This window comes from Python bivittatus, unplaced genomic scaffold, assembly GCF_059951505.1.
Source record: "Python bivittatus isolate LINGU-HERP-01145 unplaced genomic scaffold, Pbiv_v1 ctg000480_np1212, whole genome shotgun sequence".
NCBI lineage: Eukaryota > Metazoa > Chordata > Lepidosauria > Squamata > Pythonidae > Python > Python bivittatus.
The window spans coordinates 50730947-50875125 of record NW_028277075.1 but is presented as its reverse complement, the minus strand read 5'-3'; the positions used below and the strand labels follow the sequence as shown (position 1 = coordinate 50875125).

Sequence of the window (144179 nt, the reverse complement as noted above, 5' to 3'; positions counted from 1 at the left end):
GTGGTCACTAAGAAACAGTATCAACTTGATTGCACATAACTAGTCAGTCAACTGTTAGTAAAAATAAGTTCAATTAAGTTGCCAAGAAGTTGTACAGTTTTAGCTTAATTAACTTTAGATGCCAATTATTAGATTATTCCTGAATTTAAAGGATTTGGCAAGCAATTAACTCTTATTACTTCAACACAACTAATATGAGGACAAATTATGTTAAAGTCTGCTTTGCAAGTATAAGTCTGCTCTTCCTCTGGAGTCAGTCCTGACTTTGAATGACTACACATCACATCTATATTGTTTTCTTGGCAACAAGAAAGTGACTTGCTGCTGCTTTCTTCAAAGATGTTTTTTCAATTTCCCAATCCAGCTACAGCTCTGGTATTTCTGACCTTGCTTAATTTTGGGATGTTTTTTCTTTGATTGTTTTAGATTGGTCAAGGTCAGTTATGTGCTGCCAGTTGCTGTGGTGCTTGGCCATTTGGTATGATCTGACAGCAATGATCCACCAGTAAAGACATAGTCTAATGTTCCTGTAAAATACTCAGTAAACTTTGGATTCTTAATTCCCCACGTGACAATCACATTATAATAGAGGAACGCTACCTATCTCCCTGAATATGCAAAAGGTATCTTCATCCATACAATTTCTTTCTATTCTTCCTCCAGCTGCAATATCTGTAGTGCCATTCCAGAGAGCTCCTTCACTTTCCAGAAGGGTATTTTCAAGTAATAGAACAGGGAGAAGCAAATAGGAGGCAAGTCAGGTAGAATATCAATCACATTTCTCTACAAGAGTCCTTAATTATTTTACAACAGCTAGTACATATGCCCCTTTGTTCCTTGGTACCAATACAACCAGAGTTTTATTGAACATATAAATATAATGGGAAAAAATAAACCTATATATTTTAAAATATACAGATACTGTGCTCGATAAAACTCAGGTTGTACTGGTACCAAGGAACAAAAAGGCATATGCACTAGTTGTAAAATAATTAAGGACTCTTGTAGAGGATTCAGAGTTTTCAAAGGATATGTTTTCCAAAACCTATATACTCCTTAAGACATGACTACCCTCAAAAATACAGGCACAGAAAAATTGTTCGCCCACATTATGCAAAGTAGAGAGACTTACAAAGTGTCTGTATGGCTGTTTACAAGAACATCAGGCCAATTATGGTTTTGTAGGCTTTAATACAAAGCCATTTCTCTGCCTAGTCCAGGACCCTAGTGAAGTGGGGTTCCAATTCACACAGGAAGCTATACCTGTGCCTCATTTTCTACTCAGTTTGAGTCTTTCACACATTTAGCTGAATACCTGGAGCAGCCGTCAGATATGCTAGAGTGTTCCTTTGCATTTAGGAAACAGTTTAAATACATACCTTCCTAAAGAGTGGGAGTGTTTTCTCATTACCTCTTTTCAGGAAGAACTTCAGTTACTGTAACGTTAAAATGGCATCTGCCTGGGCTACAACTAGAGAGAATGCAAGATATCCTGCCAATTCAGAGGTGGATGCTGGTAGATGGCAGATGGCTCAAAAAAACAAACATGATGCATAAGAAAAGTAATGAAGAGTTGAGATCAATGAGTATATATTTTCCAAAATAACCTGTACCCATAAAGTGTAGATACATTTAAACAAAGTAAGTCATATATATTGTACTGTATAATGTAGAAATACACCATTAAAAGAGATCTTGGAAATAAAAAGTAAGCTGGTATTCAATAGTGCTTTTGTTTTTAACAAGACTTTCTATCCTTCATTAACATTATTCATTCACCTTCAGAACCTCTCTGGAGAAGGAGAGGACGGGAGATTGCCCACAAGCACTCCGAATGGCAGCTCCTCATGAGGGATCATAGAACAGCAGTCCCCTGCGGGACTAAGCACCAGGAAACAAGGGAGACATCTGGCTCTCAACTGCAGTGGAGCCTTTAAAAAGGACACTAAGCCAGCTACACTCACTTTTTAATCACCTTTGGAAATGATCTATTTAACTATCTCATGGATATTAGAAACACTGAGTTTAATTTGACACCTGATGAGTTTTACTTTCTTTCTTTGATACAAGGAATTTTAAATAGAGACTTAAAAGTTTAAAAATGGAATTGAATAAATATTGCAACAAATTACTGAAGCACTGATAAATCTCCAAGGATCGTTTTTACAATGACTATTTAGCATGACAGAAATGTATACTCAAAAAGTAAACTGTGCTCACCTCAGTATTGATCAAGGCCAGCTTTTCTCAATCTGGGTGACTTCCAGTTATATGTACTTCAACTCCAGAATTATCAGCAATTGTCATACTGGCTGGAAATTCCAAAACATCACCTCTGGAGGGTATGTTGCAAGTTCCTTTTTTGATTATTCTATTATTTATTCCACTAATAAACAAACTGACCCAGACTCAACAGACACAAAGCACTGGAAACTTGGGACGATTGGGTTTTGTGTCTCCCTTCAGTGGATGGGGGGAAAATTTTATTTTACAAAAGGAAAGCTTGCAGAGTTCAATCTTTTATCTTTTTTAGTTTCTGCTTTCTATTTCTGTTCCATCGAAGTCTTTACTTTTTCTTTATCTTTTCTGCTTGTTTGTTCCTGGCTTGGCTTCTTGGTTCTTCTCTTCTTACAAATCATTACTGCATCTGAAGGAAATGGCTTGAAGAACTTTTACCTTATGCCAGTCTGGGAAGGAAATAAACACCTCTCCCCCCAGTTTTCCCAGTCGCTGCCTCCTTTCCTGTTGTCTCATCTATCTTTCAGTTTGCCTCTTCATTTGACTCCTGGGCTTTGGTTCTGATTATTCAGCCTCTTCCTCATAAGGCCCATGGTGGCAGAGCTCCCAAGCAATCATCCTGTCTTCCCTCCTTCTTGCCTCCTTTTTTCCTTTTCTTAAATACTGGAACCATATTGGCTCTTCTCTGGTCTCCTGGCTTTCCCTTGTGCTCCAGGATTTCTCAAAGATTCCAGTCATTGGCTCCGAGATGACATCTGCCAGTTCCTTTAATACCCTGGGATATAGTTCATGCAGACCAAGAGAAATGAATTCATTCAAAGCAACTAAGGGATCTCTCACAAATTCCTTACCTATTTTGATCTGTATTTCTCTTCTACTCCCCACAATGCAGCTTCTGACAAGTTGGACTGCCTTTTCTTTTTGTGAAAAGAGAGGTGCAAGTTAGGAATTAAGCAGTTCAGACTTCTCCTTGTTATCTGTCACCATCTTGCCATATTCTCCAATCAGTGGGCAAACCATCTCCATGGCTTTCCTCTTGTTCCGTACATACACAAAAAACCATTTTTTGTTATTTGTGGCATTCATAACAAGCCTTAGCTCATGCTAAACCTTAGCCTTCCTGGCCCCATCCTTGCAGATTTCCTGACATTCTGCCTTTATTATATGACCCTCTTCCCATTTTTTAAACTTGCCCTGTTTGTCAGTTTTTCCAAAAGATCTGGGTGTAACCATATCAGTTTCATCAGATCTCTCTCTCCCTCTTTCTCTCTGGTACTGCTTGCATTTGGGCCTTAATTATCTCATTTTTTTAGAATTTCCCAGCTCTCCTGAACCATTTTTCCCTTCAGGATTTCTATCCATGGAATCCTTCCTACTTTTTCCCTTAGCTCTCTGGTTCCCAAACTTTCACAGTTCATGGCACCCCTAGAGCCCCTAGGGGTTCCCAAAATGTGTAGTGCGGCACCTGAGGGACAATTTATATTAAGTAGTAAAATTACCTGTGGTGCCCCTGTGAGTTCGCTGTGGTACCCTGGGTCAATGTGGTGCACAGTTTGAGAACTACAGCCTTAGCTGAAATCTTGAACAATAATCTGGCTACCTTCAGTTCTCCCTGCTTGCAGCATGGTGAATTTCAGAATTACATGCTCACTCTCCCAAGGTTCCTACAACTTCCATTTCTTTGACCACTTCTTCCCAGTAAGTTATATTAAGTCCAATATAGCTGATCCCTACTTCCATTTTCCACCTTTTGGACAATGAAGTTGTCTGCAAGGCATGTCAATAATCTGTTGGATCTCCCATTTACTACAGAGTTTGATTCCCAGTTGAAATTGCCCATTACCACAGTGGTTTATTTCCTAGGTACCTTGGCCATCTGGTTTGCAAATATTTCATCTATATCTTCTGCGTGGTTGGGTGGCCTGTAGTACACAATCACAACAGTGATATATTTGTTTCTTTTTCCCTTAATATTCACCTAGACACTTTCAGCAGGGTTTTCATCTTTGGGGTCATTAATTAGAATATAGCAACTGCAAATATTCTCATATTAAAACAAACAAAGCAAAGAAAATGATAGATATTTGTGTATGTATTCCTGAGTCCTGTATTATTTAGACAGTATTAGGACTTCAAGTTCTGCCTGTTTGTTCTCCATATTCTGCACATTGGTGCACAGGCATCTGAGTCTACTGTCCTTCTTAAGTGTCCCTGCTGTTATGTCCATAACATCTATTCAGTAGGATCACAGGTTGCTTGTTTTCTTCTTTCTTGTCTACTTTATCTTTCTGTGTTACAAATGTTAGACAATAAGCCTGAAGGCAGGGGCTATCTGAATTCATTAAAGCCACTTCTGGAGACTTTTGATGAGGAGCAAGACTAAAATATTTTCAATAAAGCATAATAAATACTCTATACCTTGATATAAACATTTCACTAAGCCATCAGATACATAGGCCAGAGGGTCACAACCTGTAACTTTCAACCTTAGTCCCATCTAACAAATCCCATCAAGCCCAGACAGAGGTCAGGAGAATTATAGCCCAGGAATGCCTGGAAGACTCTTATAATTATTCCATCATTTTAAAAATACTTTTAAGTATAGCTGAGGCTATCAGAGCACCTCAGTGGATTGGATTATGTAAATTTGTCTAAATAATCCAGGACTCAGGAATACATACACAGGTATCTATCATTTTCTCTGGTTTGTCTGTTTTAATATGAGAATATTTGCAGTTGTTATAGGATAGATGTATAAATAATTTCTGGTTTTTGTACCTTATAACAGTTAATATCATTCACAAATATGAGAATCCTTTCTAGAACAAAAAGGAAGGATAAAAATTGTACTGATAGTGCTCAGTGCAATAGTCTACTGTTACATAATATCCAGTTCTCTTCATAAAATCAATCTTTCTTGCTTTGAAATGAAAAAAAAAAATCCCTAGCTATGAAGAGTTTGAGTGCCTTGTAAAAAATACATCTCAAAGAGGCCCATTGATGACACATCACTTAAAAATACATACAAAAATCAGTGCTCCAGCTGATTAATGAGAATTCCAAGCCAGAAATGCAATCAGTCCAATTTACTATCTGCTGTTAATTGCAATAATTACATTTATGATTCTATTGTAGAAAATATATCACTTAATTATCAATATAAATAGTCTTGTAAAATATTTATCATTTCTTAGATTCTATAATACAGAGTTCTATTAAATATTTAAGCAACACAAATGGCTGATCACTGCAGCAAGTTAGATATCCATGGCTGCATGCCAGAAATAGCACTTCAGGCACAAATTTGTTCAGCAAAATCTCTGTTGCATACATCCTCAGATGACAATAATTTAAAAGAGGGATTTCCAGTTCTTAATACATAAATATATTTAAGGTTTATGAAATTAACAATAAATGTTTTTAAGAATTAAGAAAGACTCTCTGTTCCATAATTTCTTTTTTAAAAAGCACAATTGGCTAATCACCTCAAAAAATATTTCCCCATAGCCTGTTCTCTTAATATCTTTTAGCAATTGTTCATCCTTCACATTTTGATAATTTGACCCTGAATTCAACATCAAAGTCAACTACATTAGTAATATCTAGTGAGCTGGTTTTACTATTCTTTACATATTGTGATCAAATTATACTGCTGTAAGAGTCTAAAAGCACAACTATTTCATCCACAATATCCATGAAAATTTATTCAGCATTTACAGAGGTCTTAACTATTTTATTATTAAATGGATTATTATTGTTCTCTTAATATGTGGAAGGTTTAGAGGATGTTACCCTCAATTTGTAACTCTCACACGTGTTAATTATTTCTTTTCATAAAAATATATGCTAAGGAGAGTAAGACAGTAAGGGTTAAATAGTTTTTAATGGCACCATTAGTGGACGTGCATCTAGGAGCAACAATATTGACCTTACAGTTTGCCTTCTATGAATAACAAACACTGGAATTATTCTCACAAACCAGGTTGAGTCTGCTACCTAAAGATTATCAGGTACAACTTGTTTCTCTGACCACAAATATCCAAGTAACAAAATACAAAACTTACGTGCAAAATTCAGATCAAGTGCAAAAGATCTCTGTTGTACAACCAGACACCGGAATTGTTATGACTCCAGTGCTGCCCAGCAACTAGCGTTCAGGATTTGGAGGCAGAATTAAGTATCACAATGAAGGGCCATTTTATGCCCTTATAAATGCACCCAATTCCCTTTTAAACCTATCTACACAGCGGCTATTACCAACTTCCTGTGGAAGGGAATTCCAAGATTAACAATGTACTGCATGAACAAGCATAGTGTTTTGACTGTCTAAAATCTCTTCCACCAATTTGCTTTATGGATGACCCTGTCACAACTTCCCACAAATTACTTTGTCCATCTTATATATATATATCTTTATGTATTTCAGCTTTATTTATTTTTTTCCTAATTAAAACTCCCTCAATTTTGTAACTTGTCCTCTAGGGAAGTTGCTCTTGCCCCCTGGCTATTTTCACTCTCCTTTTCTCCAGTTTTATAGTAATATTTTTGCAATACAATATTCAGAAGTGTTTTCAATATTCTGATTTCTTCATATGAGATGTACTATATATATGCTGTATATGATGGTCATATTATAACACATTAGGAGCATATCACGGCTAATCTTTCGGACTGAGTAAAAGATCTATGAAACCCTGAATAGTTCCAAAAGAAAACAAACAGGCCACCTGTTGTCACAATTCAATTTAAAACCACTCATACATTAATATCAGTTATCTACTGTACTCTCTTTCTTAGATAATGATATTTTTATTTCATATGTCTGCTTAGAAGTAACTCCCACTAACTGACTTCTGAGGTGGAAACCTCCCATTTTCCAATGAAAATGTGGAACTAGTATCTGTGCCAGGATCCTGCTTACTATATGCTACAGAATAATATTGAACCATAGAGCAGAAATAGAAAGTGACCACAAGTTATAAATAACCAATGATTAAGTATACTGTTAGTCACATAATGAGTGTTCAATAATCAAAATTAATCCTGAAATAAAATACAATATTAAAATACTCTATTTTTTTTATAAACAAGCCAATTTTTGGCTGTTGCTGAGAGAAACCAGGGGCTGTCAGAAGCAAGTACAGAAGAGTTTCAGTGAATCACTAGCTTGACAGGATATAACTTTTTAAAATTAATATGCTGAGCATTCTATTTAAAGGCATTTTTATTTGTACATTCAAATAGTTTTCTGAAAAAGGAAGAACATGAGACTGACCAGTTTCCAAAAATATGCTTCTGGGTAAGCAACAATAATGCTTTTATAACATGCTTGACTGAAAAATGTGACTCAGAGTAGGTTGAGTAGGTATTAGGTAGGTAAGGGGGGGGGGGGCAAGAGAGAAAGAGAGAGAGGGAGAGAGATTTGAATATTATCTCTCAATATATTTCAAGGAAGAATATTTATTTTAAAAAGTAGCCTTCCTTGATAAAGCATGGAATAAAAGCAAGAACATTTTGTACCCAAACACAATATATCAAGAACAAACATCTCTCTTTACTCATCCATACATGCCTTGAATGCCAAGCCCAAACCACTATAATTTGCTTAATAATACTCCATACAAATATGCCTGCAGTGTCAAGTGGTACACATTTAACATACAATATAACCCAATGAAAAGATATTATGGACTGAAAGAGTAATATAGTATTCTCTTTAGTAGGAAAAAGGAATTATTTGGACTCTACATCCCATAAAAATATAAGGTATTTTTCAAACAGCAGCTCTTGTTTAGTTCAACAAGAACTAATTATCTGTTTGCATACTTGAGACACAGGAGTGCAAGATTATCAGCATGTGTGAATGGCATACTATATGACTTATTCATGATATTCTCAATTGATTCGTGTTTCTAAATCAATTTAAAAACTGAAGAATCTTGGTGATACCACATGAAGGGCAAACTCATCTAAATAAGAGGGATGAAATTTTATCCCACAGACAGTATGTCTAGCAGATGTACTATTAAGTTTGTTTCCAGTCATTTAAAGGGTATGAATGTCTCACAGCCGCGAGATGTACATTTTCACTCATCTGCCTCTTCTTGCATCCAATAAGGGTTGAATAAGCCAGAATAAATGTTTAGTGATAAACTGTTGATTTACATCTGTTTCTCCAGCAATAAACTTTAATCAAACACATACTTGACATTATCTCAAAATAAAATTAGGCAATTCAAGCAGTAATGACCATTTAAACAGTGTCTTTGAAATCAAATTAGAAGCTACCTTGGCATTTAAGCATACACTAACTTCATTTACTGCAAAATATTCATAGCAATAAAAACCCAAAAGGACCTAAAGAAGAGGCAAGGTTTCTTTACTCAGAATATCATCTGATAGTTTTCATAAGCAATGATCTTGGCAATCCCCCTGAAACACTTGTTAAAATCCCACTGCCAAAGTCAAAGGGAAGGTATTATTTTCCTGTAATTGTCAGTCAGAGCAACTACCTATTCCTGAATATTACAGATTCCATACTGCTTTAGTTAAAGCTTATATAAGCTATAATTCTTTAAATAAACTTTCTGTCAGAGTCTGCACACTCAATCCCAAAGTTCAGTAAATCCTCTGGAGTCCAAAAGTTCCATCAGAGATTTCTTTATTCAGGAGAAGCGTACAGCATCATAGTTTGTTGAGTCTAATTCTACAAAGCAAACCCTTGTCCTTTTAAGCCCAAATTCCCCCCCCCCTTCTAGGTTTTCTTTCCCGCTTGAAACTCTTCGCACCTTGCCCCAGTTCTCACACCTCTTGGCCTTGGATGCTTGTTTCAAGATAAAGATAACAGCACCTGGCCTCCTCTCCCCCCTTTTTATGTCAGGTCAAGCAAGAGGTTTAAAATAACATTCCCACCATTCCACTATTCACCCATTGATATATACTTAGCAATAAAAGTAAAAGCAATAAGAAAACAAATGAAGGTTCTGGCTTGCATAGATCCTGACATGCCGCCCTCCAACAGAACGAATGTTCTCACATTCAAAAGATAATCTGGAAAAGAAAATACATACATCATCAATAAACTGGTTATTTAGGTTTGTCAGGGTATTTTGAGTGAAACCAGGTAATTAGTTTAGGGGCTTTGACATGAACACTGTCCACCCATTCGTGGTGCGATTTAGGAAAATGTTTCCATTGAATCAAATATTGGAGTTTGCCTTTATATTTTCTAGAGTCCAAAATGTCTTTTACTTCGAAATGGCTTTATCCTTCAATCATGATGGGTGTTGGTGGTGTTATTTTTGGATGCCAAGTATTAGATTGCTTGAATGGTTTTAATAAATTTGCATGGAAAACAGGATGAATGTTTCTATAATGTTTTGGCAAAGACAATTTAAATGCTACAGGGTTTATAATCTTTTCAATTGGAAAAGGCCCCACATATTTTGGGGCGAGTTTTTTAGATGGTTGGGAAGATTTTAAATTCTTGGTAGAAAGCCAGACCAGGTCGCCTACCTTCCAAGGAGGGTTTGCAGTGTGTTTCCTATCAGCGAATTTTTTATGTCGGCTTTTTGCTTTTTCTAAAGATTTTACAATTAGTGGCCACAGGTCTGTAATGTTATTTATCCACTGGTCAGCTGAAAGTTCAGGAAGGTTTTTTAGTGGTAACTCTGGAAAAGGCGGGAAGTCTTGACCAGAAGCTATTTTATATGGTGTGAACCCAGTACTTTGGTGCACTGTGTTGTTATAAGCCACCTCAGTGAAAGGGAGAAGTTCAGACCAATCATCTTGTTGATGATTAGTGAAACATCTTAAATATTGTTCCAATAAAGAGTTAATTTTCTCTGTAGATCCGTCCGTTTCCGGATGAAAACTGGAACTCAAAGCTTGAGTAGATCCAATTAATGTAAGAAATTCCCTCCAAAATTTGGAGGTGAACTGTGGGCCGCGATCTGAAATCACCCTCTTGGGGGCGCCATGGAGGCGGTAGATATGTGTTATAAACAATTTTGCTAATTTTTTAGCATTTGGAATTGATGTGCAAGGAATAAAATGCGCTTGTTTAGAAAACAGATCAATTACAACCCAAATTGCTGTGTTGTGATTGCTCACAGGTAAATCCACAATAAAGTCCATAGAAACTTCTTCCCAAGGTTTTTTTGGAGATGCCACTGATTGTAGAAGGCCCAAAGGTTTTCCTCCTCTTTTCTTTGACATTGCACATACAGGACATGTAGAAACATATTCAGAAATGTCTTTTCTCATGGTTGGCCACCAAAATTGTCTACGTAATAAATGTAAGGTTTTTATAAATCCAAAATGCCCCGAGGTTTTATCATCATGTCCCTTTTCTAGGATTTGCTTACGAAGTGAAAGTGGAACATACAGTTTGTCTGCCATCCACCAAGCTTGGTGTTCATGGGCTAGGGTATTTTTATTATTCTGGAACCATTCATCAGAATCTAAGGCAGCGTTTAGTTTTTGGAGCAGTTCATTGGTAGGTTTTTGTCTTTGTAGTTTTGCCTGGGTTCTGGTCAGGGCTACTGAGCCAGGTTCTGCTTGAGGTGGTGCTTTTGAATTACTGGAGCAACCACCTGTTCTCTTTGGCTGTTATGCTGAGGTAGCCTTGATAATGCATCGGCTAAAAAATTTTTTCCTCCAGGGATGAATTTTAAAGTGAACTTGAACCAGCTGAAAAATTGGGCCCAGCGTACTTGTTTGGGAGATAACTTTCTCGGAGTTGTAAGGGCCTCTAAATTTTTGTGGTCCGTCCACACCTCAAAAGGATGTGATCCCCCTTCAAGGAGGTGTCTCCATGTCATAAGGGCCCAACGTACCGCAAAAGCCTCCTTTTCCCAAATGAGCCACCTTCTTTCTGTTTCAGTAAATTTGCGGGAAATATAAGCACAGGGTTTGAGTAACCCCCCTTCATCTTTTTGGAGTAAAACAGCTCCAATTGCTACGTCAGAGGCATCAGCTTGAATTACAAAAGGTTTGTCAGGGTCTGGGTGTTTTAAAATAGGTTCTGCCGTAAACAAGGTTTTTAAAGCCTCAAAGGCTTTTTGGCACTCCTCTGTCCATACTAACAGGGCCCCAGGCTTTTGAGCTTTCGCTGCCTCTGTGCCTCTTGTTTTTAGTAAGTCCGTTAACGGCAAAGCAACTTGTGCAAAGTTTGGAATAAACTGGCGATAGAAATTAGCAAAGCCCAAAAAACTTTGTAATTGCCTCCGGGTTTTGGGTGGTTCCCAACCTAAAACATCTTTCACTTTTTCAGGATCCATTTCAATCCCTGAATTAGAAATACGATACCCCAAATAGTCCACTTGTTCCTTATGAAATTCACATTTTGACAGTTTGGCATACAACTGAGTTTCCAGTAATTTTTTTAAAACAGCTCGCACCAATTTTACGTGGTCTTTTAAGTTGTCTGAGTAAATAAGGATGTCATCCAAATAAACCAGTGCTCCTCAATATAAATGTTCATGTAGCACTTCATTAATTAGTTGCATAAATACCCCGGGGGCCCCCGAAAGCCCGATTGGGAGGACCTTGTACTCATAGCAGCCAAAAGGGGTCGAAAACGCTGTCAAATGCTCGTCTCCTTCACGAATCCTTACATGGAAATATGCGTCCCTTAAATCCAGTTTAGTCCCTTAGCAATAAAAGTAAAAGCAATAAGAAAACAAATGAAGGTTCTGGCTTGCGTAGATCCTGACACTTTCCTACCTATGATGAAACAACTGCAGTATAGAAAGAACAAGTGACTGTGAAAGAAAAAAATGTACAGATAGTCCCAGTTTAAGAACGAGCTCCATTCCCAAGGTCTGTTCTTAAATCGAATTTTTATGTTGGATAATACTGTATAAGTAGTATTGTGTAATGAATTTGAACCATTGTGTATTTAACTTGAATCATTGTGTATTTAACTCAAATTTTGCTACAATAGACTTCATTCTTAACTATGGACCATCTATAACCCAGGCGTTCTTAACCTGGGGACTACCTGTATACCTATACATGTGGGCTGATCTACAGTTCAGATTCAGTTCCATATTAGTGCTTCAGTGTATGCAAGTGAGCAAACTTAGCAATTCCTTAAAGCAGCCATGTTGTTTCCCTTCCTGAAAGCAGCTTTGAGGAATTGCAGACAGATGGTATCTATGTTTGTGCTCCTATGCATTCCAAAGCATTTTTTGCAATCTAATTCAAAATACTGCACAGCCCAAATATATATTACAAATTGTGCATATCAACCCACAGAACTTTCTTCAATGCATACAGCAATGATTTAATTAACATTTCTTTCAGCTGAATCAAGTCTTGCTCACTGCCATTTAGAAGAAGACACATGCATATTTGGCAGCAAAACCTAAGACTGTTACATCTGTGTGCATACATATACACATTCCTTTCTACTAAGCTTGTTCACATATGGTTTCACAAAAAAGCAGTATAATTGTTATATACAAATAATACTCAGTGCTTCTCCTTTCATGAATGCCTGTTCCCTCTGGAAATAAAAGTTGCAGATACTATCTAATTAAGTCCTCCTGTAAATTGAAAATTTTTCATCAACCAAAGGGAGAAGGGGTATCTAATTAAGTCCTCCATTCTCTCCCCCGCATCAAAGCTTCTAAGACCTGCTCTGGAGGATTACAGAAACCTCCAGAATCAATTTGAAAAAAATACAAAGGAGTGCAGGGAAGAAGAAACGAGAAGAAAATCTTGTCCCATAAGCCAAAGTCTGCTCACACTACGTATTAAGACTGAGGGGAAAGAAAGCTGGTCTTTAAATCTGAAATATCTCCTAGCATATCAAAACTGCTTATTTAACAACATCCCCAAATGGCAATGCAGACTGCATGGACTATTTAATGATTTATTAATAACACGTGGCCTGTGTAATTAATTGATCAATTAAGCCAAGAATCTCCCTCTTTAAGGGCTAATAAGACAAACACATAATTTAATCAGTTTCTGTTGCTCTTTAATATATTTTGTTGTTATCACACTACTTCTAAAGCAGATGAGACGATTCAGGTCAAGAAATGAACCTGACAGAATATAAAAATTTGAAGAAAAAAATAGCATGCTCTAACTGAACTATTCTATCGCACAATTGCACTCATTTCACATGCTAGCAAGGTTATGCTCAAAATCCTACAAGCTAGGCTTCAGCAGTATGTGCTGAATGTGCTAGGTATGTGAACTGAGAACTACTGGATATACAAGCTGGGTTTCGAAGAGGCAGAGGAACTAGAGATCAAATTGCCAACATTCGCTGGATCATGGAGAAAGCACGAGAGTTCCAGAAAAACATCTACTTCTGCTTCATTGACTATGCAAAAGCCTTTGATTGTGTGGATCACAACAAACTGTGGCAAATTCTTAAAGAGATGGGGGTACCAGACCATCTTATCTGTCTCCTGAGAAATCTGTATGCGGGCCAAGAAGCAACAGTTAGAACTGGTCACGGAACAACTGATTGGTTCAAAATACGGAAAGGAGTACGACAAGGCTGTATACAGTCACCCTGCTTATTTAACGTATATGCAGAGTACATCAAGAGAAATGCCAGGCTGGAAGAATCACAAGCCGGAATTAAGATTGCAGGGAGAATCATCAATAACCTCAGATATGCAGACGATACCACCCTAATGGCAGAAAGTGAAGAAGAACTAAAGAGCCTCTTGATGAGGGTGAAAGAGGAGAGTGTGAAAGCTGGCTTGAAACTCAACATTAAAAAAACTAAGATCATGGCATCTGGACCCATCAATTCCTGGCAAAAAGAAGGGGTAGAAATGGAAGCAGTAACAGACTTCATTTATTTGGGCTCCAAGATCACCGCAGACGGAGACTGCAGCCATGAAATTACAAGACGCTTGCTCCTTGGGAGGAAAGCTATAGCAAACCTAGATAGCATATTAAAAAGCAGAGACGTCACCTTGCCGACAAAGATCCACATAGTCAAAGCTATGGTTTTTCTGGTAGTAATGTATGGCTGTGAGAGCTGGACCATAAAGAAGGCTGAGCGCCGAAGAATTGATGCCTTTGAACTGTGGTGCTGGAGAAGACTCTTAAGAGTCCCTTGGACTGCTAGAAGATCAAACCAGTCAATCCTAAAGGAAATCAACCCTGATTGCTCATTGGAAGGATTGATAATGAAGCTCAAGCTCAGATACTTTGGTTACCTAATGCAAAGAGAGGACTCTTTGGAAAAGACCCTGATGCTGGGAAAGATTGAAGGCAAAAGGAGAAGAGAACGGCAGAGGGGAGATGGTTAGATAGCATCACTGAAGCAATGAGCATGAAACTGAGCAAACTCAGAGAGGCAGTGAAGGACAGGAAGGCCTGGCACAATATGGTTCATGGGGTCACGAAGAGTCGGACATGACTTAACGACTGAACAACAACAACAACTGAACTATTGCAGAACTTAGCATTTCCAGTAAATGCTTATAATATATCAAGCCCAACTGATCCTTATACTTTTAAACAGAGCTCTGTCCAATAGAGGTGAATATGTGTAGCTCAGGATTGAACTATGGAATCCTTGGGGTTCTCTGACCTTGGTTCTTTTCTTGCAAACGTTTCATTACCCAGCTAGATAACATCTTCAGTGCTAAAATGGGACGGGGTTTGCTCTCTATTTATATAGTATGTGGCATGCTTTGCCAGTGCTGGTGGGGGTGGGGTTTTTTTGTTTTGCTCCTCTGGTAGTTCCTTGATTAGCATATGCTTACTGCTTGATTGTGTGCCTGGTGGTAACCTTGCTTATCTGGGTGATGATTGCTGGTGAGGCGATCTTCTGGTCTTTTGTCTCTTTTGAACAGTATGTAGATGCTGTTTATCTCTATGTGTCTGTTAATTGCTGAATTTGGTGGTCAGGTGAATTTGGAAGAAAACAACAACACACTATACATCCTGGATATCCTCATCAGCAGAGGAAACAACAGTACATTAGAAACCCAAGTTTATCGGAAGACAACCCACTTCAATCAAGTATTCCATTACCAAAGTAACAACCCTACCTCCCACAAGAGAAGCTGTGTAAGAACATTATTCAAGTGAGCACAAATGCATTGCAGCAACCTACAACAGCAGAAAAAGACCACCTATACAACATCTTCCAACAAAATGGATATCCACGCAACTTTATCAAAAAGTGCCTGACCACTCAACCTACTACAACACAACCTACACAAGCTATGAAAAGGATCACACTGCCATACATCAGAAATGTCTCAGAAACCACCAACTATTACAACCACATGGCATCTCTCTGGCACACAAACCAACAAAATCACTCCAAAATATCTTAAGTAAACCAAAAGACCCAGTAGCACAAGAAGAAAAAACAGGAGTCATCTACAACATACAGTGTAAGGACTTTAACAAACACTATGTAGGACAGACAGGCAGAAGACTAGCAGAGTGCATCCATGAGCACCAACTAGCAGTCAGAAGACATGATGAAAACTCCTTAATCTCACAACACATGGACAGACTGAACCATAGTTTTAACTGGGAAACTGTCAGCATTTTAGACCAAGCTAAATCCAAAAACCCCTTCATGGATCACTGCCTTGTCGTGGCGAAGGGGCTTGCGTAACTCAGTGAAGCCATGAGCTATACCGTGCAGGGCCACCCAAGACGGACAGGTCATGACAGAGAGTTCTGACAAAATGTGGTCCACTGGAGAAGGAAATGGCAACCCACTCCAGTATCCTTGCCAAGAAAACCCCATGGACAATGTTAAAAGGCTAAAAGATATGATGCCGGAAGATGAGCCCCTCAGGTCGGAAGGTGTCCAATATGCTACTGGGGAAGAGCGGAGGGCATTTCCAAGTAGCTCCAGAAAGAGTGAAGCGGCTGGGCCAAAGCCGAAAGGACGTTCAGCTGTGGATGTATCTGGAAGCGAAAAGAAGGTCCGATGCTGTAAAGAACAATATTGTATAGGTACCTGGAATGTAAGATCTATGAACCAAGGCAAGCTGGATGTGGTCAAACATGAGATGACAAGATTGAACGTCGACATCTTGGGAATCAGCGAACTGAAATGGACGGGAATGGGTGAATTTAATTCGGGTGACCATTATATCTACTACTGTGGGCAAGAAACCCTTAGAAGAAATGGAGTTGCACTCATAGTGAATAAGAGAGTGGGAAAGGCAGTAATGGGGTACAACCTCAAAAACGACAGAATGATCTCAGTGCGTATCCAAGGCAACCATTCAATATCACAGTCATCCAAGTCTATGCCCCAACCACTGATGCTGAAGAAGCTGAAGTTGACCGCTTCTATGAAGACCTACAACACCTTCTAGAACTAGCACCAAAAAAAGATGTCCTTTTCATCATAGGGGATTGGAATGCTAAAGTAGGAAGTCAAGGAGTAATCGGAATAACAGGCAAGTTTGGCCTTGGAGTACAAAATGAAGCAGGGCAAAGGCTAATAGAGTTCTGTCAAGAGAACAAGCTAGTCATAGCAAACACTTTTTCCAACAACACAAGAGACGACTCTACACATGGACATCACCAGATGGTCAATACCGAAACCAGATTGATTATATACTTTGCAGCCAAAGATGGAGAAGCTCTATACAGACAGCAAAAACAAGACCAGGAGCTGACTGTGGCTCAGATCATGAGCTTCTTACTGAAAAATTTAGGCTTAAATTGAAGAATGTAGGGAAAACCACTAGACCACTCAGGTATGACTTAGATCATATTCCTTGTGAGTACACAGTGAAGGTGATGAATAGATTTAGAGGATTAGATTTGGTAGACAGAGTGCCTGAAGAACTATGGACAGAGGTCCGTAACATTGTACAGGAGGCAGCAACTAAAACCATCCCAAAGAAAAAGAAATGCAAGAAAGCAAAATGGCTGTCTGATGAGGCTTTACAAATAGCTGTGGAAAGAAGGAATGCGAAAAGCAAGGGTGAAAGGGAAAGATATAAGCAACTGAATGCAGATTTCCAGAGAATAGCCAGGAGAGATAAGAAGGCCTTCTTAAATGAACAATGCAAAGAAATCGAGGAAAACAATAGAATGGGGAAGACTAGAGATCTCTACAAGAAAATTGGAGATATGAAAGGAACGTTTAGTGCAAAGATGGGCATGATAAAGGACAAAAAAGGCAGGGACCTAACAGAAGCAGAAGAGATTAAGAAGAGGTGGCAAGAATACACAGAAGAACTATACAAGAAAGATCTTAATGTCCCTGATGTCCACGCTGGTGTGATCACTGACCTTGAGCCAGACATCCTAGAGAGTGAAGTCAAGTGGGCCTTAGGAAGCATTGCTAACAACAAAGCTAGTGGAGATGACAGTATTCCAGCTGAATTATTTAAAATACTAAAAGATGATGGTGTTAAAGTGCTGCACTCAATATGCCAGCAAGTTTGGAAAACGCAACAGTGGCCACGGGATTGGAAAAGGTCAGTTTACGTTCCAATTCCAAAGAAGGGCAACGCCAAAGAATGCTCAAACTATCGCACAATTGCACTCATTTCACATGCTAGCAAGGTTATGCTCAAAATCCTACAAGCTAGGCTTCAGCAATACATGAACCGAGAACTACCGGATGTACAAGCTGGGTTTCGAAGAGGCAGAGGAACTAGAGATCAAATCGCCAACATTCGCTGGATCATGGAGAAAGCACGAGAGTTCCAGAAAAATATCTACTTCTGCTTCATTGACTATGCAAAAGCCTTTGATTGTGTGGATCACAACAAACTGTGGCAAATTCTTAAAGAGATGGGAATACCAGACCACCTTACCTGTCTCCTGAGAAATCTGTATGCGGGCCAAGAAGCAACAGTTAGAACCGGTCATGGAACAACCGATTGGTTCAAAATAGGGAAAGGTGTACGACAAGGCTGTATACTGTCACCCTGCTTATTTAACCTATATGCAGAGTACATCATGAGAAATGCCAGGCTGGAAGAATCACAAGCCGGAATTAAGATTGCAGGGAGAATCATCAACAACCTCAGATATGCGGACGATACCACCCTAATGGCAGAAAGTGAAGAAGAACTAAAGAGCCTCTTGATGAGGGTGAAAGAGGAGAGTGCAAAAGCTGGCTTGAAACTCAACATTAAAAAAACTAAGATCATGGCATCTGGACCCATCAATTCCTGGCAAATAGAAGGGGTAGAAATGGAAGCAGTAACAGACTTCATTTATTTGGGCTCCAAGATCACCGCAGATGGAGACTGCAGCCATGAAATTAAAAGACGCTTGCTCCTTGGGAGGAAAGCTATGGCAAGCCTAGATAGCATATTAAAAAGCAGAGACGTCACCTTGCCGACAAAGATCCGCATAGTCAAAGCTATGGTTTTTCCAGTAGTAATGTATGGCTGTGAGAGCTGGACCATAAAAAAGGCCGAGCGCCGAAGAATTGATGCCTTTGAACTGTGGTGCTGGAGAAGACTCTTGAGAGTCCCCTGGACTGCTAGGAGTTCAAACCAGTCAATCTTAAAGGAAATCAACCCTGATTGCTCATTGGAAGGATCGATAATGAAGCTCAAGCTCAGATATTTTGGTCACCTAATGCGAAGAGAGATCTCTTTGGAGAAGACCCTGATGCTGGGAAAGATTGAAGGCAAAAGGAGAAGAGGACGGCAGAGGATGAGATGGTTAGATAGCATCACTGAAGCAATGAGCATGAAACTGAGCAAACTTAGGGAGGCAGTGAAGGACAGGAAGGCCTGGCGCAATATGGTTCATGGGGTCACGAAGAGTCGGACACGACTTAACGACTAAACAACAACAACAAAATCCAAAAATGCAAGAGAATTCTTGGAAGCTTGGTATTCAGACAAGGCAGCAATTAAGAGACACATAGAGATAAACAGCATCTACATACTGTTCAAAAGAGACAAAAGACCAGAAGATTACCTCACCAGCAATCATCACCCAGATAAGCAAGGTTACCACCAGACATACAATCAAGCAGTAAACATATGCTAATCAAGGAACTACCAGAGGAGCAAAACAAAAAAAAACCCACCCCCACCAGCACTGGCAAAGCATGCCACAGCATATAAACAGAGAGCAAGCCCCATCCCATTATAGCACTGAAGATGTTACCTAGCTGGGTAATGAAATGTTTTCAAGAAAAGAACCAAGTTCAGAGAACCCCAAGGACTCCACAGAGCTTTATCCCTCATGGAAACTGAAAACTGTTCAACAGTGTGGTATACTTTTACATCACTAAACTGTTTAGGTTCCTGCCTTCTGATTCTTCCCATCTGTTACTTCTAAAAAACTAAGAACCTGATTTTACCAATGTTTATCTAGAAAAATTTTCTCTAAGACTGTAGCTATAAAAGACTTAGGAACTGTGAAGCATCCTGTGCTAATTACTTTGACTCAGATTACTTCTCTCCAAGTGTTTGATGACCAACATTCTGTGCAACAGGTACTGTTCAGAAAGAAATCAGCATTTCATCTTGGGACATCTTTTCTATCTCTAAAAGGTTGTATCCCTTCTATCTACCTTTCAGAAGGTTGCACTTTCCCCATGAAATGAACAAAAAAGTTTTAGCACTTTCCTAAACATTCTGTTTTCACTACAGTAAATACAGTACTATAATTGTTATTCAATTACTGCATGCAGTCCCCCGATGGTCCTGTAAGAGAAATACAAATCTTTCTCCATATGGGATAAAGTATATTTTGTATGTGGGGAAAAAAATAGAATTCTTCTGTAAATATGTTATCCACTGCTCTTACCAAGAGTGCAATTACAACCTACTGCAATTGGGAATTCTCCCAAGCGTGTAAGATATCAGTAATCAGATGCTATTTGAAATAATTCATGGCAAGCAATACATCTTTCCTTTATTTCGTGATTTTTTTTTTAGTTTTACATTTTTAAGTATTTAGAACTTATGTACTAGCCTTTTTTAAAAAGCTGGCAAATATTTCTACAACCTGCTGTGCAGAAAAAAAAAATCCCATTTTCTCTGACTTTTACTTAATGAGATCTACTTAATATTTCTAAAGTTATCAACTCCCAAAGAACCATAATATAGTATTTTAATATTTTATTTTTAGCGATGTGTGGAAAAATACAATCTCCCCTTCCATCCATCCATCCATTTATCTATCTCACTTCAGCCATCTGCTCCATGTGAAGCCATGTGAACTAGAAATTGGACTATTGTTTTTAAATGTGGCACTGCAAAACAGTTGCACAAAGGGTAAAATATGGTTGCAGCCAACATGAATTAAATTTACCATCTGGAGAAGTCCTTATTAAAACAAGCATTGCTAAGCAACAGAATTCTAATTAACTCATATTGGTGGGCAGGAAAGTAGTGGTAGAATTGGATTTTCCAAAATTATATAATAAAAGACAGTATAAATTCTTGAACACTGAAATGCTGCACAACTGTAATGCAGTATTGGGAGGTTAACTGATGTTGTAGTGCAGTGTCTCTCAACCTTGGCAGATGTGTGGACTTCAACTCCCAGAATTCCCCAACCAGCCTGGGGAATTGTGGGAGTTGAAGTCCACACATCTTAAAGTTGCCAAGGTTGAGAAACACTGTTGTAGTGGGAGATACAAGGACTAAAATTATAAATACAATTTAATGTATGAATCAGGCTATTCATCCATTTATTTCTGTATTATAAACACTGACTAACAGTTGCTTTACAGCATTTCAGGAAGGACTCTTCTCTGAACTCTACCTTGGAAATACCAGGGATCTTCTGTATGCAAATCCTATACTCTACCAGTAACTCATGACATTTGTGACCATAACAAGGACTTGTATCAAATAATTTACAATTATATATTGCAGCCTGATAAACAAGATTTCTAGTGTATGAAATCAAGCAAACATCAAATAAGGAAGTTGGCAAGAAAATAATTCTATACCAAGAGAATAGTCTTTTGCTGTAGTATAGTAGACAGCATATGTGCATATTATAATGAAATGAAAGGTAATGAAAGTATTGGTAGTGAAAAAAGATCTTTAAAATAGTATGCTGATTTGAAGAATAGTAATATCAAGTAACCATTAGCAAAACACTATGAACAATTAAAAGTATTGCATTGAGCAAGAAACCAAGCTATTCCTTAGCAAACTATAAAGCAATTAAAAATGACAAGATATAGCACAAAATTAACTTTCAGAACTGTATTTCAAGAGCAGTTAAAAACATTTATACGACATGAGTGAGATTGTCAACAAAATAATTCTGGCTCTTCAAATTCTAGAAAACAAACAAAACCCCTGGCTGCCAACAAAATATAATGGGCTAATAGATTTTAAAAGACCTTTGTGAAAGGTACCGTATTTTTCCGACAATAAGACGCCCCCATGTACAAGACGACCCCCACTTTTCCAGCCCAAAATTAAAAAATCAATATTTTAAAGATAGTGCAGAACACATTTTTATTTAGTAATTAGTTAACACTGACCTGATACACTCGGTGGGAGGAGGTCCAAACCGTCTCTCTGCAGCTCTATTTCCAGGCTCTTTTGCTTAACTGATTACATTCAAGCACGAGTGAAACTGCAGATAGCTTGTCTCTGCAAACAGCCTTCCTCTAATTGGTTTGTTCAGCATCAGCTGACATCAGTTACATCAGGCTCGTGATTGGAGGAAGTCTGTTTGGGAGACAAGCTATTTCACTCGTGATTGGAGGCTAGCAATAGGAAGAAGCCTCTCTGCAGAAACAAAGTATGGGCAGTTTTGCAACCGCGCGATTCTCGGCTGACTTCCTTGAATAAGACGCCCTTCAGTTTTTAGGGTAAGGATTTTAGAAAAAAGTATCATCTTATAGTTGGAAAAATACGGTAACTTGAAGTTCTGGATAAAAGAGAAGCTCTGACAGAATACTGAAGCAACATTACACAAACAAACTTCAATTCAAGCAATAACAGTTTTCCTTCCTCTCCTCATTTATGTGCCCTTGAAATCTGCTTTGGAGGGTCCTCAGATCCCCTGGAGCAGATTGGAAGGAAAATTCATCTCCTGGCACAGTTCATTCTGCTGGCAGAAGGGCATCATTGGATACAATCCAAGGTTCTCCCCAGATCTATATTTGCACTGAAACAAAAATAAACAAAGTTTATTACCAGTATCAATCTATAGAGAAGTTTAGACAATTAGAGATCAGGAGGAGCCTATTCAGTCCAACACATTTGTCATTTTTTTGTTTACTTCAACCCTTTTTTTAAAAAAATGCCTAATTCCCTCTTTTCTCCTTAAACAAATGTCTCAACCCACTTAAGCAAATGAGCATAAATCACTGACTACAATTTTGAGAGATATATTACTCTGGGGAGAAAAACCTGAATTCTACACATTTCATGCATCACAGGTGGTTTCAGAAATATTTGCATGATGTTAGTTGCAGACATGGTGAATTTTCCATCTTCTCTGGACATCAACCAAAGGCAAGGTATAGATTGTTTCTTATTCAAGTCGTTCCTACTGAAAATGTTTTTGTTTAACATCTGCTGCATTAAATATAACTTCCTGTCTCTTGGGGATCCTATCATTAGAGTTTACAGTGTCATTTAAGAGTAACATATGCATACGTGTAGAATTCAAAGAAATGTCTGTAAAAATGATTCCTTATTTCTTTTTATATATTTTTCTACGCACCTTGAAGAAGCTGTTACTCTCACTTTCTTTTATAAGGAGAAATAGTTACTTGAATATACAGTGCATTTGGAAAGTATTCAGACGCCCTTCACTTTTTTCAATTTTGTTATGTTGCAGCCTGATACTACAATCATTCAAATTCTTTTCTCATTAATATACACTCAGTACTCCATAATGACAAAGTGAAAACAGAAGTTTAGAAATGTCTGTAAATCTATTAAAAAGGAAAAACTGAAATATCACATTGGCATAAGTATTCAGACCCTTTGCAACAACCCTCGAATTTTAGCTCAGGTGCCTCCCATTTCTCTTGATCGTTGCTGAGCTGTTCCTACACCTTGACTGGAGTCTACCTGTGGTAAATTAAATTGATTGGACATGATTTGGAAAGGCACCCACCTCTCTATAGAAGGCCTCACAGCTGACAAGGCATACTGTATCAGAGCAAAAGCCATGAGATCAAAGGAACTGTTTGCAGAGCTCAGAGACAGGATTATTGCAAGGCACAGATCTGGGGAAGGCTACAAAGAAATGTCTGATGCACTGAAGGTTCCCAAGAGCACACTGGCCTCCATAATTCTCAAATGGAAGAGGTCTGGCACAACCAGGACTCTTCCAAGAGCTGGTCACCTGGCCAAACTGAGCAATCGGGGGAGAAGAACCTCAGTAAGAGAGGTGACCAAGAACCTGATGGTCACTCTGACTGAGCTCCAGAGATCCTGTGTGGACATGGGACAAAGTTCCAGAAGGACAACCATCACTGCAGCCCTCCACTGATATGGGCTTTATGGCAGAGTGGCTAGATGGAAGCCTCTCCTCAGTGCAAAACACATGAAAGCCTGGTTGGAGTTTGCAAAAAAGCACCTGAAGGACTCTTAGACTGTGAGGAACAAGATTCTCTGGTCTGATGAAACCAACATTGAACTGTTTGGCCTCAATTCTAAATGTTATGTCTGGAGGAAACCAGGCACCGCTCATCACCTGCCCAATACCATCCCAACAGTGAAGCATGTTGGTGGCAGCATTATGCTGTGGGGGTGTTTTTCAGCAGCAGGGACTGGGAGACTGGTCAGAGTTGAGGGAAAGCTGAATGGAGAAAAGGACATTGAAATTTCATTGAGATATCCTCAATGAAAACCTGTTCCACAGCACTCAGGACCTCAGACTGAGCTGAAGGTTCACCTTCCAACATGACAACAATCCTAAGCGCACAGCCAAGACAACACAGGAATGGCTTAGGGACAACTCTGTGAATGTCCTAGAGTGGCCCAGCCAGAGCCCTGACTTGAACCCTATTGAACGTCTCTGGAGAGACCTGAAAATGGCTGTCTGCCAACGGTCCCCATCCAACCTGATTGAGCTTGAGAGGATTTGCAAAGGAGAATGTCAGAAAATCCCCCAATCCAGGTGTGCAAAGCTTGTCACGTCATACTGAAAAAGACTTGAGGCTGTAATTGCTGCCAAAGGTGCTTCAACAAAGTACTGAGTAAAGGGTCTGAATACTTATGCCAATGTGGTATTTCAGTTTTTTTCTTTTTAACAGATTTACAGACATTTCTAAACTTCTGTTTTCACTTTGTCATTATGGGGTACTGCGTGTAGACTAATGAGGAAAAAAATGAATTTGAACGATTGTAGTATCAGGCTGCAACATAACAAAATTGAAAAAAGTGAAGGGGGTCTGAATACTTTCTGAATGCACTGTATAATGCAAGGAGAAAGACATCTAACAACTCATATTCATTCTGTGTGGGATTTCTATCTTCTCCAGCATCTTCCCCATATTTGCTGGAGAGGAGTCTTCCTAACTCTCTAGAGGAAAACCCTCACATGATTCATGTGATACAGCCTAACTTCCTATTTGTTCATAAATTCAGTGCAATAATTTTAATATGTGTTAATTAATAAATTGGAATCAACTAAAATATTTCTGCAGTTCTGGAAGGCAATTATAAAGAAGAAATTCAAAGAAGTACTACTAGGAGTTATCATAATTCCTCAAGTACTACTAGGAGTTATCGTAACAAAGGTTTACAGCCAAACTGCACAACCACCGGGCGTATGTGCAGAGGACAGAGATATCCTCAGTGAAAACCTGTTCCACAGTGCTCAGGACCTCAGACTGGGCCAAAGGTTCACCTTCCAACATGACAACAATCCTAAGCACACAGCCAAGACAACCCAGGAATGGCTTAGGGACAACTCTGTGAATGTCCTAGAGTGGCCCTGCCAGATTAATCTTTGATTAAAAAAATAAAACCTGACAAGTAAGATCACAAGAAGTATAGGCAATTTATTTGTCCTTTGTGATAAAATGGGAAAGCCAATTATCACAGGCTAAAAGCTATACATGGCTCTCAAACACTACCAAACTCTATAATATCAAACCTAATAATATAAAGACTAGCTTTGGTAAGGAAAAATAAAATGGGTACTTAATTCTTCCACCTGCCACTTTTCTGCTCTAAATTCACTTCTTAAAAGGCGGGGGGGGGGAGGGATTCTTCTCCTAGTGGTCCAAGCACGTATTTGCAGGGATAAACTTAGGTATCGGATCCAATTGCTCCCCACAAAAAGCATCTTGGTGGAATCAGGGGTGGAAACATGGGAGGGAAGAGAGAAGGGCTTACATACATCTATACCATTTTCTTTTTCCTGAATATACTCTTCATAAAAAGGGGGCCATTAGGACTTGTTACTTATCTTTGCATATGACATGTAGTCCCTGAGCATAAAGGTAAGGGCGTAAAAATCAGACCCTTACTATTCAGTTGTAATTCTTCTCAAATCTATATGTAAGCTAAGGGATTTTAGTTTACATATAAACTAGGATTTAAATCTGAAGCTTTTACATGTATAATTTTCCACTCGACCATCACTATCAAAAGTTATACTATTAACTTTTAATATAAATCTATTTTTTTTATTTTTGGTGTACCTAAGTACGTCTGACAAATTAGACCTCTTAAATTTTGCAAACATCAATAAACTTGTATGTGCAGAATGACTTACACTGTGGTGTGACAAATAAAGTTGAAATGGTAATAACAAAGAAGTAGAAATTCTTAATGAAAACCAAAGTAAACAAAAATGCATAAGCATTTTGTGGAATTCTGCTACAACAATTTTAAGGCCCATAGTTTTTTCTTTCTAAATCACAATTACAGCAATTAATATTCATTTATTTCATTTTTAAAACAGTTATGACTCTTCTCAAATTAAGTCTTATAAAACGAAGTCTTAATAATGCATCTAACTATTTCCATAAATGATCAGATTAAACAGAAATCAGAGGAATAGACTGGTCAGATTGTAACAACTTTTTTAAAACTTGCTTTTCAGCACTGTGTTATGCTCATTGAAAAAATCCAGTTCCTATTTACTTCAAAACAACTATTTAATAATGAGTTTTGTTCAATGTTAATTTCTCATTTTACACTACATTCAAGTTCTACATTCAGATTCCTCTTTTCTGGTAACATTTTTATTTCTAATCAAAACAAAAAAAAAACAAGCCCTCCTTCTGCAGTATTTTTTCTTGTTTGTCTTGCACATCCACAATTTGTGTCAGTTTGCTGCAAATATCTTCTACTTGGTAGGATGTAAATTACTCTGGCTTACAAGGTAGTCTCTGAATTAGAAATCCTAGCTTGCAAGAATAGGATGATCATGCTTGGGGTAAAAAAAAGGCTTTAGTTACATACAGTAACTCACATATTGACCAAACCATAGCAAAATTGATTGGTACTGTCCTCACTATTAGCAGGGAATGCTGCATGTAACACAAGTACAATAGCTAGTGACTTAGTCTACACGTTTTCTATCTTAGTAAAAAGCATTATGTGAAAGCCTCAATTAAGCAAAGCCATGATGAGTAACAGAAATCACTATCTATCTAGTGACAGTCATGACATATGGAAGATTGCAACTTGGAATGTAAGACAAGCAAATGGTAAAGAGCAGAACTGAACTGAACTGAACTGAACTGAACTGAACTGTGTATAAAAATAAAAAGGGAAGGATATATTAGATGTGAATGAAGGTGGCCTGATCTTGTGGAATGGAATTGATGAATACGTGCAAGAAAGTAAAAGTCTAGGTTTGATCATGAATGAAAGGGCTAAAACGTATGTCAGAAAGAGTGTTATCTAACATGTTGTAGGTATATATAAAAGTAGAAAAACATTGACTGGTGATAGTTGCAAGTTATAACTAAATGAGTAATTATGAGCTATAAGTTATGAATTATGAGTGAATGGTAATAATGGGAAATATTAATTTTTTTTAATTTTAATTTTAAATTTTAATTTAAATATTTAATTTAAAACTTTTAATTTTTAATATTAAAAAATAAATTAATGGGAAAAAATGAGCCAGTTTGATGTAGTGGTTAAGGCATCAGGCAAGAAACCAGGAGACTGAATTCTAGTCCTGCCTAGGCGCAAAGCCAGCTTGATGACCTTGGGTCAGTCACATCCTCTCAGCCCTACGAGGGAGGTTGTGATGGAATGTATCTACAAGGAGGAGAGTGATGTGGGAGATCAAGGCTATCGGAAAGGAGGGGGTGCATTCCAGGAGAGGGGAGGAGGCAAGAGGCAGGTGAGCCCGCAACAGGAGCGTGGGAAGCAAAAGAAGTTCAGGATAGCCACTCCCTAGAATCTCACAGGGTATATCCACTAGTTGCATTAGTATAGATTTAGTTTGGCAAGATTCTGTCTATAAGGTGTATGCTAATAAAGGAACTATACTCAACTGGACTGTTTCATCATTGTTCTTGGGCTGGGCCTGACAGAGGCAATGGCAAACCACTTCTGAGAAACCTTGCCAAGAAATGTGCAGGGACTTGTCCAGGCAGTTTCCAAGAATTGGACACAATTGAACAGAAATAATAATAATAATAATAATAATAATAATAATAATAATAATAGAACCAAAGATAAATTCTAGAATTCTAAATGAATACAATCCAAAGGAAAGCATCATTCTGCTAGATGACGTAAATGGATAGGTATGAATGAGATGAGAGAGTGCAGAAAATGTCACTGGTCATTCAGAGATACAATAATGAATCAGAATGGTGACCACTTGTCAATTATCAATTTAAAACATTATATTGATAATTGCATTAATTTTTATTTTTGTTCACCACTTAGAGTTCCATTGGTAGATGAGTAGCCATATAAATTTGTTTCATAAATAAATAATGGCTGTATGTTTTGAATATCTAGTTTAAGCATAAAGTATGCATCCATTCACACATTAAAGGAATGACTATACAGGTAGTCCTTGGGTTACAACCACTCATTCAGCAACTGTTCAAAGTTACAACAGAGCTGAATGAGGGGGACTTACAACCAGTTCTTGAAGTTGCAGCCATCACAGCATCCCTGCAGTCACATGATCATGATTTGGGTGCTTGGCAACCGGCTTGCAATTATTTATTTATTTATTTAAAATTTTTAATTACAAAAAGAAAAAACCTAAAAGTGGGTTAATGAAAAAGTGAAAAAATACAACAAAGAGAAAAAAGTGTTAATTTATCATAACAATAAACAATTTCAGTTCCTCACTTAACAATCCACACAGTCCTGGGGTTATGACAGCAACCAGGACTGCCAGGACTGCCATCACTAAGTGATGCAGTAATGTGATGCCACGTTTTATGACTGCATCACCCTGAGACTACCTAAAAAACTAAAGACATGATTTATGTGGTTGTCTATGATGAAAAACTTAGAGAACATGAGATACCAGGAGTATAAGAGTTCCTGAATATAGGACAGACCATTCTTTAGTAGTGTCAACTACTAGATTTTGGGAAAAAATCGACGTAGAAGAAAAGAAGTGAAAGAAACCACAGAGAATGTAGAACAACTGCAGGAAGAGAAAGGATGACTATATGAAAAACTACAAGAAGACAGATAAATCTTCAAGCCGAACGAACAGAGAGTGAATACAGGTAGTCCTCGTTGAATGACCACTTGTTCAGTGACCATTCAAGGTTACAATGTTGAACAAGGGAGATTTAAGATGGGTCCTCGCAGTTGCGGCTATGTCAGCATCCCTGCAGTCACATGATCACGATTCAGGCAGCTGGCAACCAGCTTGCAATTATGACACTGCAGCATCCCATGGTGATATGATCACCATTTGTGACCTTCACTGCTGGCTTCTGACAAGCAAAGCCAATGGAGAAGCCGGCAGGAGGTCACAAATGGCAATCACATGACCATGGGACACTGCGACCATGCGGGATTTGTCTGGGCTGGGACTGGGACTGCCGCAACTGCCTTCATAAGTCAGCATGGTCACATGATGTCATGCTTTATGACTGCCTTGCTTAGCAACAGAGTTGCCAGTCTCAATTACCATCATTAAGTGAGGACTACCTGTATAAGAAGATGTGGAGCCTGCTTGGAACAGAGTAAGAATTTTGTTACAGAATACCACAAAAGTGTGTGAAGTTACACTAACAGGAAGCATGGAAAATGATCCTTAGCAGTATTATAAAGTAAAGGGGCTGTGTATGAGGGAAAAAATAACTGGTAGTCACCTTTAAAGCCCTTCATGGTTTGGGACCAGGTTACTTACAGAACCGTTCTCTCCCGGTTGTTTCTACCCATCCTATCCAATCTGGCAGGGCAGGCATGCTGCGGGTACTGTTGGCTAAGGAATATCAGGTGGTGGGGTGCAGGAGGAGAGCCTTTTCTGCCATGGTGCCTGCCCTTTGGAATATCATACCTCTGAAGATCAGACTGGACCTGAGCCTGTTGGCCTTCCACTAGGCCTTGAAACCTTGGTTTTGTGCCCCAGCCAGGACCCCCAGGAATGTAATAAGGCCCATTTCCTGGTTATGTTAATGGTTGCTTTATGAGTCCTGGCTGCTGTGTGTTCTTGTTTTTTGTATTGTATGTGTTCTATTTTTACTGTAAGCCACCCAGAGTCACGTATGTCAGATGAGTGGCTACAGAAATCAACTAACTAACTAACTAACTAAATATGTGCATAAAAGGAGCATGGCTGCTACAAAAATTAGAATGAAATAAAAATATGGTACACTGTATATATAAGATACATAAACCAATGATATTTGGTGGAATGATGAAGTGAAAGTAGCTATGGATGAGAAAAAATGTATACAAGAGAAAGCTACTAAAAAGGAGGAGAGAAAATATTGTATAATGTGTATAGAGAGAAAATTATAATTGAAAAGAACACTGTCAAAAAGAGCAAGGAACAGTTAAAATTAAAGGCGGCTGAAAAAATGCAGTGATTTTATTTCTTTTATTGAACTAACATCTCATAAAACCAGTTTTCTACTGTTTTAAGCAACTTTTCTATTATACCATATTAGACATTATGGTATAATAGAATATATTTTAAATATTGAGAAGAACAGGCCAGATAGCCACAGACTATTCACCTATATTTCCAAGTAAAGACAATAATATAAGCATATAAAATATTATGCAATATGTACAACACATAAGTGCTTATTCCTATTTCTTTCATTCATCTTTAGGAATTTTCTACTAAGATATATATAAACCTTTTTTAAAAAATTGTGAAAGTGAAACCATGCATAAGTACACAGTGAAAATTATGGAAAATAATCTATATATTACGAGAGAGAACAGAAAAGGATCTCACAGTCACTGTATCTATCTGCTCCCCTATCACAGAAATACCTATACAACACTACTAGATCTAAGTATAAATTCTCAAGAGGTTTCATACATATAACCATGCAGAGAAAGATATAGTTACACCAAGATGGCTGGAATTTCTATCTACTTTTTCATGTAGACTCTAAAATACTTTACCTAATGTATCTCTGACCCAGTAAACAATCTGCACAATTCTGTTATATTATTAAAGTTAATCACATATCAGCCAGGTAAGGGCCAGGACTGGAGCTCTTCTATCTTCACAAGACTTTTGGACATTGCCCACAAAGAAGAATTGTTGATACAAACTAATTCAAACCTACTTTACATATATTATACAAATAAGTTGATACAAATATAAGTGCAACATTTATGAGCCAAAGCAATTTTCAGAGTGGATTTCTTTTCAGGGTCTGAAACAAAGCACATAAATTGGAGATAATCCTCTATCCAATATTTAGATCCATGTTGAAGGTAATATATAATACCACTTCTGAATTTCATTAGGAATTTTCTTTAAAAATGAGTTAGTTCTTATAAAGAACAGCATACTAAAGAAATAGCATCCTAAGAAAAATAAAAATTAAACAAAAGTAATGTAGTCTAAGAGCATAAGAACAAGTAATGAAAATGGGATTGGGGTGCACAATTACATGTTCTTAGTGATTTTTGTATGATTTAAGTAGGCTTAGTTTTTTCTGATTTTACCTTGAATGAGAAGCCATGTTATTACATGGCAGAGGCAATGAGCAAAACAATCAAAGGAAGCCATGCCACAAAATGGTCCAATGAACTTGAAATAGAGGAGAGCTGCCAATTAATGTGCAAAAACCACATCCAAAAGATATTCAAGACTTCAATGGGCTGTTTGAACAAGCAATTTCTATTAATAAAACCCCAAAAGAAAATAAAGCAAAGCCACAAACTTCATCAACAATTTCTAACTCTCTGTAATTGCTTACCATCTCTGTTACTAACACAGAACTGGAAAAGTGATCAGTTTGTAAAACATGAGGCAATCAATAAGCAACCATTAATATTAATAACAGTGATTTGAATTAAAAATTTAATCCCCATGAAACTAGTTCCAATACTTTTTATTACTTTTCAACAGCAGTCCCTCTTAAGCACATGTTTAGGTGCTCTTGAAACTGAATAGAAGTTTAACACCTTTCTACAACTTGGTGTCTTTTATCTATACTAGACTAGAATTTCCAGATTTCCTAGACAACCAAAAATTTTTAATTCCTTATTCTACTGTTACAGACTCCACAGGAAACAGTCTGGAAACTGCACCATACCACAACCATGGTAGCTACATATTTTGCAGAAAAGGTACCTTCGTGGTAATTGTGTCACCCAGGTATATTTATGCTACTTTTGTTATGATAAAAGTCTGTGATGATATGCAGCACTTCATCTGATCTCAATGTATGCAGTTATTATTTTTAAAACGGAAGACTGCATAGGAATAGTTTCCAAAAATAATAATACTAACCCAGCAGTGTTATGAGACAGATAGATAGATAGATAGATAGATAGATAGATAGATAGATAGATAGATAGATAGATAGATAGATAGATAGATAGAAAGATAGAAAGATAGAAAGATAGAAAGATAGAAAGATAGAAAGAATCTCCTTTGGGCCATCCTTCTCCCTTCTGACAAAACAAATCACAGAAAGAAAGTAATTGAGGTAACATTCACAATTGTCTCTTTCAGTCTTCTCTGCAAAATAAAACAGGTAAGGAAGGGAACTAGAACGAGAGATCGCAGAGCACTCCCCACACCCTCGGTAACTTTAGAAACACAATTCCCAACGCCTACTGAAAAGTAACGTCATGTTACGCGCACACACACACACACAGAGACACGAATCTATGGTGATCGTATTAAAAGCTTTCGGGCACATTCCCAAAACCAAGTGTATACTCGATGGTCACACAAATAAGGGTTTGGATACTGCAATAAAGTGCAGCTATTACGTGGATAGGGGTTAACTTCTGTGAAGGTAACGGCGAGGAGACGGGAGATGGAAGAACATGGCCCCTTTGCACTACATGGAAGGGACTGCTTCCATGCTAAAAAGGGAGTATCTGATAGCAGATACTCGGTTTTCCTTACAATCCAGCGCAAAGCTTCACGCAGACCCCGCTACTGAATAGACAATGGCAGCCTATTCCGAGACAGGGAACTGCTCGGACAATAACTGCATCCAGCGGCTTGCAGCCATACGACCATCGCCACCACCTATCCATCACTAAGGACTTGCTTCCTGCCTCCCGTTCAGTGATTCCACCACCCGGATCGGCAGGCGCGTTTCTTACCTCGCTCCGCCTGGACCCGCTGGCAAAGGACTAAAAGCACGCCAAGGAGCATGACAGCCTTGAAGAGGGATCCTCTGACGGCCGGGGCGGGCTCGGTGCCTCTCCGATCAGGGCATGGCGGGGGTGGCGGCAGCGGCGAGAGCATCGGCAGACCACAGCCAGCGCCGGCCGCCCAAGCCCTCGAGATGCCTGCTGCAAGGAGTCCCTGCAGGCACTCAGGAGGCTCGCATTTCGGGGCAGCGCCTACCGCCACCGCCACCGCCACCGCATCCTCCCCGAGAGCCATTGGTGGGCCGGCTCGGTTCGCTCATTCCCGTCGAGGGTCCGGTGCCTGCCTCTTCGCCTGTCACGGCGCGCGGGTTCCCATAGCCGCGCGCCTCCGCCAGGCCAGGCAGGGCAAGGCAGGAGGCAAGCGGCGAGTCGTCCCTGCCTTACAGCAGCAGGTGTAGAGGCTGCTGCGAGAGCTTCCCGGTGCAGCCGCCCGCCGCCAGGCCTTCCCGCCTAACTCTGGGCGCGGGGACGCCTCAGCCGGGCAGCAGACGCCAAACGGACGGGAGTTGCGATAGCAGCGCTGAAGCGGCGCTTCATCGACAAAGGAATCACGTAGCCACCCTCCGCCCCTCCTTGCTCCGGAGTCGCAAGAGATGGCGGCGCTCCTAAGCCGAGAGGGACCTCTTCTGGGCTCTCGAGGCCTCGCTGGGGAGAAGTTTCGGGCGCGGGTGGCTCGGCGCGATCCCAGAGGCCTGTTCGATCCCGGGGGAGGCTCGCGCGCCAGTGATTCCTCTCTCTCCGGCCGCGAATTCGTGAAAGAAAGCAGGAGATGCAAAACACCTTCAGGCTAAAGCCGCCTTCCCCCATTGGTTAGGGCGGTCATTCGTCGCTCCAACTTTTGAAAATGCTGTTGTACCGCTTGGCCTACTGGAGTTCATATAGGTCTTAGAAAATGAATCTTCACCCAGAAGCCATATTTATATACATACTGATCGTCCTGCTGTTCCTTTTCAGAGCAAGCAATGTTATGCAAAGTGGAGGAAAGGAGTAAGACGTAGTAAGGCAAGGAAATGAAGAGCGTGAGATAAGAAAAACCACCTCAATATACTTTTACTGGTAGCTCACTTCTGTATTAAATCCACAGTAATTCAGGATTCATTCATTCTTGATCTCTTTGTTTTACCACATTTCATTACACCATTCCCACTAAGTTCAACTTCTGCATTTCTCCTGAGATAACCAACTCTTCATATAACAAAGTGGACAGAAGCACATTCCTTTATGTAGCCATTTTTGCTTCTTACAACATTTATTCCATAGTACAGACCACATAGTACTCACTACCTTTTATCAACATTTGCACATCTTAACATTTCTCCATCCTTTTTCCCATCTTTAGAAAACATTCTACCAAGGTACATAAATTCACTAATCATTTCAGTTATTCTAATGCTTAAATTCCATCATTTATTCCATATGTTCTCACATTTAATTTCCATCATATGCTGCTTTTTTCACAGCAACCAACCTTCATGTTTGCACAAAATGTTATATAATTCAATCCAATTCATTTTATCTTATACTTTCTCTAATTTAACAAATGTATAATAAATTTTCTTTCGGATATTCATACTCATATTTTCTCAATGACCTGCTGAAAAATAAAATCTGATCTACAAATTCTTGCCCAGTGTAGAGCCATCACTGAACTTCCCAATTTTTTCTTACTGTCACTTATTGTACCCTTTCAGCCAGAAACACCTCCACAGGCACATTCAACAAATTTTATCCTATGGTTTTTGTATTCACTCTTGCTACTTTTTCCTTCGTATAGAGGGACAATGACAGAATTTGTCAGGTGCAAATGCAGTCTTCACACATGGTTAAACAAGTTACACAGTTACTCCATAAGCAAGCCACATCCATATTTTAACATTTATCCAGTTGCATCAACTATGCCTGCAGTCTTATTTTTTTTCAAAATTCCCATAGTGTTTATGATTTCCTTTTCATCATTAATTTTAGTTCTGTTCTTTGACCTATTATTGTCATTCACATACAAACTTCAAAAATACTTCCAGCATTCCCTCACTTCAGTTTCATTCCAAATCATTTCATCATGTTTATTGTTAATATTCTTCACTCTGCTGGAGGCTCCTTGTTTAGCCCTCTTCTCCCACTTCCAAAACATGTGTTTCACTCCTTTTTTTATCTGCCTTTTTAAAACTTAACTAAGTAATGCTGTCTTTGACTAGATTTTTTGCAATTTTCTTTTTCTCTACATATACAGTATACAATATATTTCTCTCATTCTCATTTTTTGCAGCAATATTTTAGCCTCAGCTTTATTTTTTTCTTATCCACTGCTTGTTTTACTTCATAATTCTACTAAGCATCTTTTTTCAGACTTCCAATTAGTGTAATAGACAAAGACTATTCTGTAGACTGCTTGTTGGAGTGTGGGCTGGCTGCTGCCCTCAAGTGACAGACGGAGGTGGTGATGGTGGGAGATTCTACCTGCCAGGCCTGCTGGCTATGAGGCTTTTCCTGCAGCCAGGATGAGAGCAGGGTAATGGATGGGGGGGGGGGGGGAGCATAGGAACATAATGAGAGTGGAGTGTGGTTTGTTGGTTTGTTGGGTGATATGGGATGGGGGCACTGCCCAGACTGAGCTGCTGAATGCTTGATAAAAGCACCCGCAACCAGGTTGGGGCTTATCTGTCCCTGTTTGTCTGTGTTTACTTGGATGAGTTATCTTGGTATGTGGGTGGGAGGAAGTTAGATGTTGAGAAAGGGGAGAGGGCAGGCTGCCTGTGGGGAAGGCAGCCTCAGTGTCTAGTATTGATACTGTGTTCCAGCCGCCTAGTATTGATACTGTGTTCCAGCCGCCTGTGTTCAGCTCCAAGACCTGGTCTCCGGCTCTTTCGTAGCTCCAAACTCCAGTTTGTTTGTTTTTTAATCTGCGCTCAGTCGTTACCAACTCTGCAGTGACTGCTTGGATGAGTCCTTGCAGTTTTCAAGGCAATTGTTTCGGAAGTGGTTTGCCAGAGCCTCCTTCCTAGGGCAGAGCCCAGCTGGCGAGCGCAGGAGGCGGGGTTTCCGTTGCTTCGCGCCCTTTTCGGGCAAGCGCGGTTTCGCGCTTACCAGCAACTGCTCCCGACTCCTTTTTTGCAAGGCGCCGCCAGCATTTTTCCTCCCACCGGAGTGAGAGTACCCATTTATCTACTCACGTGAGTTTTCGAACTGTTGGGTTGACAGGAACTGGGGAGAAAACAGGAGCTCACCCTGCTAACGCGAAGGCTGGACTCGAACCGCTAAAGCGTCGACCATTTCTGGCCGGCAACTTTCAGCGTCATTAAGCCACTGCACCACCGCGTCCCCTCTCCAAACTCCACTTGCTGTTTCTCAATACTAGATTGGCATGCAGTAAAGCTCACTTCATCCACAACTTGATCATGGATGAGAGGGCTGACCTGACTTGCATCACTGGAACTTGTTGGACATGGTTCCCCCTTGGAGATGCGTGCACCTGGGTTTCAGGTACAGCATTAGCTGCAACTCTGGGTCAGGGGTGGGGAGTGGCCATTGACATCTGAGAGGATCTGGTGGCCTTGCAGGGTGCTACCCCAGATATACCTGGATGTAAGACCCACTTTGTGAGAAAGGGCTGTAAGGGATTGGTTTGGATTGCTACCCACTTACCTGCCTCCCAGCAGTCTAGCAGCACCCCTCCCTGAGCTGAGCATCCCTACTCTGTGGCTGAGTTGGCAGTGGAGTTTCCCAGGCGTATGACTTTGGGGGACTTTTACCTGCCTTCTTTGGGCCCAGAATTGGAGATGGCTCAGGTGTTCATGGCCACCGTAGCAACCGTGGATGTGGTCCAACTTGTTAAAGGTCCAACTCACAGAACAGATCGTGCATTAGAACTGGTTTTTGTCCTGGGGCCATGGTGTGATGATCTGGGATTGGGGGATATTAATATTAGTTCTTTAACACAGACAGACCATGCTTTCTGATCCTGGAGTTCTCTATGGCTGCCCTCCACTGCAGGGAGGTGGGGCCTATTTGATTGGCCCACTCCAGGCAACTGATGGACCCAGTCTGGTTTCAGAGAGAACTTGTTTTTTTTCCTGAAGCTCTGGCACATGGTTCAGCTAAGGCTATGGTTGCAGCTTGGAATAAGCATGCAGCAGGGGCCCTGAACCAGATTGTGCCTCTATGGAATTCTGTGGTTGCACATCTTGTAGAGCTTCTTGGTTCACCTAGGAGCTCCAAGAGATGAAGCAACACAAGAGATGCCTAGAGCACCGTTGGCAAAAGGTGAAGAGTGAAGTCACGTGGGCATAGGTAAGAGCCTATTAGGACTTACCCTGTGGTGATAAGAGCAGCGAAGCAAGCTTACTTCTCTGTTCTTACTCTATCTGCAGACAGCTGGCCAGCAGCCCTGCTTCAGGTAACCAGGCCCCTTCTAGGTAAAGACAGGCCGGGGTGCCCTTGCAGAACTGCAGTATGGAATATTTTTGGCATCTGTCAGACAAAGTGGCTTGACTTCACTTGGAGTTACTCAAGCTGAGCAGATTCTTTGGAAGTACCTGAGACATGTCTGAGCTCAGTTATCTGGAAAGAGTTTAAACAAACCAATCCTGAAGATGACAGGGTCCTTACTGCTGTGAGTTTAGCCACCTATGTTCTGGCCCATGCCCCTCCTGATTGGTCAAGGACTCCTGGGAGTTAACATCTGGTTGGGTCCAAGTGGTGATTAATGCCTCATTGTGGAAGAGGGTAGTGCTGCTTACCTTGAAGGATACAGTTATACACTCCTTCGCAAGAAGCCATCCTTGGATCCAACAGTGTTGGATAACTTCTGTCCAGTCTCCAACCTTCTCTTTCTAGAGAAGTTGTTGAGAGGGTGGTAGGTGCTGAGCTTCAGAAGGCCTTGGAGGAAGCAGATTCTCTAGACCCTTTCCAGTCAGAGATCAGGGCAGGTTACTGTCACTGAGACAACATTGTTACACTTGTGGATGACCTCTGAAGGACTTGGGATGGAGGTGTTGCAACCCATGTGGCCCTCCTGGATCTCTTGGCAGCTTTCAATACCATCAACCATAGTATCTTTCTGGACTGACTTTGGGAGTTGGGAGAGTGGGGCACTGTTTTGCAGTGATTTTCCACCTTCCTCCATGGCCAGTTCCAGTCAGTGTTGAGGCAGGAGAGGTCTAACACTACGCCCTTGTGGTGTGGGGTGCCTCAGGTTTTGGGTCTTTTGCCACTCCTCTTTAATATATACAAGAAATCACTGGGTGAGGTCATTCAATGCCACAGGGTGCAGTATCAGTATGTTGATGATACCCAGTCATACATTTCCACCCCTGGCCAGGCAGGCAATACCATTCAGGTGCTAACCCAGCGCCTGGAGGCTGTGAGTGTGTGGATGGGGAGAAGCCAGCTCTGAGTCAATCCTAGCAAGACAGAGTAGCTTTGGGTTTTTGCCCCCCCCCCCCCTGCAGATCTGGTGATGTGTTATATTTGACCCTCAATGGGGTAGTACTTCCCTGGACAAAACTGGTGAGCAACTTGGGGCTCCTCCTGGACTTGGGGCTCCTGACCTTTGGAACAACCTTACCTGTGAGTTCCAGCAGGCCCTCCCTGTGAGATTCCAGAAGGCCTTAAAAAACAGAGTCTTCCCCACGCATTGGGATAGGATGAGGCTGAAGCCCAGTGATTGTAACTGTTAATTTACTGGGTTGTGTTGTCTAGGATGCCTGGAATAATTTTTGGATGCTGGTTTTATTGTTTCCCTTAGTTTTTTTATGGTTGTTTTTCTGAGCTGCCCAGAGTTGTACATAAGATGGGTGCCCATATAAGTCAGAGAAAGGAAGGAAGGAAGGAAGGAAGGAAGGAAGGAAGGAAGGAAGGAAGGAAGGAAGGAAGGAAGGAAGGAAGGAAGGAAGGAAGGAAGGAAGGAAGGAAGGAAGGAAGGAAGGAAGGAAGGAAAATTTCTGGGAGAGTTTGAAATATAATTCTTTTCACTGTCTTCCAAGTAGCTTCCATATCATCTTTCTTTGCATCCATACTCTATGCATGCTGTTGGTAGATTAATCTGTCTTCTAATACTTTTTACTACAGGACCCATATTTTCTCTTCCTGCATTCATTCAACTTTTGGACTTGTTTCTTTGACAAAGAATCTGAATGGACAAAATTGAATAATGTGAAGCAGCTGCCCCACATGACCAGGAAGCTTGAAAGACACAGATATCAGGTTGGAAAAGACTAGTGCAAAAAAAGTATTTTTCAAGAGTTCCTTTAAGGGAAAATACCAAGAAGGGATACACTACACATGTGGACCTTTAATATTCTAGAAGGGAATAGGACAGACATTTCAGGTATCTTCAGATACAGGGCAGTGCGCAAGACTATTAAAACGTATAACTCAATCAAAGTAATTTATCAAATTTGGAGATAGTTTGGAATACTTTTAAAGTATTTATTCATTGTAAGATAGCCTGTGCCTCCTGAAGGAAAAAGATGCATGAATCACAACACAGAAAATTTGAATTGGAAGTAAAAGAAACATTGAATGAATATTCAATGAAAGAAAAGCTACTGGAAGCTTATCATTCTTCTAGATCTACAGATTCGGAGTTGGGACAATGATATGGTTTAGACTTGCATTTTAAAAATGAAACATATGTATTAGAAATGGGAAAAAACTGGGAAATTATTGACTTCTCCTTTGAAACATTTGCAGTTAGGTAAAATCATACATCCAATTTAGTGGAAAAGAACACTGCAAACAGTATCACCCAGATGAAAGAGGATATTTTTTGATGGATGAAAATATCCTTAAGTGTGGGAAAGAACTAACGTTGTGAAAATGTATTTTGCAACAACACTGATATTTTGAAAGTAATACATATATTGGTTTCACTTAAATATTTTAAACAGATTAAGGTAGTAGTTAAATTGTTCAATATCTCTTTATTAAAGTTATGTCATTCTTAGGGTAGTGCTTTTAATTTTCCTGATTTTAAACAATACCATTGGATTTAGCTGTCAACCTCACAGTCAACCCAGTTTGAGGGATATTACTGAGCACCTTGCCATCTTGGTCAGTTCTTGGTTCTAACTGTAGTCAGAATTTGATTGCTTTTTCAGCAATGAAGGCAGTTAGACATATTTGGGGCTTATTGAATAGGACGTTTAAATTTGATTTGTCCTTTAAAGAAAAATAGATATTTGGACCAATTCTTATTTTAAGATGGCTAGTATTATTTTGTGGTCATAAAGGGATCATTATGCTTAATCCACTATTAAGTAATGATACTTTTAAATCATTTCAGATTTTACTTAAGAAATACAATTTCCTAGAAAGGCTAGATGGCAATACAATTAAAACACTTGTTATATACATTGTTTTATATAACAATATCCTTGCTGCCTCTGAAACTCTGAAAGGCCTGGAGAAGGCCGTTATTGAAGTTAAACTGACAATTTACTATTATACAAAACATTTTAAAATCAAAAATAAAATTGGACAATATACAAGAAATTTGGAATACAGAATTGGTGTACCCTATTTTAATCAGTATCTTCAGGTTTTAAAGAATGTCACCTGATTTCCCTCAAAGTGGGTGGCAAAGCCTAGCAGATTTTACCTACCTTGAGGCTGCCATTGAACTGTGTCAAAATAATGATGAAGATTTTACTTTAACCCCAGTATAGCCAAAGACAATTTAAGCTTCTTGGCTGGGGAAGAGACGGTTATGGGGACATAGCAGAAAAAATGTTGCCCAATCTTACTTGTGCTGGACTTTTCTGAAAGCTGAAGCCAATAAATTGTGATCTTTTAAGACAAAAACACATTCAAACATTTTATGATGTTTCCAGGAAAGTGAGAGAAAGGAAGGAAGAAAAGAAGATTCTGAACTTGTCGGGTTGAGCACTTACCCAAGAACAGTAATGTGGAATACATTTAAAAATAATAAAACTTTTTATTTTATTCTAAGTGTTTTGTACTGTGTATGCTTTCTGTGTACTATGTGACAGAGAAAACAGAGGGCTTGGCTTGGCTTGTTTTGATGCTTAGGCTGTTTAGCATCTACTCACCTTTTGGGCACAGAAACACCTGAAGGCTCCAACCCCCTATTGGGCCATATTTATTTCATTTCATTTCATTTCATTTCATATTTTTATTTTTGCACACTTTCAAAAACATAATCCACACCCACCATCTGAGATATGTCTGGGATATCAGACAAGATGGCTGCTGCAGATTTAACCAAGACATCTGCAGATTTCATCAGTCATTTGATACTGGATCACTCAAAAAGGTATCTGTTCAGAAGTAGCAACAGACTCAGCTACTATGTCATATTCTATGTCAGAACTATTACGGCTTTTACTTTTGAGGAAGTAGAAACTTTTTTTTCCCCATATATTTCTTGAATTTCTATAGCCAAGTTATGCTATTGTCTCTCAGGAAAAAGTCACACCAAAGTTACAAAACACTTTCCTTTTCCAGACATCCTTTGTATTATTTCATCTTCCAGAGCACTTCTGAAAACCAGGGAGCCCCCAGGACCCACAGATGGGGAGAGGCCATACAGGTGTGATCCAGTCTAAAGCCATTGCCACCTTTTCATTCCAAGTGGTGACAGGTCTCAGTCAAAATATATATCAGAGCCTCAGGGAATTCCCCAAGCTCCTTCTGAATCCCAGTTGCATCCATCAGGCTTGAGGGAGGACTGATCAAAGAGGTTCTACCATACTGCAGTGTGGACCAGCACTGGAAAGCTCAAAAGTAATCAGAGAATGGTCAGACCATGACAAGAGACTGATGTTAATATCTCACATACTCAGATCATATTACAACTGCCCTGAAACCAACACCAGATCTTGGTGCATGAAGTGATGATCTGGGTCAGGTTGATGGTTTTCATGGAATTCATAAATTCCCAAGCTGCTTAAGACTCCATGTTCAGGGAAGGCAGGTTGAAATCTCCCAACCCATAAGGCTAGAAGATTCCACTGCTACCTGCAACAGAGTTGAACAGCTCAGGTAGGAAAGCCACTGTGCAGCAGGGAGACTAGTACAGCAGCAGAGGCCAAATTTGTTTCCTAAAGTTTAATTTCATAGATAGGGTCTTACATCCAGTTATCTGCAAAGCAGTGCCTCTGGGAGCCACAAGAGTCTCCTGATTGATAATAGTCACTCCACCACCCCTGCCCTGCGATTGCAGCTGATGACATACTTGGCTGAGTGCATCTTCATGAGGAGAACCCTCCTGTGCCAATCCAGGTTGCAATTATGCACATTAGCCTGTCATTCATGATTAGATCCTAGATGAGAAAGGCCTTGTTGCAGGCCAACCTGGCATTCAGGAGCAACAGCTAGAGACTAGAGCCACTGAGGATCCAATGACTTTGTATTGGGGCTGAACCAGGAGGCTGTAAGACAGACTCAGTATAAGGTAATAAGTTCATCTTCCGTGAGAACAGCCTCTCCCTGTCTCCTGCTATATCTTCCTTTGTTATCCCAAACAGCATTTTTTTCAAAAATAATGAGACCTGAATCAAACTCGTCTGATCCAAAACAATGTTTTTATCTGGTATACCACTGGAACTGGAGAGCGATGTTCCCCATTCAATCATGCAGACAGTTCTAGGTGACTTCAGGCCAGTTCTGAAGTTCTTGAGAGAAATTTCACTCTCCTTTCTTTGAGCTCCCATGGGAAAGGCAGAATAGGGTTAGAAATTTAAGGTTGTCATTAAGCTCTTTTCTCATTTAACACTACTTTTATTTCCAAAGTCTTATTGCTGTACTGTGCCCCTACAGAAGCAAAAATACGGTGAAAGTATATTCATTTTTTTCATATTTTGCAGGAATAGGGAATGTTTACTTAGGCAGAAATCATGTATACCTTTTGTGAAATATGCTTGAAACTTTTCAATATCATGTTGCAAAGACAGTTATAGCTACTGTCAAGCAGAGGAGAAATGCAGAAAGTCAAAAGAGTTTAAAATCTACTAAAGGCTGATGACCTCTTGCTCTAATCCCCATAATCCAATAATGGATGAAGCATTTTTTCAGGTTTTATTTAGTTTTATTATACATAATGTGCTGCAAAGAAAGTTTATTGATAGGCAAAATGTTTGCAGACCATGAAACAGCTAAGTAATACAGTCGTGTGAAAAAGCAAGTACACCCTCTTTGAGTTCTATGGTTTTACATATCAGAACATAATAAAAATCATCTGGTCCTTAGCAGTTCTCAAAAGTAGGTAAATACAACCTCAGATGAACAACAACACATGACATGTTACACCATGTCATCATTTATTTTACAAAAAGAAAGACAAAATGGAGAAGCCATGTGTGAAAAACTAAGTACACCCTTACTGCCTCCATAGGTATGAAGAGGCTAAGTAGCAGCCAGGTGCTGCTAATCAAATGCCATTGATCAACTGATCATCACCAAGTGTGACTACCTCTATAAAAGCTGAAGTTTTAGGAGTTTGCTGGTCTCAAGCATTGAAGTGTGTGTTAACACAATGCCAAAGAGTAAAGACATCAGCAATGATCTTAGAGAAGCAATTGTTACTGCCCATCAATCTGGGAAGGGTTATAAGGCCATTTCCAAACAATTTAAAGTCCATCATTCTACAGTGAGGAAGATTATTCACAAGTGGAAAACATTGAAGACAGTAGCCAATCTTCCCAGGAGTGGACATCCCAGTAAATTCACCCCAAGGTCAGACTGTGTAATGCTCAGAGAAACTGCAAAAAATCCAAGAGTTACATCTCAGACTCTACAGGCCTCAGTTAGCATGTTAAAAGTTTATGACTGTACAGTTGCAAAAAGACTGAGCAAGTATGGTTTGTTTGGAAGAGTTGCCAGGAAGAAGCCTCTTCTCTCTAAAAAGAACATGGCAGCATGGCTTAGGTTTGCAAAGTTGCATCTGAACAAATCACAAGACTTCTGGAACACTGTCCTTTGGACAGACGAGACCAAAGTGGAGATGTTTGGCCATAATGCACAGCACCACATTTGGCGAAAACCAAACACAGGATATCAGCACAAACATCTCATACCAACCGTCAAGCATGGTGGTGGAGGGGTGATGATTTGGGCTTCTTTTGCAGCCACAGGACCTGGGCACCTTGCAGTCATTGAGTCGACCATGAACTCCTCTGTATACCAAAGTATTCTAGAGTCAAATGTGAGGCCATCTGTCTGACAGCTGAAGCTTGGCCGACATGGGGTCATGCAACAGGACAATGATCCCAAGCACACCAGCAAATCTACAACAGAATGGCTGAAAAAGAAAAGAATCAAGATGTTGCAATGGCCCAGTCAAAGTCCAGACCTCAATCCAACTGAAATGCTGTGGCGGGACCTCAAGAGAGCTGTGCACAAACAAATGCCCACAAACCTCAATGAACTGAAGCGATGTTGTAATGAAGAGTGGGGCTAAATTCCTCCACAACGATGTGAAAGACTGATAAAGTCATACAGAAAACAATTACTTCAAGTTATTGCTGCTAAAAGTGGTTCTACAAGCTATTGAATCACAAGGTGTACTTAGTTTATGGCTTCTCCGTTTTGGCTTTCTTTTTGTAAAATAAATGATGGCATGGTGTAATATGTCATGTGTTTTTGTTCATCTGAGGTTGTATTTACCTACTTTCGAGAACTGCTAAGGACCAGATGATTTTTATTATGTTCTGAAATGTAAAACCATAGAACCCAAAGAGGGTGTATTTTCTTTTTCACATGACTGTATATGGATGCAGAAAAAACAGTTACTGTATCCACTGCTTTGGAAAAGAGAACATAAGGTCATCCAAAAGCACTTATCACAAGGTTCTGGTATTTAAAAACAGATTCATTTTCACTAAGTACAACTGGCAGTTCTAACAAGGATGACAGGTTCCTCCACCTTTAAAGATTCTCAAGACTCAATTAGGACTTACTTTTGAGAAATGCCTAGAGGAACCCAGATGCTGAAAATATTGCAAATTCCATTGAAAAATCTCTCTGTGATTCAGGACTCAGTCTATAAGAACATGTGGCTTTTGTCTCAGACCATTTTGTGAAATAGGTGTAAGTCAACCCACACAGTAATGCTTCCTGTGAAAGTTATTTTCAGCATGGTTGGAAAAATACAATCAAGATTAGCAGCTCTATAGGACATCAGCAGAACATGCTGCACGTGCAATATATACAAAATACAACTGCAATCCCCTTTACTCAACAAAAGCCACTAAACAGAATGATCAAAAGCATTTCATCCTGGTCAACTAATTGTATTCAACCAGGCTGAAATCAAATTGAAATGGGAGAACATAGGCATAGGATAATGCTGTTGCACAACCATTTTCTAATCTTGTGCTTTACTGCATGGGTAAACCTTCCATAAGATGTTGTTTGAAACTTCCACAAGAAAGTAGGAATGATACATTGCTAGCATAGCGCTATCAACCAATGTCAGCCATTAGGGCTGAGATCTCTGGTGGTATTCACCAAGTAGTAAATTTTGTTGCTTAATGTATTCTTTTTGCAACAAATAGCCTAAGGAAGAATTTAAAATGTTATTTGCTATACCAGGATCTTAGATATTAGCACACATCTTACAGTATATGTTCAATTACTTCTATATCTTTATTTTTACAAATGAATACATTAATACGCAGGGAGTTGTGTGTCACTATGTTGGAAACGTAACCAAGAAGCTTAGACATGACACTAGGTTTCTAAAATGAGCAGCTATACATTGCACAGTGTGGGACATTACATGGAAAAGCCTGGTTGAAGAATCTTTGTTCCAGAAAAAGCAGAGATGCTGCTAGGAACAAGAATAACTTGCCTAGCTGATGCACGACTTGCCGCTGCCTATCACCATCCACCCAGCTAGTGCCCACGGGTCCCTGTTAACTAGACAGCCCGCAGCCTTGGGGCGAAGAGATGGAATGGCTTGGTCCTGAAATGTTCCCCCTCTGAGAACAAATCAGAATACTAATGGAGCATCCCTCATGATGTTTCCTTTTCATATTAGGAGTTACTTGGATTTCAACCTATGGCTTCTTAATTCCTATATCGGTCTTAGGTAAATAAAACAAATAGCCAAGCAGTTTCCTGAAGATACTTTTCATTCCCAAAAACAAGGAGATCAAATCCTTCCTCCAAATCTAGATTTGGGCAACCCAGAGCCTAACCTGGAGCCCCCCAAACATAACTTCCCAGCCCCATTTTTGCAGCTCTGAACCCATTTAAGATCACACCTCTGAAATCTGTTTGCAAATAGCTACACATTTTCAGCAGGTATGTTTTGTTTTGCCATTTTCTTTTTCTGAAGGAAAAATTATAGGAGAACATTGGTGCATTAATTCCCCAATGATGATGATGATGTCTTGCATGTATCAGTTCATAGAAATAAGTATCTTTAATGTGTTAGCAATGCAATAAATTAGTCTTTTTTAAAATCTTTCTGCAGTTTGGAAAGTTGCTATCAGACGTCTTAAATCAAGCAGAAATTTGATCATGACTGATTTTTTCATCCCTTTACTAGTAGTTAGTTCTTTTTCAAAAATATAGTTGATACTTTCTGCCTCTTTAGAATTCATAAATACACCATATTTATGGCAATAAAGATGTGGAGTAATTTGCATTTGCCTTATTGTGGAGCAAACTGTAACAAGGCTAACATTTCTTTATTCCTGCCTAAAACTCTAATTTCTCTCCTGCAGCCTTCCACTTTCATTAATATCCAGTCTTTTGTGGTGTATAGTAATCCTTACCTTCCCATTTGTTTATGTCCCTTTCCTCTCCTTATATGGCAAATTCTTATTAGCTCTTTCTGTTAGTATTATTAAAACTGCATGCTAATGTTGAATATATTCCCCAGTCCACATATTTCTTTTTTAGGTTCTATTAAAACAATCTGTTATCTTCAACCAGATTTGAAATGGTTTGAACTTTTCCCCACTATAATGGTATTTATTCCCCAATTTTTTGAAATGGCATGCACAAATCCACTATATAGTTTTATTTCTGCAAAACAATATCGATATGAGAAAAACATTTTGGGTTATCTGGCATTCAAGTTACTACAGTATGTACAGTGCATTCAGAAAGTATTCAGACCCCCTTCACTTTTTTCAATTTTGTTATGTTGCAGCCTGATACTACAATCGTTCAAATTCATTTTTTTTTCTCATTAATATACACTCAGTACCCCATAATGACAAAGTGAAAACAGAAGTTTAGAAATGTCTGTAAATCTATTAAAAAGGAAAAACTGAAATATCACATTGGCATAAGTATTCAGACCCTTTGCCACAACCCTCAAATTTTACCTCAGGTGCCCCCCATTTCTCTTGATCATTGCTGAGTTGTTTCTACACCTTGACTGGAGTCTACCTGTGGTAAATTAAATTGATTGGACATGATTTGGAAGGGCACACACCTCTCTATTGAAGGCCTCATAGCTGACAATGCATACTATATATCTCAGCAAAAGCCATGAGGTCAAAGGAATTGCCTGCAGAGCTCAGAGACAGGATTATTGCAAGGCACAGATCTGGGGAAGGCTACAAAGAAATGTCTGATGCACTGAAGGTTCCCAAGAGCACAGTGGCCTCCATAATTCTCAAATGGAAGAAGTTTGGCACAACCAGGACTCTTCCAAGAGCTAGTCACCCAGCCAAACTGAGCAATCGGGGGAGAAGAGCCTCAGTAAGAGAGGTGACCAAGAACCTGATGGTCACTCTGACTGAGCTCCAGAGATCCTGTGTGGACATGGGACAAAGTTCCAGAAGGACAACCATCACTGCAGCCCTCCACTGATATGGGCTTTATGGCAGAGTGGCTAGACAGAAGCCTCTCCTCAGTGCAAAACACATGAAAGTCCGCTTGGAGTTTGCAAAAAAGCACCTGAAGGCCCCTCAGACTGTGAGGAACAAGATTCTCTGGTCTGATGAAACCAAGATTGAACTGTTTGGCCTTAATTCTAAATGTTATGTCTGGAGGAAACCAGGCACCGCTCAGCACCTGCCCAATACCATCCCAACAGTGAAACGTGGTGGTGGCAGCATCATGCTATAGGGGTGTTTTTCAGCAGCAGAGACTGGGAGACTGGTCAGGGTTGAGGGAAAGCTGAATGGAGAAAAGGACAGAGATATCCTCAATGAAAACCTGTTCCATAGTGCTCAGGACCTCAGACTGGGCCGAAGGTTCACCTTCCAACATGACACCGATCCTAAGCACACAGCCAAGACAACACAGGAATGGCTTAGGGACAACTCTGTGAATGCCCTAGAGCGGCCCAGCCAGAGCCCTGACTTGAACCCTATTGAATGTCTCTGGAGAGACCTGAAAATGGCTGTCCGCCAACAGTCCCCATCCAACCTGATTGAGCTTGAGAGGATTTGCAAAGGAGAATGGCAGAAAATCCCCCAGTTCAGGTGTACAAAGCTTATTGCGTCATACCGAAAAAGACTCGAGGCTGTAATTGCTGCCAAAGGTGCTTCAACAAAGTACTGAGTAAAGGGTCTGAATACTTATGCCAATGTGATATTTCAGTTTTTTCTTTTTAATAGATTTACAGACATTTCTAAACTTCTGTTTTCACTTTGTCATTATGGGGTACTGAGTGTAGATTAATGAGAAAAAAAATGAATTTGAACAATTGTAGTATCAGGCTGCAACATAACAAAATTGAAAAAAGGGGGTCTGAATACTTTCCGAATGCACTGTATGTAAAATGTTGATGGGATCATGTAATAAAATATAAAAGGATTCTATTCTCGATTATTTTCTTCATGTATGTTACAGATGTACATAAAAAAGCACAAATGGGACATCATGAAATACATGGAACCTGAAGATGATTTAGGGATCAGACCGAGTTTTCAGATTCCAAAGTTGAAGAGTTTGACCAGGCTGAGTCTCAGCTTGACCCAGTGGAAGCAGCACTCAAGGAGATATGGGTGCAGGCTGGGTCAGCTGACATAGAATCTGAGTAAGGTAAGATCCTGAGTCCTGCAACAAATCACAAATTACGAAGGATAGAGCAAGAAAGTCAAGCCACCTACTTGAAAGACGGCAGTCAGAGCTATAAGAAAAGGATATTTGCCTGACCGGCTCTTTGGGGCAAATAACACTTCACTGCCCACTTCCTAAAACTGTTCTTGTGCTGTATTGGCTTACCTGGCTGGACTGTGGACTGGATACTGATTGCTCTTGGATCCTTCCTGAACCTGTAATTTGTCTCTCTGGAAAAGCAAGCTCTTGTTTTCCATGCACTTATAGCAGGAAGTTTTAAGTCTGCAACGTGCTTTTGTGTTACTGTAGTTGTTATAGATTAAACATCCTGAGTCTATAGCAGAAGCTATTTCTGTGTGTAGTTGACAGCACAGAACAAGATGTCTAGGGCAAAGTACTAACATAATACATAATATAGTCCTTACCATCAATACATTATTGTTTTCACATGTGCAAAGCTAATTCTAAAGGAAACTAAATGGCAGTCATAAATCAGAGCCTAACATTTTCCGTTTTCTTTGTGCAACAAAATATATCCAGAATCATTAAGAGGAAATTGACCAGTTTTTCTTATACAACAGAAGGATAACTATGAACAATTGCGATAAATAGCTCACCACTGCTTGGAAATGCACAAGGATTTGTATGAAAGAGTTTGAAACCACTCAGTCTTTGTTTAGAATATTGTTTCACTTTTAAGGTTTGTTTCCTCAGCGATGTCCATACCTTTGAAGTTGGATAGTCCTAAACCAGCTTTACCTTATATTTCCTGTTTCTCTTGTCTCCAGTGTTATACTAGAAATAGACTACTGTCATAGCCTGGAAAACTCTGGGCATTGTGCATGCAAGGCAGGTTTTCTATTATCTCAAGTTAAAGGCATAGAATGGTGCAACATTCACCACAAAACATGCCACATTTATTTTCCTCCCCTCTATTTTCCTTTCTTAAATTAGTGGCTTCAACTTTCTTAACGTAAGAGTTAATCATTTTTATGTGGAATTCTCATGTTTTTAGGAAGAGAATTTTATATATAGGAATAGCACGTACATTTTTCCATAGAATTAACATTACAGACTTTATGTTCTTCATTAAATATTCTTATATTTGTTTTCCTCTATCACTCTGATTACAGGTGTGGACACAAATAATTTCCCACCACTTTGCAACTTCTCCTGTCAGCACATAATCTAACTGTTGTTGGAGATCAGATCTGCCCCTTCTAAACAGAGAAGGCTATGCCTTTATGAATGGGGATATACCCTGAAAAATTTGGATTTTTAAAAAATTGTATAAATAAAAGCCAACAAGAATCAATTGCTGCAATATATATTTTAATTCAAAGTGAATCTTGACAGTAATACACCATAAATTCTTATTTTGACACTCACCAAAATAGTCACCTGGAAAACCCGCTTTTTGTGACAAAGTACAGAAGGCTTGGTCACATTTAAATCGCTGAGAACTAGAGAGAAATACTATCGCAAACTGTAGGAAACATTACATCCATAAAAATTTTCCCAGTCCTCTTATTGTAATATTGCACAGTGCAATTGCTACATGACAAACTAGTGTAGCACAGAAATCAGGAACAAAAAAGCCACAAGTCTACAAATCATTATTAAGTGATAACAGTTCAAACTTAATAACCAAATCTATATACTCACTCCTAACACAAATCTTTCTATAGTTTGCAGTGTGATTTTTAGCTTTAACAGAATCCAAGTTAAATTGAGCAGTAAGTACAGAGTATTTTAAAAAATTCAAAACAAAATAATTAGTAAATACAGTAGTATATTTGATCAATAACACACCCTGAATTAAAGTTAAAAACTGAATACAAGGAATTAATATAAAAATTACTTTCCAAATTAAAAATAGTATGCAATTTGTTATCGTGCAGTGTTTTATTTAAAAGGCATTAGCTACAGCCACCAAGTAGCCAAGCTATTCCACAGCTAACCAGAGTCAACTGCACTGCTCTGGAGTGAAATTATGGATTACAGCCTGAGAGAGGGCATATGATCTGGTCCTTCTTTGCAAACATCATTAAAGAACTGGCTGTACATTATTTTTAGTGTTGGTTGTGGTAGGTCCTATTTTTCACTTCTGGAAAGTTAAAAATATATCTTTTACAGTACACAAGGAACCACAGGCTTCCTCTGGAGTATACTGACAAGATGTTAGTGTCTGACCTGGCATATTATTCCATGTACATTAGCTTTATATCCTGAACACAACTGAAAAACAAAGTAAATATTTCAAAGAAAGGAAGATCCAGTTTTTAAGGAGCATATTTTCTCTCTTTAATTGCTGTAGAAAAGTAAGTTAACTTGTGGTGTTTGCGGCTCTTGGTGAGTCCAGTGCCAGCAATGGAAACAGCACTCAAGAAACCCCATTCCCAATACCAGGAACTTAAGAGAAGACAGGAATTTGTGGAACCATAAATATTAAGAAGAATGACAAATCTACTTGGTGATTTTCTGGATGTCCTCTATGTAAGTTTCAGAAAATGCCAAAAATTTTTCAAATGAATTCAAATGAATTATGCTTGTTTTAAGAGAGATACATACAGAAAGAGAAGTCTGTTTATACAAAATGCATACAATTATGTGTGAAAAACCACTGAAACTGAAATCCAGCATACTCCTTTGGGTACACTCAATGACTAATATGGGCCCACTGAGACTTTTTCTTTCAGTAGCAATTCTTTCAATTCCACAAACAGGTTTTTAATCTTTTCAGTATTTCAAAAGTGCTTTTGCTTGACAAGGCAGGTGGCAAAAATGCCCCTCCAGCCCTGCAGAGCTGGGCTCTCTGATTGTAGCTCCAGCATTAAATGGAAAAATAGAATTCATTACCATGTTCAGTCATTAAAATGTACTGCTGGTTTGGTTTGGTTTTTTAATGAACTAATACTGCTGTATTTCAGGTGCAGGCACATTTATTTCACTTAGACATTCATTAAATAAAACACTGCTTGTGTTAATGGAGCAAAGAAAAATCTCTTTCAACTGCTAGCCTGCTGAGGCTCCAATCGTACGCACACTTTCCTAGAAGCAAGCCCCGTTAAAGTCAGTAGGATCGCCTTTAAGTAAACATGCTTAGGATTGTGCTTGAAAGAAACTCTTTCCACTCCTATTCCAGTCTGTGCTGCAAGAACTGTATTCCAGGAACATTTATTAAAAAAAGATAAGTAGTTTAAGTGTCTGCACAATGTCAATATGAACACATAAAAATTATATTACATGAATACAGCCACTTATATGCAATGATAGTTAATAGAGATAAAATACTGATGCAAATAACACACTCAAAATAACATATGCAATTTGTTTTCCATCATTTACAATATAGTAGTTACAACACTCCAAACATGAAAGGAAACAAAACAAAATCAACCCTCTACTTCCATTTCATGTAATTAGACTTATACAGAAATCAGAAGGCTAAAAACTAGTTAAATCACCTAATTTCACAGCTATTTGAAGTGGCAATCATTATATAGCAGCTTATCTATGATACATTCAAGATAAATGATACAATTTATTATTTGCCTCACAAGCTAGATCACAGCCTCACTTTAGTATCCTCCTTTAAATCCACCATAGCACTACAGTATATTTGAGGTCTATGAAAAAAGTAGCTACCTTTTATAGAAAATGGATGATTAAGTCTTTGGTGCTGCAAAAGCAATTTCATTTGAACAAAATAAACAGAGAGATTGACTACATAGGGAAAATGCATGTCATCTGTTGTCCCTGATGGAATGTCTTAAATAAGAAAATACTCCCCAAACTCTAGAACAAATACCATACTGTAAAAAAGCTAAAACCTCTCCCATGCATAAATGAAAAATTGCACAAAAAGTACTCACATAATTTCAAGCTTCAACAGTAAATATTCTGCTACTATTTATTAAATACTGCATGGTTTGCTCAAGCAAAGATGAAACCACAGTATGAATCAACAAGCGTTTTGCTTTTATTGTCTTTCACTATCTATCCAGATAATTCCTACTGCACCTTTAAACAGGTTATTAAATCCAGTTGGATATAAAACACTTTGAAAATAAACTACTTTAGATTGTATTGCAGTTCCACCAGACAGTATAAAACACAATTTTTTTAAATTCAACAAGCTAATGAATCAACTTTTCCTAAACACTACAAAATGCTTTTCTTGAAGCTTATTTTGAGGGAAACTATCAGACAGCGGAATTCATTTAACAGCAACACATGCTGCCTTCCAAAAAAGAAATCTCACCCAGTACTAAAATCATACCACACACAATGGAAAAGGAAAGAAAGTAGTGAGCGTGCATTAATCTATCAAAGAATCAACAAATCTGAGTGTTAAGTGCTGCAGTCCTCAACATTTATAATGCAGTGACATTAACAACCTTGAATATTTAAGGCACTATGTGGGAACCGTTTACAATGCAGCTGAGATTATCAGGACACCAACATTTAAGAGCAGATTTCTAGGCAACTGTATTTTTGCCCATGCAAAGGACACATGCAATGTGGAGAACAGCTCAACCTTTTTAGATACGTGATTCGACACGGAACATCAAGGTACATAATACAAACAAGTTATTCATACATGATACTGATGACGTGTGCATCTGTTGCTCTAAACCTGTACACTCAATGGCTTCCCAAACGTAGAAGTGCCTCGCACTAGATCAGAAGGCAATTTTATAAAAATAGTAGGAGCAAAACTGAATTTTCACTCCCTTAAGTCACCTGTTTTGAGTTATTTCATAAGAAGGTAACATGACTAAAGACAAATTTATACCAAATGTGCAAAACACACATTAAAAGTGAGTTAAAGCTCAAGGTTATTTAAATTGCACCCAAGTCTAACATGATTAAAAAAAAATAATTTTCTTGTGCCATGGCTAATATTTATTAAATACCATGTTTTCCTCTCAAATCATTCATATACAGTATATACACACACACACACACACACATATATATATATACATACACGCGCAAACTTTGTCAGCATACTGTAACTTCAGTCTCACATAAATGGATACTGGCTGAGTTTTGTTGGACTCAATGGAAATCCTGTATAAGCAGGTGATGCAATGTAAGAATGTGGTGGGAAAATTGGTTTATACCGAGTCTGATGAATGTTTGGGGAAGGCAGTAGTCGGGGATTTATGCCCACTGGGACCTGATGAACTATGCCACCATGATGAGAAATACTGTAAGTGGGATGATGTAATATTGGTCTTGAGGTACATGGTGATGCAAAGATGTGGGCCACAGGGGCAGCAGTACTAAGGGATGCAGATGATGGGTAAGGTAGAATTGCAGGCTGTCCTCCAAGATGTGTATTTCCAGCCAATTGTGCATGAACTGAAGTATGAGTGGGACTTCCATGTGGAAGAGAGAAGGCATGACCAGCAACATTATTTGGGATGTACGTCTGCTGCCTCCAATGACCAGAGTTTCCATTCCACTCCTGAGACCCAGATCCAAATGGCTGAACCTGTCTCAAGAGAAATGGTAGTTAATTTTAAACAATAAATGAATCATTTCTCTCTGTCCTAGTAATGCAACATCAAACACCCTGTTTCTTCCTCCTTTTACTAATATATACCATCTCTAAAATGATAATGTAAAAAATGTTTTTTTGGTTTAATACCCATTTCAGGAAACATTCTGTTCCCAAATATGGCCAAATGCAGATCCAGCCCACTGAGTAGTAGCATTTCCTCATCTACTTTGAGTGTACTGCTGGTATGTTTTATTGGGTTATTCTACTTTCTAACATTATGAAAGGAAGTATTTCTTTTTCCAACCTCACTCTACCTTCTCCTTAGAATCTTAAGGAGAGAAGAGGCCATGAAAAGAGTAGTTGTAACTGGGATATAAATAACATTTACATAACCAGCACCATCAAAAATTCCTATTACTACTAGATAGCACCTACACTTTGGGTCCTTGCATATGCAAATTGACCCATGCAGTATACAGATAGATTTCCATCTATGTGTTTGTGCAGACATTCATACATGCATGCACACACACAATATCTTTCCTACAATCAGTTAACTCCATTCATATAGCTGTGGCACTGCATCCATTTAAACTGAAGATGCAGCTCATACAGAGCTAAATTAACTGGTCTTCAAGCCTTGAGCACAATATATCTTGCCCTACAAATTTTTGCTGCATATGCTTCAACTGGTAAAAGACAAATATTCCAGAACTAGAAATAGTCACAAAAAATACACTGTATTGATATTGCTGCTTGATTTGTAAACATTTACATCAAGAAAATAATTACAACAGTGGCAGATCTTTACAACTTTAGATCAAAATGAACATCCTGAATGAATTAGGAAACTATGTTTGCAGTATATATTCACACACATACCTGACTGAGGTTTGAATGCTGCTGATGGAATGCTGATATAAATTTTCGCTGACGATTACCCAAGCCAGAAGAATGGTTGGTTTTTACACGAGCAGATCGACGTCTTACCAGTGGCTGGCAGGTATTAACTAAGAAAATATAAATAGGGCTGCTTCTAATATTTTCACTTTGTTATTCGAGTAAAGAAAACCTCTATATTCACTGCAGATATTAAACATTACCTGAAAAATTTTATGGAGGCTTTGGGAAAAGGACCTCACCATCCCTGATTACTACTGGTTAATAGGCATTAATTGGTTTAATTACTGATATCAGGTTCTATATAAATCTGTATGAGTGGAAAGTCACACGCATAATAGATCTTCTCTCTTTCCTGCTGTCTTTGTTCCAATAAAACCTCTCCAGAGGAACTGTCAATGAGGAAGCAATTAGTGAATACAGAATATCAGCTCCACTTGCAAAAGGACTTCCCTGCACTTTCTAACATTTTCTAGCACGAAGATTACAAATGCTACATGCTCCTTGCCTGAAGACCTTTATGCCAAGCTGCTGAGGAGGACATCCTAATTCTCCAGAGATACTTTCTAGAGGATTTGGGAGCAATGGAGAAGAAGGGAATAATCAATTACACAAGCAGTTCTCAATTCACCAACTTTTGGAAGCAATCAGTATTGGGCAGACTGACCAAGAAAATAACCTCACCCCCCTCCCCAAAAAGTACCTGAGTTTGTCATTTGCTCATCTACATTTAACCTGTTCTCTATCCTCATTGGTGGCACAACCACAGTGCATACAGTTGGCTTGGCTTCCAGGTTAGCAGAGGCTCTGGTTTCTGTTTTTTTATTGGTTGCTTCTGAAAAACGATTTGCTAGAAATGGGCTATCATGGCCTGAAGAGTCTGAGCTGGGGAAGCCATCCACAGTATCACGGCCACTTTCTTGTTCATCATCCGATATGCTATAATATAAAATAAAGTACTACTAAGAATTTATCTGTTACATAGGGTTTCTACCTTTAGCAGTATATATCCAGAGAGGTATTCAAAACATATTAAAATGAATACCAGAAATTCTTTCATATTTTATTTAATATTTTGAAGTTTCAGCAAAGGAACTGAGACTGAAGTTAACAATCTCAATTTTCACATTTAATTTTTAAGACAACTTTTACAGTATGAACTATGGAAAAACATTTCAGCATTTTCAAAATCCAAAGATAACAGATCAGTACAAAAAATAAATATTTTAGCCATCAATTATGAAAAGGGATAATTCTAAGCAAATAACTTTGATTTACTGAGTGCTGGCCTAATTTAGCTGGATTACCAATCACACCTTCCAAAGAAAAGGCAGACTTTACTTGGGGAAGTCTTCAACAAACCCCATATGCACACAATCCCTCACTATTAAAGCAGTAACAGTTTCTTTTCACTCCTGATCTGCTGCAGCACCAGTGCCATTAACTGTTCAAAATAGCTCTTCTTCCTAGCAACTGCAATACTGCTAATTTCATTTACCTTAAATGATGATCTCATATAACCAAATCTAATTGGTTGTTACTAGGAGGGGAAAAAGCTGATAATGAAACAAAAAGTGACATCTAAACTACAGCCAATCAATGCTGCTAAGAGGACTGAAAAATATGTTAATGGTCTTTAACCTAACAACTGTTATGGCAATAATTTTTCTTTTTTTCAACAAAAAATCATCAAACATTTGCCTCAGCTTTAGGAATACTCTTGATCTTTTTAATTAGGGTAACCCAGTTGTCATGGCAATTCTCAGAGCAGCATGATAATTTTATGGTATGTTTTTAAATTATTACACTTCCAAGAATCTCACAACTGAACAAGATTGCTCATTTTAGTCCTCTCTGTTGGACTATTCAAAATGTAATCATTTATATTTTAAGAATAAATAATAAGATTGATTCATAATTGCTGAATTCAAAGCCGCAAGAACTTTGTAGCTTACAGCCTTAAAACCATGTTTTTCTACACATATTTATAGCTTTGTTGAATTGATATTTTTAACATCAGGTTCAAGTTCCCACTTTTATGTTCCCACATAAAAGTGTCAAGAAAGCCTTTGGGTTAAGCATGATATGCATGAACAATATACTTCAGTCTTTCTTTCTTTTAAATAGGAAAACCAACAGTGGCTGTTACATAAAAAACAGAGATTATCGTTACCCATTTTCAAACAAATCTTGCTTTGCTTGAAAGCATTAACTCTAGTTCCTGTTCATATGTAACAGCAAATTAAGTGTATATTCAAGATCTTATTAAACTTGGTTTTCAGTTGACACAAAAGAAGAACAAAAGAGCAACAAAATATCTGTTTGCAAAGACATAGTACTGTCTCTCTCATGCCCCATTAGGCCAGAATTGGAAAGTTAGTATTATATGTGAATCGCTGGTGTAATTATTTACAACCCCTACCTGTTAGGTCTTTTACAAGGGGATGGACTTGATTGTCCAGAAGAGCTTGTGCTCAAAGTGCTGTCAGGACTACTTAATGAACACACACGGTCAATATTTAGTGTACTCTGGCAAGCTTCACAATCAAGACTTCCTTTGCATCTGAAAAAGAAAACGAGGGACACGCGCATGTTATATCTACTAACATTCAGCCCTCATGCATCTCACTGTTACTACTGTATTATTACTCCCCTCATCAGAATTCACAGACCAGAAGGAGTCCCAGATAACAGAGCAAACCGTTGTCCCAATTACGACAAAGGATTTTTCCCATGAGGAATCAAGGGAAATCTAACTTCGCAAATTTAAGTTACTTCAGCAGCAAAATGTTGTACAGGTAGTCCTCAATTTACAACCTTTCGTTCAGTGACCGTTCGAAGTCATGATGGCACTGAACTAATGGTGGTTACAATTGGTCCTTGGAGTTCCCGCCATCCCAGCACCCCCGTGGTCACATGATCACGATCTGGGCACTTGGCAACTGGCTCACAGTTACAACCAGTTGCAGTGCCCTGCAACCACGTGATCGTCATTTGCAACCTTCCCTGCTTGCTTCCCCAGAAAGTCAATGGGGAAGCCGGCAGGGAAGGTCACAAGTTGCTAGGGTAAGTCTCCCCCACCCACAAACCCTGCCCCAGCCTCTGCGCTCGTGCTGTGCTGGCCACTCTCACACCCCTTCTCCAACCCTTGCTGTGCCTTCCTTGCACCCTCCCCTACCTGGCAGCAGCCACTTACCTGCCTGCTGAACTGCTTGCAAGCTGCCTGGGATTTGCAATTTCCTGCTGACTTCCCCACTGACTTGGTTGTGGGAAGCTGGCAGGACGTTGCCTCGCCTAATGACCATGGGATTCAGTTAATGACAGCAATCAGGATTGCAGGGATTGCCATTGCTAAGCAATGCAGTCACACTTTACACGCTTAGCGATGGACATTCTGGTCTTAATTGCTGTCGTAAATCAAGAACTACCTGTAATAACAGGTCACAGCAGTCAGGCAGGAGATATGCTGACCATCCCTTTCCTAATAAGCTGAACAACAGCCTACCAACACAACAGGGGAGGAAAAGTAGCAACACTTCACTTCCCTTTTGACTATGATGTAAGACTCAGACTTGAGCTTGTACCAGTGCTTGGTCAGATTTACTTTTGTCTTCTTCCACCAGTGTCCTAGGCCTCTTTTCAGTGGCTTTATCTCCCAGAAATGGTTGCACTTGTGGGAAAAGAGTCATTGGGTAAATCTGTGGCTATACATGCTTGGCAATGCCATGCTGTGCATACATGCCCTTCAGTGGAGTTTTTTTCAATACATATAACTGAACATGCACACATACATGAGCTCCATTTTTGTTTGTCATATACAGAGTCCTTGTAAGTTTACACATGCAAACTTCAATTCAAAAAGCTATAATGAAAGCTGATTCAAATGATCTGTTGAATATAAACATAAAACAAAAAATCCATTTGACTCCTGATTTTTAAAAACGCAACCATTTATTAATGCAAGATTATTTAGGATGTTCAGGTTACTAGCACTAGCACACCAATATTATAAGTGCAATATAACCTTTAGGAAAACAGAAGGTAGAATACATCAGGAGTACCTACTTTGCAACTGAATGCCTTTGCATCACATCATCTTCATCCGTGTCACTGCTGATGGTAATCACACTGGCTGCTGGACTTGGGGAATCTGCAATGATGATAGCCTGGCGCTGCTTGTTTGAAACAGATGGGTCAGGATCCTGCCTGATAGATGGTGTGCAATAGCTGCTTTCCTGCCTCTCTGAATTATGATTGTCCTGTGTTTCTACCAAACTTAGTTTTTCATCAGCCTTCATATTAATTATCTTTGGAGACACAAATGCCGAATTTTGGACATTTTGTAACCCATTACTCCTGTGAAGAAGAGATTTATTTAGAACTTTTGTAAGAGTGTTTTTATGGAATAAATTTACTAACTTTATTTATCTTCACCAAATTAATTTAAGCTACAACATAAAACTTTGAAACATCAATGAATATAAATCAACATATGAAACATAAAACAATGAACATACAGGTATCATGGAAAATGTTGTTTTCCAGAATAATAATGGAAAACTTTTTGTATAACTATTGTGTATCACAAGCAGGGTTGTTCATATGCTGGAATGCAAGGTTCAGAGTTGGATCTATCATGAAATGTAGAACAATACACTGAAGGTACTTTTTTTAAAAAAAAGGAAAGAAGAAATGAAGAAATGCTGGCTTGGACACCATAGACATTTTTGCATCAGATTCAAAATCCACTGAAATCATCATGAACTACATTCAATGACTTCAGTGGACACGAATCAGGGATTACTTAACACAGTTCATCACTGTAACTGTCCTTCCCGGTCTTAGGTTTCTCCATTACTGAAATGTCCCATACCTTTGTAAATAACTTCTGTAGTGATGGGGTACATTTTCTCCACAGAGCACTTACAGTGTTTCTTGCTGCCAGCAAAAGAAAGACTATTCTTAATACTATTCTAAGTCATATTATGACTATTATTATATAATGTTGCTAATTGCAATAGTTCAAATTTGATAAATCCTCATGCACATAAATTTAGGAACAACTAACTGGGGCTACCAGATTTTTTTAAAAAATAACCCAACCAAAGTATATTTCTGCCCTAGACACAGTTGAAGCCACTATTGTCATAAGGAAAGATAACATCAGAGGGCAGCAAAATTCTACACATTTGGGGGGGAGGGGCTGTTTCCCTTGATTTTAATCAATATGTTACGAACAAATTTGTATTGTAATGCAGTATTTAATGTTTAAAGTCACAAAAGCTCTAAACAAACATTTAGGTATGTCAACAACTTGTTGAGCATGTAATATTTCTAATATACTGCCCCCTTTTAAAGGGATTCTGAAAGTATGGTAACATCTAAATTAACCACAAATCATATGCAATACCAACCTGGCTTTATTTCTCTTGGTAGGTGTTGGTTGAGGCCAAACTACATGTGCAATACCCACACTGATTGGCTGAGGAGCAGATAAAGTTATTTGATTGGTTAAGAATGGCTGGGTCATCACTGAGTTGTAATGGTTGCCATGGGGAATCATCTTCCTGGGTAGGACAGAGAAAATAATGCATTATTCAAATAAGTGGTATCTTTAACAAGAAATATATAAAGCAAAGCATACAGTTTGAACATACCCCCATTCTCCAAGCCTCTGTGGGCCAGCCACAGAATCAGAAGCAAGTGTTGTTGCAGGAGCCACAGGAGTTATGTGTTGCCATGCAGGAAACAGTATTTGCTGACTTCTATTAGACCACGTCTGTTGTAACACAAAAAGGATTATGGAGAACAATCACATAGATAAAACTGGATCATTGGTCCATCTAGCATTGTCAGGAGTAAACTGAATTAAGGTTTCTAAAGACTCAGGTAAGACAGTGTTTTAGTTTTTTATATCTGAGTTTTTTTTAGTGGAAAATTTAATTTTCTATATGCAAAACAAATGCCTTACCATGGACATGATGTACCTTCAAAAATTAGACAATACCAAGTAATATGTGCAGTTCTGAAAATGTGAAGTCTGCAGTAGAATACTAATTAACATACCTGAGATAAGACTCCTCTTATTTGGAGTAAGGTTGGGGCCTGTGTTACCAATGGCACTGCATTATCTACTCTCACAGAGTACCCATTGGGCTTCCCATGATTAGCAGGAATCCCTAATTCAGACAAAAAAATAATGTTTAGTAAGAATACAAAATAATAAGGAAACAAAATTAATTTTTATACGAGATAAGAATTTTTTAATTTATAGAGCTGACCACTCAACATGTGACTCAGGGCCATGTTCACAATGAAAAACGACAAATTACAACATAACATCTAACACAAAACAATAAACATACTGTGTCAGAGGCAGTTGAAAAAATAAAAAAGTATCAATCAAGATAAGCTCACAAGATCTCCTGACCCAATGCCTGGGAGAAAAAACCAGGTCTTCAAAGTCTTACACAAGGCAGGCATGGACAGGCCATCTGGATCTCGGGGTGAATGCTGCTCCATAGGGCAGGCATGGGGACAGAGAAGGCACATCTCAATCACATGAGATGATATGGCTTAAGTGATGGGACCCAGCATATGCCAACCCTATCAGAACTCATCAGACAGGCAGAAGTAATTGGAGACAGTCCTGCAAATAAACAGGCCCTGGCCATGACTGGCTTTAAAGGTGATAACCAGCACCTTGAATTGTACCTAGAAACCTAGTGGAAAACAATGCAGCTCATTAAGTTAAGTAGTAATCCATAACTACCTGTACTACAGGTAGTCCCCAGGTTAAGAACGAGTTCAATTCCCAAGTCTGTATTTAACTCAAATGTGTATGTAAGTTGGAACTTATACTTACAAATGGGTTGTCTGTTACTAAAAATGGTGGATGGCATTCTCCTTCCTCGAGCCAACAAACTGCTGAAGCCCCGCAATATTTTAATGAACCTCTGAAAACTGCTGAAAACAGGTTGTATATTAAAAATGTGAGGCTTCAGCATTTCATGAAAACATTGTGTGTGGCTTCAGCAACTCATAGGTATGGTAAGTATGAGTTCTCCATAAGTCAGATGTTCTTAACCTGGAGACTACCTGTACTGCATTCTGGACCGGCTTAGCTTCTGAGTGGTCTTCAAGGGCAGCACCATGTGAAGTGCATTGAAATAATCAGTAATCAGACAGGAGGTGACCAAAGCATGAATGACTGTGAATAAGGCCTCCCAATACAGAAATGGGCACAACTGGTGCACAAGATGGATTTGTTAAAAGACCCTCTGAGGAGTCAGAGTTGTCATATACTCTTCAGGCAGGAGTCATGAATCTAGGAAGACCCCAAATTGTGCATCAAGGCTGTGTGGGGGAGTGCAACCCCATCAGAAATAAAGACGGAAAGTCTCCAGATCCAGAGTGCCTTAAGACTCCCAGCCATACCTTGGGTTGAGCCAAAGCCTGTTCATCTCCATCCAGTCCCCCACAGCTTCCAGACATTGGGACAAATCTCAACAGCATTGCTTATTTGTTCAGGGGTTGAGATATATAACTGGGTATCATTAGCATACTGATTATACTTAACCCCATACTGACAGATGGATCTTACCCAACAGCCTTATTCAGATGTTAAATAGGAGCAGGAAGAGAATCGAGTCTTGAGGCACCTCACAGTGCAAGGGTCAAGGCATAGATCTTTCCCCCATCAACACTGACTGGAATAGACTTTAAGAACTTTTTCTTCTCTCGTCCTTTCCCAGATATAAACTGTATCTACTTTTTGAGCTCCATGTGGATCAGGGGCAGATTTTCCCCTTCCCCAGTTTGGCTATGAGTAGTTTGAGGAAAAAAATGACAGCAGGAAACAAAGAAGGAGAGGGTTCAAGACCTTCACTCAGAAATCACTTTTAAAGAAATATGGGATTGAGAGTTATGTATCCTCCTCTTTCCCAGTACATTTTATTTGGCTCCAACCTGATCACCAGATCATAATTTAGCAATCAGGAACATTCCTGCATGTCATCCAGCTCTCATTTGAGGAGGCTGAACTCACTGTCTTAACTAACAAGGAAAATCATAGTTTTCAGGACACATAGCTTGTCAGAAGATAAATAAGCAGCCACCAAGAGGTTACGTGTCTCTGTGCTGGTTCAATCAGAGAGAGGCATCAGTAACATATACCAACATGCCTCAAATGCAAATTAAGCAATCCTGAAATACTAAACTGAAGGAGAGCTTAACATCCAGCTCCAGAAAGATATACAAGACTGCAAATTATAGAACAGTGTTGGCTGTATCAAATAAACCCTTCACTCATCAGTGATACCCTTTTTAGTTCTGGAATTAAGCAGCTAGCAAATGCTTAGCTGCAAGTTCTACCAGAAAGAGACACTGATTAAATGTAGCAGTAATAGAATTTCCACAAAGTCTGCACCTAAATTTTAGCACCACAGTCCTAAACATGAATGATAAAGATGCTAACAGATACTTTGACAGGGAAATCAAAAAGACTAGACTATGATTCTCATTAAATAGTATGACCCAATAGCCTTTTGTCAAGCACAAATGACAAGCACCAACAGGCCCACAATGTATCTAAATACATGAGTGACCCACTAAGTGTCAATCAAGGCACACCCTCAAAATTCCAACAAGCAGCATCAGCATCATGTTGTACATGTCTCTGTGATAAAAGAACACATTTAACCAATGTACCAGTGGGATCTTTTCTGTAAGTTTTATAGCTCATTATTTTGCCAACTTTAAAAAAGATATGAAACATGATTGTCAAACAAAGGGTTCAATAAAGTTCAGCTTAGCTGAAATGGCAAGCAATGTTCAAGTTTTGATTCCTCTAGTGCACGTAAAATATATTTAAGTGACCAAGGAAAATGATTTTTATCAGTGATTAATGAAATCTTATTTTTAAACCCAGAGGAGGAACCTGATACCTCCAGAACTTCTGGGACTCTAACACTGATCATAGACATGCATGCAGCCTATGCAAACTTAGTGGTAACAGCAATATTGAATTTGAAGCTGTTTTGAAAGTGTTTCATTTCTTCTTCCCCCCAGAAACAAAGCTATAACCATTAAAATAAAGCATATCAATTAAACAATTTCTCAAATTTTATAACATAGTATAACCTATAGCCATGGCCATTCCAGGCTTGGATCTCAAGTGCACTTTCTATGAAAGCAGGGCTTGTTACATTTACAGAAAGCAGCAGATGCAGATCATCCTGCTGATAAAAGGGAAGACAGCACTTATTCCTATTCCCTCTCCTTCAGCAGATTTCCTCCATCCCCTATTCTATAGGGTCACCAGCTCTATAGAATAGACTTTTAAGGGGAAGAGCTGGCACAATTTATTTTATCTATTAGATTTTTATCCTGCCTTTCATTTAGGAGCTCAAAGCAGCATATATACTGTTCTCTCCTCCATTTTCTTCTCCACAACAACAACCCTGTGAGATAGGCTGGGCTGAGAGGTAATGACTGGCCCAAAGTCACTTAGCTTCCAGGCCTAAAGGTGGACTAAAATCTGCAATTCCACTAAACTAGGTCTCCCCACTCCTGGTCCAACACTTTTACCACTACATTGCTTTGGCCACAAATATAGCCTCTCTCTTTCCCCAGGAAGAGCATCCCATGAACACAACTCCATCAGCAAGATGCTCCTACAGGTGAGAGCAAACTCAAGATCCACATCAGGGTATTTCAACAGTAAAATTATTTAAATCATTTTTAAAACCTTAAACTTTAAAAGTTAAGTCAAACCTTGGACAGCAGGGGGGCATATAATCAGTGTTTGATGAAAAGCATCACTGCAACCAAACTGAGCAGTTCCTGCCTGTAAAGGTATTCCAGGGTGCATAACTGAGTGGGCCGTTGCAGCTAATGTCTGAAACAACAGGTATATTATAAATAAGCAATCAGACTATTACATTTTAAAGCTAAGTTAAAATGTATTTTGCTTAAAACAAAGCAAAACCTATGTCAGATGAATAGGTAAATGTTTGGTTTGCCATGATGACTTTAGGATTATATAATGCACTTATTAAGCAGTGGGAAACAAGTACTTACATGAAATTTAATTTGATACTTAGCACAAACCAGCAAAAACAGCATTTGACCACATGAGGGCACTAGAATAAAACATTTTAGAATATACAGCTTCAATTACGTTTGGCTTGGTTTTTATAAAATGTTTTCCAAGAGAAGTTCTAGAGCAGTGTTGTTCAGTGTTGTTCCTAGAATCCTAGGGTTCCAAAAGAACTTTATGGGGTTCCATGAGAGATTACCTCTCCTCCATCACTCAAATGCAGCCAAGGTCATCCATAGCAATTTTTCTAAGAAAAAGCAGTTACAGGTAGTCCTCACTTAACATCCACTCACTCAGCAACCGTTTGAAGTTACGATGGTGCTGAATGAGGGGGACTTACGAAGGGTCCACGTAGTTGCAGCCAACACAGAGCCCCCACAGTCACATGATTGTGATTCAGCCGCTTGGCACTCAGCTCGCAATTAGATGTCGCAGTGTCCTGTGAACACACGATTGCCATTTGTGACCTTTGCTGCCAGCTTCCAACAAGCAAAGTCAATGGGGAAGTTGGCAGGTGGTCACAAATGGTGATCACATCACCACAGGATGCTGCAACTGGGTGGGATTTGCCCAATGACAGCAACCGGAACTCCCGTTATAAGTCGGCACAGTTGCACCTTAAGACCGTGTTGCTTAGTGATGGAGTTCCCAGTCCCAATTACCATTGGTAAGTGAGGACTACCTCTACAGCTTAATCATTAAACATGGATTTGCTTGGTTAAAACATTAACCTTCCAGATAATTGGAAAATATAATTTTCCAAGTAGAATAAATAGTTTACTTTTTATACTTCTGATAAGTGGAAGAACTTTCTGGTACAGTAATTGGGGCATTCATTTTTGTGGAATTCAAACAATTGTAACATATACATTTGCATAAATACTCTAATACATTACAAAAGCACAAGTTTCATTTTTACAATTCTCTCTCACTACAGCTTTACCTCTTGCTAGAGGGAGGGGAGGTGGGATTTTTTTTTTTAACAGGTTCCGCAGCCTAAAATTTTTTGAAAACCCTTGTTCTAGAGAACAAATGAACTTACTGAACTTAGTTATTACTTCAAATTAGAGTTAAATGAAGGACCATCAGTGCAGTTCTCCTCTGTCTTGAGCAAGGGATCAAGTAAGAAGCCAAGACAGAAGTAGGATAAATGCTAAAATGTAATCCCTTCTGGATTCTCAACTATTTATACTTTCAATCATGGAAAAGTCCAAGGAACTTCAGGCATGACAAACAGTAATGTTTATGGCCACAAGCAGCTCATATGCCTCTCAGTACTTCTTATTATGCATGAAATAGAATTTCCACATCCTCACCCAAGGGGAAACCTGCATGATTACTATGAAGCTGTCACGTAGATATCTCTAAGGAGGAAATGTGATCATTCTATTTAAGGTAATACAAATAAGCATGGGAATAATGAACTACTTGCATTTCCTGTTTCCTTTGTATTTCCAACATATCCAACATTCTGCATGTAAATGAATGAAAATACTAACAAATTTATTGGGGTATAAGTATCTGTGGGTAAGATCTTACATCAGATGCCTGAAGTGGATGGTTCCAATGCTGATTTTTCTAATCTTTAATTTACAATTTAATTCAAAGTATAACCAAGTTAAATTGCATAAAATGAGATGCAATATAGACCTACACTATCCAACCATGCAATGAAAGTGCAGATTCATATCTTCCCCCTTGAAAGTATCTCTCCCTCTTGTACCTTGATACTTCTGTTATGAACTTGCACCATTCTAAAGCCCCTGATAGAGGAGTAAGGGAGTAAAAAAGCTTTGTCAAATTAGAAATGTTTACCTGATTCTGTACTGCGCCAATCTTGGTGAAATTAGGCATCAGACCTAGTGTGTTGCTTGCAGCAACTGGTCCCAAATGCATTGTTTTATTGCAATTACTTATCTCATATGAATTTGATCGGTACTTGCAAACATCCATGATATGAAAACAGGATTTCACACTGTTGACAAGAGGAGGAAAAAGGAAATGTCAGAAAGATTGAAGTACCCCTTATCCTAGAGACAAACTATGAGTTTTAAACTGTAGCTAAAATGTGTACTCACTGTAGGAAATACCCTGACTATACAACAGCAATTTTATTACTTATTACATTTTATATGCCAGTGACTACTGAGGTCCTGTAGTGATGCAAACAGTGCATGTGTTTAACAGGCAGAGCATCCTGCTTTCCTCCTCTACACTGTTAGAAAATTATGATTTCTCCCTATAGTAGTATTACTTTATTCTACGCGACAGACTACATCTGCATTAAAAATGAGCAAATTATTAGGGCAACAAAGGATAAGAGAGCGAATTTTGATTATGTTTGCACAAAATACATGAGAAAGTAAGTGACGTGTCATTTGTATTTCTGGTGATTTCATGGACACAAGCAGGTTGCTATTGCCTTCTTCTGGGATTTTTTATGACTTCTCAGCTTAGCCTATAGCCCTAGGATTCCCTGGAGGCTTCCCATCCTAATATTAACCAGGCCCAAACAAGGTTGGCCAAGTGCTGCTCTTTGCTGAGACATGTGAGAAAAACACTTCTAATTTTCATGCACATATCAGCTGTCTGAAAGCTGCCTGTAATGGGTATGCTTCCTCAACTGAATCATCATGAAATGAATGCTCATATACTGGAAGAGACCATTGCTTCTGACTCTACCATAATCCTCAGGAGGAGGTTTTCCAGAATCCAACACCACAGGTAACATACAATACAGCATGGGACCCAGTCAAAAAGGTTCACCCAGAATTATTGTAAAAACTGTTTTATAGAACGTACTGGTTGCTGTGAGGAAAATCAAGGAGGTGCTTCATGGTAACAAAAGGATGGCTCAATGTGTCAACCGGAGTGATTCTCAAGTCAGCATCTATCAACAGCATTTTCTTTAAAAGGCTGACAAACTCTCTTCTGTCTGCTTTCTCTGCCAAAAGATCACTTCCTTCCAAATCTATCACCATGTTCACCTAGCATTGAATAATTAGATGCAAAAGTTTGTTTCATGGTGTTTTCCAAATACGTATTAAAAAACAGCATCATATAATAGAACCACAGCATCAACAGTAGCAAGCTCTGTAAATCTGAATTATTTTACCAGAAATATTTCATTCTCCATTGTATTATAGCATTTATATCTCACTCTAGAACTCCAAGGACTCCCCATTTTTATTCCCTTGAACACTACTCTGGGAAGTAGACTGGGATGAGATTATAACTGGCTCAAAGTCACCTAGTATGCTCTGTGGACTTCCAGACTTCAACATGGCAACCTTGATCAAGTTCAATAATGTTACACTACAGCAGCTCTCCTCTGTGTATTCAGAAGAGCGATAAAAAGCAGTGGTCAAAGGAATATAGGAACTGCTAATAAAGAAGTAGCTTAAAGTATCACAGGATTAAACAGGTACATTAAAACAAGAAGTGTACTTCAAGTGTCAGATTAAAGACCAACTACACTGGTTACCATATTAGTTCAATGTTATTACATAAAGGATGATTCACACTATAAAACAATGGACACTAAAAATGGCAAGCAAGTACTTTTTAACATCTAGATTTTCGAAATCCTTGGAGAAATGGAACCCTTATATATTATTAACAACATATTCCTCATACAAAAGCGGTGGGATGGGATTGAGGCAAGAGGCAAATTGAATTACTTAAAAAAGCGAATTCCATTAATTTCACATGCAGTGATGGAACATACAGATGAATACATAAATATGGATATCATGCAATTCAAAGTACTTCCTGTAAGCAAAACTTCAAATGAAACAAATTTGAAGAGTGTGTTCACTTAAAAAGTGAACAGAGAAAAAATACTACAAATTAAATTAGAGGCAAAAGGCTGTCAATATAAAAGTAACCAATAAAATACAGAATTTTAGCTTCATAGTTCAAATGTATACACATGTACTCACATGCACTATATCATCCAAACAGTTGAAAATGTACTTCCGGGCCTCTTTGGATTTCATACCTGTCTCACCTTCATGCTCCTCCAGTGTCTTCAGAAATGTGAGGGTAGGGGAGAGATTCATATATTATTAATATACTAGTGTTCAATGCATAGAACTGGACAGTAGAGATTACTGTGTTTTCTCTTTGCTATAGTAAATATATGGCCATTTCCAAATATAAAAGGTGCTGTGTTTAAATCATACATTACCACACTTTTGTTTAGAAAAACATAAAAATGATTCCTGCTGGTAACTGGCAATCTTGTCATTATTTTTCTTGGAATTTTAAGAAACTTTCCTGAATCTTGAACTGTTATAATCATATCAAATTTAACACCAAGCTAAACACTATCAGGGAAATGTAAATCCTTCATTAGAGTTAAGGAATTAGAAATATTTTATTAATGTATATAGGTAACTGTGTTAGGGATATGTAATACTGCATTTTTGCCATCTAAGTATGGATTTTGCGTGAATTTACATAGGCAGGTGAACTCTAAGTTTCAGTAGTATTCCTATAAAATGGGAATAGCAATGATTTCCCTTGTGGGGAGGCTGTAAACCCAAGAATAATTGGAACCCCTGGCCCTGAAGAATATGATAAATTAATATTCATTGCAACAAGTATTACATTATTAGTAGGCTCTCCTAACGGAAGGTCCGTTAGTTATATTATTCCTGTTGATTCAGAGCAAGAGATACCTTTTAGACTTAGTGCATTTTTAGGTTAGGAATGGAATACTACATCTTGGGGGTGGGGCGGGGTTGCCATAATTCTACCCTGTCTCACAGAAAAGGTGCCAAGGGCTGTTCCTCCATGGTTTTTCATCTGGTTTAGAGTAGAATAATAGGAATTTATATTCTACAAAAGTGGAGAGGTAGGGAAAGTATCCATTTTAATGCATTTCAGAATAAGTATATATAGAACTTGGTCACAGCAAATTCAAACAAGTGCACAACTGGGCCTAATCTGGAATTTTCATAGCTCTGGATTTATACTAGATTTATTATAAAGCATATTGTGGATTTTTGAACATTGCAATCTATCTTTTAGTTCAGTGTCAACTCCATAGTGTGCTAATACCTAGTGTTATTTCTTTTATAAGATGAGTTAATCAAAACTATCTCACTCTCCTTCATACTAAATGCTCTATAATTGACATATATGGCATAGAAAAGGCTTTTCAGAAGAAGAAAAAGAAGTATTTATTTACTATATATATACATATTGATGACTCCACTTAAGGCTCCAGAAGTTTATAAAATCTATAAAAACAATCAATCAATAAAAACAAATACATAAAATACACATAACTCACAATATAAAATTAACAATTGTTATATAAAGGTAACAATCATACTACAAAATCAACAATCCACATGGTGTTCCCATTCTAACCGCATTCTAGATTTTCTGCAGAAAAGCTCCATCTTAACTACTCTCCTAAGTCCATCCAGATGGGTGCCAACTGAACTTCCAGGGGAAAAGACTTTTAACAGGGATGGAGAAGACTGAGACAAACCTTCAACATCCTGATTTGAGAGATACAAATTAGACAGGTCACTTCTAACTGAAGTAGGTAGTATCAGAGGCATTTGGGCTTTATAGGTTAATACTAGCATTTTGAATTGTACTAGAAGCCTATCAGAAGCCACCGCAGCAAACAAAAAATTGAAGGTATATTTTGCCGGTCAATAAACAGGCCAGTACATTTTGCACCAATGTAGCTTCAGATAGTCTTCAAAGGCAGCAACATCTAGAGTGCTTTGCAGTAGTCAATTCTGGAGGTGAGTTACTATCACAGGGTCCTCCTGCTCCAGAATTAAGTTTCTCTCCGTACACTCATATAAGACTTATATTTTCTTGATACTGTAATCTACTGTTTTTATAAGCCCTGAAGCTTTATGTTGTTTGAAAAAATAACTTTCTTTCCAAGTACAGGTTACACTGTCATACAGTATCCTATATTATTAAATTTAAAAAAGGATGTTTTGAACCAAATAATGGCACTAAAGCTGCAGCCAATTGCTATTGTAATTAAACTCAGCTGAACACTATTTCTGCTTGAACCCCAGTGTTCACTGTTGGGAAGCAAATCAAACAATCCACAACACAACTGTGCTTTTCAAATCATTATCAAGAAAGGGATGACATTTCAGGGAGAGCAGTGACAAAATATCCCCTATACTGGCTCAGTAAATTATTTCTGAAATATATAGCCAAAAGATAGAACACAGGAACTTGTCCTCTTGAGGACTATCACTACCTTTAATCTCCAACCAGAATATGGTGCATCTTTTTCTCTACAGAAAAATCGGGTGGTCTTCGTTCCAATGTTCAACAACTGCTCTGCAGGCAATCCTTGTGTTTGCGAAATATAACGAATCTACAGAGATAAAAGTATCATAGCACTTTTTTCACCAATACATGCATATCTATCAGTTTTAGAGCTTAAACAAGCGCTTCACTGCACTTAATCTAAATTACAGAATATCACAATGGCTCAAGGACTTAACAACAAAGAATGTCCAAATCCAGGCTATCACAGAATATTTGAAAGTGGTATTTTGTTTAAACAGACCTAATATTCAATTTAAACAGATGTAATATCCAGGATTATAGTATTAGGTACTGTTTTAACTAAGTGCCATCTGAGCAAGCACATTCTGTAATATCTGGAAGTCCAGCTATGCTCAGCAATTTCACAGCCAAACGCCGGATTCTTTTAAATGATTTTTTTTCTGCTTAAAGAAATGGAATATGGTCATCACACATTTTCTTTCAGAACAATTACATCTTCTGCACTGCTTAAGTTGTACATATTAGATAATTAACAAAATAGTTTATTTGGATTATTTAAAACAACATTTGATTCAAACCTAAAAAAGCTAAATGACTACTGGATTTGGCCTGTTTGTCAAGTATTTTCAAGCATTTCATAAACCAGAAATGCCACTGCATAGGTGGCAAGTTACCTTTTGAGTTTCATTAGGGAACCACTTCTTAGGGACAGTGGGAACAAAGCCTCTAGCAAGTGGCCCAAACCTAGCAATGTACCTGAAAATGAAGTCAGGCACTTCAAAACAGAACGACAGTCACCAGTGGCAAAAGTCACTGCCTGACGTAACTTGTTTTTTCCAGGAATCAGTGGGTAGACAACCCATTCATTTTCTATATGCATTATCACAAGCTATACTGTGATTTCTTAGGTTCACACAGTGTCTGAAATTCCACTTAGAATCAAGGGCAATACATGTATTGCAGAATGCCACAGAAGAGTATGGAGTTCCAGTAACAGGAAATATGAAAAAGGATGTTCAAGGCAGTGATGAAATGAAAGAGGCCACAATGAGAAAAATGATGTAAAAAAATGGTTGCAGAAACGAGGACCAAACAAACTTACTCTGTAATGTGACTGAGTGAAAAAAAAATACTTGCAAAGAATATAGTCAAAAGGAGCAAAGACAGTTAAGTTTAAAAGCGACAGGGAAAATGCAGCACAATTTTGATGCAAATAAAATATTTTTGGAAGCGGTGAAGACAGCTAAACAAGGAGTGTCCAGAAAAGTGAACAGAATTAAAAATAAAAATGATGAAATTATACAGGGGAAAAATGAAGTGAGGGCCATTGGAAGGAATATTTTTAAGATTTATAGAGGAAGGATGGTAATATTGAAGAATGGAATTGAAATGAATGCTATAAATGTTAATATCCAAGATGTAATTGAATAAAGGAAGACATAAACAGTTAAACCACTAAAAGCAACATATGACCAAGAAAACAAGATAAATTTCATTAATCAACTTTAATGCCAGGAAAAAAGGTACTATTCAGAATCTTGAGAACTGAATAAGCAAAACTCCAGCACTCATTTGTAGTGAATTCATTAAGAAAGTGTCTCTGTGATTTTTTAAAAAATTAAAAATTTTAGAGAAAGCGTATGACAAAATGAACAGCTTGAATTATCAAACTTTTTGCATCTGTATGGAGTTGAAGGTTGGCTGCTGAAAGAGATAAGAATGATATATGATAGAAGCAGAATATGCACGGGGTTTAGAAAATGTTTTAGACCCTAGTCAATGTTGACCCTTATATATAACATCCCTTGATTGTTTAATGCAAAATGTGTAAGGAACACTTGTGATGACAGGAGAGGTGTGTTTGTTGGGGACAGGAACATACATATACTTGTGTATACAATAATGCTGTGTGGTTGGTTGAGAATCCAAACATTTGCAATGAATGTCAGACAGATGCAGTAAGGAGTATGGATATGAAAATTACAGGTTCTCCTCACTTAATGACCGCAATTGGGACCAGCAACTCCATCATTAAGCAACAGTCATTAAGTGAAACATCATGTGTTCATGCCCAACTTATGATGTCAGTTCCACTACAGTTAAGTGAATCAACCACGGATGTTAAGTGTGAGGTCACATGATCACGACTTCCGACTTACTGCTGGCTTGCCCACTGACTTTGCTTGTCAGAAGCCAGCTGTGAAGGTTGCAAATGGCGATCACGTGACTGTGGGGAAGCAGCAACCATCATAACTTCGAGGACTGGTTGTAAACTTACTTTTTCAGTGCCATCGTAAGTTTGAATGGTTGCTAAATAGGGCAGCTGTTAACTGAGGACTACATGTATTGCATTAAAGGACCTGATGTCTTTGACAGGAAAAATGGAGTGAACAGTTGCAAGCTTATTTATTTTATTTATTTGTTTTAAGCATTTAAATTCAAACAACTTGAATCTGGGTGGCATACAAAAATCAGAAAACAAAAATACAAAGGAAAAATAAGCACATACAAATAAAATAAAAAGTTAAATGGTGATCAGAGGCTAAAATTTGTTATAACCTACCAAATGGAAACTCCGCTTTACCTGACTCTAGCCCCCAAGGAAAGAATCAGATCTTAACTGCCTTTCTAAAGGCCTGCAGATCCAGGCCAATCATATGTCAGCAGGGAACCTGTTCCAAAGGGCAGGCACTGCCACAGAGAAGGCACGTCTCCTGAGCCCTACAGATGACATTGTTTCAAAGGGACCTAAAGTGTGCCCTCCCTATTGGAGTGTTGAGGACAGGCAGATTCCATTGGGAAAAGGCAGTCCTGCAAAAGCAACCCAGTCCTATGATATGTAAATGTTATGTGTAACATTTGTAAGTTATACATATATGGCAAAAAACTAAAGCAAGTAGATGAATTTGTGTTCCTTTGTAGAATATTTACTAAAGATGGGGAAATGGGTGGAGAATTTTTTAAGATGTGCAAATGCTGGTAGAAAGATAGGACCATTGTGAAGAATGATGTTTGTACAAAGAAGCAAAAATGGCTGTGTTTAAGAATGTGCTGCAGTCCCTTTTGTAATATAGAAGTAAGAACTGGTTATGTTAAGAGAAACATAAAAGTTGAATGCAGTGGGAATGGGATACTTAAGAAGCATGTGTAGAACAGCCAGAAAACACTGGATCAAGAATGAGTGAGTCCTGAATATATGTGGATTAAATACAAAAAGTGAGTGACCAACATGAAAGAAATATGCTGAAATGATTTGGTCATATAGGGAGAGTGAATGAGGATCAAACTGCAAACAGAAAAACAGTGAATGAAATAAGAGGAATGGGAAGATGAGTGTTGTGATTGGATGGAATCGGTTAAGTTCCTGAAAAAGAAAGAGGTGAGAAGTACAAAGAACAAAAAGCAGTATAAGAAACAGGATAGTGACATGCTGAAAAAAATATATAGCTAAAGATATAGGATCTGGGAATTTACCATCTTTGGAACTGGATGGGGTCACACTACCCAAGACAGACCTAGTGTGCAACCTGAGGTCCTTCTAGATTCTCAATTCCTGCTTGAGGAGCAGATAGCAGTCGTGGCTAGGAGGGCCTTTGCACAGCTTCGTGTTGTGCACCAACTGCGCCCCTTCCTGGACCATAAGGCTCTATTCATTGTCGCTCATGCCCTGGTCACCTCCAGAATTGTTTACTGTAATGTGCTCTATATGGGGCTGCCCTTGAAGAGCATCTGGAAGCTTCAGAATACGGCTGCATGGACAGTTACATGTGCCTCTAGGATGGCACGTTACACCTCTGCTCCACGAGCGGCATTGGTTGCCAGTTTGCTTCCGGGTGCAATTCAAGATGCTGGTTTTGACCTTTAAAGCCCTACATGGCATGGGACCAGATTATCTGAGGGACTGTCTCTTCCCAGTTACATCTACCCATCTCATTAGGTACAGCAGAAGAGATATGTTCTGGGTCCCAGCGGGAGCCAGGAGGCACACCATTTCTGCTGTAGCCCCCGCCCTCTGGAACATCATTCCCCCTAAGTGAGGTTAGCATCATCTCTGTTAGCCTTCCAAAAAGCCTTGAAAATGTGGCTCTTCCATCAGCCCTGGGGATCTCATGGCAAGCCTGCAAAGTGGTTGTATGCAGCTAAATGACTGCTGTTCTCCCGCTATCTTGGGGTCCTTTTATGTTTTTATTCCTTTATTTATTTATTTATGTTTGATTTTTTTAAAATATTGTAATATGGTTTTAATTGTTATTCTGCTTGTAAGCAGCCCAGAGTCACTTTTTGAGAGATGGGTGGCTATATAAATTTGCTAAATAATAATAAATAATAATCCTGACATGCTGAAAAAATACATAGCTACAGATCATTCGATCCTTGCAAGCCTAAAATGATATGGAGATACACAGTGAATGGCACTGATATAAACTAGATGCATATTTTTTTCTTTCCTCATGCATTTATATAAGTATATAACTAATGCTCATTTGTTATAGTTTTGTTTTACAAATTACACTTGTCATCTATGTATTTATATAGTTTAAATGTAGAAAAATTCGCCATCTAACTATATTCCAGTCCTGGTTGCTGTCATTAAATGAGGACTGTGTGGGTCATTAAGCAAGGACCTCACATGATTACAACTTCCAAAGCTGACTTCCTGCCAGCTTGCCCATTGACTTTGCTTGTGGAAAGCTGGCAGAGAACGTCAGAAATCGTGATCACATGATTGTGGGGATGCTGCAATGGCTGGAACTCCGAGAAGCCATCGTAAGTCCCCCTTGTTCAACGCCATTGTAACTTTGAACAGTTGCTGAACGAATGGTTGTAACCCAAGGATTATCTACCTGAAATCCCATACAATTATTTAATTCAGTTACTATGATATGCTGATACTTTATATGTTAAAATATTATACTAATGAAATTTAAATTCCCTACTGACCAAATTACAGTTTTAAACAACTAAAATAATTAACCTTATAGCACCAGCACAGTCCTTTTTTTACCTGATCATATTCAAGGGCTCCCGGATATAGTGGCCATCCGAGGAATAGTTCAGCAATCACACAGCCCAGTGACCACATGTCTATGGCTTCACAGAATGGCAAACCCAATATGATTTCTGGTGCTCTGCAAACAGAAGTAGTATGATGGCTCATTGTATTGAACATAAATATAAACACACACACACACACACATACACACACAGTTGAAATATCAAGCCATTTAGGCTTTCTATTCCTGCTACATAAAGAACTTGCCTTTTACATTCTGCCTTCCTCTTCCTTTTTTTAAATCTGAATTGTTTAATTGAATTCAATTACACGTCACTGAAGTTGCATACTGGATATTAACTTGCTTCTTGATAAATTATTTGAGGAATTCAGTGTTTGGGCTTGATTTACTTAGCTGATATTTAGAATGTAAACACATTACTGGTGTTCTCTTTACTGTAGTAAAAGCCTATGAAAAATTCATATCTGACGGTAGAAATCTGGATTTTATTAATTAATCTACCCCATTCATTACTTTCTCCAGGCATTTATTACAATACAATAACAACAACAAATAAAGCTGGATTTTCAAAATTGCCTAGGTGACATTCCAGTGGGGTGCCATGCAAATAAAAATGACTCTTCAAAAAGTTTGCAAGAAGAATACCAAAGGCAGCTGTTAATTCAGAAACTTTAACTCATGCCGTCTTGAAAAATAGAACTCCTCAATCTATATATATTTAAAAGTTATGCTTCACATCCTAAAATGGTGTGATACTCATGCTGAAGAAGTTTCCCATGAAAAGCCAAAAATCGTAGCAGCATAAGGTCTTTATTGTGGTTCTTTTGCTTCTGAATTTAAATACTTTAAATATATCTGAAATGATGGAATTGTTATTTTTAGTACAATCTTCATAAGGCAGAAAAAAAATCTTTATTTCTGAGGACGATAAATATCTCATGTCATCACTCTGGAATGTTTTCAATATTTAGAAATTTTGGGAAGATTCAAGATTGATCAATTAATATAAAATTACCCTATTCATTTCTTCTGCATGACGATTTCATATACTTCTTATAGCTTCCTACTTTATTTACATTTTATACAATTTAAAATACTTCAGCTTTTGAACTGCTTTATGCTTCATACCAGTTAATAGAGAGATTTATTAATGACTGTAATGTTTCTATTGGAATGGGGTATTTGATTCATCATTTTCTGTGCCTTTCTAGCTCTGCAATGTCCTTTCTGGAGTATAGTGACCAAGATTGCACACAATATCCCAAATGAAATCATACCGTATATTCATATTTATTTTCTAACAATCTCTACAGAATATATATTTTCACAGCAACTAAACACACTGATTAATGAAAATACAGCTCCTAGCAACGACAGATAATATGTTTATAGGTCATGGATAGGCTATCTATGACCCCAAAATGCTTACAACCCCAAATTGGTGACACTATGGTAACCTGCAAACTTCCAAGTGTGAATTACTTGGAAACTGTCCTCTCTAGGGAGGGAGGGAGGAAAAGAAGAAAAGGAATACAGACTGAACTCAACCAACCAACCAACCAACCAACCAACCAACCAACCAACCAACCAACCAACCATCCTTCCATCCATCCATCCATCCATCCTACAATGGTGGCAAATATATATACAGGTAGTCCTCTCAATATCCATTCATTCAGCAACCGTCTGGTTATGATGGCGCTGAATGAAGGGACTTATGGTTGGTCTTCGAAGTTTCAGCTGCTGCAGCACCTCCACGGTCACATGAACAAAATTCAGGGACTTGGCAACCAGTTCACACTTGCGACCAGCTTCAGTGCTCCACGCTTCCTTCCCCCCTTCCCCCATATGCACTGCACCCTCCTTCCCCCCTGCCCTTCCTGCACTGCTCTGCAGCAACCCCCTCCCCAACTCGCATTCAGCCTGTGCCGGGCCTCTCCCATTTCCCTGTGGCACCCCTACACTCCATACCTGGGACTCCTTCTGCTTCCCACTTAACAGCCTGTGTGTCTCAAGTTACAACTGCAACTGGGATTACCTGGGTTGCCATTACTAAACAATGTGGTCATGTGATGTTGCACTTTACAACCTCATCACTTAGTGACAGGAATCCCAGTCCCAATTGCCATCGTAACTTGAGGACTACCTGTATAAGATGCAAATAATCTTGTCTAGTAAAGCTTTCTTTGTCCTTTCATCCTATTCTTGGAAATAGTCAAAACCATCTGAGCTAAATTTAGAAAAGCTAAAGCTTAGAATGATTTGAAGCTGGCATAGAATGCTAGAAACAAAAAGAGCTTCCTTTGATATGGTCAAAATAAATGAAAGAAAAAAGGAAGCAGAATACCAGCTGTTCAGTGAAAATGATAAAAGAGTAACAGTTGACAAAGCATTACAAACAGACTAGAAATACACGGAAATTGCTGAGATTCTTCTTACCCACTTCCCAAATACACCATAATGACAGGGAATATGGCTGGGTTACACTGAACCTCAAGCTTTCCAAACATGAAAATCTGCATCTATCAACAGATTAAGGAAAGTTTGGGAGAATTGTGGCTTTTCTACCTTACACTTTTGAGAAGTTGTTACATAAGAACAATGCCCTACTGGATCAAGCCTCTGGTGCATCTAGTCCAGCAGCCTTTACTTGCAGTTGCCAATCAACTACACAATGAAGCTCAGTGTCAGAATCCTCACAAGATTTAATAGTAGATTTTAGTGTTGGCTTGGTTGTTATTTGCTTTTTACATGCTGCGGTTCTGGCATTGTAAAAGGTGGGGGAGAATGGGGGGAAAATGTTAGAGGCAGATGGCTCCTTATCACAGGTGCTGGAATGCTCAAGGCCATCCAGCGGGAGAATCAGGAGACTAACGAGGCAAGGGGGGTGAAGGAGGGAAAAAGTAAAAAAACAACTTTTGGCGCGCACCGGCTTAGTCTTAGCAATGCTTTGGAACTGTACACTTGTTCTCAATAAATGAACTTTCTTTTGAATCAATACTGATTGCAAGGAAAGTTACTGGACTTGGGAGCAGCGGGTGGCAGATCGTTACACTCACTAGTCCTCCAGCATATGACCTCTGGAGGCAGTCACACAGCCATCAAGGCTAATAGCCATTGATCCCCATTACTTCCATGAATTAGTCCAACACTTTTTGTGTGTTGTAGCCGGCACATCTTGTGGTAGTGAATTCCAAGTTCAATTATGTATTGTGTAAAAAACAATCCTTTTGTCTCTCCTGATTCCTCCAGGATTCAATTTCATTGGGTGACCTCTGTACCTATTATTTTGGGAAAGGGAAAATAGCTTCTCTTTGTCCGCTTTATCCCCACGTACATCATGTCCCCTTTCATTTGCTTCCTTTCTAAACTAAAAAGCTCCAAATGTCACAACCTTTCCTCATAGGGAAACTGCTCCAGCCCCTTGATCATTTTAATTGCCCTCCTCTGAACCTTCTCTGGCTCCAGTAAACCATTTTTGAGGTGTGACGACCAGAATTGTACACAATATTTCAGATGTGGCCACGCTATTCGTTTAAACAAGGCCATTATGACATTGGCATCTCTGTTTTCAAGACCATTTCTTATTATCCCCAACATGTTGATGGCCTTTTTTTTTTTTTTTTTTACAGTGTATGCACACTCTGTCAACACCTTCACTGAACTATTTACAGTTAGTCTTTCTTCTTCAGTCACTGCTAGCTCTGATCCCATTCGTTTGGTATATAGTTAGGATTTTTGACACCAAAGTGCATTACTTTACAGTTAATACATCTGAAATGCAATCTGATAGAAATTCATCATACTCCTCTAAGTTTGAAAAAAGTTGTTTCTAATTTTGTGTTGAGCTTTAAAGGCCCCACTAAAATATAGCATGTACTATATTGTTAGCCTACGCTCAGGTTGCTGACAGCCATACATTTCACCAAGTCACCAGGAGCTGCCAAAATTTGCATGTCCATATTCGTGTCTAGTACCAGAAAGAATACTGTATAGAAAAAAATATCTATACTTTGCTAAGAGACAAATATGTTTTTCATAATAGAACTAAACATTATCCAGTATCCACATCTTTTTACTAAGTTCTACTGGAAGATACTATACTTCCACAAAATTTGCATAAAGAGATATTGTGTTAAAGGAAGCAATATTCCACAAATATGATAATTTGTCAATAATGTAAATGTGTCTCTCATTTCAGTTGTCATGTTCGTTCACAAGTATCATAAATGAGCAAATTGAACATTAAGTAGTCAGAGGGCAGAATCAGAGGTGGATTAGAATGGAATTAACCTCCTCTAACTGTTCCAGTTGCTACTTACCGATCCTTTTTGCAGAAATTTTTAAGAATTATAGATGCATTATCATTAATAAAATAGTTCACTTACTATTCATCACTACTAAAGGTACTTAGCATAAATCAGCCAGCTCCAATTAGCTCAAACCATTCTTTTAAGTGCAGACTCAGACTAGCACTTCTTTAATTTTCAGGGTAAAAATCTACTTACAGGTAGACAATTGGGACCAGCAGCTCAGTCATTAAGCGAAACCATGACTGTGTTTATGATCTTACTTCAGCTTTCCTTTGGTTTACAGACCTGCGAAGGTCGTAAATGCAAGGATTAGTCGGAAAGTTACTTTTTCATCACTGTGGTAACTGAATTGGCTCTAAATGAGGACTACCTATATTTGATTTATTTCTATTCTATTCAAATGGAACACTCAGGTGGTTTTTAATTTAACACACAAAAAATAAAAATGCTAAGAGCAAGTAGGTTAAAACACAAGTAATAAAATCACTGACCTTTGGATTTGTATTCAGAGTTTTTCTAATGGCAGTGGGAATGGGAGTCAAATGCAACCCTCAAGGAAATGCACTCTGTAGCTGGAAGCAATGTATGAGAAGGCCCTCTTCTGCATGCCCAAAAGACTTCAGAGATTTCTCCTGCAGATTCTAATTAGCATGAATGCATATTTTCCCATTAATGTTTAGATTGGTATGTTAATCATTCACACAGGACTCAGATTATATTTTCAGAAGCAAATGCTTTTTGGTGAAAAAAATATGATCATACAGGCATAGTTCACTGAAAGTAAGTAATAACAATATGTAATCCCAAGAGGATTTTAAGTATGAATATGAGACCATATTTTTTTTTAACAATTTGGGAAGTTTAACTTATAAACTATGTGGCAACATTTTGACACATTCCAATTATTCAGATGTCTTCTATTTTCATAATTTCTGACATTTTTGAGAGAAGGCACATTTGGACAAATCTTTTGAAATGTTTCTTAGTCCCTTGCCACAGTTAACAGGCTGCTATGTATCTTCTAATTTTCTTTAACAACAACCTGTAGGTTAATTTTCCTTCTTGCTTTAAACTCATGTGTTATTATTACTCTCGATCATGAAATTTAGGAAATTATCTTTATATGAGCTTTCAAGTAATGGCACTCCTCTTTATATGCTGGCAAGTAAGAGTACCTGGAATTCATTCATGTAAGAAAGGTTGTCTTAGAGCACTTAAAGTTCTGCCAGGTGACATTTCAACTGATTTTAAAAATTATATTCAAGTGTTATGTTTGCACTTGTTAGCTTTTCCTCCAAGGAGTTGCAGCAGTATATTGTACAAAAGATTAGTCTGGCTGGTTAATCATGTCATCATAATACATGACAGAACATTTACCAGCTGTTATTTTAAATCCTAAACTAACATATCAGAAGCCTTTGTGACAGCCTGAACAGAAGCTATCCTGTATACAGACATGTGGACCAAAAATTGGTATTGCATACAAATACACCCTGATGTGCAAATTTACTTAGTAGAGAAACAGAATATTAAATAAGTACCACTGCCTAGTGTCGTGCTTCAACACTGACAACATAAGTATAGTTCAGTATATATGTGTGGAAAATGTAGGCATTATTCAATGAATATTTAGATACAACTAAATGATGCTCATGTTTAAATATAATTTTTATAAGGGAAGGCTTTATCCACACAATTAGTGTATTTCCCTAGGCAAGGCTTTCCACTTTTATGGACTAATACACTATTGATGGCTGAACTCCAATGTTGAGATAGTGTCAACATTTCATGAACAAAACTATCAAGTGTTTTTTTTTCCTATTCAATATGCATGTCTATTAGAATAGGTTATAATGAAATTTCTTTGCAAATTTAGGCTTAAACCTACTTCCATAACTATAGACTTGAGACACATAACTCAAGTCTAGCTAGTAAAATGACATCCAAATTCTTTACCAATAGTTTTAAAGGGCATAATACAAGACTAGAATTCATGACCACAAAACAGAAAATATTAACTATAGTTAAATCTCAACATGAACAATGATTCCTTACATCTCATGAGAGTGAAATTTACCCATCTCAGTTCTGATAGCTCCTTTTGGGGACACATTTTTTCCCTATGAATCCTCCACAGCTTGGAACAACCAATTGAGGCAATTCCTTGTCTGTGATAACTTGTCTGTAAAATTGAAACCACAAATTCTTATTCTTATACACAAGGTTTGGTGTGTGTATGTGTGTATGTGTAGGAGAAAAAAAGCTAATGGACCTGGTTGAGGTTGGGTTGTTCTTATGAAGATTTCTGAGGGTGCCTGAGCATCTGTTGCTGATCTGACCATAGCCTACTATACTCATTCGATCCTAGCCAATATGGCAGGATTTTTTTTTTAACATTTTTATCAGATTAAAGTAAAATCCCTAATGTGATTACTTCCTTTACTAAACTGCAGAGTGAGGGTCCTCTATGCTATATAAATAATGAGTGGAATTCTGGTAGATCTCTTCTGAGAGAGACAGAGAGGGGAAAAACGTCTTGAGTCAGTTTGACATGTCAGCCCTATGAACTGGTACAGAATGAACACTAGTTTTCTAGCGTTACTATAGACACTACCAGTTTTTCTCAAAATATGCACTCCCTCATACTATCCTAAGAGCTGGTTTCACTACCTCACTTTGGGGAGACCAAGCATTTCACCAGAGAATATAGCTCTGGGAGACTGAATAGATCAGGCCTGCACAACTTGTAGAGGGAAAAGGGCCACATTGATACATTTAAAATAATCACAGGCCACAAAATAATACCTGGCATGCTGATCAGCTGTTTGGAGCTGGTAATCCCAGTTACTTTTTTTTTCTTAGAGTGTAATAAACTCTGAGAGCTAATATACTAGAAGACAGAAAAATTATAAGTATTCTTGATAGTTATTGAAACTGGAAGAAATAACAGAATTAAATTCAATAGACAAACATGCAAAGTTATCCACTTAGGAAAAAAACCCCAAATCAAATGTAAAGGAGAAGAATAGTAGATACTTGACTTGGTAAAATGGTATGTGAGAAAAGAATCGTAGAACTAACGTTAATCGCAAATTGAGACACAAGTCAGCAGCGTTACTCAGCTGCCCCCAAATGCAAGTTTTAGGCTCCTTTTACAGGAGTTAGTTTCCAAATCATAAGAAGTAATAGCTCCATTCTCACTTTTGCTGGATGTGTTGGACAGCATCAGTGAGGGATGTTTTAATTTGGATTCCTGCACTGAGCAGGGAGTTTAATTCAAAGATCCAAATGGCCCTTTCCAAAACTTTTCCTACGAAAAACAAGTATTTCATAACACCTGACTTGGATCAGACTAGGAGCTACCAACCCCAGTATTCTTTTTAAATGTGGACAGGTCAGTCCAGGTTTCATCTGTGTCTATTTGACATTGTTCATTCATAAGTCTGTGTGCTCCATTTCCACATGTATCTGCTGTTTTAAAATTCATATTTAAATAGATTCTCACAAAATATGTATTTCTATCACATATTTCTAAATGTATTTTATCGAATGCATAGTTTTAAATGCATTTTGTACATTTTTGGGTTCGTAACCACATAATGAAATTTAAACAATACATTTGAAAAAACGATAGAGAGCCAACATGGTACAATGGTTAAGATGCTACACTAGAAACAGTGAGACTCAGGTACCAGTCCCTTAGACACAAAAGCCAGCCACATGATCTAATAAACAAAACCTCTTATTACATCATGCACTGATAGCTTTGCTGTAAGAAACAGGCACATGCAGTGTAAAAGCAAGCAGACCATGTGGGACAAATGCTAAGAAAAACAACATATGAAAAAGACATAATATTCCAATCCATATATTAATGTATGAAAATAGGTTTACACTAATATTATTGCGAATACTTCCTAGAAATGTTGGGTTGTAATTTCAACACACTGGAGAACACTCACCTATAAATATGCAGCACGCATGTAGGCTGCAATAAAGTACCATAGTTCATAATTAAACATCTACCCTTAATCTGATAATTTTTTTTCAAACCAAATCAATTAATTCACCATCACATCTTTATATAGTAAGATTCACAAATTAATTCCATGATGTGTAAAAGCTATTATTGTTTGCCCATCCTGAATCTACCCACTTCAGTTATGATGTTTTAGGACTAGAAAGAATTAAACAAAACAGCTCACTCACTCTCTCCTTTAATCATTGCTATCCAGGAAAGAACTGTATTTCCAGAATGAAATTCTACATTAACCTGTTTCTAAAACTGGCATTGTGGTAACTCATCTCCAGCCCTCAAACACGATGGCTAATGGTGCCATATTTTAAGGTGTTTCAAGTTCAAACTCTAGTGATCTGTTATTTTAATTTGTCTTTAAAATTACAAATTGTTTACCAATGAACAACCTAATCTGTTTTAGCAACAGTTTTAATAAAAGCAAGAACAGTATATAAAAGAAAAAGGATTTAGTATCAATATTATGGAACTTAATTTCTGAATGATTATTAGATGAAATTACTTATTCTCATGCTAATAAACCAAATGCAGGCTTTATTTACTGTTCATTTCTGGTGAATGGGAATACCACCAGGCAAATAAAATAAGAGTATATTATAAGCAAATTTTGTTTTCCTTTTTTGAGGTACAGTAACCTTAACTAGCCAAGCTATTTCACTATAAAACCTAATATTCTTTCTAGAGTAGAGTTTTTTTTTGGTAAACTTGTCATAGAACAGCTGAGTTCCTCAGGAAAACTACAGTAACAGGAAGAAAGAGAAAAAATACCAGATGTGAATGCTACTTAAAAGTAATCTTATCTAAATTCCATTTGGAAAATTGCTTAGATCAGCAGAAGACTACAGCAGACAGGCCTTAGTAATGTCTGGTAAGAGATTGACTTAAAGCAGAAAAAAAGAAAAAAAAAAGAACATATTTATGCAAATGAGCTTAAATGTGTCTTTGATTAAGAGAAAAAATATCAAATCCTATCCTACAGCAAGCAGCAAAAACAAGAGTTGCGCAAGAGAAAATTATGGGAAGGCTTTAAGTTATATTAGATTTTATCTCACCCTTCCTCTATAAGGCTATGGTGGCACATAATACTCCCTCCTTAAATTTTTCCCCACAACAGTAACACAGTGAGAAAGACTGAGTGTGTGTGACTGGCCTGAAGTCACCCAATGAGCTTCCATGCCCAAGTGTAGACTTGAATCTAGGTCTCTTGGGTCCAACACCTCAACCATTATAGCACCATTTTATTGTTCAAAAGAAAAGCAAAAAGATATAATTTCAAGTAGGTTGCTTGAGAAAACACAAATGCCAAAACAATAAAATCTCTGTCAAGCAACAGCATGTTTAGTCATTACCATCTTCAGTTTGTTTACATTTATGTAAACATTTATCTGGTGCCAGCTGAACCAGATCACGTTTTCAGCCCTGAATAAAAAAAAAGAAAAAATAATAGAGCCCAGATCATCTCCCCCACCCATGGTCCTCTCCTCCTCCTCCTGCAACTTCTTGTATGATGAAGCTTTGCAGTTAAAGACCTAAAGATCTTAACAAGCTGCCTTTACTCATGTAATAGCAGTGGCCTCTTTCTTGACAGTAACTACGCTTACAAACATAACAGCTGACTTTGAGCAGGCTGACCTTGAGCAAAATGAATGCACTTAGCTGCATGTATTTCTGGCGTATTTCACTGCAGCAATGAAACAGCCTCACCATCTATAGTAGTCAACAGTTTCTGGTTACCACCCCCTGCCTATTTTAAGCTATCCCCCACAATGTTTCAGTGATGCACAGTTCAAAGTGATAGAATAACATCTGAGGCCACATTCCAGCTCAAGTTGTTTACAGAGGAATCTTGCTCCTGTTCTCATGAACTGCTTTTTTCATCAATGACTGCACTCAGTGCTTTTATTTCCAAAGCTCAAATAAAGTATTTCAGAATAATCCCTGAGCAACAAAATCAAAAGGTATGGGAACTGTTCGTTTACAGAAGTTAACTAAATCACAGCAACATGTGGAAAGATGAAAAACAAATAAAGATAACTTCTCATTCATAATACTGTATATAGCATCTCACGTTGTAATGGAATGTGAGAAGGAAGACGGGGAAGAGATGCTGCCTAGGGAACGATCAGAAAAAGGGGGGGGGAGCCTGCAATTGAGTAACAGGCAGAGAAGGAAACTTAGAAAGGATCCACCCTAACTTTCAGGCGGTAAAAAGAGATGGCGGGAGATTTGTACTTTCAGACTTGCAAGATTTTGTTAACGTAGCCTTACAACAAAGTAGAATAAGTTCACCTTGTCATGTTTTCCTGTCTGGTCTACTTGGGAGGCTGACATCAATTTTGCAAGTCTGAAAAGTACAAATCTCCCGCCATCTCTTTTTACCACCTGAAACTTAGGGCAGATCCTTCCAAGTTTCTTTCTCTGCCCATTAATCAGTTGCTGGCTCCTCCCTCTTTTGTTTGATCATTCCCTAGGCGGCGCCTCTTCCCCCGCACCCCGTCTTCCAAGGTCATTCTCACATTCCATTACACACATCTGTATTTTGTTATTAAGTCTAAACAAATGCCCACATCTGATTTTACCTTATTTGTGCGATTGATCATGAAACATTCTCAAAACCATCTATTTAGAGTAAGTTTCTCCAAACTGACACAATAGTTCAAAGGGCAAAAATTTATCACTGGTTTATTTTAAAAGTATATCTTTTACCACAAAGAAATGCCATTTTAGTTAATAAAACAACTAATCAGCCAACCTTCATAATATCATTTTCATCTAATCTTGGACTGGAAATTCCTAATTCTAGCCCCATTGTTGCTGCTCATTTCTTTAAAAAGAAATGTATGTAGGGATTTTAAATAATTTCTGCAGCTTGGAGCAGCTTCTGGAAGTTGTTCTCTGACAGCAAGACTCAAAGGAGATACCTAAAATATTTCCTGTTTAGTACTCAGCAGATATCCAAGTTCATGAACTTCCTTCATTTTAAACTCCCCTCCCCACCATTAATTCTTCATATAAGTACTTCAACATATAGAAGCAGTTTACTTCCAGTTACAGCTACAACAGTGTATCTGTTTTCATTTATTGCTTCTACTCCATATTTGTATGGCTTGATCCCACAAAACAACAATTAAACCCACTCCCAAAGAAGAGCCATATAGCTCAAAAATCTAGTTCTATCATGTTAATAATTACTAGAGGTGGTTAATTTAAAGTACAAGTATTCCTGACTCTCATAACTGCTATCTTAAACTTAATATTAAGTAAATTAGTTCAAGACTGAAACTGTTATCATATAATTAATAGTTTGATATGAGTTGCAGTGGTTCTTTCTTTTTTATCTTATACTCAACTTTGGATGAAAAGTTAAATAATTATATGCTTGTAACACTGACATCTTAAATAGCAATCAATACTGGTAGAATTTTTACTTTTCTCTTTTTATTTTCAATACTTTAACATTTTAAAATAATAGAATGTTAATAATTTAATAATATTATATAAACATTACTGCATTTAAATCTGCACTGAAATAATATATCATCATTTACAACATTACAATAAAAAAACAAAATTTACAAAAATAACTACTATCTTAAAGAGAATCCATGGTCATGTGTACCAAAAAAAATACATACACACACATAATACACATTGTAGTAGAAATTTCTTGCTGTTTTTCTAACTAATATTAAAAAAATAACATTCCAATTAAATATTTTGTCATAAATTAGGGGTCTTCAAACCTTTTCAGTTTATGGCAGGGTTTCCCAAACTGTGAGGTGTAGCTCCTTTCAGGAGGTGCAAACAGAATCCAAGAGAAGTACGAAAAACCTTTTAGTTGTGTTGTTACAAAAATCCACCTTTCTCAAAGTTGTATTGCATTGTTTTCATTGTTTATTTGTGTTCGTTTTGGTGTTTAGATTGTTAGGGGACATATATACAGTAGGATTACACTAAGGGGAGATGTGATGGTAAAACGTTTAGGAACCCCTGGTCTATGGAATCTATTAATTAAAAAAAAAAAATTCCCAGAACCCCTGATCAAGAGATAAACTTCTAGAAAATTGGCTGGGTTTGTGGGGGGGGGTTCCCCCACTGTGATCTATATTTTTGTGTCAATTTGTCATTTGCATAATACAATCATAGAAATGATATAAATTGATACAAATGATGAAATTTCTTCAATGCCCTTTGCTACTGTCTGATTCAACATTTTCCTCAGTAAAAGATATCTAGTCCCCACAATACAGTAATTTCACTAATAAAGATTATACTGAATGACTGTAGATACTGCTAATGTGAAATAGGTAACTGTTTAAAAAAAGAAAAGTATCAGGATGTGCTTCATAACAGGTGGTCCTCATTTAGTGACCAAAATTGGGATAGGCAACTCAGTCATTAAGTGAAGCGGTTGCTAAGTGAAACTGTGACTATGCTTATGATCTTACTTCAGCTTTTCTTTGCTTTACAGACCTGTGAAGGTTGTAAATACAAGGATAGGTCGTAAAGTTACTTTTTCATCAGTCATAACTGCAAACGATTGCTAAATGAGACAGTCGCTAAATAAGGACTACCTGTATTTTTTTTATTATATTATTTTCTCTATCCAATCAGTATGAAACTATTGTAAAGCTTTAAAAAAAATCGTACTTAAGAATCCATCCTGTGTCATGGGTCCCCCAGAATTCCCTTAGAGAAAGAAGCAGAGCTTCAATAACTTATGAAACTTATGAAGAAGGGGCCCTCAGGGCTGTCTTCTACAATGCATGAATCCCAATAGCTAACTCTGACCCAGAGGCTACAATTTTTTTCCCCTACTTTCCCAAGAAAATCCAGAACCAGAAGGCTGAGAGATCAGGATGTCTGGCTGTGAAAGGAGGTTCCTCAGCAGTAATAGGTCTACTCAAAAACAAGTCCTTGCTCATAATAAACTCTCTATCCAATTAACCATTAGCTGTATAGTGATCCAGATTCCAAAGGGGAAAAAGTAATTCAAAGCATGCATTGGTACACATACACACTTGTTGGCACCTTCTTAAATGAGACTTTTTGAAGGAGTTGTCAACAGGTGCAATGTACATATCCAACACACTCTCTTAATTACCTTTTCTCTTTGGAATCTGAATCACTGAACAGCCTTCCAAACCATTTAATCAGCAGATGTAGAGCTCCGAGGAGATCCTGCATTCATAGGCAGAAAAACCTTCAACTTCAGAGTAAAGCAGTGCTGGCGCTATATTTGTATCAGACTTTCTCTCCCACTCGTCCCATTCCTGATCTTCAATTTCTTCAATTTCTGCCTGACTACACTTTTCTATGACCTGGTACTGTTCACAGATGATGTCACTGCTTTCCTACTGAGTCCCATTGATTAATGCATCATAACAGAGATTGGGTAAGGGAATCAAAACAGTTATAATTTCTGCTTTTCACATTAGGATTCCTTTAGCCCAGAAGGAATAGATGATTATGGGGCACACAGTTTTTTTTTCTTGGAGTGATGAAGATTATAAGAGGGGAAATGAGGAAGCAAACTGAGCAGGGCGATGTCATATACATGGTTGGAGAACGAAGTCAGATCTCCTTTATAAAAGCTTGCACTGGAGTTTTCTTTTGTTTCCTGATTGGAAGTGGTGAAAAAACATGTTACTGATTTTTAGTCAAAGGAACTTTGGTGTTATATAAAAAGGGATTAAGATGTCACAGAATACCCACCCATTAGCTCAATTAACAATGTGAAATACAGGTAGACAAAACTAGGCTGATTTATCTAAGAAGACAAGACAGCTGTTCCCAGAATGCTCTCCATACACATGCCTGAACAAAATGCCCTTGCTGGCTATATTTGAAGCTTCCCCAAAACCTCAGGACAAATTAGAAACCATTTTGATATCTGCAAACAATGTGTTGATTAGTCCTGAGTGTGCTTCATTTCCCCAGTCAGATAATCTCAGAAGATGGACTTAATTCTTTCCACTTGTGGATAACTTTTTTCACACAGCATTCATGTTATTCATTTGATGTAATGTTAAGATTTTAAATGGTGCATAAGCAGACTCATCAAGGCTAACTGCCAACTATCACTTCCTGATCTGCCACCTCTACTATCTAAGCTGTCTGGAGTTGACAGTGAAAAAATATGAAGCATCTTTAGTTTTGCAGATTTCCCAGTGGGCAATAATCTCAGCACAGGAAGTGAAAGAATATATCCATAGAGTAAGCTAATAGTTCTTTAATTATCCAGTATAATATCTAATAATTAATCTGATTATGTGCTTCTCAGGATCTGTGTGCATAATAAAACCATATGGCTCTATTTAATCAGTCAAATACCGCAGGAAGCTATTTAAAGAAGCATTCCTACCAAAGCTTACACATTTAGGACCCTGGAAAATAAACTAATTTAGTTAAGTAAGTCGCTGCAGAAAAAACTTTCAATTATAAGCTAGAAGGTACATACCTGTAATAGCGAGATTGTAAGTACGTTGAACAGACAGTCTTTGATACATGACTAGCAGATCCAAAGTCAATTACCTTAACTCGGTAAGGCTGCCGTGCTGGATCCACCAACATAATGTTTTCTGGTTTGAGGTCAGCATGTATTAAACCAAGACTTTTTAGTTTTTTCAGTGCAGTGGCCACCTGTTGCAGAATAGGCCGAATTACCTTTAGCTGAAGAGGGCTAAATTTGTTTTGTTTCAGAAAGTCATACAAATTCTGTTCCAACATCTCAAAAACTAAGCAAGTATGATTATGATGTTGAAAGCACTCATAGGCTTTCACAAAATTAAACTCATCTGCATTCTCCGTACTTAACCTTGCTAATATGCTCACTTCTATTTGTCCTTGGCGTGCATAAGATGGATGGTTCTTTAGGATTTTGATTGCCACTATTTCATTTGTCCCTCTTTTCCAGCACTTTACTACTTGGCCAAAAGTCCCTCGCCCAAGGAAATCAAGAACCTCATAAGTATTTTTCGCAGAACATAATACCTCATGATGCACTAACTGATAATCTCCATCACCACTGGTACCATTTGGTTTTGAAGCTGCAGTAGTTGTCACAACTGTCACTGGATTTCCCAAGTTTGTTTGCAACATAGCAGGCAATATAGGCAGTTCATCAACAATCTGCATTGTGCCACTCTGATTTTCTAACTCTTCACTCTTACGCTTCAATCCACATTGCTGGGGACGGTCCAAGACGTTCAACTCACTTTCCTGGGTCCCAGGCCAAGGTGCTTTCACTTGAGGTTGCTGTGCCTGCACTAAGATTTTTGTAGCACCTGCAATATTTTTTAAACCAACAGCGCTGGTCTGCAACAAAAAAGTCTCTCTTTGAGGTCTGTCAAATATATTTGTAGCCTGCAAGAAAGCACCAGCCCTACTGGGAGGCTGAGTGATTCCAAAATTGTTACCATTCACATACAGCTGTGGGTAGGCTCTTTCATGATACACACAACTACTTGGCTCCACTTTCAGTTTCTTCACATTAGAAAAGGCACTTGGCTGAGTTTGATAAATATATGGTGGATAGACCAAGACTTGTGAGGCCATACCTGAAAAAAAGAGAAAATATTAAGATAATTTGTTGCTTCCCCTCCCCCCATATATTTATTTGTAAGTCTCAAAAAATAGTTAAACAAAAATCCAAGCCATGTACATTAAATACTGAAGCTGCTACACATTTTACATTGTTTATACATTAGTAATGGTCAAATATCCTCTGCTTCTTACAGAAGATATAAAATGTACCAAAACAGATAATTTTGAATGTTTACTACTCAGCTACCTGTCTGAGTAAAAGTAACTTTCAAAGTTACAGCGCTGTGATAATAGCAAATATCTACCATTAACTACTCTAAAACAATTGTCACAAATGTAACAGTGGATCCTGTATAAATTGATGTCACAAATGTGGGTAAGATTTAAATTTCTGCCAATATCTTTCATTGTGACTAATGTATACAAAGAAACTTTATTTCTCCAGAATAACTCAATAACAGAAATTAATCAGCGATAAAGCTATGTGGCTGTATCAGTACAGAATTACACTAGATAAACTTTATGGTTCCTCCCAACTTATGACTCTATAAAGATGGCCTTAAATCTGCATTCATCCAATCTTGAATTGGCTCCCTAAATCGCCTTTGGACTTTGAAGTTCTTTTTCCACTATTCTCATAGGAGAATACACAGAACTATTTAAATAATATTCATCATGTCAAGAACTATAAAATTACATTATAGTTACCTTAACCCCAATTTCTCAACAAGAAAGTAAAAATGGCTCCTGAGTTTATTTTTATAACTAGAAAGACAGTACAAAGGAGTATCTATTTGTTCCTAACACAACACGAACAGGACTTTCAACCCAACGTCATCTTTATATTTCTCTTTTCTTTCTAGTTCTGTACCAATGTGTATGAACAATATAATAGTAGGTAAATAGCATATTAAATGAATTCCATATACCTGCAAGCTTTTCTTGCAGTAAATTGATTTTCAAAGATTAAAGTTTATATTTCAGAACAGTAAACTGGAAGGATTATTTCTGACTCTTAAGTACATAGCAGAGCTTATGTGTTAACAGAGATAACAAGCTACTTCAGTGCTTGATGGCAGTTACACCCCTTGTTCTATTGCTATAAAGCATGTTGGGAGGAGGAAAGGGTTACATTTCCGTAAGTGTGCCCTACTGCACAGAGAGTCTTTTCAGAGGATAGGCTTTTAAAGGATACAGAGAAAGGGAAGAATGAAGACAAATGAGGCTAAGATGCTGTTTTACTGCAAAAGTTAAACAGATCTAAGAGTCAACAATGCATGGATATGAAGACTCCTGGATACCTTCGGTATGTAGCTTTGAACTTCTGGAAGAAGGGTGGAACAAAATTATACCTTTTAAATAACTACTATCCACACAAAAGAATGGTAATTAAATGATTTTTTACAGTAAAATTCTTGTTCCAAACAGCTTTGGATTTTCTTTAAAAACTAGCCAGTTTGCTTCTGGGTGCAATTCAACGTGCTGGTTGTTACCTATAAAGCCCTACATGGCACAGGGCCTGGTTACTTGAGAGACCGCCTGTCTCCCATAGCATCTGTCCAACCACTTTGATCTTGCAGGGTTGGCATGCTCTGGCTTCCTTTGATTAAACAATGTCATATTTCGGAACCCCAAAAGCACACTTTCTCTGTAGCAGTGCCTGCCCTCTGGAATAAGGTCCCTCCCCCCCCCAGATCTGAATGGCCCCCACTCTGTTGTTCAGAACAGTGGTGAAGACCTTGTTCATCATCCAGGCCTTTGGCAAGGGAGACTAAGACTATCACACTTGCCATCTTTTTTTTTTTCTTTTACTGATTTTACTGTACTGAATAATTTCTTTTATTGCTGTGAGCTACCCAGAATCACTGGGAGTCAGGCGGCATACAAGTTTAATAAATAATAATTATTATTTCCATTATTATTATTTCCAAATTTATTTGCAGTACAAAAAAATTATTAATGTAATACTAATAATAGTATTTTGCCATTATTTAAAAATGCTAAATTGTTTTTGATAGCACATTATTTACATGATATTTAATAGATACCAAGTAAAGAAGTGTGTACCATTCAGGAACAGATGAATGAACAGATGCTTTTAAATGCCACCATCCAAATATGGTTCAGACATAGAACTGATGATCACCTTAAGATCACTGCTCCTCTTTTCAGACTAGGAAGAAGAGATGTAGCCACAATTAATAGCTTCCTGTAACATCCAAACCAGGGAAATTGTGGTTCCTGGCCTGCTCAAATAGAGAGAAATGGAGCTGGATACTGACAAATGATTTCCTGCATTTTCTGGTTAAATAAACCATAACTGATAATCTGAACTAATCCAAGAAAATGAGAAAATTTAGCCCATAATTTAACTATAGATATAGCAAACATGGTTAAAAAATATAAAAATAGTTGTGACCTTCAGAAGCCTGAATCTATAAACTATACCTTGGACAGTCTCCTTGCTTACTCTCTAGCTGCTAAATACTGATTTAAAGTCACTAACCATTGCATTAACTTTAGACTGCCAATTTATAAGTCATGGTCAACTTCTGACAGAAGACAGAAGTTCCTGCATGTAAAAGAGGAACAAGTATGAGGGCTAAGTGAAAAGTAATGCATCTACCTCAATAACTTTAGTTTAAATAGGGATAGTTTAATAAATGAAACAGGAAAATAATCCTTGAAATGAGCATCCCTTGTTACCTGTATTTACTTCTCCACATAATCACCACCATTTGCTACACATTCTGCCAATGATCACAAAAGAACTCTAAACTTTGCCTATACAACCATGTCACATGACAGTACTTTCCACCTCTGTCACTTTGAAACAATGATTAAGCAGAGTTCAGAGGCACAAGAATTTTTACTGCAACATGAGAATGCTAGGTACATACCTCATGAGCCACCCAAGATGCAATTGTGAATTTAGATCTCACCATCTTATACCATCCACCATACAGTCCAAACTTGGTGCCATGCGACTTCCACCTTTTCCCCAAACTGAAGGAATGCCTTTGTGAGCATCTCTGACTCAAAAGAAGAGGTGGAGAGGACTATCAAGACCTGACTGAAAATTGGAAAAATCTCATGAAACTTTGTTTCTATATATGATAACTGCAGCGAGACTTCTATGTGCTCAAAGGGGGAAAGACTCAACATTACCTATAATGGAAGAATGGATGGTAAAGTTGATGGAGCTGGCTGATAGCAAAATTGACAGCTTTGATTAGAGAAAAGACATTAACTAATTTTAATGCTAATTGGAAGCCCCTTTTGGACTTTGCGCATGAAACAGAAAAAAATAAATCATGTTATATGGTTTTGATGATTAATAATACTAGTAGACAATGGAAAAAATGGATCTTACGTTGTAATCTTAGAGTAAGAGTTTAATGTAATTTTACTTGTAAAAGAAGTTGGAAGACATATTTTTTTTGTATTTGTTTTTTCCTTCCTTTTTCTTTTTCCACTCAGTTTTCTTCCCTTTTCTCTATTCCTTCTTTTTTCCATTCTTTTTCTTGATTATTAGTTCTTATTAGATTTTATTGTTTTCTTTTAAAATTTAATAAAATTATTTTTAAAAAGACCCGACTGAAGAGACAAAGTATGGAGTTCTTTCATGATAACTTTAAGAAGCTTGCCAATCATTGGCAGAAGTTTATAGGAAATGGTGGTGATTACATGGAGAAATAAATGCAGGTAACAAAAGAGCTCATTTCAAAGATTATTTTCTTGTTTCATTCACTAAAATGTCCCTATTTAAATTAAAGTTATGATGGTGGAGCCATTACTTTTAATTCAATAGTTGTATCATGTGAACCTTCAACCTTCCAAATCATGACATCTGAATACTGCTTTGAGGGCTGTGCAATGTTTTGGGTGTGATTTGAAATATGTGCTTCAGAATATATGGAATGGTAAACTATACTGTTGCAACTTAATACTGTTGCAACTCATTAAAGCAGCCATGTTCGTTTCCAGGACTGCACAGATACTATGGAAGCCTACTCCTTCATAATAAGCAAACTATAATTAAAAACCACTTTCCTGTCTTCTGGATCATACACCGAGAAACAGTTCTTGCTGGCCTCTACCTGGTGGTACATACAGATAGAGTACCCGTAGAGATAGATTAACCATAATCTTATTGACTAGGTTTACGGATGATTCTAACTCAGAGTTTGTTCAGTAAGTTATAATGGCTGGATTTATACAACAGACTAAAAATCATTTTTTTTCTTCCCAGTGTTTTTCTCACAGGTGCGGGGGGTCAGGGTCTGCTTTTTTTTTCCGGATCAACCAAATGTTGATCCATTGGTTGCAACAGGAACTGAATGACCTGGCTTGTCACCTGAGCCTGACGTCATGGACCGAGAGAGAGCGACTGGCCCAAAGTCACCCAGTGGGCTTTCATGCCTAAGGCGAGACTAGAACTCACAGTCTCCTGGCTTCTAGTCTGGAACCTTAACCACTAGACCAAACTGGCTCTATAGACTAAAAATCAATTACAATAATATTCTAGGCCATTAAACAAGAATTGGCCTTGTTTCTTTTTAATTCCCCAAGCTTCTAATAAAGCCAGCACCACAGGGGGAAAAATCTATTTTAATAATAATAGCACTTCTCAGCTTGTTAAATCACCACAGCAAATTTATGCATTTACACACTGATTTACAACTAGTTTTACACTTTCCATAGTTTGCTTTACCTTAGATATAAGCTCCAAACTCATGGCCCACAGGTTACCTGAGACTATTTTTTTTTCCTTTACAAAGAACAGCCTGTTGACATTAATTTGACTAAAGCAACTGGTTCCCATTCATAAATGTATTACATTGCTTTTCTTAAAGGTTGGCAAGTTTTCTCTTCTTCCAAAAACAATAGCTGATTACATGTAGTCCCTGGGTTAAAAAGCCCAGTTTAAGGATGGCCCATAGTTAAGAACGGAGCCTATTGTAGCAAAAGTCAAGTTAAATATACAGTTATTCAAGTTAAATATACAACGGTTCAAGTTAATTACACAATACTACTTATACAGTATTATACAATAATACTGTTCCAGCTTACATGCAAATTCAACTTAAGGACAGACCTTGAGAACCAGAACTTATTCTTAAACTGGGGACTACCTGTATATATTTTTACAGATATTGGCTGTGGGGAATATGTCCTTCCCAAATACAAATAGCCACTTGAGACATGAAGCTGTTCAGAACTAATGCAATTTAGAGAAAACTACTAAAGTAGTGTTGCTTCAGTAACAACAAACTCTTAGCAGGTATTTAAATGCTGACTGAATCTTAGTATGTTTTTAAAGCGACTTACCTACCAAAGAGGTGACCTTGACTAGCAATATGACTTATCTACAATAAAGAGTTGAAGTTGGCTAGCAATATGAAGAACTAAAGTGTTAAAAACTGGAGAGTTGTGCTTGAAAATTTTAGAAAAAAAAAAAAAGAAGAAGAAAATCAGAATTTTTGCCCCCTTAGGCTTCAAATCTCTACAGTGGAACCTCGGGTTACGAATGCCTATGTTAATGAACTTTTCGGGTTACGACCAGCTCTGGCCGCAAAAATTTACCTCGGTTTGTGAACTCCGCCTCGGGGTACGAACAGGATACGCGGCCATTTTCCCTCCCGTGACACGGTCCGTGGCCATTTTTCTGCCCCTGACACGTGGTCCGCGGCCATTTTCCACCCGACATGTGGTCGGCGGCCATTTTTCCACCCCTGACACGTGGTCGGCGGCCATTTTTCCACCCCGACACGTGGTCCGCGGCCATTTTTCCGCCCGACACGTCCGCAGCCATTTTCCGCCCCTGACACGTGGTCAGCGGCCATTTTTACGCCCGACACGTGGTCCGCGGCCATTTTTACATCCCTGACACGTGGTCCGCGGCCATTTTTCCGCCCGACACGTGGTCCGCGGCCATTTTCCACCCGACATGTGGTCCTAGGGAGGGGGACTCTCCCTCCAAGCAATAGCCGTCTCCCTGTCCTCCACGCCAGAATGGATTAATGGTAATTACATTGAACCTTATGGGGAAATTTCCTTCAGGCTGCGACCAATTCGGGGTGCGACCAGAGTCACGGAATGAATTAAGTTCGTAAACCGAGGTTTCACTGTACTAGGGGAAAAAATCCAAGAAGACTATTTTCCCAATCTTGGTATCTTTAATATGTTTATATAGAGAGAGATTTTTTTAAAATGTGAGTGTAAATTATATATGCACTATTCAAAAACTGAATTGTCTGCAACAAATTTTTCAAGTACACAATGTACCCAGGTACTTCATCATCCATATGTATTTGCTGCATCAGTACAAAACATTATAGAATACAGATATTCAAGGCAAGATAAATAAAAGGATTGAAGTCTGATAAGCTGCTTTTCTTTTCTTGTACCTAGAGGCAATACAATAGATCTTTTCTTATATTCTAAGGATCAAGCGGTAAGCAACTTTATGCAATCAGAAGCCATACATTTTGTGGGAAGGGGGAGGATGTCCTCTGAGGGAGCCTTGGTTTTGGAGGGACCAAAATTTTCAGCACCTTTCCAAAGGGTCTTTGGGAGTTCTAGTGATACAAAATAGAGAAATGTAAAGTCTAGCAGATTTTATTTTCATTGTTATTTTCATTAAAAAAGGGGGGGGAAATCATGTTAAAAATTGCGTTCTACTACTTATTTTTACAGCATGATCTTGAGTGACTGTAGTGTGACAGAAATGGGTTTAGGGGCTGCTGATTCCCACATGCTAGTCTTCTTTCTAGTTAACTGCTTTTTCTTACTTCTAATGACAGTATGACACTATAGAAATATTTGGAACTATACTACAGCTAACAGATATTTTATACAGCTATTACAGATAATAAATCTAGCTAAAAAAAAGAAAAAAGAGAGAAAAATGGAGGGAATTCAAAAAAATGAGGAAAACTTTTTAAAAACATTTTCCTAGTTCACTAGTTTTCTAAATCACATCCTCCATGAAGTTTTGAAACCTAATCTCTTTCAAATTCATATAGCAAAAGCTAGCATAACACATTACATAAGCTAATTATGTGATGTGGGAAGAAATACTTCCTTCTGTATTAATTGCATAACCCTACATTTTAGTATTACGATAGGGTAAAATCTTCCATTTCTCCACACTATAAGTCATTTTCTACATCTACATCTGTCATCTGGCTTTTTTTTGCTTTTTTTTGCTTTTTTGCAAAGTGGAAGAGTCTTTCATTACTTAGGCTATGTTTTTAGTCTTTTTAACTTTATAATATGCTGTGGAGTTTTTTGGAAAACTGTATTAAGTATTTTAAATTCAGACATATGGTATACAAACAGAAAGCAATTGCTATACCAGCCACTTGACTTAGGTCCTTTTAAAATAATCCTGGCATGGAATTTGTTTTTCTTTCTTTTTTTTAAGGATAAATTAAGGAAAATTTCCCAATTCTTTTAATTACAGCAGCCAATATTATGACATAGCACCTTGCAGAAAGCATCTGAAAAGTGGCTAGGAATCCTGAAGGGGGAAAAAAAGTTTAGGAAAATTGGGAAATTCTGAAAGAGATAATTAAGGCTCAAGCACAAATAATGCTAAAAAAAAGAAAAATGGGAGGCACCCAATGAAACTACTAAGGCTGCATCAAGATAAGATGATAAACTGAGAAATAAAAAGGACAAGTTTAAAAAATGGAAAGAAGCCAAAAAAAAAAAAAAAGGCAGAGTATCAGAGAATAGTCTGAATCTATAAGGATGGTGTCAGGAAAGTTAACACTCAGAATAAGCAAAGGCTAGAAATGAATGCCAGAAATAACAAAAAAGATTCTTTGGGTATGTGCAGAACAAGAGAAAGGAAGCAGTCAGTCCACTTCTCCATTAGAGAAGACAGTGAGCTGGTGACAGGCAACAGGAAAGAGGCCAAACTGCTTAATTTCTATTTTGCATCTGTCTTTTCACAAAAGGAAAAAAGTGGCCATATAAATTGAATAAAATAAATATCAGGAAAAGGTGATCTAACCTGTCAAAGCTATACAATGAGTGGGGGGTGGGGGTCAGGTTGTAGAAGAGAAATGCAGATCAAGATAGGTAAGGAACTGGTAATGAGATCTCCTAGCTGCTTTGAATAAATTTAAGGCCCAGATGGATTATATCCCAGAGTACTAAAGGAACTGGCAGAAGTGATCTCAGAAACATTGACTATGATCTTCGAGAACTCCTGGAGTATAGGGGAATGTCAGAAGGCTGAAGAAGAGCTAACACTGTTCTTCAATCTTTAAAAACCGGAGGAAAAAAAAAAACAGATACAGAAAGCCAGACTGGTCATCCTGACATCAGCACCTGGGAGAATCCTAGAAAAGATCAACAAGCAATCAATTTGAAAGACTCAGAAAGGAAAAAGAGATTACTAGAAGCCAGGATGAATCTGTTAAAAACAGCTGCACCAGACAAATCTTACTTTTTTTTTTTTTTTTTACAAAGTGACCAAGGGAATGTTGTTGTAGTACACTCAAAGTTCAGTAAGGTGTTTGATGAAGTTGACCATAACCACCTTCTTGATAAAATGGAACAATGTGGGATAGATGATCCTACTTCCAGATGGATTTGCAGTTGGTTGAACAACTGTAGCCAACATGTAGTCCTTAATGGGCCTATTCCACATGGAGGGAGCTATGCGCTGGGCTACCTCAGAGTTCTATCCTGGGCCCAATGCTCTTTAACATTTTCATAATGACTTAGATGAAGGGATAGAAGGAACGTTCATCAAATTTGCAGGCAGAAAAATGCTGGGGAAGGGGGGTATTGTAACACCTCAGAACACAGGTTCAAAATTCAAAAGGAAGTTGATAGACTTGAACACTGGGCTTTATTCAACAAAATGCAGTTCAGTGACCAGCTATACAGGGTTCTTCTCTTAGGTAGGAAAAAATAGATGCGCAGGTACAAGATAGGTGGTATCTGATTCAACAGTAGTACTTATGAGAAGGATCTGGGCATCCTGTTAGACCTCAGATTAAGCATCAGCCAGCAGTGTGCTGCAACTGCCAAAAGAGCTAATGCAATCTTGGGCTTCAACAGAAGTATAGTATTGAACCAGAAATTGTAATTCAGGTCTATGTTGCGCTGGTTAAGCAACACTCGAAATTCTGTGTCCAGTTCTTATTGCCAGAATTCAAGGATGCTGAGCAACTAGAGAGAGTGCAGAGAAGAATGTCAGCCTTTTGAGGTAGGCTAGGTGAGGAAACAGACTTCACAAGTTTGACTGAAACTATATTTTATTGATATAGGCTGCAGTTACAGAACCTTGAAAGCCTGACAGTGGTTTCCTTTCCCTCTCTTTTATACCCCAGTGAATTAGGGTAGAGCCAGCCTGAGAGTCTTTCTCACATTTTCTCTGTTTCCCAGGCTTAAAGTATGCTTTTGCTTTTATAATCATTTCTGCATAGTTCCTCCAAGGTCACTTCAGTGGCTCTTCACAAAGAGTGACGAAGATGGTGAGGGGCTTGGAGGTTAAATTATATTAAGAACATTTAAAGGAACTCAGTATGTTTAACCTAAAAAGAGAAGGCTAAGGGGAGACATTAGAGCAATCTTTAAATACCTGAAAGGCTATCAGAGAAAAGAGGGTATAGCTCCTGGACCAGGAGGCCATTCATGCCCTTGTGACGTTCCATCTGGACTACTATAACGCGCTCAACTTATGAATGCTTGAAAACTGGCGCAGAATGCGGCAGCACGGGTAGTGAATGGCACCTGTCACTCAGTGCATGTAACACCACTACTTCATGAGCTGCATTGGTTGCCAGTGTACTTCCAGGTGCAACTCAAGGTGCTGGTTGTCACCTTTAAAGCCCTTCACAACTTGGGACTGGGTTACTTGAGGGATCGTCTCTCCCCAATTGTTTCTACCCATCCCACCAGGTCAGGGAGGATGGGCATGCTTCAGGTCCTGTTGGCTAAGGAATGCCAGTTGTCAGGGCCCAAAAGGTGTATCTTTTCTCCCATAGTGCCCATCCTATGGAACATTCTCCCTCTGGAGATCAGGATGGCCCTGACCCTGCTGGCCTTTCATAAGACCCTAAAGACCTGGTTCAGTGCCAGGCCTGGTGCCCCAAGTGCATGAAGGGACCCATTTCCTGGCTGTTTTAGAGATTGTGGACTGTGATGCTTCCTCAGCTGTTATGTAAATAAATAAGTCAAAAATAAAATAAATTTATTATCCATAGTTCCCAAGGATAAGACAAAAACTAATGAGTAGAAGCTTTACAGAGAGAGAGATCCAAACATGAAATAAGGAATAATTTCCTCCCTGTGAGAGCTATTAAGCCAGAGGTTCTCAAACTATTTCACCCAACTGCTTCTTTTCCCCATCTCAAATAATGTCATTACCCCCATAAAAAAGGGACTCTTGTTTTACCCAAGAGTTTTGGCAGCGGCAGTCCCAAACCCTTGACTCACAAACAATTACAAATTGCTCCATTACCCCCAGGATATATCCAAATTACCCCCTTGGGAATAATTAACCCCAGTTTCTGAACCACTGTTTTAAATAGTAGAACATCCTGTCTCCTATAATCATGGGTGCTCCACCACTGGAGGTTTTCAAGCAAAAGTTGGACAGACATTTGTCTGGAATGGCACGAGGATTCCTGTCCAGGGTAGCGGACTGGACTAGCAGATCTCAATTTCTAAGGCAGCTGACTCTCAAAAGTAACAAAAATCATTATATAATGTACATTTCACTTTTGCATAAAATAACAGATATTATATATGACAATTCAAATTTGTGTTTGGAATGGAACAGGCCTTTTTTTAGGAGCACACTTAAAGATATCCACTGAAAGAGCATACATAGAGAATGCTGTTAGTCTGTTTTAAACCAAGGCATTTCCAGGTAAAAGATCTCAAATCGCAGAGTAGGGAAGAGTAGTTTTTGTTTCAAATAGTGGACAGCTTCCACTATCTGAGTTAACAAATAAGATCTAAATAAACAAATAGCCTGCCTCTGTATAAGGTAACCTTAGAGACCACTATTTTTACACTGAAATATCTTTGCCTAATAATTGTTCTTTTACATTTCTTTTTTCCAGTCAAATTCAAATACATATTCTTTGGTCTGCATCTCTTTGGCGTGCTGCAATTGAAACCAAGCAAAACTGATACACAAACCCAAACTATGCATGTCGACAGCATGTCCAAGTTTAAAGCCAGACTACCTCAATCACTTATTAAGGCAATGGAAGGACAGAAGAAAAGTGCCTAGCAGCAGTAGAATATACTAGACCTTCTCCTTACCAACAGCTGAAGGATTCTTCTCCACAGCCAAATTCTGATACCAGATAAACTTAAATTGGGAGAAGTCTGTGTGGGTTGCAGGAAGAAGTTGCAAGGAGCAGAACAACGGGGACCAGAGGGTTCAACCCACTGGTCACCACACAGGCAATCTTTCTACTCTTAAAAACAGATCCACATTTGCCACATAGATACCCATTTGCCACATACCACATATGCCACATACCACACATGATTTCAATACATATAGGAAGCTGGTGAAATTGTACATTATAGTACATTTCAATAGATGCATTTTCATTCAGAGCACTCTAAACTGTCAGCAAGAGATGCAAGCACTGACAGAGAGATGTTTGCCTCTTTCTGTCCTTTTCCTAAGAGAGGGTTTTCCCCCCTTTAATTTCTTCCACCATGTTGTGAGCAATAAGAGGAAATAAATACTGTAGAAGTAATAGGAATAAAATAAGTACAGCTCTAATTTGGGTAAAATACCTAGATGTCTGAATCTATTCAATATCTTCATCAGTACTCATTTTAGTTTTGTCCACTGTTTAACATCAGAAAAGAGCCACCCTCAGAAAGGTGGCAGGAGAATCCAATGTTAGATTTCCCTCCCTCTGAAGATCAAATCTTACCCTTGGGAACGTCCACCGTGCCCACCCACTTACTCAAACGGGAGGGGAAAGGGCAGCAGTATGGGGAACAGGAACAGCAATATTCCTAGACAGCAAAAGCCAAGACCATAACATCATGCCTATAGATCCACCCATGTTGATGTAAGTATAGCCATGGCAACTTTCAATAAAAATCCCACCTACATTGGCAGTACTACAACTAGTTGCTATGTTTTCGTTTCCAGGCACCTTTTCCCCCTCCCTTCCCTTCCGAAGATATTAGATATTACATTGGAGCTGAGTCTATGTGTATGCCCAGATGGAATTAAAAGCAGCCACAGAAGTCCAGTAGCAGAAGCAGGGAAATAATCCAGGTTAAGAAATTGCTTAGCCCTTTTCCCTCCTTCTGTTCAATATTTCCTCATTGTTTACACAATAAAGAGAACTAGGGGGCGCAATTCTAAATGGAAAAACAACTGAATAAAAAAGAGTTAAGCAGTCGTCCTGCAATTTTTTTGACTTCCAATGGCAACCTCTCATCTTCTTTCTATGTGTTTTTTTGCACAGTGTTAGATATGCCTCTTATATAATGCTTAGTTTGGCTCTTTATAGAACTCCCTCAAAAAAGAATTTTGAGAAACACAGCAAAAAAGGGATCCATGTTCTGGTATGCTTAAATACAGCAAAGCTTATCTACAAAACAGCCAAACCAGCATAGCTTATTGCATCCTCAGCAGATTCACTGACAAACTTTTTAACAGTTTGTAGATAACAGCTATTACCTAGCTATTATATGTTAAAATATATTCAGAACCAAGCTTACTTAAATAAACTTAATCCAGGGATGATTTGGACATGGTCTCACCTCACTTTTTTCCCTCTGCAGTATCCTGAAATTCCAGTAATGTGTCACTGAAATTACCAAATGGTAGTGATGTAATTTCTTACTGATTTTCATTTTAAAATCACAGAAAAACTGTACGTAAGCCTTCAGATTTGTAAATGTGCATAACCAAAGTAAAAGAAAATTTAAATCAACATTCAAACATCTCTTAAAATATGGGCTGTCTTACTTCTACATTATGACATCATCCCTTTGATCCCTGCCACTCTCATTCACCCCCCCACAAGAATGTTAGAATCGCTGCTCCCAACTCCATAACAGTTGCATATCCTGTCTTAATCAATTAAAAAGACATACTTAGAGCAAAGCAAAAGATGTAACTTGTTAACAATTTTTTTTCTACAGATGAATAAGAAAAACAAGATTCTTCAGAAACATATTCCAGTCTAGGCGTGCTATTCATGCCTCCACTTCTGCTTCAGGGAAAGTAGTTCAAGGCATGCTAAAGCAGATAAATTCCAACCAATTCATGCGGAAGAAATGTCACCAACCCATACACAGATACACAAAAATGTCTATTACATCGGGCAAACCAATAGTCAGAAGAAAGTTGTTCATGCAAATAAAATAACTACATCTTTTGTAGATTTACCAAAATAAACAATCTAGAATAGGCATGTCTCAGCTATTCTGCCATAAGCACAACATTCTACTAATAATACAACAGATTAAACCATATACTCAGGATCCTTCCCAAATCAGTTCAGATACTAATCTTTCTTCTGGGACTACCTATTTTTTTTTAATTTACTTTTTAAAAAGTTTAGCCATTCTTTTACCAAATATTTGATTTCTTTTAAACATATTGCAACTTTCACACTTGCATCTTTGGCACATAACCCACACTTCTAGCAGTTGAGAACACATCTGCCTAATTTTTTCCACTTTATCTTGCCCAAAGGCACATATTAAGTAGATTAAATAATCAGAACAAACTATTACTAGTAGGACAGCATTTTACAGGGCTTCTGAAGATGGAGAGACAAATCAAGATGATCAGGTAAAACAGCACAACAGAGCCAAGCTATAATCCCGCATTAACTGCAACATGATGTAAAAGCATTGAAACACATGCGATAGTTACAGCTGACAACATGTGATCCTCTGTCAAAAGGCCAGTTTTCAACAGCAACACACTGATACAATGCTGTTAAGTCACAATAAAGAGGTCTCTCCCATTAACTACTTACTGACTCAATGCTGATATGATGGTGTCTCAAAGATACATTTTCCCTGCCCCCCAAAAATTCAGTCTTCAGTCTTTTGACAGTTTTGTACTAAAAATTGATTTGGCAAGTTTCATTACGATGAGGACACAAACCTTCTTATTTCAGTTTGCCATACATGACTGTAAGGGACTACCAATTACCGCAATTTTCAAGAAGCTAAATAACCAAAGTAAAGAGCCAACTGCCTGTACAATATTTGCCTGTGATGTTCTACTATATCAATTCTAATACAAATTTAGGAAATATTTCATGTTCAGTTCAAGATCAGATTCCCTTATTGCAGTCACTTTTATAATCTATTTTGACTGTGGAAAAATTATACAATTACAATTATGCAAACTATTGCCAGTAAAAAATAATACCCTATTTCATTAAAAAATAGAAGTTTATACTTTTAACACAATACTCTTTAAATACAGAATCTATAAAATCTAAAACAGATTATATAATTGTCATAGAAACTGAAATTTTATTTAAAATAAAAAATATAAATTCTAAAACCTAATCTACAACCCTCTCCCCCAGTACTGAAAACCAATTATTTACAAAACTAAGGTAAACATGTGATGCTTGAGCATAACCAGTTAATGCTATTTTAAATTACATCAACCAGAATCACAGTGCCAAACTATTACTTGGAAAATAACAGTAATACTTAGGAAAGAAATTTTTAAATTTTATACGATTTCAAAGCTGCTCCAATCATACAACTTTGGGTAGTTTACAGCAATTAAAAAAAAATAAAATTATTACAATAAAAGATACAATTCATAAAATATAATATCAGCAATACCCATAAATTAAGATCCAAAAGCCTAAAACAGAACTGCTTGGATTTGCCTCCTAAATATCTATAAGGAAAGAGCTATCCTTACCTCAGGAGGCAGATGTCCACATTGAAGAGCAAAAGAAAAGGCGCATTTTGTTTATATTTTAAAAAGCAACACAGAACACACATAATGAATACAGCATAAATATACTCTCTGTATTGCTTTTTATAATATAAATCATAATTGGATGAATCCATAGAGCAAACTAAGCCAAAGCCAATACTTTTCTAACTAACTTCTGGCAAATAACAACTGTTTTCAGTCAATCTGACAAGTAAACTCATATCTATGAGAATGTAATATATTTTCACCTTTACATGTCTTTAACAAGGCATAAATGAGGAATTCTGATATATGTGCATGGGCTGGCCAGAAGGCTTATACATTTGGCTGCCTTGTTTACAATGCTGGCTTGCAAAGATTTTATAAGTAATAAATATCTCAGAAAACGGTAATATCCTGGATGTGAAGGGCTAGATAATAGAGATAATTTAGAGTCCTACATTTTTGAGAAAAGAAGTTCTTTGTGAAAACACAGGCATGAGAGGTCCCTAAATCACAATCTTCAACCTAACTGATAAAATGGCCACTAGGAAAAAGGAATTTTAATTAAAAGTAATGGATTATGTAGCCTTTCCCATCCTTTCTCCTTCTCCAAACTACTTGGGTTTTAAGAAATCACAAAGGAAAAATGCATGCTATAACTTTATTTTCCTCACTAAGTGCCAGTCCTTTCTTCTCTAACATGCTGATCATTTCATCAGGTATATAATCTCAATGTCATTCTGGTGTAAAGAAACTACTGAACATAAACTTTTCACTTGGTATTATTTATCTATAAATAGATACAAATTCTTCCACAAAATGGACTTGAATTTCGCCACCAGACTATTGGAATAATCTCTAAAATTGAAAATGTGTAATGAATACATGGTCTTGTTTTGCTTGGGCATCCTTTAAAGCGCGAACAGTAGCGTAACATGAAATAATGTATTACTTGATTATCCTAAAATCCATGCTACTATCTCTATATTTTGTGCCAAAAGGCTCACCAAGTAAACATACATTCTCTACTTTTGTGTATGTTATCAGATTTGAAAAATATTAATGTACATTAATGTTTCAGAATGTTCATACTTATATCATCAATGTTGTGGCATGATAATGGCTAACAATATATTAAAGAATATGTTTCATGAAATAAAGTCTTTAAAATACTAAAAGATTATTTGCTCTAGAAATAATTCCTTATCTTGATAAGCTTTAAAAATGGAAAAAGTTTATAGCTGCAATTAATTAATTACCCACTACTTGGAAATAAGCTCCATTAAACTCAATGGGATTTCTGATAAAATTTCATTTTTATGCTAAATGAAACAGGTTCATGTGTCTAGCTAAGACAAAACCTGTCAGATTATAATTGGTTTCCAACACCCTACTGAGCCATAATGTAGACTGTTTGTTTTGACATTTTGTGTGCATCTAGCCATTTAGTTGTACTGTATAGTTTAATGCAACATGTGGACCACTTGTATGGCTTAAACGAACCATAGTTAAAATAATTGATAATTTAACACAAAAGCTAGATTTCTTACCTGTAATTATACAAATTATATACAAATGCATATATAATTATATTACAAAAGTTTAATATGTCAAAGGCAAGATATAAATCTAATAAATACCCAATGGAATATTTTCTCCCGTAGAAGTCTGTCTTTATTAAAGAATCAAACTAATTTACAAACTCATTCTTCACAACATTCTTCTTGGGCTTTAGGAAAATTGTGAAGATCTACCTGTTCTGTCTTGCATAGGAGGAGATGGTGTTGTAACTGAAGGTGGAGTTCACAAGCACATGGTGTTTTTATTTTTTTGTTTTATGTTTTGTCCTTTTTATTTTTATATGCATTTGGAGGGGTTGAATCATTATTTTCATTTTTCTATATGTTGGCTTTATTAGCTAGTCAAGATCCTTCAGGAATGGGCGGCACACAAACAAAGTGAGTGAATAAATAAACAAAGCCCTGACCTGATTACATGCTACTTAATCTATTTGCTTGATGACACATTTATTAAAATTAGCCTCTTAGTAATTCTATAGTGATATCATAGCTTAATTTCTTCTCTAATACTATTCACTTGTAAAATGTCTCTTAAGTTTTTAAAACTTAGCACTGAAATGTACATGATACAAAAACCACCATAACAACTCTTAGAGCTAGGAAACTAGTGAATTTTAATTATATTCAGTTTCCTAATTGCCATACATGGAGGAAGCTGAGCAACACAGTTCTGTAAATTGCCTTCTAAGGTAAGTATATAGAACAGTAAGATTTAATTTATCTTTCAAATACAACATTCCAACAGACTATCTAAATCATATAAAAAGCCAGTGAAGCAAAAAACCCAAATGAGACAGCTAAGATTACTGTCCTTCATTTGTTGTTTTTTTAAAAATAAATGTGATATTAATACCACAGAACAAAGAGTCAATGATTTCAAGTACCCTTTATATAGCACTTAGTGCATAGTCATGGCTTAATATAAGTGCATTTACAAAATTAGCTACATGCATATCTAAGTATCTGGTTTCACAAGCACATGCGAATAAGACACCAATATTGCTGGCCAAGAGAACTCAATGTTTAGCATATAAAACATGCACAAAAAACCTGTCTAAATTAAATTCAGGTAAGTGTATCTTTACATGAAAAATAATTTTAATTATCTCCGTATAATACTCTTCCTAAAAATAATGCTACAAGTTATCAGTTAGGATGGTAACTGGTTTAAAATAAAGTTGCTATATTAAAAGCACTCTTTGACACAGAAGATCATAAAATAAATGCTTGCCTAATAAAAATTACTAAAAATAAAAACACAACACAAATAAGATTTGATGTTTGCAGCCAATTATTACTATTATAACAAACTTTATTATAATAAAGCCTATGACTCAAAATATTAGGTAATTCCCACAGGGTTATTTTGGTTTTGTTTTGGTGAAAAAGATTTATAAGAGAAAACGCAATCTCCAAATTCAACATAACAGAACCTGATTAAGGACTAAGGTAATATTAAATTTAACATCAATTCTAAAGCCCAACTCGTTTTGAATGATTGCCAGTATGAAGTGATTACTCCACACACCATTCTGAATTAGACTGTTCCCCCTGGTATGAAAATAGTCGTTACTTTCCCCAAACCATTGTTGCTAGTTACCTCTGAGTCCCGAAGAGAGGCAATAATTCCTTGTAACAAGAGTAGACTGCGACCACGCCTTCCTGCTGCTCTAACAAGTTGCAAGGGGAGCAGTCGTGTCACATTTCTTCTTTCATACACAGCGATCCTAAAGATTAGCCTGTTTGGTCAGTGTAAGACTAATCTAGCAAAAGGGCACGGAAGGGTGAGGGCGGGGGCAGAGGCAGGCGCACGCACGAAAGGGAAATTTCTGGTTCCCAGAGTTAAAAAAAGCAAAACAAAAAAAACCCTGCACAGAAAGCGACAACGGAAGCAAAGCGAGAAATGAGCTGAACTATTTGTACGCTAAACTGGGTGCTCTCAGATACGCCGGCGGCAAGAAAGCCCGTTCGTGCTTCACTCTGTAATTAATACTAAAAAAAAAAAATAAAGGGGGGGATTTTAGTAGTATTTTCCCAGCCGTGGCAAAAAGGCACCCTTGTTCAGGCGCCCATTCCACCAAAAAGAATGGAAAATTTGCAACTGAACTCTGCCAGGGCAGTTTTAAAAGGAGCTCTAATCTCTCCCCTAAACTAAACGCCAGCGGCGATTACGATTCGAGCAATCAAGACTTCGGGGCCAAAATCCTACTCGCGCTTTCGCGGCGGGCTTTCCTTCCAGACCCATCTGCTTAGGGGCAGATTCTGCTCCCCTCTTTCTGGGAAACACCAAGCCTGATCTCCTACTTTCCTCAACCCAACTCGCCCCTACGGGACAGCTTCTTCCCGAGCGCGCCGGGTCGGGAGAAGGAGCAAAGGAAGAGCTCGGAAGTTGAGGGCAAGGGGCGAGCTGCTTCGGCCGCGTTCCCGCCCCAGCCCCAGCCCCAGCCCCCACTTCCGACCCCAAAGACCAGCGGTGGGGAGGATAAGCCCAGGGGCTTCGCCCTCCCCGCCCCCTGGGGAAGAAACGCAGGCTGGCTCGCTCGCTCGCTCCGCTTCCCCGCCTCTTACCTTCACAGATCGGGCAGCGCTGGATTCCCCGCCGCCACCGCCGCCGCCTCAGCCCTCGGCATGTCCGGAGAGCTTCTACAAGGAGGCGCCTCCCAGGCCCGACTCAACCCCGGGCTGCTGTTGCTTCTGCTGCTGCTGCTGCCGCCGCCGCCGCCTCCTCAGCCGCTGCCATCTTGTCCTGGCGGCTGCGAGGAAAGCGCCCCACCTCAGCCCGCTGAGCTCCCCGGGCCTCTGCCTCATCTTCCCGGGGAGGGATCCAGCCTGCCGCCGCCGCCGCCACTTCCTCTGCTGCCACCGCCCACTCCGGCGGCTGTTCTGCTCCCGCTTCTTTGGCGGCGGGGCCTGCGGGAAAGAGCGCAGCTGCTTCCTCCGTCGTAGCCCTGAGCCGCCCACTCCGCTCCCGGGGCTGTGAAGCCGAGGCAGCCTCCTCAACGCCGCTCCGACATGTCTCAGTTCCGTTTCCAGCCTGCGGGGATCTCCTGGCGAGCGCAGGCGACCCGCCCTTTTCCGCAGCTGTAGCGCCCCCGGCTGGTTGCTGGCCGCCTCGTCGCTGGATTTCGCCATCCCAAACCCGCCTCCTTCCCTGGGCGAGCATCTTTTGCCCTCGCTTGTACGACTCTGGCAGAACACCCCAATAAGCTGGTGGCACCGAATGTCGGGGGGGGGGGGGAAGGGAAGAAAGAAACTGCCCTTCCTTTCAGAGCATCGAGACCGACCTTCATGCGGGACAAGCAAAGGGCCCTGCTGCCCTTAAGGGGATTTAGGATTGCAGCCAAAAACCAAGTCAACATAATGGCCACACTCTGGATTTGCAAATGGATCTCTGAAAGAGCCCCAAAGCTGTTTTCACTTCCATCTGCTTGTAATAAGTAGCTTGTTTTTCATGTGGAACATTTTTAATAATTAAATGTTAATAAGCCATTGGTTTTGCAACTAGAACTTCCTCTCCTTTGCACACAGTATCAACATGAAAATGAAGCCTTTGTCTCCCTATTTCAGGCCATGATGACCAACTGACTAAAAGTGCTGGATAACAAGGATATGTCCAAAAACATGTACAATGATGACCCCCGTTCTTTTCATAGGCTGTATGTGCACAATACATCAAACTATAAAACTAAGCCCAAAGGCATGTGGGTACTACCATGTACAACACCCATCGGCTACTTACTGGTGCTGCAATTTTGCTGGGCTTTGCTTCTCAGAGACCATCAATAAATTAGATGTTTACTTCTTAAATGCTACCATTAATAAGCATTATCCAGGAGAAATCACCCATTGGGCAGGAACAAAAAGAGGCATGATTTTAAATCTACCACTTCCATTTCTCCAGACAGTCACCATCAACAGTTATCTGTATAATGATCACTTGGTCCTAGTTTTGAACCAGAAACGCATCTCCCTATTGTTAATTCCTCATAGGCCTGCATTACATGCAGATGTATCTTTATGAAGTATAGATGTAAAAGATGGCCAACGAGATGCAGATTTAAGGACCTCTTGCCAAAGTTGGTTGAAGAGGGTAGCTATGAAGGACTCAGATTCTTAAGATGTTCCTTCCTTATCATAAATAATGGGAAAAAAATGTTCATAGATTATGAGAATTTAATCCAAATGTGACACTTAAGAGTATCCTATAGTCCTTCCCTAAAAGCAGCTTTTTAATTGTACTCACTCTGAACTTTGGTTTGATGATGAATCCATACAAGCTAGGAGGGTTGTTACATACCATAGATACAAATAAATCCCCTACCCACCTCCTATTTGACAATAAATCTCTAGAAAAAAAATTAAGCCCCTCCTAACAAGAAAAAACAGAGACCCTGCCAAAGAAGCTTGGCAGCAATTGAAAATATAAGGAAAAGCAAAGCACTTAGCTATTTTCTGGAGATCAGTTGCACCCACCCTGAATACTGAGCTGGCCAGTAATGAATGACACTTCCCATCAGCCTCTTAGGAGGCCTATTTGCATGAACTATATATGGGTGAGTGGATGAAGGCATGGGCAATTTGCCCACATGGCCACCTGCCTCAGTTTTGGAAGCAGCCAAATTAATCAATCATCTGAAACTGGGGGAGGTCCCAAGAGGGCATGGCATACTTCTTTAGCTATTTAAAAATCATGCCACTTGGTGGGCTCAAGTACTAACTCACTATTCACTTACATTGACGAGTCAACTGAAATCCCTAAAGATTGCTTTTAGGCCATTATTATTTTCATCTACAAGTATCATAAGAAATATCTCCCAGTAAATGATCAACTCCTAAGCTTTCTAATTATAATTGACAACATCTATGCCAAAAAATATACTGGAAATTGCAAAATTGGCTGGTAACAAATAACATTTTAGCAGATAAACAGGCTGACTTCTGATCAGGACATTCCACAACAGGCCAGGGCTTGGTTTTCTATTTCCTGATGGAAGTATGTGCCTAATCCCAAAATGGTTGTATTTGCAGTGCCATTCCTGGGAAATACTATGGCAGAAGTTAGAGTTCTCCTTGATCAATTGATGCTTGCTCACTTTCACAATTTTTATGTAAATGCCAGTCTGAAAATGGGATATAATCCAGCAGGAAAACTGTTTATTTACTTTATTCAATTTTGCCACCACCTGACTCCAACTCTGGGTGGTTCACAATATAAAAAACAAGGTAGAAAGAACAATAAAATAAATGAATAAGATGGAAAATCCAGTCAACTAACACCAAAACATTATCAAACACATGCCAAATAGCTATTCTAACAGCTATTTCTAGGCTACATCCTTGCTCCTCTCCTATTTAATTTTGATATTAATTATACAGTGGATGATTTAAATAAAAAGGAACATTATCTCCCAAATTAGTAAATACCCATATAGCAATTTTGCTATACTCCAGTAGTATAGTGATTCAGCAGGATTAAAAAGAGCATTCAGTGCAACAGGACTTTTTAGTGAAGGTTCTTTGCGAGACATTAACTTTTTAAGAACCATAAACTTTGCAACCCACCCACCCCCCAAAAAACCTCAAGAAATGTTCTTAGAATATCAAAAGGCAAGCCATCCAGTCTAAATTCATAAGGTAATTGTTTGAGGCAGTCTGATGTGTCCTAAGCATGGCACTCTGCACTGAAGTTATCGTAAACAAAGTGGAGACTAGGGCCTGGATTTTATCTTTTACTATTGATTAAAATAAACTTCCAGTCACAAGATTTGGCCACTCAGTTGAACAATTGGACAATCTTCCTGAGTAAAGAGCACAGAAATTAAACTGTTACAGTATGGGTTCTCCCCTCCATCACTGCTAGCTTTGAGCTACCAGAGCAGAGTTTAGATGAAGGATGATAGACATGGACCATCAAACTGAATACAGCAGCATCTTTACTCGTTTCACTAGGGACATTAACAAATGCCTTAAAACCAGGTACTCTACTTAGATCAACTTACAATCTCTAAATTCCACAAGCCTTTACACTCTCGTTTTGATGTTTCACTCTTAGCCATCCTAGAAGAGAGTCTTAGAAACTAAAACTCTGCCCTCTATAGAGGTGAAGTAATGGAAACTTTGGTCCATGTCCTCATTTATGGCCTTTTATAGAGATACCTGAGATAAACTAATAGAGCTTCAGCTTCAGATTTCCCTGGCCAGACTAACTCATTCTAGGTTCAACATTTTTTCTCTGATCAGAATTCAAGGTTATCTGCAAATGTAGCCACATTTCAAGTAGTGGCCCGAAGAATATGGCAGCAGTTAAGAGCCATCTCACCTAAGTTCCTTCTACTATAGGATAGTTCAAGCTTACAGTAGGGTGCAAAGTAGTCTTCTTAAATGTTAATGTATGGGTGGTCAGTTGTCTTTACACTACACTGAGCACCCACAATTACCACAGACTTCACCAATAAGAATCAAGACTGTAAATGCCAACATTCCAATCACTATATCAACCATTATATTACCAAATGAAAGATTCCACTTCATCCAGTTTGAGGATCCTTGTGCTATATAAAGGCACATGAATTCATGTATTACACATTCAGACTCTCTTTCAAGATTCTAGACTTAATAGGTGGATACCAATCAAAGTCACTTTATAGTCCTATACCTAACTACAAAACCTTTAAAAATTGAATTTGGACTGGTTCTGCTGAAGTCAGGTTAAGAAAATAAGAGCACGAAAAGAGTTTTCCTGGATCACAGTAAAAGCCTGTCTAGTCCAGTATTCTTTTCCATTGTGGCTAACACAGTATCCCACCATTAATGTTCACTAGCCATATGCGAGGATTATAATTTACAAAAGAATTCAGACACCCTTCTGTGGCAACTTCTTTGTCTTCTCTGCCTTCTCTGCCATTGCCTCTGCCCTATGGAATGCTCTCCCCCCAGAGGTGAGGCAGGCCCCTACTTTCGCAGCCTTCCGCAAAGGGGTGAAGCCCTGGCTCTGCCAACTCATGTGGGTCATGAGGAGAGGTAACCAACCCTGGGGGTGGTTAGCACCCTGAAGAGGCTCCCTTAGACTAATAACTTTTCATTTACCATCTATTCCTTAGAATACGTTATTTATTTAAGAACACTGTTTTATTGTATTTTAATTAGCATTTATTCTTGTTTTATTGTAAACCACCCAGAGTCACTCTTTGAGTGAGATGGGCACTGACTAAATTTGAAATATAAACAAACAAACAAACAGACTTAATGCGGACCTCAAGTCAGGGCTTCTTACTTTACCAAATGTGGAGCACGCAATCCACTTCTGTACTGAAATTCCTCTAAGCTATATTGTTCACGACAGTCATGCATGCATGCATATTGCCTCCCCCGCCGTGCTATTGTATAATAACCTGTGATGGGATTTTAGAGTAAACAGTTACTTCTCCCACTCTTTCAATGCATCCTTACAAATGAAGAGACTATAAGCTATATTAGCTATAATAATAACATCAAAAATAGGAACGTGATCTTATGTATATGATAAAGTCCTTCTTTCTGGAAGTATATGGGGACAATTTACTGATCATACTGTCTATTCCAGAATTGCAGGCTTGCTAAACTTTTTAGGGGACCCAAAAGGAGAAGGTATAAGACAGAGAAGACAGATCACGTTCAAGCATACCGGAAAGGATTTGGCCATCTGCACTTCTTTAAACTGCACAGTACTCCAGGAGCATGGATCCTATTTGGAGGGAACAGTCCATTAACTGCTGCTGAAACCAACGCATTAAATCAGCCTGCTTCTATTATCCATAACCATTTCTTAGGACTGCTACATCTTCTTAAAAAGCACGCATACATTTTTATTCAATGGACCTTAATCTTGCCAAGTTGTTGCCCAGAGAGAGAGAGAGAGATACCTTGGTAAACAAGTTAACCACTATAAAAAATTCACATCAACTTAGACAGTTTTGAAAAACAGCTTTAATCTGTAAAGATCCCTTTGTTGTTTACATTCAGTTAAAACTACATACGTAACCAGTTTTCTACATGATTATTATGCCTTACTTTCCAAAGAAAGCTAATGAGTAACCACGTTCATGTTTGTACATTTATAGGCTGGCAGGAAGCTTGGTAAATGTTCCCTAAGTCAGAAAATAGCTGCTGAGGTGTGTTTTTCATCCATTAGAACCGAAAATAAGCTGCTGGAAGCAATTTGTTTCTTTGTTTTTAAAACAAAAACAATGGAAAAATACAGCTTCGTAGTGTAACATTTACTGCTTCACAAAAAATTTCAAACTCCTTGAATTAACTTTTCAAAAACTGGTTTCTTTTCAGATATGAAAAACAAAGTGGTTGAGTTGACACTTCACCCCAGGGCTTATGCTGCTGGCCCTGTTACAGCCAGTCCACTGTTTGTAAGCCAGTCAGAGCTTAGACATACCATTGTTAATCACCCCCATTTTGAGAAGGTAAGACTGAAAATTCGATAATGAAATTAGGAAACATCACTCCCATTTAGGCTGTAATTCCTCCAGACTGAATGAAATTTGCAAACCCTACTTGCACATAATACTAAATCGTAATGGGTGGAATTCACGTTAAGCCAAACACAAAAATGTCACATTATAGCTTAGCATTCTATGTGAACCAGGTCACAAATTATTTGCATTGGGTAGTGACATATTTCCTTGAAATGTAACACTGTTGCTCCCCCCCCCCCGGGTTATAGTGTAATCCTGCATTTCACCAACACAGTATGCCTTCTACAGTTTCATAGAGTAACATTTACTGCTTCACAAGAAATTTCACCAGTTTTCTACATGATTTCTACATGACAGTTCTCAGATCACAGATCATTCCGATAGGATCATTCCTTTAAACTGCTGGTTATTTTTGCAATTGTAAAGTACAAAGAAAAATAAATTACTATGACTGTGAGAACTCTTTGGACATAAATCAAGGTGGTAAACATTTGCTCATCATTCTGCCACTGTGCTTTGTTTTTAAACACCTTTGGGATGTTCGCATACCTGGAAAAGCTACTGTTCTTTGTTGTTCCAATGGACTTTCTTAACACTCACATGCCAATGAATAAGAATATGGTAGGGTTCCTTAAAGACCTCCTGGCAAATAGAAGGGGTAGAAATGGCAGCAGTAACAGACTTCATTTACTTGGGCTCCAAGATCACCACAGACGGAGACTGCAGCCATGAAATTAAAAGACGCTTGCTCCTTGGGAGGAAAGCTATGGCAAACCTAGATAGCATATTAAAAAGCAGAGATGTCACCTTGCCGACAAAGATCCGCATAGTCAAAGCTATGGTTTTTCCAGTAGTAATGTATGGCTGTGAGAGCTGGACCATAAAGAAGGCTGAGCGCCGAAGAATTGATGCCTTTGAACTGTGGTGCTGGAGAAGACTCTTAAGAGTCCCCTGGACTGCTAGGAGGTCAAACCAGTCAATCTTAAAGGAAATCAACCCTGATTGCTCATTGGAAGGACTGATAATGAAGCTCAAGCTCAGATACTTTGGTCACCTAATGCGAAGAGAGGACTCTTTGGAAAAAACCCTGATGCTGGGAAAGATTGAAGGCAAAAGGAGAAGAGGACAGCAGAGGATGAGATGGTTAGATAGCATCACTGAAGCAATGAGCATGAAACTGAGCAAACTCAGGGAGGCAGTGAAGGACAGGAAGGCCTGGCGCAATATGGTTCATGGGGTCACGAAGAGTCGGACATGACTTAACGACTGAACAACAACAACCTTAAAGACCAGTATATAAAATTCAGACTGGAAGAGTCTTCAGCTCCTTTGGGGCCAGAATTCCTTGGGAAAGGAGTAAAAAATCTTCCCAGAACCAGGTATTATCCAGCAATTACTACATGACACGTTTAGCAGGATAGGAACAGAAACAGACAACTGTTCATATGCCAGAGATATAATGTATCAACCTGTTTTAATAGACATTACATTTAACAATGAATCATCAATGAAGCTAGAACTTACATAGGACTGGAATCCATTGTTGAAATACTATGCTGAAGAAATAGTGATGTAACCTGGAATAAGTTGAAGGGTGAGTTTGCCTCATAGAATGACTCTCATTATGCTTTAAATTGCTTTAAAATGTACCAAGTCACAAGAATAATTTTGGAATAAAAACAGAAATGCAAAGCCTGTTAAATAATATTGACTTATAATGCAAAGTGAATAATTATTACCAAAAATTGTATTACCCATACAATTTCAGTGGAGGTGACTCACCATCGCAGACCTTTAGAGAGTAACAAGCATTACTATGCTGAAGTCCTACTTCACTTAAAGAACTAGCATAACACAATTCATTAGCACAACCCAAATGTGCAATTTACAAATCTCTAGTACAGATGTGTCACTAATTTCAAAATGTCAGAATAAGTTATTAGTCCTTTCAGAAGAAGGCACTGGTAATCTGTGTGTGGTAAAACAGATTTAGAAGAGCGGTGAAGTGAAATAGGGTTGCTGTTGATTTTTACAGGGACAGTTCTTTAATCTTGACTCTGGCGTAATGGGGCCATAATTATAAAAGTAAATAAATTAATAGCCAACTGCAAAGGGGAAATAAGCGAAGCTTAAGCCTATCATTTCCCACTTAGACTCCCTCCGAAGTGCTAATTGTCGGTGTAGAAAGTATGACAGTCAAGATGGACAAGTGTGGAAACAGCAATTAATATGTGGAAATGAAAAAACGGCTTTTTGCTCTCCTTCTGTATTTTCCCCCTGAACCTTCTATAATAAGAACACAAGACACCTGATCTAACAGGCTGCTGCTCCTTGTTTTGCATTTTAATTTTTATCCTATCAAAATTCAGAATCTAACCATTTGTATCTAGTAATCTGATATGGCAAGAACAGATGGAAGATCCTTCTCAATGTAGAAAGTATCCCACATCTGTTCTCTCCTGACCTGCCCCCTTCCCTTCCCACCTGCTTATCTTTTTCAAGTCTCAGAGTATAGTTAGGAGTTTACTGAATGAAGAAAAGTGAAAAGATATCTGTTCCCTTCAGTATAAAGTTGATAGAATGTCTCACTGTGTTCAGTAGAGCATATTTCCAGATAAATACGTGCAGTCCTACATATGTTCTCCCATAAGTACATTTCAATAAATGTACTGGAGCTTACTTCCTAGTAAGTACATTTAGGACTCCACCCCTAATCCTCTCTGTACTGTATGTTACATGGATGAACCCAGGTTCATTTATGGTGAGCCATCAAGTCATCTTTAACTCCTAGCAACCACATAGATTTTCTCTACAATGATCTATCCCTAACCTGTTCTTTCAAGTCTTCCAATAGTGCACTATCCTGCTTCTTTAAAGTCCAACTTTTGCTTCCATAGAATGTCACAGGGAATACCATGGCTTGCATGATTCTGATCTTTATCAGTATAGACACATCACAGCATTTGAATATCTTTTCCAAGGCCTTCATGGCTAGTTTGCAGCATTTCTTGACTGTTTGTTCCTTTACTGTTGATGGTTGATCCTAAAAGGCAGAAGCTATCTGCCACTTTAGTATCTTCATTGTCAATTCTAAGGCTGGCTGTTCTACCTGTTGTCATTAGTTTGGTCTTCTTTATATTTAATTTTAGTCCCATTTTTCACTGCGCTCTTTGACTTTTAGTACTAAGGCTTGCAGATCCTTTACATTTTCAGCTCTCAATGCTGTGTTATTAGAATAGCATAGGTTATTGATGTTTCTTCCTCCAACTTTAAAACCACATTCATCTTCTTCCAATCCAGCTTCCCTTAATATATATTCCGCATATGGGTTGAAGAAATAAGGGGAAAGTATGCAGCCTTATCATATTCCTTTGCTTTAGGACCGTTTGTAAGTCCCCCTCGTTCAGCGCCGTCCTAACTTTGAATAGTGACTGAATGAGTTGTCGTAACCCGAGGACTACCTGTAACAAGTTTGGGATAATAAGCCTGTTCAAAACTACAGCTAATACAGCCCAATTATGCATGTCTATTCAGAAGTAAACATTGTTATTTTGAGACCATTATGGTCTCAAATAAGTATGCATAGCATGTCTTAATCATGTGTTTAGAAGCCAGGAAAATTACTTAGTAAATACTTCAAAGAACAACATTGCTATTTATAACATGATAAATTATCTCACTTGTAGTTTTTACTCTGAGTTAAATAATTTTTAAAGAAAATATGATGAGATAATCCCCATCTTATGAATTTGGTTACACCACTAGCAATTATGCCTGTATTCCAAAACTAGATTATTTAAATATTATTCCATGGGCAAACACTTGTTTTTTAACAAGATGGGTGGTGACAAATTTGATATATAAATAAAAATAAAATAAAACACAACTGTCCACAGAAATTGCATTAAATATTTTTACAAAATAAAGAACACCACCCCCACTCTTAATAGTGATCTCAGTAGAAAAAAATTACATCACAAAACTAATAGCAATACATCAGTAGAATAGTTCACAAGTGCTTTATAAATTGTATGCAGTCTTCTATTAAGTAATAGAGATTTTGATACATTAATTTAACTTTTTGTGTCGATTGCGTGTATATGTATATTGTTTTGGGTGCTGTCTAGTAGGATGCTTTTCAAAATAAAAAATAGATTCATGTAATTAATTGGAGATAGAGTTATTTTATTTATCCCTTTTAATACAGTAAATTATTGAAATATTTGTAATTTCATAAAATATATACATAATTGGCAACTCCAAGCAGTACAGTAATAGTCCCTATTGTAATTGTTATGCTTATTTTGGAAGAGTTGCACTGTTCAGAAATATTTTGTCATCTACCGAAAATCTGGCGCCAGATCAAATTGAGCACCAAACCAAACTGTCTAAATGCAAACCTTCACTTAATATCCAGACTTTTTTAAAAAAAAAGTTGGACTTTTAATACATCAGTTGGACTTTAAAAATAAATTAACAGCAAGTGAAATACAGCAGACTACAACAAATAAGAAGATGATTCAATACCATGGCAGGCATAAAAATAGCTTTTTTGACCCAGTTATTTATTCCTTAACAAGTGGCATTAGTTAGCCAACCTTGGCTGATTTGGAAAAATGAATCAGAGCCTGACTTAGTTAGCACTTGGATGGGAGACCACCAGGAAGTTGCATGGCTGTAGCATAGACTGGGAAGTTGAAAAAACAAAAGTAGCAGTGGCAAACCACTTCCATTTTGTTGCTAAAAATGCTATCTGGACACATCCATGTGGATACTAGAAGTCACACTTGTCTTGAGAGAAACTTACTTTTCTTCCTATTGAGAAATTCTCCTTTGATGCCAATAAAGTACTCCTTTCCCACACAAATAGTGACTTTAATATGGAAAGTTATTTTATCTTCGCTTGTTGCCATCCTAAAATTGTATCAGCTCTTGCCCTAGATGAAGCATTTAAACAAAAACAGCAGCATATTATATCTGTTCAAATGACATGCTAAATTTAAACATTTAGTTAATGTGTGTGGATTGATTAATTATGTGCCATTAAGCAGCGTCAACTGTTACTGACCACATAGATTTTCTCCATGACATTCAAGTCTCCGAATGGTGCACTCATCACTACCATAACTGAGTCCATCCACCTTGCTGCTGTCATCCTCTTCTTCTCTTTCCTTCCACCTTTCCCAGCATTAGAGCCTTTTCCAGAGAGCTGGGTCTTCACATAATGTGTCTGAAGTAGGATAATTTGAGCTTGGTAATTTGTGCCTTGAGTGAGAATTCTGGGTTGATTTGTTCAATGAGCCATTTGTTTGTTTTCTTGGCTAACCATAGTATTCTCAGGAGTCTTCTCTAACACCAAATAAATAGTCATTTGGTATATATACTCACATCATACATTGTACTTTCACCAAACTTTGAAGCTTACCTTCAAGAAACACCAAATTGTATCTCTCTTGATTTGAGAGATTACCATAAGCTAAAAAACTGGGTTAAAGAGTTTTGTGCAACTGAAGGCAATGTGATGGCCCATTGTTGTTGTTCTTCAGTCATTAAGTTGTGTTCAACTCTTCGTGACCCCATGAACCATATCACACCAGGCCTTCCTGTCTTTCACTGCCTCCCGGAGTTTGCTCAGTTTCATGCTCATTGCTTCAGTGATGCTATCTAACCATCTCATCCTCTGCCGTCCCCTTCTGCTTTTGCCTTAAATCTTTCCCAGCATCAGGGTCTTTTCCAAAGAGTCTTCGCTTCGCATTAGGTGACCAAAGTATCTGAGCTTGAGCTTCATTATCAATCCTTCCAATGAGCAGTCGGAGACTGCAAGAAGAGTTGATTTTCTTTAAGATTGACTGGTTTGACCTTCTGGCAATCCAAGGGACTCCTAAGAGTCTTCCCCAGCACCACAATTCAAAGGCATCAATTCTTCGGCACTCAGCCTTCCTTATGGTCCAACTCTCACAGCCATACATTGCTACTGGAAAAACCATAGCTTTGATTATGCACATCTTTGTTGGTAAGGTGATGTCTCTGTTTTGGCCCATGGAAACTCATTAACCTCACTTTTTGAACTGATGTGCATTGCAAACTGAGGTATAATGTTTCAAAACAACATATATTTTGGCTGTTTTAGCAACAGTAGGAATCACAGTTCCTGAGAAGGAACATATAAGCAAACCTCAGAATTTATCTGGTTCACTGGTCAACAGTTAGGACCAGCTGATCTTGGCCTTGTGAAAAAAAAAAGTCTTATGGGTCTAGACTAGAATATGTTGTTACTGATCTTGTTATCCAAAGCAGTCCAGAGCATTCTTATAAAATAATAAGAAAACCATCTTAAACAACATTACCAACTTCCCTAAAGAACAATAAAAATACAAATATTAAAACATGATTTATCTCTGTTACATTAAGATTCTGTTACAAAATATGCACAGTAATACTTTTCTTTTTTATTACATTATTAAAAACACAGTAACATAACATGGTTTTCCTGCTTACAAAAAGTTCATTTTCATTCACAGAAATTGATGTTCATCAATTTCAAGATCTTACAGATGGTTATAAGTATTTCTAAACTATTTTTCTAACTTAGCTATTTTTATTATTTCGATAACACAAAGTATAAACAGAAACAAATTTCTGAACCTGGAGCTCTTGCTGCTATTCTGCCTGGCCCCAAGTCTGCAACACCTAAAAGATATCCACTGGCATGGGGCCTATAAAATCTTGGAGTCAAGGCCAACTTTTGAACAACCCAAACAAGTCCCCGGTAGAACTCTCATTTATCCTAAAGTAGTGGAATTTAAGTACCCAGATCTAGAGCTGGAAATTATGTACAGATTGTGGTAATACAATTACATCCTGCAAACTCTCCTCCCTGCTATTGCACAGGAGGAAATGTTTGCAGTTTATTGCAGACTTATGCAATACAAATATTTTGTAAGTAAGGCGTGAGATGGAGGAGGAGAGTGAAAAGCAGAGCAGCTTGGGCAGAAATAAACACATACTGAGAATGTGTCCTGGCTACATAAGACTTTATCAGAAAATTAATATTATTAGCTGTTCTATACTAATAGAATTTACTGCTTAAGTATCAAGTGGTTTTCATCATGGCCAATGTTATAATGCCAGACGTAACAAAATTGTTCTTGCTTCCAAAGATATTCTAATTTAAACTAAACCTGTGTTGTTGCCACTTCTTTTGGATCACTGATATACAATGAGGAACAGAAAAAAATGAATATTAAACAGAGATGGGTTTAAACTGATATGTGTGTAAAGGTATGTGTGTAGGGAGAATGGAAAAATAAAGTTTGACTGATTCCATAACCATCTTAACATTTCAGACTGTGTATTTAAAATGTTAGAGTGGCTGTAATTTTCTCTCATAGCAGAATTTTCCATAACATGCTGAAATAACATGAGCTACCACAGAAAGAATGTAACCCTTTTGAAACAACTGTTTTCACTATACAACTGTGCCACAGTTTTAAAAAAAAAGATGCAAACAGGAATTAACCACCTAGACTGAGTGAGGCAACACAACTGAGAAATAAATTTATTACCCATGCTTTTACATGAATGTTTTCCAGACAGTTCCCAGGAGAAAAGGCAAGGCTAGATCTTAGTTTGGCAATTAAATGAGGGATTAAATTCCTCTAATATTTTATTCATTAATATTTTCCAAAAAGCCCAAGCACACTTCAGTCCAGAAATGAGGAAATTCAAATGATCCCTTCACATGTTTAAAGAACTTGTGTGAGAGTTATGATGTTATGTTATATAACCATGTCACCGATGCACACTTTGGCTATTCACCTACTCACTCAGGGGCCACATGGAGGTAAAAAGAGCATCTCCAGCCAGGTTCTGTCCTCATGCAGAAGTTTTGTCACACAACTGCTCCTTCACAAAGCTATTAAATAAATTTAGGAGCAGTTCAATTAATCCATGCATTTTAAATGCATGGATGCCTTCTATCATGTACATGTACATGGAAAGGGTCTGTTTTTACAACACAGTTGCATCATGGGTGGTGGGACAAGCATGTTGAGCCAACTTCCAAATCCAGCCAATTAACACAGAAAGTTTTACATTTAATCACAGACCCAGTCTTACTTGGACTAAAGTGATCCTTTCCCTGTGCTGGCCTTTTCTATTTTCATTCCTTTCCCACGACTACACAAGAGGATGTAAAGCAGCAGGAACAGGTGGGAATGGGTTCAGCACCCTCAGCCATATCCATGGTAGTGCTGACCCTAATCATGCCACTATGAATTTTCACCCTTTCAGGTAAGAAAACAGTAGGGAGTGGGAAATGACAGCGTCTCAATTTTCTTTTCAGTGACTGGAAGGATTAAAAACATGTCTGCCAACTAACCAATTTTGGATCATACGCTCCAGAAAGGAATGAATGACCTTTTCCCACAAGTAAGCTGGAAATAAGAGAGAGGGAGCAAGGGTAAAGTGCATGCAGAAGGCCCCAAATTCAATTCCTAGCCTCTCCAGACAGAAATTAAAAAAAACAACAACCTTGTCTGAACCCTAAAAGACAATTAGTAATGAGTATTGATCATTCTAGATTAGATTGATCAAAGGTTTGAGTGGGCCTAAGACAGGTTTCTGTGTTCCTACCTGCAAGCCAAAGTGTTATTAGCAACTTGCTTGGAATAAGGTGAAGGTTTTCTTACTTATACTTTGCCTTAGCTTGCACTGATCTTTGGCAGTAAAATAAAATGAAATGGAATAGAATTTCTTCCAATAACAACAAGGTGTCTCTAAATTCTTAATTGTTTGGTATTTCTGAATTTTATCTTGGTCTCAATTCTTAACATGACATTCTCTGGACCTCCCCTCTGGTTTGCCCTCCAGTCATGATCATCCTGATCCTGACTCCCAACTGTGAACTTTAAAAATATACTGTATGAGGACTACATTCATAATTATTAAATCATGGTTACTGTTAAAAGAACAAGTGCAAACCTTCTTCTTGTGCATGCCTCTTGCCCATTTCTACCTCCAGGAGAGCTACAAGGAAGAAATCAGAAACATTTGCTTCCATTTTTCTTAACCCCAGCTTGAAATTAATACTTAAAATTTTTTAACTTGGCCCCATATCAAGTACTGTCCCCACCTGAAAAAGTTTAGCATGCTTGTCTACGCTGTGGTTAATCTTAACTGCATTTTAATAAGAATCCAATTTCATAAGCTGTAGTTTATATCTGGTGTCAGGGGTGTCCACAGAGTTAAAATGGCAACAATGCAATCAAGGCTCCACCTGTTTTGTATGCAACACACATAAAAAGCAGGCGGAGCTTTGATCACACTGCTGTGGCCATCTTGACTTTTTGGACCGCACCCTGTGGGCACCTTTGTCTGGCTTGTTATAATAACCTATACTTAAGACTAGTTTTGTGTATGTTTTTGAACTCCTGTATACGGCCACACTGGAGCAGAGGAACCAAAGCCAAACTCATCTGTATAACACTAAACCATTATATTCACCCCAGTTCTTCAATACAAGAAAGCAATATTTGTATAGAGGAATGCTGTAGATTACAGAATGTTCTTTTCCAAAATGGCTCCTTATTTTCCTGAGCATACAATAACAGAAAGTGTCAGTAAGTCTTCTTCCATTTAAGGAACAGTGGACTTAGAAGTAAGTTAGAAACTTGCTGATCCTCAAAAATATTTGTGACTTAAGCAAGAAACAATGCAAGGAAGGAGGAGAAGGAAAAGAAACATAAACCAGAATCACAGGATGTTTGAAAATGAAGCCATTGAGCATGAGAATAATGAGAAAGTGAAGATTCCTAATCAGTGAGCAACCAAACTTACTACATTCACACATTTAAGCAGCTGAATGAGGAGAATTCAATATGGTGATAAGCACAAGGCCTATATCTTTCTCAACAAGTCTGTCGTGTACACAATTTATTATTTAATATTTCCTTTAACTGGCATTATTATTACTCTTAAAATGTTAAATGTATAGTTTAACATATAACAGGCAAAGAATATACCTTCAAATGCTGTTATAGTATAGCCTGCCAAATTTGAAAAAAACATCATTAGCTCTAGTTATAAATTATACATACCAAATTTCTTATATAGAAAAGGTCTATTAAATGGACTCTGCTTGTCTGTACGAGATGACTTGATACTGTATATATATACAAGCAGTCCTTGTTTAGCAACCACAACTGGGACTGGCAACTTGGTCATTAAGTGAGGCGGTCGCTAACTGAAACCGCAACTGTGCTTATGATCTTACCTCAGCTTTTCGTTGCTTTACAGACCTGAGAAGGTCATAAATGTGAGAATTGGTCATAAACTTACTTTTTCACCATCATAACTGTGAATGGTCACTAAATGAGGCAGTTGCTAAACAAGGACTTCCTGTACTGACACAGAGGAGCCCTCAGTTAAGAGGAGCACAGACTTGTAACAAGTGAGCAAGCTGTCATTGTAAATAAACAGTGGATTGTAGACTGTCTCTTGCATGAGGTTTCCATCCTATAATTCTAGTATGTTGTTTTTAGAAGCAAGCTTTTAAATAATTGTATAGATTGCTATTTTAGATTACTCAATATTGACTTTATTTTCAGGGTATGGTTGAATTACAGCTAAATAGATACTTCTCCATCTCAGTATCAGTGCATGTCAGTATGCCTACAAATGCCTTCCTCGGCAACTGCCTGGCTCCCTGACCTTCCTCATTTTTTTCTTTTTTACTAGGAAGCTAGTCTGCTGCAAAGCAAAGTGCCAGCTTCCAACGTAATGTTTAATTTCAAGAATGCTTCTGGGTCCACAGATATATGACTTGGTTTCTGCAACTCAGTGCCTTGCTAACAAGGAAGGAAGGAAGGAAAATATTGAAGAGAAAATAAGAGGCCCAGTTTGCTTTTTGATTAACCAGTATTTTGTGACTGGCATTGCTCAACAGGGCAATCACCATGAGAACCAGCAAGCCCCCCACATGACAGCCATTTTGTGGCAGCACCTACAATGTGTCCTCAATGTTCACAGTGTGTCCAGCCAACCCAAAGGTTTGCCTATTCTTGATCTAGAGGTGATTAGTTATTATTTCTTACATTTAATTTTTCTCAAGCAGCAAAGGACGGTCAACATAGCACTCCCTCTTCCGTTTTTTTCTAACCACCGCCCTGTGAAGCAGATTGGGCTGAAAGTGGTGGCTCTAAAGGGAGCTCCCGTGATTAAGGTAAGACTTGAAGTGAACCTCCCCATTCCTAATCCAACATTTTAAACAATATGTCACTTTGGTATATAGCATAGTTATATGCTAGGTATTTTATCTAGTTTCTTTACAGAAAAGTATTGAAACAATATTTTCTGTTAAGGAAACAAGTTCAAATATGTATTATTTTAAGAAATGTCTCCAGGATATGAGTTTGTTTTCTAGTTTTCAAAAGTATTTGTGTTCTAGAAATGAGATGAAACTATATAGTCTAGATTTCATTTTAAATTAAGGATTGAGTTAACTTTATATTGTTATCTATAGCTATTACATGGATCTGTTAATTAATTGGGCTTTTTCTTCTGGCATGTTTAGTTTATTCTAATCATTATAATATACCTAGATTTCTTTCTTTAAAATCACTATTTATCTTTTTTCCAATGGCAATGTTTTTTTTTCACAATTTAAAAATATAATAAAATAAAAAGATATGGCATCTATTTTTTCTGTATCAAGAAGGGTATACATTACAAACTGCATAACTTATATTCTGCCCATAAGTGTCTGCCAGCTTAAAATGGTTATTTTGTTTAGATATATTGAGTCAAATGCTTAAAAATGTAAAGAGAAGTGTTTTCTAACTTGAAGCAACTTATTCAAGCAGCCATGTTTTTAATGCAACTCATTAAAGCAGCTGTGTTTTTTTCCTTAGTCTTGCATTAGGACGATGGTGTTTGCATTCTTCTGTACACTAAAATACATGTTCCAAATAATGTTCAAAGCATGTGCAATCAGAACAGATGCATTGGCCCTGTTTAGTGTACCAAATTGTTCTTCCTCCCTCCCCAATCCCAGAAACAAATATACTGCGTCTTATACAAAGTCAGACTTCAATTAAACATATTCTGTTTGCCTATATAGAAAAGCTTGCATTGCTAGTGCAATACACTACAATATTAAAATAAAATAAAGTTTTCCATAAGCACATTCAGACTACAGAGTGTAAGAGATATTTATTTTTGTATTCATTGCTTTTTTTCTTTTTCAGCAACACTACCAAATGTCAGCACCTGTAAGTGGAAAAGTGATAAAAGCAATGCACTGGGAAAACATTCCCAAGATTTTGCCTTGTAAAAATATCTTTAGATGGCTTCCAAGAAGCAATTACCCTATTTTATTTTTATTCTAAAGAGAGGCAATGAAGATAATTGTTTAAGGAATCTACGTTTCAAGCATTCACAAAGAAAAGCAGTAGCAGCTGACAGTTGCATATAGTTTTACAGTCTAAGTAAAGGCAACCTGCAAAGAGTTTAAAAAAATATATTAAGTGTTTTACAAGCTATTGCTTGCCTACACTGGCCAGCTGAAGGCTTTAAATAATTTAATCCCTAGAGCAACTGCCAGTCCCAACTGGAATACTGAAAGAAGGACTGAATTCAGTTAGGATCCAAACAGGTGCTGCCTCATAAAGCTCCCTTAATGTAGCCACTGATAGGTCCTTACAATAGCCTTTCCCAGCTCAGTGCTTTCCAGTAACTCTCATAATTCCCAGCCAGGGTCCATGAAAAAGAATGAGATGGAAAATACAAATGACACATTCTTAAATCAATAAGGAACAAATACAAATCCCTGACTGGCCCCCAAATTAAATAAATGTGTGCATCTGAGCATGCAAAAATGCCTTCCCATAATCTGAATGCTGCTCTTTCCAACTTCCCTCTTTTCTTCTCTCTTTTTCTCCCTCTCTCTATTACCTGGCTTACAAACAGCTGGGACAGCAAGATGTGATATTTAATAGAAAGGAGATGTTTTAAAAAACATTAGTATATTTTATTGCTGATATTTCTTAAATGATTATCCATAGTTTTACCAATCTGATTTCATGCTGGCTAGGTTTTTTGAGACACTGAATGGGTGACAAGTTGGGGAATGGCTGATACATATTAATTCTATGTTTCTTCACCCTGCCCTTTCATTTCTGTTTCTAAGCATTAAATATAACTGTATTATAGCACAATACACATAGACTGGAAACTATAATTTCATATAATTTCAGTTTAACAGTAAATACCACCAGCACCATTTCCAATGTGAAGATCTCAAATCAAGCATGCAGCATTATGACTTTGAATGCTTCTGGCTTTTAACAACCATGTTGTACTTAAAGTGCTTATAAGGGCAGAAGCTAGGAACCAGCAGTTTCCTGACTAGAAGGGGGTTTATGTAAATATATCTCAATTGCCCAAGGCCACCAAGCAACATGCCAAGTATCCATTAATTCAGAAAGGTGGGAAGTAGAAGCCTAGCATTTAAATCTTGGAGAATAGATATAAACTCTCTGGCTTTGTTGCACTACAGTGGGCAATCAACTGTTGTGACTGAGGATTCATTCTTGTCTGCAATAAAGATCTTTATTAGGGATGTGCTGAGCTTCAAATCTAAAGTTGAAAAGGTGCTTCAAAGCAGGAGGGGATGCGCATGCCACATCTGTCAGTGCCTCCTTAAAGAAGCTGTATCTTTCCTGGGCCCACATGGTAGATGCCATCTCTGAAAAATGTGTTTGAGTTAAGAAGATGCCAACAGGGCTAACGAAGTACTGCAGGGCAGGTAGACACATGCTTTGGCTTTTCTTTAACTCAGTTGCCATGGCTAAAAACCTTCTAGCGACCCTGAATGTCAATGAAGTCACCAAACTTTGCTCCAGTATTAAAGCCAAGCAGTGATCTAGAAGGATGAGTTAGCTAAATGGTGAGGTCAATTCTATCACTACACATGGTTCCTGTACCAGTCCTAGCCCAAGATCTTGCAGCCACTGCTGGAGCAGCCACAGTACCAGACTCCATGTTTGACAAATGTGATGTGAATCCCAGCAAATTGACATTTCTCTACAAGATAAAATGACTTTTTCATCAACCAAATCTGCATAGAATTGATAATTAGCCTAACAGCTGAGGAAGCTATAAAGCAGGCAATTCCCTAGCAAACATCTGGACAACTATGGCAATTTTGTGGCTTGCCTTGGAGCTAACTTTGAGGATCCTGTCAGGTAACTCATTGCCAAACATAACATCCATCACCTTCAACAGTTTAAAGATTTGGGACAAGAATTTACTGCTAAGTTTCAGTTGTTAGCTTGGCTGGAATGAAAAAGTTTTAATTGACCAGTTCAACTCACCAGTTAAATCAAATGAAATACAAGACAGGCTCATTTATCAGGGCTCCCCAGAAACTATGCCGTATTAATCTTGGTCTATTTGAGTATTGATGGAAGACTTGAAGAATTGCAGTAAAGTATGAACAGGAAGGGAAGGTGCCACAATTCGTCTTGATGCCGTCCTCTCCATCCCTATCCACATATTAGAGACATTCCAAGTTGAACCCATGTAGCTGGAAGTTAGCAAAATTCTGCTAGGTCCCTAATAAAAGTTGCACTAACATCCGCAAGGCCTATATACACATTGTGGACAATCTGACTACTTTGCATGTGAATGTCTTTTTAAGGCTTCCTCTTCTACAACATCAACAAAGCACCATACATGTGAGGGATATTATGCAAGCAGATCCTTTAAAAGCTCTAAATTTTGGGGGGCGGGGGTTGAAAATGAGATAGTCCCAGCCTTCAAAACCCCAGAACCTGGAAGTAGCTAGAAATTATGTGCTGCTCAGAAACAGCAGAGCTATGAAGCAACATTTAGTAATTGCTGTTACTCTACAGACCCAGATTGGAGCTAGAATGCAACTGTAGGTCTTAATGGATTCTGGAATCATGGGCAACTTTACTGAATCCACTTTTAGGCTTTCTTTATGAGAAGTTTCCCCTTCATGGATCACTGCCTTGTTGTGGCGAAGGAGCTTGCATAACTCAGTGAAGCAATGAGCTATACCGTGCATGGCTACCCAAGACGGACAGGTCATGACAGAGAGTTCTAACAAAATGTGGTCCACTGGAGAAGGAAATGGCAACCCACTCCAGTATCCTTGCCAAGAAAACCCCATGGACAATGTCAAAAGGCTAAAAGATATGATGCCGGAAGATGAGCCCCTCAGGTTGGAAGGTGTCCAATATGCTACTGGGGAAGAGCAGAGGGCAATTCCAAGTAGCTCCAGAAAGAGTGAAGCCGCTGGGCCAAAGCCAAAAGGACTTTCAGCTGTGGATGTATCTGGAGGCGAAAAGAAGGTCCGATGCTGTAAAGAACAATATTGTATAGGTACCTGGAATCTATGAACCAAGGCAAGCTGGATGTGGTCAAACATGAAATGACAAGACTGAGTATCAACATCTTGGGAATCAGCAAATTGAAATGGACAGGAATGGGTGAATTCAATTTAGGTGACCATTATATCTACTACTGTGGGCAAGAAACCCTTAGAAGAAATGGAGTAGCACTCATAGTCAATAAAAGAGTGGGAAAGACAGTAATGGGGTACAACCTCAAAAATGACAGAATGATCTCAGTGCGAATCCAAGGCAAACCATTTAACATCACAGTAATCCAAGTCTATGCCCAAACCACTGATGCCAAAGAAGCTGAAGTTGACCGGTTCTATGAAGACCTACAACACCTTCTAGAACTAGCACCAAAAAAGATGTCCTTTTCATCATAGAGGATTGGAATGCTAAAGTCGGAAGTCAAGGAGTAATCGGAATAACAGGCAAGTTTGGCCTTGGAGTACAAAATGAAGCAGGGCAAAGGCTAATAGAGTTCTGTCAAGAGAACAAGCTAGTCATAGCAAACAGTCTTTTCCAACAACACAAGAGACGACTCTACACATGGACATCACCAGGTGGTCAATACCGAAACCAGATTGATTATATACTTTGCAGCCAAAGATGGAGAAGCTCTATACAGACAGCAAAAACAAGACCAGGAGCTGACTATGGCTCAGATCATGAGCTTCTTACTGCAAAATTTAGGCTTAAATTGAAGAATGTAGGGAAAACCACTAGACCACTCAGGTATGACTTAGATCATATTCCTTGTGAGTACACAGTGAAGGTGATGAATAGATTTAGAGGATTAGATTTGGTAGACAGAGTGCCTGAAGAGCTATGGACGGAGGTCCGTAACATTGTACAGGAGGCAGCAACTAAAACCATCCCAAAGAAAAAGAAATGCAAGAAAGCAAAATGGCTGTCTGATGAGGCTTTACAAATAGCTGTGGAAAGAAGGAAAGCGAAAAGCAAGGGTGAAAGGGAAAGATATAAGCAACTGAATGCAGATTTCCAGAGAATAGCAAGGAGAGATAAGAAGGCCTTCTTAAATGAACAATGCAAAGAAATTGAGGAAAACAATAGAATGGGGAAGACTAGAGATCTCGTCAAGAAAACTGAAGATATCAAAGGAATGTTTAGTGCAAAGATGGGCATGTTAAAGGACAAAAAAGGCAGGGACCTAACAGAAGCAGAAGAGATTAAGAAGAGGTGGCAAGAATACACAGAAGAACTATACAAGAAAGATCTTAATGTCCTGGTGTCCATGATGGTGTGGTCACTGACCTTGAGCCAGACATCCTAGAGAGAGTGAAGTCAAGTGGGCCTTAGGAAGCATTACTAACAACAAAGCTAGTGGAGATGACAGTATTCCAGCTGAGTTATTTAAAATACTAAAAGATGATGCTGTTAAAGTGCTGCACTCAATATGCCAGCAAGTTTGGAAAATGCAACAGTGGCCATGGGATTGGAAAAGGTCAGTTTACGTTCCAATTCCAAAGAAGGGCAATGCCAAAGAATGCTCAAACTATCACACAATTGCACTCATTTCACATGCTAGCAAGGTTATGCTCAAAATCCTACAAGCTAGGCTTCAGCAGTATGTGAACCGAGAACTACTGGATGTACAAGCTGGGTTTCGAAGAGGCAGAGGAACTAGAGATCAAATTGCCAACATTCGCTGGATCATGGAGAAAGCACAAGAGTTCCAGAAAAACATCTACTTCTGCTTCACTGACTATGCAAAAGCCTTTGATTGTATGGATCACAACAAACTGTGGCAAATTCTTAAAGAGATGGGGGTACCAGACCATCTTACCTGTCTCCTGAGAAATCTGTATGCGGGCCAAGAAGCAACAGTTAGAACCAGTCATGGAACAACCGATTAGTTCAAAATAGGGAAAGGAGTACGACAAGGCTGTATACTGTCACCCTGCTTATTTAACCTATATGCAGAGTACATCATGAGAAATGCCAGGCTGGAAGAATCACAAGCCGGAATTAAGATTGCAGGGAGAAACATCAACAACCTCAGATATGCAGATGATACCACCCTAATGGCAGAAAGTGAAGAAGAACTAAAGAGCCTCTTGATGAGGGTGAAAGAGGAGAGTGTGAAAGCTGGCTTGAAACTCAACATTAAAAAAGCTAAGATCATGGCGTCTGGACCCATCAATTCCTGGCAAATAGAAGGGGTAGAAATGGAAGCAGTAACAGACTTCATTTATTTGGGCTCCAAGATCACTGCAGACAGAGACTGCAGCCATGAAATTAAAAGACGCTTGCTCCTTGGGAGGAAAGCTATGGCAAACCTAGACAGCATATTAAAAAGCAGAGAAGTCACCTTGCCGACAAAGATCCGCATAGTCAAAGCTATGGTTTTTCCAGTAGTGATGTATGGCTGTGAGAGCTGGACCATAAAGAAGGCTGAGCGCCGAAGAATTGATGCCTTTGAAATGTGGTGCTGGAGAAGACTCTTAAGAGTCCCCTGGACTGCTAGGAGGTCAAACCAGTCAATCTTAAAGGAAATCAACTCTGATTGCTCATTGGAAGGATTGATAATGAAGCTCAAGCTCAGATACTTTGGTCACCTAATGCGAAGAGAGGACTCTTTGGAAAAGACCCTGATGCTGGGAAAGATTGAAGGCAAAAGGAGAAGAGGACGGCAGAGGATGAGAGGGTTAGATAGCATCACTGAAGCAATGAGCATGAAACTGAGCAAACTCCAGGAGGCAGTGAAGGACAGGAAGGCCTGGCACGATATGGTTCATGGGGTCATGAAGAGTCGGACATGACTTAACGACTGAACAACAACCACAACATGAGAAGTTTGAATATACAGTGATGTCCTTGGAGGACTAGCTCATTGACTTTTCAAAGATTTATAATTAATACTTTCAGTGTTTTTCTGGACAAGTTTTTGATTATTTATTTTGACGATTGGCTAATCTATTTTGAGTAGATTCCAAGGCCCATAAAGCCTTTATTCAACTCAAACAGGCTTTCACTTCTCAACCCTTTCTTGACAATTCAGATCCCTTTTGCCCCTGATTCTTTGGATTTTGTCCTGGGGAACTATTGTCAAAGTTCCCACTAACTGCCTGGACTGGAAGTGGTTAATCCCAGGAACAACTGATCACTAATTAGTAGGTTTATTATGAAGTAATGTAGCAACAAAAAATTCTAATAACTATTCTATTTTTAAATAAGAAACCTATATATAAGAAAGAAAGGCTCTGACTTTTTCTTGCGCTCTTTTGAAGTAAATGGGAAGAGACTTATCTTTTTTGACAAGATTAACTTGCTTGTATCTGGAGACTGTTTACAGATAATACTAACCTCCTTATCAATGTGACAACCAGCTCTCATACCTGTGATTCTACAATTTGAAGACACCTCTTATTTCCTGTCCGGTCAATTCTTCCCAACTGAAACAACCAATGTTATTTTTAATAAAGAGCTTTTGATCAGCAAATAATTTTTCACTATCTCCTCAAAAATGCTGAATATTCTCTAGAGGACCAAACTGACCACAAGAACTTGGAATAAAGTTAGAAAACTTCTTACAAGCTCACACAGTGCCAAGTTAACTGGGCCATTTTTTTTCTCATTTAATTTTCATATCTCTTGGTGTAGAGAGAATAAGGAAGATAACACAGACAGAGTTATGCAGAAATAGTTGCCTAGGCAAAAGGGGATGACCTATTTTTAATGTCTTCAATGAGATGACATTCTGAAGCAGCTCAGGCAGACACCTCCCTAATTCACTGAAGTATAAGAAGAAGATGGGGTACAATACAATCAGACCTACAAGATTCTGTTATTATACCCAATTTCACTAAAAGTAATTTTAGCCTTCACATGGAGTTACTTTCCTGGTCTGGTCTATCTAGTGGGGCTGACACTTACCTTGCTAGATCACAGAATAAGGAGGTCGATGTTTCATCTTATAAGTCAAAATATTTTTTACGTTCCTGCTCCAATCTCTATTCTGTACCAGGAAAACTTTGCCTCTATCCCACCTTTGATAACTGGACTGCCCTAGGGGCAGAAGGAAATCTATGCTCAGCAAGAGCAGTACCCATATGTGTGGGCTTGAATAAATGACTCTCAGGGAACCTTCTCCTTTCCCCTTCTTCTGGAACAGGGAGAACTGCACCAAAGCAACCAGTTATATGTGCTTTCTTCCTTAGGAGGAAAAAGGGTTGCAGCTCTGCCATGACAGCTGTCAGCTGGACATGCTAGATTATTTAAAATGACTTATCACCTTCTCCAAGACTATTGGTGGTTTTTCATAAGAGCAGATGTCAGATCTAAGTTTTTTCATGCAACACTTGTCACTGTGCCAAGTCTCCAGATCAGCAACCATCTGTTCTATCCTCTCTAGTCCCCAAAGAGGTTTTTGGATACAGTTTCCTTGGACTTTAAACAGAAGTACCCTGTATCAAAGCCTTGAATGCCATTCTGTGGTAGTTGATCTCTTCTCTAAAATGGCTCTTTTCATTCCTTCTTGTGGGGCTCTCTTCTGCCCCTGAACAGTTTACCTAATCATTTTATTTCTGACAGAGAAATGTTCATGGCACATTTTGGGGAAGCTCAGTTTCAATTGTGGGATATAAAGCTCCATCTATCTTCTACTTACCTTCCACAGTCAGACAGAAACAAAGAGGACAAATGCCACCATAAAGCAATACTTTCACTGCTAGATAAGCTACCAGCAAGATAAGTAACCTGCTGTCTTACCCATGGCTGAATTTGCCTATAATAACTCAAGTTATAGAAATTGCATAAATTAATAAAATAAATTAATAAGTTCATGTCTCCAGTCAGGTATCACCACTTGGTCATCCATGGCTGCCAAATGCTTTCCAGCCCCCTCCAGATATTTCAAGGCACACAATCTCTCCTCAAGGATCAACAGGATTGGGGCATGGCCTCCTACAAGCACGCTATTGACCATGCTTATGGTGTTGGACTTCATGTATGGCTCCCTACCAGGTTTCTCCACTTCACAGAACTGGATACTAATTTTTTGGGACCACTTAGTTATGTGGGAATAGCATGTAGGAATAGAGAAGGCTATTACGTATCTCAATTATCAAAGGCCACCATATGGCCCTTCCAATTATCAATTCAGAAAGGCAGGAAGAAGCAGCCTAGAACCCTTATTTGCACTGTAGCAAGTTGAGAGCTGAACTATGGGGTAAATGTATGGAGATCTGTGATTTATTGCCAAGCCTGGGTGTGAATTCTGACTATTGTACCCTCACTTTATTTTTACTAACAACATATAGGGATTTTCAAATGCACTCTCTTATAAAATTGGCAGAATAATATAGTAAGCAATCAAAGCTTGATCTGTGTTAGGGCTTAGTTACCTGGACAATTCCAATAAGCTCTGAATTTCTCTCTCTGACATGGTGCTCTTCTAGGTACCCTTCTTTTTATACAGATAGTTTCTCTTAGCACCCTCTTTGAATGGACATCCAACATGATGTTTTATGTTAGATTAATGAAAAAAGCTTCAATATTTTTTTCCAATCTGTTCCCTTGGTCTCTCTGAGCTTCATTATTGACAGCAACTCAGTCCCAATCATAGAAGAAAAGCCTCAGCTCCCCTTCCACAGGTATGGTAAAGTGAGAAAGCCATTTCAATTGCTGGAGAATGTTATTGTGTAGCAGCGTCCACACTTATACCCGCTACCGTTTCTAAGGCCATAGTTTATTCTGCTGGTGACTAACTGCCTATGATATTTGGTCTGTCTTGTACCATAAAGGTGGCCTGTTCACCTCTTGTACTATAAACAACACCTTTACTTCTATTCACAGGTGGAATTTTCTGCCTTGGGCAGCAAAATATTTGAGATTGCCCTGTTCTGGCTCTACCAGTCCTGGTAACTACACCTACTTAGTTTATCAGCTTCATCAATAGGAAGATTTCACATCCAGTAATCCACCAATCTCTTTTCCAATCAATATGAGGTAAGAAAAGGAGAAAGTCAACCCCATTTGCTAGCAATTGGGAGTATAAGATATGACCAAGGCTCTCACACTGCACTAGGCCAATTTAGTATGATGTGTTTCATCACAAAGCTGTAGCTCTGCCAATTACATAATTTACCTCTGTCCTATCGCAGTCTCTTCAGCAACTGAATAAATATGACGTTGGGAATGGATGACCTACTGCAGAAAAGCAAGGTCAGTAGCAAGATAACAATATAATACACTTGTAGGCATTAAATTAATCCCATTCTGGGGCTACTGGAAATTAGTTCTATTTAGTTTGAGGTTGGCCTCATTTTTCCATTATGTACCTCATGTTATACATTTCATAATCTTTGCTAAAAGCCATGTCTTCTGGCTTTATCATTTCCAAAGCATTCTCCCAGCTCTCACAGAAAATGTGAGCTCTCACAGATCTAGGTGCTGTAGGAATGAATTATTAGAGTACAAAGTGTAACCTGGAAAGAATCCAAGACTGGTGATGCAGTTTTGCAAGCTTGTTTACAAAAACCAAGGCTCGGGTTTGAGGATTCTGAACAGAGACATAAAGTTATTTGAGTACTGAATTTGAAACCCAAAGAATGTGGGCCATTTTTGGCAGCAGGAAACAAGTAGGCCAGAGGCAGCAACTCTGGCAAGTATACTGAATAGGGAAGGAGATATATTTAAAAATTGTTCTCATTGGTATTTTTTTTTTTTTACTGTAAAGAAAGAAAAAGACGATTTGGAAAGTTGGACAAGAGAACATGTATATTGAAGCTGAACATTTTCCTCTGGGAAATAAGTCCCATGGGCGTAATATTAAATTAGCTTTTCTTTGAAAAAGTTGTCACTGCCAGGCTGATGGCAATTTGTTTATTTATTTATTAATCACATTTATAGAGCACTGCAATCCCAAGGAACTCTCATCAGTTCACAAGATAAAATACACAATAAACAATGCACAATAAAAGTACGCAATTAAAAGGTCCACCAGGCAATTAATAAATGAAGAATACGAATTAAATAACAAAGATGGTATAACACCCCAAACACCCACTGGAACAGCTCCATTTTGAGCTGTTTCCAGAAGACAGTCAAAGTGGGAGCCAACCCAGATATCCCTTGGGAAGCTGTTGCAAAGGTACACCCATGTATCATCACTGCTTCACAAAGTGCACCTGTTATCAATGGGCTTCCAAGAGCAATTCAAAGTGTTGTTGCTGCCTATAAAGCATTCATGGCCCAGGGCTTGGTTATTTGCAGAACCACATGTCTGCTATTACCTATGCCTATCTGATAAGATCTGACAGGGTTGACATGCTCCAGGTCCCAACACTCAAATGGTATCATCTGGATCCAGGAGATGTGTCTTCTCTGTTGCCACACCTGCTGCATGAAATAGCATCTCCCTTCCCCCAAAATCTGGATGGCCAAAGATCTGGCTCTTTTTTTTTAATCCCACCTTTATTATTTTTATAAATAACGGCAAAGTATGCAGCAAACATACTTAATACTCCTTCCTCATCCTATTTTTCCCACAACAACAACCCTGTGAGGTGAGTTGGGCTCTTCCTCCAGGCACTGGGTCAGGAGTTGTTGTGACTCCATTTTGATTCTTCTGGTTCTTTGAACTGCCTCCAGTGCAATATGTTTTAACATAATTTATTTTATTGGTTATTTTTTGTTGCTTTTATTTGTGTACATCCTCCTGAGTTGCATGTTGAGTGGCACCCATTTAAGCTGAATTAATAAGGAAATAAAACTGCATCTTGATAAGAGATATCAAGTAGGAGTGTGCCCGAAGCAGAGCACACATTCTTACCTAGCATTATTAATCACTGTCATTTCTCTCCACTAACTTGATTCCAGGAATGAGATAAAGTGTGTCTGGAACACCAAGTAAAGACTTATCTTACCCTCTCCTCTTCTACCTTCTGTGATTGGAGATCCCATTAACAAATTGGGAGCATATCCCTGGTCTCAGGCCATTCAGAAGACTCTAAGAAGGCTGACTCTTAAGTTTCAGCAGAAACTTGTCTGTCTGTCTGTCTATTGGCTCTGTCCAGGTATTCCTTGAAGGCACCCCATGGGGATCCTTCAATTCACAGAAGTCTGATAAGAAAAGCCACAATAAGAGGTGAATAAAATTAAGTGTGATTTCTGTTACTTTTCCCCCAGGACTATCCTGTGAAATTTCATTTACATTCTCATCCTCTTTCTCTTTCATCTCTGACGTTCCTAAATAGTAAAGCGTCAACAGGGTTTGGGAAAAGGAGCAAACATAATAAAGGGATCTTTTTTCTGGGAATCCTGACTTGGTGATCTTTGTTATTAAAACAAGCAACTATCATCCCATAGAACCATTGCCCTCCCAGCTCAGTCTCTGAAAGGAACTTTAATATGCAAATTCCTTAAAGCAAGCTTATGCATTCATCAACTTCTAAAATTTACTATCTATTCTATATAGAAGTTAATACAAGTTTGTGGCTCTAGTCTTCTAGCCAGGCTCTAGTCTTCTAGCCAGGTTAATTCAGTAAATCATACTTCAGTTAACATAGCCACTGAACCAGAGAGTATTTACTCACATTTTAACCTAACATGTTATGCAAACCCAGTTCATATGATTAGTTTATGGTTCAGATATGTCATATAAACACACACACACACATACACACACACACACACAAAAGTGCCAAACAAACTATAGTTAAGTTAACCACGTTTTCCTAAAAGTTGCTGCAGAGAAGGAAGACTGAAAGAAAGAGGGGATCACACAGGTGCTGATATGGAGTACACATTTGGCTTATAACTTGAGCTGTGTGTGTGCATTTAGTTGAATGCATGGAAAGCTTCTAACTGGGTAGAGAACAAGAATGTATACAGAATCCTATGCTGTGCTCTTCCTAACTTCCACACTTTCAGCTGAAGGTTTATCATCAATATGAGCACCCTCTCTGTGTGATCCAATACCTAATATAGCAGAGCCCTGACTGTGTGCAGAGCTGTACTCACATTCAAGCAAACATGAGCACAGGTCATGTTTAGATTCCCAGCTGAACACATGGCAGTCAGACAGAAAATGAGGCAAGTGCTTTACTGGAATGCCATCAGATGTTAATATTATGTATTACAGGAAAGTAAAGGAAAAGGCTCTGAAATCAACAATATATTCTGGAAAGAACTTCTCATTAAATTCCCAGGTACAAGAAATGTGAGGTCATGCAAGCTAGGTACTCATTCTGCAGAGTGTTGGAGAAGAACATTCATCTTGAAAACTAGCCTCCTCCCCACTCCCCCCTGCAAACAAGTAAAACAAGCAGATGGCCTCGCTGCTTTTACCTGAAAGAGTTTTCCTTGTTCTGGCAGTTCCACAAAGTTCACAGTCTAACTATATCTTTCAGTGGGAGCAACTCCTTCATTTTTCTGTCCCCACAATCAGCTCAGTGTGGGCCCATTTCAGCATTGCCAGCACATATCTCCTCTCTACAAGGTAATCACATGTTAAACATTAAAATCCAAGCTCATTTTTTTCTAAGAAGCCTTTGGAACAGCCTCTTAGTGCTAGTCCCTAACTAGACTTAAGATGGTGTTATCTAAAGAAATTACATATTTCCCATTTACTCCTGCTTCTATTCCCCTCCTTTTCTTCTGCTTTTCTTGTGTCTATTTTTAGACTGCAAGCCTCTTGGATAAGGACCTATCAAGCCTGTTCTTTGTAAAGCACAGCATACAGATGAAGAGCAAAGTACATAGATGGTGCTTGAACACCCCACTGCTTACCTTAGTGCCTCTACAGCCTCCTCTCCACTACTGCATTGAAATGGAACTCTGATCTTTAGTTATATTAATTGCCATTTTAGAAAAGTAATTAACACAAAACAGTATGATCATGCCTGCAAGGAATGAGTCCGCTGAGATACTCTGTTATACCCAATTAAAAGCAACTCTGTCTTAGCAGATCACAAAAAATCTAAGTATGTATCCTTCCCCAAAAAGATGTCCCTGTAGCTACCAGGAGCTAAGCTTAACTCAAAGGAGTCTTTCTTACTAATAGTGTAAATATTGAACTCACAGAATAAAGCCATAGTTCTTGCCTGAGTTATGTAAAAGGAATGTGCAAAATATATGAAGCTGGAAAATCAACTGCAATAAGTATGGAAATGGCTTGACAGAAAATCACTGCTCTCACCTGGAAACCTGCAGTTGAAGGTCAAAATAATACCTACAGCAGCATCTTTAAAAAAAAAAAAAAAGCAGTTGAAAGGTGTCACCAGAGAGACTACAGTATTAACATTTCCCTTCCTGATCTATTGTAAGTCAGATTTACCTATCCAATGTGCTCTTCATATTGCAAATCTATACTTTGTTTTTGCTCATAAGGCCATCAAAAGAGAGAGCAAAAAGAGAGAGATTAAATATAAAAATGGCTCTGCTTCCTATCATTTTTTGCAAATCTCCCCAAACTGTACCTTTGAACATGTTGGACTGGCTGTTAGCTATACTAGCCAACCACATTTTACCCTAGTGTGTTTTGCAGGCCCAACAAGTATGATTTATGCATGGTCCATTGAGTGTGTGAAGTTTTGCATTAAAGAAAGAAAAATGTCAAATTTGCATGTAATGGGCACACAGGCCCAAAGAAGCTTTTTCATACTTACCCATAGTAATTCTCTCTCTCTCTCTCTCTCTCTCTGTGTGTGTGTGTGTGTGTCTTTGGAGTAGGAGAAAGATGAACGAATAAGGATTCCAAAATCTGCACTTGCTGCTTAGACAAATCTTCCATGTACAGCACACTATCACACTAAAAGCCTGGCATTGGTTGCCTATTAAACTACTCACTAAACTGGTAGCTTCTCAATCCAGTACTTTATTAATCTTTTTCTAGAGTAGTGCTTGCTATAAAATTAGCAAAGGCTATTGAAAGCAGGACTAATTCAATATATTTTTGAATCAGTATTCCAACATAAGTTTTAGCTCCAATGACTCATTTGAAAGAAATATAAGTAGGACAAAAGGAATCTTAGGCACTTCACTGTAAATAGTAATTTCAGTGGAGGTTATAAAGAATATCCTGTCTCGCTTCAGCAGCAAAGACACCTCTATGTACATGTTCAGATTTAAAAATAAAAAGGCACAAGACTCCAGCCAGAGTGACTGGGATATCCAGCTTCATCATTCAAGGGAGGCCAGTTATGTCTCATACTGTATCTCAGCAATC

At 38.4% G+C, this 144179-nt stretch overlaps 1 protein-coding gene and 1 long non-coding RNA gene across 4 annotated transcripts; one reads left to right on the top strand and one right to left on the bottom strand.

Moving 5' to 3' along the window:
* Window positions 1–53745: 53745 nt before the first annotated feature.
* Window positions 53746–142322, bottom strand: HIPK3 (homeodomain interacting protein kinase 3). Of its 3 annotated transcripts, none has more exons than XM_088145875.1 (16): window positions 142301–142322; window positions 91523–92621; window positions 76704–76827; window positions 71664–71783; window positions 69358–69444; window positions 68219–68403; window positions 67232–67391; window positions 65092–65215; window positions 61384–61496; window positions 60975–61096; window positions 60732–60884; window positions 59383–59673; window positions 57740–57880; window positions 56021–56256; window positions 55300–55427; window positions 53746–54408 (listed from the first exon to the last, which is right to left on the bottom strand). In XM_088145875.1, the coding sequence occupies exons 2-16, from the start codon at window positions 92617–92619 to the stop codon at window positions 53935–53937; spliced, it is 3555 nt and encodes a 1184-aa protein (XP_088002001.1). In that variant the 5' UTR covers window positions 92620–92621; window positions 142301–142322; the 3' UTR covers window positions 53746–53934. The 3 variants fall into 3 exon arrangements, with proteins under 3 accessions (XP_088002001.1, XP_088001999.1, XP_088002000.1); XM_088145873.1 differs by lacking the exon at window positions 142301–142322 and adding an exon at window positions 111673–112112; XM_088145874.1 differs by lacking the exon at window positions 142301–142322 and adding an exon at window positions 110705–110850.
* On the top strand, window positions 138818–143785 carry LOC148214977 (uncharacterized). The gene is made up of 3 exons (XR_015797063.1): window positions 138818–138958; window positions 139114–139174; window positions 143684–143785. It is a non-coding gene; the product is annotated as an uncharacterized LOC148214977 (long non-coding RNA).
* Window positions 143786–144179: the final 394 nt, after the last annotated feature.

Coding starts and splice junctions, on each gene's coding strand:
- HIPK3 (XM_088145875.1), bottom strand. CDS start 92,619: ATGGCCTCACAAGTCTTGGTCTATCCACCATATATTTATCAAACTCAG. Junction 59,674..60,731: donor ACCAAGAGAAATAAAGCCAG/GTTGGTATTGCA, acceptor TCTTCTTCACAG/GAGTAATGGGTTACAAAATG. Junction 54,409..55,299: donor AGCATTCAAACCTCAGTCAG/GTATGTGTGTGA, acceptor CTCTTGAGACAG/GTTCAGCCATTTGGATCTGG.